This window comes from Rhinolophus sinicus, linkage group LG13 (genome assembly GCF_036562045.2).
Source record: "Rhinolophus sinicus isolate RSC01 linkage group LG13, ASM3656204v1, whole genome shotgun sequence".
In the NCBI taxonomy this organism is placed as follows: domain Eukaryota; kingdom Metazoa; phylum Chordata; class Mammalia; order Chiroptera; family Rhinolophidae; genus Rhinolophus; species Rhinolophus sinicus.
The window spans coordinates 40,107,776-40,219,925 of record NC_133762.1 but is presented as its reverse complement, the minus strand read 5'-3'; the positions used below and the strand labels follow the sequence as shown (position 1 = coordinate 40,219,925).

The following is a 112,150-nucleotide window of genomic DNA, read 5'->3' as shown; positions in this document are numbered from 1 at the left end:
GAATTTGAGGTACCACAGAATTAGTGAATTTACCATTTTTGTTTCCTCTAGTATCCCTTAGCCTGGTCTCAAGGCAGCCCAAAATCTAGAATTGGGGAATCAACACATAGAGAGCTCCCAAAGCATCTCCCTAGTTCTGACTTGAGGATCAGGAAAGGAATCCCCTTTAATGCTCAGGGTGAGTGGGGGAAATCATTTTTCTTTTCTTTTCTTTTTTAGTCTTTTCTCCAGTGTCTCATGACCCAGCCTTTAGGCAACCCTGCAGTGGTGGCTATGGCAGCAGGGACCCACAGGTGCCTAAAACTCTGAGAGAGGAGAAACTTCTCCAATCAGAGTAACTGTGGTCTTGAGAGAGGATAAGCTTCTGCTGTTTTTTGTCTCTTTCTGTCCTCCCAACATGTTGCTTAAGATGCAGGTTCAATTGTGGGAAGAAGGCAGCAAAACAGAACAAACAAATTTCCAGACTCCAGCTTTCTGGTAAATCCCAAACAGGATAAACCAATTAATAATAACAATGATAATAATAGAAAAATTATACCTTTCATTTACTATTGAAAACTAAAAACAAAGAAAAATCTTGACAGTAATCAAGGAAAAATGATGCACTAATTATACTAGAATAATGATTTGAATAACTGTGGGTTTCTCAACGAAACCATGGAGATCAGGAGAAAAATGAGGAAAAAGATTCTAAATTGATGAAAGAAATGAACAGTCAACCAGGATTCCATACCCCACAAAAATATCCTTCAGGAATAAAAATGATATAAAGACATTCTCAGATAAAAGGAAACTAAGAGAAGTCATCACCAGAAGACCTTCTCTGAAAGAACTGCTGAAGAAAATTCTTCAGAAAGAAGGGAAACTATATTAGAAGGAAACTTGGAACATCAGGAAGTAAAGGAAGACAATCAAAATGGTAAATATCTGGGTAAATGTAATAGACTATTGTCCTTTTGAATTCTTTAAAATATGTTTCACAATTAACAGCAAAAATTGCAACATTGTCTGATGGGGTTTCAATTATGTATATGTAAAACATAAGACAATTACAATTACAATATAAAGGAGGGAGTGTAAAGGAACTTATATGCTACAAAGTTTCTACACTCCAGTTGAAGTGGTAAAATATGGATTCCAAATAGAGTGTGAAAAGTTAAGCATGTATTTTTTAATCCTTAGAGCAACCATTTGAAAATATCTACAACAAAAGATATAATAAAAAATAAACAAAGTAAAATGGAATTCTAAAACATTTTTGAATATTACAAAAGAAGGCAAGAAAGGGGGAAATAGAGGAATGAAAAATAGAGTGAACAAACAGTAAACAAATAATAAAGTGGTAGATCTAAATCCAAACATATCAATATCTACATTAAATGCAAATAGTTTAAACACATCAATTAAAACAGAGATTGTCAGAATGGATACAAAAATTACTTAATTAGATGCTATCTAAAGGAAACTCAGTTTAAATATAATGATATAGGTAGGCAAAAAGTAAAAGATAGAAAAAGATGTGCCATGCAAATACTGATCAAAGGAAAGTTGGAATGGTTTAATATGAGAAACAGTAGACTTCACACAGAAGGACAAATACTGTATACTTTCACTTATATGTGTAACCTAAAAAATAAAACAAATGAATAAACAAAACAGAAACAGATTCATAAATACAGAAAACAAATTGGTGGTTACTAGAAGGGGAAAGGGTTGGGGATTGAGCAAAATAGAAGAAGGAAATTAAGAGGTACAAACTTCCAGTTATAAAATAAGTAAGTCTTGGGGATGTAATGTACAGCATGGGGAATATAGCCAATAATATTCTAATAACTTTGTATGGTGACAGATGGAACTAGACTTATTGTGGTGATCATTTTATAATGTATATAAATATAAAATCACTATGATGTACACCTGAAACTCATAGGATATTATATGCCAATTATACTTCAGTTAAAAAAAGAAAAAGTAGACTTCAGAGCAAAGAAAATTAACAGGGATAGAGAAAATCATTATATAGCAATAAAAGGGTCACTTCACCAGGAAGACATAATGATTGTAAATGTGGATGGATTAAAAAGAGCTTCAAAATACATGAGGCAAAACCTGTCAGAACTGAAAGGAGAAATGGACATATTCACAATTATAAGTACAGACATGAACACTGCTCAGTAATACACAGTATTAGTAGACAGAACATAAGGAAAGATATGGAAGAACTGAGCAGTACTATCAGCCAACTAGGTCCAAGTGACATGTATAGAACACTCCACCTAATAACTGCATAATATATTCTTATAGGAAAATATTCTTTTCAAGCACCCTAGAACATCCACCAAGATAGATGCTATATTAGATCATAAAACAAACCTTAAATAAGTTTACAAGAATCAAAATCACTTAAAGTACGTTCTTCAATGATATAGACTAGAAATGAATTATAGAAAAAGAATAGGAAAATCTCCTTTTGGAAATTAAACAATATACTTCTAAATAATCCATCCACAGGTCAAAAAGGAAGTCTCAAGGGAAATTAGAAAATATTTTGAACTGAACAAAAGTGAAACTACAATATATCAAAGTTTGTGCAATGCAGCTAAAGTAGTGCTTGGAGTGAAAAATATGCCATTAAACATTTATATTAGAAAAGAAAGAAGGTCTCTTATCAATTAAGCTTCCACCTTATAATAACTAAAAAAATAAAAGCAAAATAAACCCAAAGCAAGCCAAAGGAAAAAAATTATAAATATCAGAGCAGAAATCAATGAAATGGAAAAAAGAGAAAGAAAAGAGAAAAATCAATGAAACCAAACACTGGTTCTTTGAAAAGACCAATAAAATTAATAAACTTTTAGTACTACTGAAAAGAAAAAAGAGAGAAGACATAAATTATCAGTATCTGGAATGAAAGAAAGGTTATTACTATGGACTCCACAGACAAGAAAGGGTAAGAGAATACTCCAAACAACTCTACACATATCATCACCAATTTAGATGAAATGGAACAATTCCTTGCAAATCACAAATTATCAAAACTCAGAGCAAATGAAATATGTAACTGAATAGCTCCACAACTATTTAAAAATTGAATTCACATTTTAAAATCTTCCAAAATATAATCTCCAGATCCAGATGGTTTCATGGGTGAATTCTATCAGACGTTTAAAATAACAGCAGTTCTACAGAGTCTCTTCCAGAAAAATAAAATGGGAGGAAACATTTTCCAAAATCAGGAAAAGACAGTATAAGACAAATACAGACCTCTATTCCTCATGAACACAAATGCAAAAATCCTAAACAAAATATTAGCAAATCCATATGAAAAGATGCTTAACATCATTATTTATAAGGGAACTGCAAATCAAAACCATGAGATATCACTTCACACTAAGATTTCTATAATCAAAAAAAGGGACATGTCCAACTAGAATGTAAGCACTGTAAGAACCAAAAAAAAAAAAAAAAAAGAAGACAGAGACAGAGAGAGAAACAATAACAAAAGTGTTGGTGAGGGTGTAAAGAAATTGAAATTCTCATATAATGCTGGTGGAAATGTAAAATGGTGAGCTACTTTGGGAAACAACTTGACAGTTTCTAAAAAAGTTAAAGTTATCACATGATAACTCCATAATATCATAGACATATGGTATCATAGGATAACTTAGCAATTCCACTCCTAGGTGTATATTCAAGAAAGATGAAAACATGTATATACAAAAATTTATACACTAGTGTTCATAACAGCATTATTCATAATTGTCAAAAAGTGAAAAGCAACACACATGCCTACTAACTGATGAATGGATAAACATTCATATAATGGAATATTAATTTGGCCATTTAAAGGAATGAAGTACAGATACATTTTACAACAGGGATAAACCTTAACAACATTACATTATATGAAGTGTGGTTAAACAATACTGTGAATGTTTAAATAAAAATAATTTACAGTAAGACACATTGCCATTAATCCCCCTCAAAATACTCCCCCTTGCTTTGAACACACTTATCCCATTGTTCTTGCCACTTTCTGAAGCAGTTCTGGAATTCCTCTTTCGTGAGTGTCTTTAGTTGCACTGTCATGCGTGGCTGTCTTGATGTCCTGAATTGATTCAAAACGTTTTCCTTTCCTGGTCATGTTGACTTTGGGGAAGTCAGAAGTCGCACAACGCCAGATTTGGTGAATAAGGTGGATGAGGACATACTGTAATGTTTTTGTTGGACAGAAATTGCTGTACCAGAAGCGATGTGTGACACGGAGCCTTTCCGTTGTGATCACAAAATCCGGTGAAAGCTGCTGCTGAGTGCCAACCAACAGAAAGGCAGGATCTTCAGTACAGGAAGTGGCACATCGAACCTTAGTAACAAAATGTGGTAAGTTTCAACTTGTTTGGTGCAGTCAGTTGGGTGTGAGCTACGGTTGAGAGAAGGTGTGTTTGAAAGTGTGCTGTAAATCATCCTCCATCATGACAACACTCCATGTCATACATCGCTTCTGGGATATGGCAATTGTATTAATGACAAAATTACAGAGATGGGGAGCAGATTAGTGGTTGTCAAGGGCTAGGGAAGAGGGTATGGAGGGAGTTAGCAGTGGCTACAAAAGCGTAGCACAAGTGATCCTTAAAATGGAACTGTTCTGTTTCTTGACTCTGGTGGTTGTCACATGAAGCTACGTATGTAATACAATTGCATAGAACTAAATACACACAAACAAATAAGTGCATGTGAAACTGGTGAAATATGGATAAGGTGAATGCAATGCATCAATATCAATTTCCTGTGATATTGTGTTATAATTATGCAAGATGTTACCTTTGGGGGAAACTTGGTGAAGGGTAAACAAGATTTCTCTGTCTTATTATGATTTTTTATAACTGCAGGGGACCTACAATTATGCCAAAAAAACCACAGTAAACAAAAAGTCAACTGGAACTCTCATACATTGCTAGCAGGAGTGCAAAAACGTACATCCACTCTGGAAAATAATTTGGTAATTTCTCATTAAAGTTAAACATGCATTCGTCATATGACCTAGCCATCTCACTTCTAGATATTTACCCTAGAGAAATAACAACTTATATTCACAGAAAAACTGTACACAAGTGTAGGTAACAACTCTGTTTATAATTGTCAAAAACTAGAAACAACTTAAATGTCCTTCAGGGGATAAATGGATAAATAAAACTGTGGTACATTCAGACAACACAATACTACTCAGCAATAAATAGGATAGAACCACTGATACAACACCTTGGACTAATCTCAAAGACATTACACTGAGTGGAAGAAGCCAATCTCCAAAAGGTTACATACTATATAATTCCATTTACATGGCATTCTCAAAAGGACAAAACTATAGTCATGCAGAAGGGTGGTTGCCAGGAGTTAGAATGGAGGAAAGGTGTGACTTTGAAGGGAGTTTTTTTGGTGACAGTACTTTTGATGTCCTGCGTGTGTACAGGAGTCTATGTATGTGTTAAAATTGATAGACCTGCGCACCAAAATGAAAAAGTCAAATTTTCTGTATGTTAATTTAAATAATAAAAGAAAATTTTAAAAAGGCAATTTGACATTTAAATCTTATAGTTAATACGTTCAAAGAGACCATTTAGAATTTAGTTCGTAGCACAATTTCAGATACAACAGTATTTTAGAGAGTACCATGGGCTTCATCTTACAGTATATTATGGGACTCACAGAGCATTATATGAAAATTTACTGACAAACTTCAACTAAGAAAAAAGAAAAACAATGGTTTTAATGTAAAAAATGCTCAGTAAACACCAACTAAAAGGACATTTATTTTAATGACTTTTACTTGAATTGTAGCTGCAGACAACATACTGAATAAGTGTCTTGCTAATTTTTTTCAACATAAGAAGCAGACTTAGTTTTCTTGACACATGAATGGTGGTTAAAATAATCATTAAATAGTGAATAAAATGGTTAAATGACCTATAAATAGACTAAAACCACTCAGATAATTTCAAACAAAGATGAATTTTATAACTCTCCAATTAAGACATTAGATTAAAAACCATGGCACTAGGTCAAATCAAGGATGATATGCATTATAATCAAATAAATTATTGTCTGTGGGGAAATAAGAAAATGTTAATTATTAATTAATCCCATAAATTTTAAATAAATAATCCAATGTAAAATAATCTTTTAAAAAACATCCTTGAATGTTTCTTGAAGGCATATGTATTTTAAAAATGTACTCTAACATGCAACATTCAAGGTAGGAAAATGGTAACTGTTATACATTCAAGTCAGCTAAGTTAAAAATATTACTTAGCTATAATTCAGTATTTCTGTAAGCATACAGGTTTCCAGTTCTGGCTATGTTTATTTTGGACTTACAAGGAAGAAATGGGAAGTTGTCCTGTCTATGAAATGGATCAGACCTTCAGCTGCTTCCAGACACCTACTGCATCAAAAATTAAACAATCTATACAGAAATTTCAATGGTGATATAAATCTGCATGTTCTGGATTTCTTTCACATTTTATGGAACATTGGTCCCACTGTAGCTATAATATCTGTGTAGGGAGCACTCTGGCTCAGCTCAATAGCCTGCTGTTTTTTTAGCACAAGAAAGGTATAAAATTTGGCAGCAACTTCTTTTCGGCCGCTATTCCTGCAGAGAGTCGTCAGACTAAAGAACTGCCTTCCCATCTTGTTGGATTCCTAGGAAAATAATTCGAAAAGAGGAAAGGAAAGGGAAACATGATTATTAAAAGTAGAGCAGGTTGCACATGCATAATGAACAAAAACAATACTGATATTTTTGATAAGTGATTGTGAAATCCTTAAGTGGAGAAACGCAAATGACTCATTAGTAAACTTAAAAACCATATAAGTCATTGAGCACAAGCTTGGTTCATTGAGAAAATACATGCAAAAGAACTCTAAAGTGTTACACAAATTTCTAACGTGTTATACAAATGTTAGGTCTTTTAAAAAACTGATGTTAACATAAATGGCTCCTGTAGAAAGTACAATTAGTTTAGACTTGCAGGGAGAAAAATTCCACAGTGCTTTGCAAGGCTTCAAATATAATGAAAATTATGAGGCTTCTATCAGGTTTCTTTTCCTTAAAGGTAGTAGCGGGTGGAGTGACAATAAAACTCTAGTTGTAAATGGAGACTTATCTTTGACCTTTCAGTGATAGGGCAATATGATTATACAAACATTTCCCAGTTTCTTTACACAGGTTAAAAAGATGTTGGATTCACCATATGGTACCTGTGAACCTGCTAGAACAAATTGAGGTACAACAAAGTGTTTTATTATAGATGAAAATAACTTCTTTTATAAAGATTAGTACTTGGAATCAGATTCCCAGGCTAGAAGTATAGTTTTTTAGTTAGAAATACTGTGGTGAATACTAGCCAGCCTCCCTGTGAGTATTATACTCCTTAAATAGTTGCGAAGCACTTTTATTTTTTATTTTTTTATTGGGGAACAATGTGTTTTTCAGGGCCCATCAGCTCCAAGTCATTGTCCTTCAATCTAGTTGTAGAGGGTGCAGTTCAGCTCCAAGTCTAGTCGCCGTTTTCAATCTTAGTTGCAGGGGACGCAGCCCACTATCCCATGCGGGAATTGAACCGGCAACTTTGTTGTTGAGAGCTTGCGCTCTAACCAACTGAGCCATCCAGCTGCCCGTGAAGCACTTTTAGAAATACAATATACAAGTTTTTTGGGTTTTTTTGCCAGTCCATAACATTTAACAAATTAATAAGTTAAACACTTGATCTCAACCGAAGGAGTGGCCCTGTGTCACAACCTTTCAGAGAAGGCATGACAAGCCTTTATTTATTCCCTCACTTGAGGAAACACGATATGGATTGGGTGGCTTTTTCCCCTGGGAGAGAGCAGGGACAGCCTTTTCTATTTCAAGAATCCTTTTGAAAAACACTCTGAGTGGACAAATATGCAAGACTGAACACATGTGCTTATTCTGTTCCCTTTAGAAACACCTCTAAAATGAAGGAAAAGAATTAAAAGGCGACAAAGGAAGGAGATTAAAGACAAAGAAAGTGGGAGACTAACTGACTTGGCAGAGTGGAGAAAGCTGAAACCTAAATGCCAACAGAGAGGAAGGCCAGCAAAAAGCAAGCCAGTCTGAGCTACAGGACCTTGGAAAAGCTCAGGAATTGGAGGCCACAGTATATTATAAGATGAAGATATGCGATGAAAACAGAAGAATTCCTTGAAAGTCTATTTGGGATCAGTTAGACACTCTGGTTTACCCAACCACTTCACTGAACCAAGAGACCATGACTCCCACACCCTGGCAGGCTTTTTCCCCTGGGAAAGATCAGGGACTGCCTTTCAAGAACTCTTTTGAAAAATACCCTGAGGGGACAAATGTGCAAGATTGAGCAAATGTGCTTATTCTGTTCCCTCCACAAACCCCTCTAAAATGAAGGATGCAGGAAGGTGCCTTTCCGGAGGTACTGACAATTGAGATTCTAACACTGGGACACCAGGCATGGTGAATGGCAAAGTGTCATACAGTTAACTGGGGGATTCAGTGAAATTCTACACTCTAAACAATAAGGCAGCCAGCCTTTCCCTTACCCGTTTTTCATTCCCAAATCATAGGCATCATGCTTATATCTCATAGATAGTAGATTTGAAGAGTAAGCTGGGAAAACTGACCATTCAGAGGAAAAAAACACTTATAGAGAATGACATCTGTGTGTGTGTGTTGGGAGGGGGGCACCACCCAATTACTTCACTTATAAAGACCACAAGTCTATAAGCCCCACCCATCCTTATATAACTTCCAATCAGATTTTTGGTGTCTCACTCTTAATAAAAACAGATAACCAAAGTTTTACCAGACATTTGAGTAAACTTCCTAACATTCAAAAGCAAAAAAGAATGCATCCGAGAAAATTGCTAAGGAAACAGATAATGTCAGGAACAGAAGCAAACTATAACATTTAAAAGTTAAGAAAAGACACTGCATCCATAAAAAATGATGAGGATAATACTGAGAGAAAGCGGATCAGTGATTTGCTTGGGGAGAAATTGGACAAGGAATTATCAAGAGGCACAAGGAACTTTCTGGGGTTGTACGTAAGTTCACTATCTTGATTGTGGCAATGGTTTCATAGGTATAAAACTATGTCAAAACTTATCTAACTATACTTTAAATAGGTATGGTTTATCATATGCCGGTCATATCTCAATAAAGCAGTTAAAAAATTACTAAATAAAAATATTAAGATGCTATAAAACAAGAGAATAATTAAAAAATTAAGAAAAAAATTCCTGGAAAACAAAAAAGGTGAAAGCACAAACAAAATTTAATAGACTCCAAGATAAAATTGAAGAAATCTTCTAGAGAGTAGGAAAAAAAAGAAATTAATATAGAGGGTGAAAGATTTTTTTTTAATTAAAGGTGCAATTCTGGAGATCCAACATCTGAGCCACCTGGTCCCATCTGGTGGTCCAGAAAGAGAGAACAGATTAACAACAAGGAGGAAATCCAAGAAATACAAAAAATTTCCTATAACTCAAGGACATGAACTTTCAGAATAAAGAACCCACTACACGCTTAGCACAATAAATGAAAAAAGACCTGTACCAAAGCACATCATCATGAAATTTCAGACCACTAGGGATAAAGAAAAGATCTAAAAGCTTCCAGAGAGAAAATAAAGGTCACCTACGGAGGATCACTAACCAAGCAGCATCTGACTTTTCAACAACACAGGAAGCCTAGAAATGTTACAACGCCTTCAACATCTGAGACAGATTATTTTCAAACTATGTTCAGAGAAAACCAAGCAAGTTAAAGAACATTTCAAACTTATATGTAGGGTCTCTATCTCCTATGCCCTCTTTATCTCAGGAAATTATGAGAGGATGTTAACCGAAAGGAAGATCAAAGTACCAAGAAATAGAGGAATAAGAAAAGAGACAAAGGAATTCCCATGCACGGTAAAGTAACGTCCCAAGACAAAAACTGTGGAGCAGACCTACAGAGCAACTAATCCAGATTAGAACAAGAGGATGATGAGCTCCAGGAGGGATTTCTTAAAGAAAAAAAAAGTGGAACTGATGAATTAATTGCTATATTTGACCACACTAAAAGGGTTTTAAAAATATTATGTCACCAGAGAGTTTGGGAAAAGAATTAAGGATGGGTATATAGACACTAAACTAATAGAAAAAAATGAGGTAATGACTAACCCCGCGCCCACCCCCCCAACCAATTCCTATAAAGTTGACAAGAAAATAAATGTAATTACACTATGAAGTTTCAATGTGAACTAATTTTTACATAGTCTTTGTGGTAGCAACTGCTGGTTGTCCCTTAATATCCATTCTCCTCTTCTTCTGTAGTAATAGAATTATTAGCTGGGTCCAAGTTTGCCATATAAGGACTACATTTCCCAGCTAGATGTGGCGAGGTGACTAAGTGCTGGTCAATGAGTGAGAAAAGTGATACACACAGTTACTGGGTTGTGCCCTTAAGGGAAGCTTTGCTACTGATTGGAATGCAGACATGGTGGGTAGTCACCCATTTTGGATCCTAAGAAAAAGAAAATGAGATAAAGGGAAACTGGGTCTCTGGCAACTTGGAGAGCATCGCTGCGATACCAGATTGTACTTTTACCTGAGAGAGAAATAAATTCCTATCCTTTTTAAGCCATTGCTATGTCTCTCTGTCACAATTAAACCTGCCTCAAAATCATTACAAGTATAACACTGTAAGCACTGAATACTGTGCTTAAAATATACTGGAGAGGGGGGAGATATAACTAAGCTAAATTTTCATTTTCTATTGAAAGACGTAAATGGATAAAATTTAAAGCTGAAATCAAGAAATTAAAAACATGTTAATTAGAAATATGGAAAGACATACTAAAAGAAATAGCTTAATGTAGTTGCTTCTGGTGAGGCAGGACTTAGGAATCAGAAGGGTAACACAAAGGAATTCTGTGTTTCCTTTTCAGCCTTATAGCTGAAAGTTTAAAACTATTAAGTTTAAAACTACTAAACTTTTAAAATTATATAATGTATTATTTTGATAAAAATATAAGTTAAAATTTAAAATTATCTGTCTCACTCTTAAACTGTTATAAACTAAGTTCCACACTGAGAATTGGTTGACAGCCTGCTAAAAACAAGAATGGGACAGAATAGATGTCAAGGGTCACGAGTGTGGGTAAGACGTTGATTAGAACACACAGACTCTGAAAACAAACGCCCATATTTAGCCTTGGATATCCCGCTCAAAAATCATCTCACTCTAGTATAATTTAACCTCAACAAAAACATGATGAAAAACGGTTTCATTTTTATTAATACCTAGAAGACTGAAGTCAACATATTACTTATTTTAAAAATGAAAATAGGATTGACAAACCCTACCATCTTACCCGCAAACTATTTAACATCCGAAGTGTTCTTCGATTCCATCGCTCTATCTCAGGATTTTGTTCATTTCCCAATGACTCCTGTTTGAATGATTGATAAAGTATTTCACTTAAGCAAATTTTACTGAATGTCTACTGTTTGTCAGGCAGAGTGTTAGCGGCTACAAGAAACACAACTATAACACTGGGTCCTGCCAAATGAGGAGTTTATAGTCTGATAATAGAATAAGATTAGCATACAAATAGAGACCAACCTTCGCAGGATTACATCTATACTCCCCAGGCTATCTTCTGATTAGGGGCTCAGAACAGGAGATTCTGCAGTCTTTATTTGTAATGCATCCCGGGGCATTGGGCCCTTACTTTCAAAGTAAAGTCAGCAAAGATGAGCACTTTGGGCTAGAATTTATCCCAACTCTGGTCAATCTGAACTCACTTAATTGGAGTAAACACAAATCTATAGAAAAACTGCCTTGAAAAGGTCTTTATTTGAACTTACTTGGTGATATAGAAGCTCTAACAATAACTGATGTTTAGTAGTCTGTATATAACTGGATTTTGAGGGTGCCTTGTCCAAAAAAGATCAACCCACTGCCTGTCATGTAATATGAATAGATTTATTCTTTACAGTCTTTAAAACGTAGCAACCTTCAGAAATACCTCAATATTTAAAAATTGTAAAGTTGAAATCCCTTCATGGGAACTCACTTGAAACGCTTACCAACTAACACCTGGGCATAGGAAAGAGAACAGAAACTGGGCATAGGAAAGATGCTAATCAGTTTACTAAAAGAGCAGGCCTAGGGAGGGCTGGGGGAAGGAAAGTGGCACAAATCTGACCTACTTTATAATTTTCCCAGGCTACCTCTGACCATGCAACCCAGTGGGATGTGACTCACCCTTATCACAGGTTCGCTGTCAAGCTTTCATATAGACCTCTGGCCCCCAGACATTTTCTAAAAGTGCTTTCCATTTTGTGGACTCTAGGATGATTTCAGAAAGCTCCAGAATACTCTGTATGATATTTTAAATCATTTGAGGCTAAAGGCTCTGCTGAGTCCCCATTCCCACCAGCTGTACCAGCTTCCTGGTCCTGCCTACGCTATATTCTTTCTTCTATTCCTAAGAGAAAATTTGAAAATATGGTCACTTTATTCTGAACAGTTCCCCAAATCCCTCCAGGTACCATTTATGTTTATTCCGTTCTGGTCTGTTCTGGGGTAAATGAACTCAATTTATTACTATTAATTTTTACTGTTAAATACACAAAATGCTATTTTTCAAATGTAAAAAGCAATGGTCCAACTCTTTGTGAAAGATCACTTATATTGCACAACTAAACTAACCAGGAAAAGGCTCAGAAGAAATAGTCTGTGTGTTTTGCTGAAACCTATCTACTTGATCTATCTGGACACCCTACAGCTGACTCCATTGTATGGAAAGCCCAGTGGATTATTAAAACAGCTGACCTTGTGCTGTGTTGTAGTTTGCTCGACCATGTATGGAAAATAACCTGTGTCTATAGCAGCAAAGGGAAAGGCGAAAATGAATCAACCCACTTCTGGCTCAGCTGTTTAAATGTTTTAGGTAAAAAGTTAAGGTATTTATTCTGTCCTAGATTATCTAGAGAATTCAGTCTGTTTTCCATATATGAAAAAACAATCTAATAGTCTTGAAACTCATAATGATAATTTAAAAATAAAATTAACATCAGGCATTAAGCATTTTGATATTTACTAAGAAACTTCTGCTAACATTCATTACAATCTTAAGAATGCCTTCAGCACTCTGGGACAAAATATAAAGAAATAAGACAGTAATATATGTATATGGAGTCAGACGAGTCAGATGTTACTTCTGGCTTTGCTGTTGACGTGGGGCCCTTTGAGCAGACTATTTTCTTTTTCTGATCTCTAGAAGTCTTATATAGATTATAAATACAGGCCTTGAGCCATATAATGTTTTAGAAAAAAATGCCCATATATTTTTTTGGTAAATAAAGTATAATTTCAAATGCCTTGGCCATACTCTTAATATAGCTCTGTTTCTGTAGAGATGTTATAAGAGTAACTTAAAACAGGGATTCTCAACATTTTTAATCTGTGACTACCTTTGATAAGCATATAAACCTCACACCTTCCTTTAAAATTATTTGAAGTTAAAATAAAGACAAAAAGGTTAAAGCAATTCTGAATGTTTTATAAAACTACTCATACACATCTTTGTTGAGATCACTAACTTAAATTATAATTTTAGCAAGTCACATGACATCTCTGAAAACCAATTTTTAGGTAAATAAGATTTTAAACATTGAGGAATAGAGCTTTTAAGAACATTCCCAAGACTATGCATATATTTACCAATTCCACTGGACAATTTTCAATTTCTTGTGTCAAGATGGCATTCACTGAAGAGGATTCCTCAGCAGCTGAAGAAACCATTTCAACAATATCCTGCTAAAGCAAATTACAAAAAAATACGTAAGTCACCACAGTAGTAGTAGTTGTCATCACAGAATAATCTCATTTTGTTAAATTCTTTAATCACATGAATGCTCATTTATAAAACTAATTTAAAATACTACTCATATTCTCAAAATATTATTTCTGAAATATCCCAGGTAGGCAGTCCCTGACTTAAATATTCCTGTTTTCTGTATGCCTCCCACAAATGGAGAACTTGCATGCCCCTCCCACTTTGCTTCCAATATTTGTCCCTTCTATTTCTCTTGCCACTGCAGATCTCATATCAAAAGTCTCTGCTGCTGTGCAGCTCAGGCCACTTTCCTCTGAAGCTTTTTATCTAGCCCCAGTCCCCTACCTCTATTCTCATGCCAGTACCAGGTGGCAGAGGAAGGAGATCTGCAAACAGAGGGAGAACGAGGAAAGGGATATTAATATCCCTACCTAGGGCCATGACAGGATTCTTGCCACCACTGCTGGAGCTGTCACTGGCAAAAGGGAAGAAAAACTGTGACTGGAAGGGGAGCAAAGATATAAAGGAAGAAGGATAAAGAGAAATCCAGGAATTCTCCATTCCATATCATCTCCCCTTTTCATCGCCATAGGGGCTGTCAGTCCCTTCATCTTTAACCTGTCTCTAAGCTTCATTCCCCAACTGTCAGCTATGATCTTGATTAAGTTAGGAGCTTCTTACAACATAGTTACTTGATTTTTCACTTTAGCTTTTTAAAATTTTAGTGAAAATAAGGAGCTGCATTTTATTCTTTAATATACATATTTGTGGAGCCTTTTGTTTTTCTCTTTTAATTTCTATGAATAGTCTACATTTTAGATACTCTCAATTTTGCAGTTACTTTACATAAAAATTCAGTTTATGAAGATTTGAAAATGATTAATTGGAATCACTATTTCCCCATCCCTTCAAACTGACTGTGCTCCCATTCTTGACTATATTTCATATCTGTTGACCATTGTTGGAAGCATTATAAGAACAAAATTGAAGGTTAAAGCAGAATCGTAGGACAAAGGAGTAAAAGGTTCAAAAGAACCAGTGCATCAAACTCTTTCCTTCACTTCAAGCATTTGGGAAAATCTATTTTGTTAATATGTTTAAAAGTCATAAATTAAACAAACTTGCTTAATCATAATTTTCAGTAGGTGTGCTCTAAGAAATTCTCAAGCCCAAATAAGGAAGAGAGTAGTACTGGCAACCAGTATCCTAATATCCAGCATGTTATCAAATAGTAAAACACATTCTCTTTTAATGCATTATGAAATTATCTTTCCTTCCAAGGGCATTCAGTTTCATTGTGGACTGACTTTGAATTCCCTGAGTGGTTATCAAAGTACAGTGATGATGGAACAGACCAGAAAAGCATTGGTTTATTTTTATCTGGTGTGACTATAATATTTACACTTGTACAATCAATAAAGTGACAATTGAGAAAATATTTTAAAGTACATTGTTTTCAAGTATGTTTTCAAATAAGTACGTTTTTCAAATAAAAATTTTGTCTTCAAATAAAAACTTTTTAAGATTTTATTTGGTCATGGATCGTTAGATAGTCTTTCAGATTCAAGGCTAAGGTAACTGGTAAGTCTAGAATATATTACTCTAAGAGGTGGGAAGGGAGAATTTATGATCAGAAACAAAACAGGTATATTGTCTAGAGTCCTAAAGGATTCCATGACATACTGAATGTGGGGCCTAGTAGAATTCTCAGCATATAACCAGAATCAACTACAATTTTTTATTTAATGTTCCATGCAAAATACTTTTTCTGCATGAAACTACTTATCTTGTAATTTACCATCCTAAACTTCTAGAAAATACTGTTTTGAAGGTGAAAATCATGTTTTATCCTGCAGTACTACTACTTACTAAAGAAATCATAGGATAATCTGAGATGAATATAAACTATAAATATACGAAGACATACCAGAGTCTCAATGTTCCTTCACTATATCTCTGTTAGAAAAAGAATATTTTTATGATTCTCTTTGGTTAACTTACCTCAGAGTTAATATTTATATTGGTATCCTCATGAGGTCCACAGTTTGATCCATCAATCACATCCTTCCAAGTTTTGGGTTGAATTAACTCTTGCTGGGAATTTGGCTCTTCCATGATGGAGGCCTCTGAATTATTAAGGAAGTAAAGAAGATTTCACCACAAAGATATCTTTCAAACTTAAATTGGAATATGATTGTTACAAAAGAAAGCTTCTGATATTGGAATTCAAGAACTTAAGCAAAGGGTGTACAAACAGCTATGGCTCCCAAGTCTCACATATTTATCTTCCGTTTCCCCACACCTGCCTCTTTATCACTTCCACTCTCTATCCTCCACCGACCTCCTCAGCACTCAGCCCCATACATTCACTCACAAGACAACAGGGATAGTTCAAGCCCATGTTGGTATACTGTTCAGCACATTTTGATGATTTCAGGAAGTAGAGGTTCACTCACCACATAAGTTGACTTTGTTATTCCTTTACAATAGTCACAATAATAATCACCAATATTAATACTTCATGTATCCTCTGGGTATATGGAAATATTTATGTCTCAGGTTAGTTGTATTGTTTAAATACTATTCTTATCACTAGGTGACTTTTCATGTCTTAAAGTGAAACGTTATCCTACTAGATTAAAAAAAGTTTCTTTGTTGAAGGTTTTTGAGTACTGCCTTTGAGGGTGGGGGAAATGGGAAAGAATAAGACAAGAATAGTATACACCTTATCTTTTTATGTAGCTTTTGGACAAAAATTAATCTGCAAAGCAGAAAATACAATGCTGACGTAACAATTTTTTTAAGTTCAAATACTCTTCCAGAGAAAGCATTTATACTTGGGAATATGGACTTGGATCCCATCTTCATTTTGAAATGCAAAATGAAATTTTTGTTTGTACAACATTCCCCTCAACATCAACAGAATGTCTCACCTACTATGTTTCTGCTTCCGATTTCTTCCCTTACTGACTCCTGTATCAATTTTCTTCCAAGTTTAAAGTCAGAGGACAGAAAGCGTTTTGTAAACAACTGTAAAAATACACATTTTTGTTTCTTGTTTTTGTGCAAGTAAAGCAATTCAATAAAATACAAGCACATATGCTAAAAAAAAAATCAAATCTATAATTCGTGCACATACATCCAGCAAATTAATTCAAAATAAGGGGACAGTTTTTCACAAGTTTAAATTCTGCTGTACAAATGAGTGTAAATATGCATTTGTTTATTTATAACCAAACACTGCACCCATGCAAAGGATGGCAAAAATTACCATTTTCAGTTCAGTATGAATCAAATCCTGATTAGCAGATGACAAAAGTGTACCGACTCCTCCCCTCTTCTTCCACATCATCAGTCTCTGGGTAGGAGGTGCAAGCTCCAAAACTGTGAGTGTGTCAGTAAAGGATGTAAGCTGTTTATGCATAATTTTGCTACTGATCTCCTTGACTGGATCTACGAGCAATTTCCTCTTTTTGCCTTTCCTTTTCCAAGCGACATCTAAATGTAAGAAATAGTTACAAATGTGATTGGTTGTACAGCTTTGTTAAGTGATATTCTAGGCACTGCGTATCTAAGAAATGTCTACCACAAAACAACCTACAGAGTTGCATAGCGAAGAAAATCCTCTTCTCTCTATTGAAATTATGCTTTACAAAGGTTTTGCACAACTAGAGTGTCTAAGCCGCCAACAGTTAACTCCTTTTGTAAGGTGTTACTCACAGGTGCTAACGAGGGATTCTGTTCACCTACTAAGTGGACAACGGAGGAAATCTGTAGCAAAAGGTATATTGATAGGGAGGGCACTCAGTTCTGAGGTTCCTTAAAATAGCTACATAACAAGATAACTTTTTGAAACATTCATTTGTATTTATCCAGTGTGTTTTTCCCTCCTCCACTGAAATTCATACACAAAGTCCAAATGGGTAGCTAAACCCATGGGATTTTATTCATATAGGTAATTTTACCAGGTAGAAAGCAGAAGTCAAGCTTTTCCTTAGTAAAGAGGCAAAAGGGGCAGAGAGGGTTAGATTTCCCAGAATTAACGAAGATCTGAGATCAGATGGAGCCTGAAAGAACAGAAAACTGCTTACTGATGTAAAATCCTGGGAATATAACAAGATCCCCAGTAAAATCCTGGGAATATAACAAGATCCCCAGTAAAATCCTGGGAATATAACAAGATCCCCAGTAAAATCCTGGGAATATAACAAGATCCCCAGTAAAATCCTGGGAATATAACAAGATCCCCAGTAAAATCCTGGGAATATAACAAGATCCCCAGTAAAATCCTGGGAATACAACAAGATCCCAGAGGAGTGGGCTGTGTGATGACCCCAGAGGCTGGGACGGTGGGCACCACAAACTGGTGTGGCTAATGACCAGAGGGGTTCCCTTCCACCTGCCAAACACCTCCCCCAAGTTTTGATACTACATGGCTTAGGGCAGATAGGGTAGCTATGCAAACTGAAATTCTTGCCAGCCCAGTGGGATAGAGGGTCAGAGTTGAATTTAGTAAAGAAAAAAAATGGAATGCTTTATTCCTTGCATGCCTGAGTTTATAAACTAAAATCCCCATCAATTCTACTACTTAAAACTAGGATGTTCTTAAAAGGTCTAGTTTTATATTAGATTCACATTTACTGTTTATTTTTAAAAACATGGTTGAGATTAAACGTTAGAGGAAATAGTGCCTTTCTACAAATCCTTTTATTCTGCCTTATTTTATATTCATTTGTATGTTTATTTATTTCCTGATCAGAAGGTAAACTTCTTAAAAGCAGGAACTATGTCTTCTTCATTTCTGTGCCCAACACTGAGTAATGGCTCAATAATAATTAGAATTGAACTCAGTTTCCCAAGCTGGAAATACGACCATGGTTTGACCAGGCTGAATATAATGAAAGGACCATCTCAAATTTCCTTCACACTCTTCCCCTATTATACGACAAATGTTATTACTAGATTGACCACCTCCTAAAATATTTCATAGGTTATTCACACATTCAACAGTAAATAAGACAGTAGGTGTCAAAAATAAAAATAAATGCATGAACGTCTCTGACCTGAAGCATCAATTGGATCAAGGATAAATATTTCCTCTTCTTTTGATAATGTGGTTGCATCCATTTTTTCATTTTCAGGTAGACATATATGTTCTGGATTATTTGGTTCTATTAATCCACGTCACCGAAGGAATTATATGTATATATAAAAAAAGACAGTTATATATATATATATAAAAGGAATTTTATATATATATATATATATATATATATATATATATATATATATATATATGTATATATATATATATATAATATATATGTATATATATACAAAACAGTTACGTTACAAACTAAAGGACTATATGAGAATTGAAGTAAAAGGTAAACTAACTGGAGATTTATTTTGCTAATAAATAAGTTAGCAAAAGAACCACATATGAATTCTTAGAATTATGTATTTAATAGAGTTGAAGAGACTCAGATTTCTATGGTCTGGGACCCCCAATATCCAGGTGCGTCAAGTAGCATCACTCTCTTTTGCACACGTGACATACAAGGCCAGACTTCGATGTGACTGTGACTCGAGTCACAGTCAAGTGAAAGCAGTGGTACCAACCATAATAAATGACTGACTTAAATCTGATTACATGTCTGCTAAAAAACTTGCATTCTGTTAAATCATTTAATTATTAGTTGACCCATAAAGAACCATATATAAATTTGTATTGCCCATGTCTTTTCACATTTTAAATTTCTACTATGGTGTTAGAAAGCAAATCTAACCTTAAAAAGAGTGAAGAAACAAAATGGAGCTAATCATACTTTTAATTCTTAAAAAAAAAGCAGACTAAAAGACCTCAAATCATTTGAGGTACCTTCACATGAATTTGAAGTAGAAAATATCCCTCCACTTGTAATTTCTCTTAAATTGTATATAGATTGCCAAACCATATTAATATTCATATGGTATTAATATTAATAATTAATAACCATATTAATGTCAAACATTAATGACGTTTTTACCATGTAAAGTATATTAATTTAATGATTCAAAAGCACAGTATTTTGGCAGAGAATTTAATGTGCTCTCATACCAAATAAACCTGTTCCTGGTTAAATGACCATTATTGTATCTTTCTCAGAACAAAGTTTCCTATTTTACATTGTCTGGAGTCAGACTAAGAGAGTTTGAGGAACATTTTTTATTACCTTTCACTATAATACATTGCTACTTAAAGCCAGAAGTTCTGAGGTTTAAACTGAATATTAGCATCTGTTCACTTTCCACACAAAGGAAATTTCAACATACCCACTATAGTATCAGGAGGCTCAGGAGGCAGAGAAATTTCTTTGTTCAAATGCATGTCTTCTAACAGGATAGTCTCATCATCTTGCAATAGATTGTCTTGAAAAACACAATAAATATTTTTCATCAGAGTTGAATGTATCATTTTTTCACTAAAGCTTTATTGACATTATTGTATGCAAGGAATTGTGAAGGGATAAAAAAATATAAATGAACCACATTTAATTAAGTTTAATTGGTTACATAGACTATCACATTTCCTGCAGGATAACATAGAATTTTATATATTTAATTTCCTTTCCTTTATTAAAAATCTATTTTTAGGTGTTTAATTTCAGGAAATATTTACTAAACTAACATCAAGATAATATCCTTGTTACAAAGTTGAGTTTCCTAGTTTTTGTCTACCCTATTTTTATGATTACTTTATAATATCATAATATAAAAATAAAATAATAATTTAAATGCTAGGTAGATCCTTTAGAATAGCTGTCCCACAATTTCTGTTAAAGAAAGCAATGTTTTTTAGTGTATGACCTAGTATATTTTGTGAGGAATATTCTAATCTCACTCTTTCCCCTTTAAAAATAAGGAATTTTTAAAAATAAAAACAAGCAGTATTTCACAACCTACACGGAAAATATGTTTAAACACATGGCTATTTACTTAGACCTAAATGTTTAAATATTCCATAAACTTTGAAAACTTGTGTAAAAAATGTGTTGATTTGTATGACATATAAGCATACCTTATATTTTAGTTTGATCTAATAAATCTACTAATACATTATAGTAATCTGATGAAATAAATATCCAATTTCTGTAGAACCAGAGAGCATACCAATCATTTGTCCTGCAGTCCCTTCATCTCCAAATCCGTCTCCAGTGTTATAGAGGAGAGATTTTTCTCCATTGAGGCTTTCAGAACTATGTTCGAGTAAAGGGCCACTGGAATTCAGCAATATGTTGTCATCAAAGAAGCTATGTCTTCTAAGAATTTCAGATTCCTCCCCTAAATAAATATATATCATTAATGCTGACTTAGAGAAACACAGAATTTTAGGGTTAGAAGGAAATTCAGATATCATCTTATATAGTCCTACTCAATTTACAGATAAGGAAAATGAGAGCTAAAAAACTTTTTTTGAATTATTAAACTAAAGTCACTCAGTTAATCAGTGGAGACTGGATTTCTAGTCTAATGCTTTTTCCAATACAATAAGAAAAAAAAAAGCCAAACATCAGGATAGAGTTTTTAGTCATGGTACAGTTTAATAATTTCACAGAAGGTTATTATTGGCAGTGGAATGATTCTTCTACTTTAGGTAGGTCATGTTCTGCTTGATCAAGTATTATTCATATTATTTCAAGGATAATTGCTTGTGTTATTTATTCATATTGGGAGTTTGGAAAAGAAGGAGCATATCTGCCTTCTTGGGAATGGAAAGGTGGGTAAAGTATTAAAGAATGGGTTTCCAACATTCATTCAATAAATACTTATTGAATGACTGGGTATTAGGCAATATGCTAAGAGTTGGAAATACAGCAGTAAAGAAGTCAAAAACTGGTCAGCTAACATTAACTGAATGCTTATTATGTGTATTATATTATGCAATAGAAGATATTATTATAATACTCATTGTACAGACAAGGAAACACAACCACAGAAAGGTTTTGTGACATGTACATAGTCACACCCTAATATATGACAGAGTTAGGATCTGAACCTAGCAGAGACAGTGGTAGTATCAGTGTTAGAATTCTGGCTGGTGAAATATTTTGCCAAATTGAGATTTAGGAGAGAAAACTCCCAAGACACTGACAGAAACAGATAAAATAAACTCCCTGCTTCAAACTGGCTGCTTCCAGATTGGCTGTCAGCCCATGCATAGTCTTTCCCATCCTTGGGTTTGAATCTCTGAGTCCAGGAGTCTGAAACCCCAGAGCCTCAGAGGTTGGTCTTTTCATCCTGCCCTCTACCAACCATGTTAGTGCAAGTCAGAAAGAAAATCATGCAGTATCATTTGTACTGAAAATTCTTCCATAGGCACACATCTTCTAGAAAGTAAGGGTTGAAAAAGGCAAACTTCATTGTGCTGGACTAAACATTTGCTTAATAGAAAAGACTAATTTTTTCAAAAAGAGCTAAAAATATGTTCACATCTTCTAGGTGATAGCTCCCCACCCTTGCAAAAAAAAATCAGCCTTGGTCAATAAGATAATAATAACATTTGTGAACAGACACTATAGTCTTAGCACTGAGCTTCACAAGAACTGAGACTACGCAAAAAAAAAAAAAGATGAAATAATCATTGCCTTCAATCTTACATTGCAATACAAAATAGAATGGATTAATATTAAACATTTGGAGGACATTACGTTTGAGTTCGTTTTTAGGGAGAGAAAATTACTTATTGATGGAAAAGATTAAAGGAAGGAATAAGAGAAATAATCCTGTGATGTTGTTAATAGTATCCCAATTTTACAGATAGGGCAATAAGGTTCAGAGAAGTTAGGATAATTTGCCCAATATCACATAGCAAGTCAACAGAGAAAACCCAGACAACACCCATATCTGCTGGTCTACTAAGAACATGCTCTTGTTACATAAACTAGAAAAAGGCAAGGACAAAAATCATTGGGGAGGGGGGTGGAATTTACACTTATACATCAAAAGATTTATTCTAAAGCTATTTCTACTGGCACAGAAATAGCTATTTCTAATGGCATTGTTTCAATTTTAAAATGCAAATATAATTGATTATGACTTGTAATTTAAAATTCTCAAATATTCTCACCAAAGTTCCCAGCTTGGAAAAGTAGATCATTGCCATAATCATCTCTAAGTGTGATTTCTTCTGGTTTGCTTTGGTTCAGAGTAAATTGTTCTGAAATATCAATAGCACTATGGAAAAATATAAGATTGGGGAATATGTATGAATAAAACACAATGATTTTGCAGTATATTGCAAAACCACAACAACAAAAATAGGTTTTATAAAAATAAAGGAAACCTATTTTCTCAATAGTATTATGTATAAACACTAGTTTATCATACACGAATACGATCTCCAGGTTGTCAAATCTAATGGTTAATTCTTAGTCTTTATCTTATTTACCCTAACCAATAGCATTTGAAATAGATGTTCACTTTCTTCCTCATGGAACACTTTCTACTCCTGGCCTCTGGGATACTACTTTCTCGATTTTCTTCCTACCTTATTGGCTGTTCCTTATCCATCTCCTTTGTTACTTCTTCCTCATCTCCCAGACTATTAACCTAACACTCAGTCCTCAGACCTCTGTCTCTCAAATGTACACTCACTCCCTTGGGGATCTCTTATGCCTTGTGGGTGAAGTTCCATCTATATACACACAACTCCTAAATTTATATATTCCATCCAGACAGCTTTCCTGAATCTCAGATGCAGATATTCAACTACCTACCTACTCCTCTTGGATATGTAACAGTTATCTCAAAACATATGTCCAAAACCTAATTGACTTCCTTCACCCTGCCCCTCTTAAACATGCCATTCCCTAGTTATCCTAATACTATCATTAAGTGGTAACTCCATTCTCATGCCAAAAATCATATAATCATCCTTCACTTCCATCTTTCACTTAAAGCCATATACAACCATCAAATTCTATTGGCTCTGCCTTCAAAATATATCCATAATTTGAATGCTACCACCTTGATAAAATGAAGGCTGAGAACCCATCATGGACGCTGCCATCTTTCACCTGCCCTTCTTACTGCAGTAATCTTCTCACACTCTCTGCTTCCTCCCTTTCCCCCTTACAGTAAGTAGCCAGAGGGAGCACGTTGAAATCAAATCAAATCAGTCTCTCTTCTATTCACAAACCCTCCTGTGCTCCTTATCTGAGTAAAATAGAAGTCCTTATTGTAGCCTGCAACACCCTACATCCTCTGCATCCCCCGCTACCTCTCTGACGTCATTTCCTTTCACTCGGACCCTCACTTACTCCACTCATCTCACCTGCCTCCTTGCTGTTCCTTGAAAATGTCTAATGCGCTCTGCCTGACGGCCTTTCCACCTGCTCTACCTGGAACATTCTTCCTCATATTACTGAACGATTTGTTCCTTCACCTCCTTCAGGTTTCTGCTCTGAACTTATTTGAAAAGCCTTTCCTGACCATTCTATTGTTTATTTGATTTTCTATTTATCTTCATAATGCTGATCGTCTCCTGACATATTGTATATTTACTTATTTATTTGTTTATTATCTGTCTATTCCAACTAAAATGTAACATTCATGAGGCCAGGAGCTGTGCTTTATTCATTGCCATCTCCTCAGTGCCTACAACAGTGTCTGGCATATGGAAGGCATCCAATAAATGTTTGCTGAATGCACGAATGAATATTCTGTCAATTTGCAAACTACATTCAGCAAATATAATGATACATTTTTGGTGTAGTACTTAGAAATTTCACACTAAATTAAGTCTTTGCCAATTGCATGTTTACTCCAGTTGTTAACTACATTCCATTCGCGTTCATGAAATCTGAAGATCAAAACAATAGTATCAAGAAAATCAAACTGAAGGAAAATAAATAAAATAATTTACTTCACATTCAGGATGTCAAAATCATGAAATTCTTCTGGCAGTGTGATAGCATTGTAAGCTGCTTCAAAATTCTCTCTTGGAAGATCAACTAGTCCTAAAAACAATAAAAACACCACATCCAATAAGCAATGATGCTATATAAGTGAGAAACTCCCACCTAATCTCTTTTATTTAAGTGAAACTTTCTCTCACTGGACTACTGTTTAGTCTCCTAACTGGTTTCCCTGTATCCACGCCTGGCCCTCTACAGTCCATGCTCTAAAAAGCAGCCGGAGTGATATTTTGAACACAAAATCAGATCAGATCACTCCCATGCTTAAAATGATTCAATGACATCCCCAGTGCATGTAAATAAAATCCCAATTTCTAATCAGGGCTTCTGTAGCCCTACAAACCTATCGGCATCATCAAACGACACTCTCTCTCTCAATCACTATACTCCAGCCATACTGGCCTTTTTGTTTCCCGAACAAGTCAAGCACTTTTCCACCTCAAGACCTTTGCTCTTGCAGTTCTCTCTGCCCAGAATGCTATTCCCTCAGGGACTTTTTACACGGCTGGGTATTTCTCATTCTTCAAGTTTGAGCTACATTCTATCCTCTCAGAAATGTTTTTCTTAACCAGCTTAACTAAAATAAATTTTGCTGTTATTTTCTGTTGTAGTACTCTTTTTATATTCCTTCATAGCATAATCACAATCTGTAATTATTATAACAATTTTAGATTGCAATAATTATTGTAAACCTTTTCTATTACCTGATGTCCTCACCAGACCGAAAGGGATCTTATTTGTCTTGTTTGTCCTTATATCCCAGAACCTTACATGGTGTTTCACACAAAGTATGAGCTCAATAAATATTTGTAGAATATATAATGAACAATGTGGAAATAATCAACAAATGAATCATATTAGATATCATTATGAATCTACCTAGAGATTCTACAAATATTTTAAATAAAGAAAAAAACTCTGTCAACCCTGATTCAACAAATATTAACCGAGGGAATAGTATGTGCAAGACACTAAGAAAAGTACTACAAGAAATTCAGAAAATAAATATGACAAAGATGTTGCCTCAAGGACCTTGCAGACTAATGTGAGAGGAAAAGCCTGTACCCAAATAACCATAATACAAGATGGAAAATGATTAATGTCTTAAAATTAAAATTAAATTAAATTTTGAAGGCATTATATTTATGGTACTGTGTTTCCCCCAAAATAAGACCGGGTCTTATATTAAGTTTTGCTCCAAAAGACGCATTAGGCTTATGTTCAGGGGAGGTCATCCTGAAAAATCATGCTAGGGCTTATTTTCCGATTAGGTCTTATTTTTGGGGAAACACGGTATATATAAATCTCCAGCACTTTGGAATGCCTAGAGAATTTCTATAATACTTCATAAATAGCTTGCATTTAGTCTTGAGAATTATGAAAACAATGACAATTATTGATATCTAGGTTTTGTCAATCATACTATTTCTAAGTTATCTCAAAAAGGCAAAAACAGATATGGCAAACTAAGCGACCTATTAAAACTGAATATCAGCGTTTCTTACACAAATGTGGTAGCTTATGTACATACACAGAAACATTACAAGTTTTTGAAAGCAAAACCTTTCCTTGCAAACACAGGAAAAGAGCAAGGGAAAGAATGCAATTTGTCCTTAATCATGGAAACTTAGACTCAGTCAAAAGAAAGTTTACATTCACTATATTCACCCTGTAAATACAGAGTGCCGCCAATTAAAAGATTCAACCCAAAATAAAAATGCAAAAGGGAACCGAGATGAATAAGACAAATCAATATTGCACATATACCTGGGCGAAATGTCATCTTCATTTTAAGCAATGCTTCACTGCAGTCTGCCAAAAGATATTTTGCCTTCCTATTATAGATTCGAACAACTCCCAAAAGAAGGTGTCCTGAAGTTCGAAGTGCAATTTTCACCTTTCAATAATTTTTAAAGTATTAGAATATTAAAAATTAGATGTAAAATGGTTAACTTTTGTTCTTATTCAATGAAGATAATTGAATGTGGCGTTTAAGTGAGGTAGGCTATCATCGGTTTCATGGGAAAATAAAATCTTCAGTCAGGCAGACTTGGGGTCAAACCTTGGCTCAGTTGCTGAGGCTGAGTCATTTAAACTTCCTGAACTTCAATTAATTAATAATGACTACCACTTATTATATACTTATTTTGTGCCAGGCATTGTCCTAAGGGCTTTTGATATATTAATTTAAGGTTGACAACAACCTCTATTTAAAGAAGAAAAAAATGAGACTCAGATATGTTAAGTAGCATGGCCAAAGTAACACAACTATTAAGAGATGGAGCAGGAATTAAATTTAAATTTGACCAACTTACTTAAGATTAAGTAAATAGTCTTAACTACCAGACTTCCCTGAACCTAAAAGAAGCTCTTAGGGTTGTTGTGAAGATTAAATAAACTAATGAACATAAAGTCTAGTCCAGTGTCTGAAACATGGTAGATTTTCAATTATAATACATCCTTTTCTCAAGCAGAAAAATAATTAACCTATAAAAATATTTAAATATTTTAATGCAAATTCTAATAGCTTGTTATAGTTTTCATAATGAACATAGTGCTTTATTGTTTATTAAATGTTTTCATATATATTTTCATTGATTTATACTCAGTCCTCCTTTTTTCTTTCTACTCTCTTCATCCATTCACTAATTTTTCTAAGACATACTTATTTGCTACCTACTATGTATATTTTGTTAGGGAAAAAGAAAGGATTATAAAATATGAATAAAACATGGCCTTTATCCTTCAGGGTCCAATCTATTTATGATAAATATAAAACAGTTATTATTGCCAACAGAAACCTATACAAGTATATATATTCCTATAGCATTTATTGTCTGAATATATTATATATAGTCTGAGTATATATAATATTATATATATTATATATATTGTCTGAATATATTATGTATATATACATATACATATATATATATATATATATATATATATATATATATATATATATATACACACACAATAAATGCTATAGGAATTAAGAGAGAAGACCATTTGAGAAGTAAAACTTCCTTGGAAATGTGTTTCATGATATAATGTATTTTAATTCCTTTCCTCTCCATAGGCAAATACATACTATAATTTTAACCAATAACATACCTTAGGTGAAAGAATTTTTTCAATGGTTATCTCTAGATTACATTCAAATACATGAGCCTTTGTGAGTTTCTTCTCCCAGTGAGCTGCAAGCCAGATTTTGGCCAATGGCCCTCGCTTACTCATAAGCACATGTGTGTAGAACATGTTGCCTGTATTTCTTAGTTGTATTTCATGAACTAGAGAGAACATTAAAAGATATTTAAAATTGATTACAAAAGCTTTTTAGTGCTATTTTCATCAATTTTACAAAATAACGTTCAGATTATCTTCTAGTTCAATGTATTATTCAATTCAAATTATATAAGAAACATTTAAAATACAAAATGATAAACTAATGACAGAGATCTATTAGATTGTGAACCACACCTGGTTTAAATGTATCCTGATCACTGATTGCTTTTTATATTTACTTATTTTACGCTATAAAGGATTTGAGTTCTCTTATTAACATGGTCAAATAAAGGAGGAAGCCTGGGAAAAACAGGAGATGGAAACTGGGAAAAAAACCATAGAACAGGAAAAGGTGGACAAAACTAAGAAAACTCAACATAGGTCACCTCTTTTCTAAAACTTAAGAATTTGAGAAGTGTTGGATCTTTGATTTACATCCAAGTGTTGAATTTCTTTGTTCTCTTCAAGATACTCTGATTTATCAACAATATGTTAATTATTGAAGTTAAAATAATGGAACTTCAAAGGGCCATAAAGTGGAAAAAAAGTCAAAAAACAAGAAACTATAAGGAAAAAATCAGAAGGCAAGAAAGGAAAAAAGAATCAAATTAAAATGTTTTGAAATAAGAGTGGTAAAAGAAAACCACTTAAAACATAAACAAAGAAGTTATACACATTTCTACAAATTGTACTGTTCTCAATAATATCAAAAGGCTCCATTATTAAGTAAAGGGATGTCATAATAGTGTGGCTGACTTCTAGAGAAGAATCAAATTATTGCTCACATACAAGCAATCTTAAACTGTCACTATATAAAAGCTTTTTTATTCCTTTTCTATTTAAAGTTCTGAGAAAAAAGGAAATTGAGCCAAAATGAACAAAAGACAAAATTAGCCACAGAATTAACAATTTAGCTTAACTTTGATCAATGTCCATTTCCACCCCAAGAGTGAAATCATAGGGCCCAAAAGAAAGATTACGCAATCTACCAAACCACATTCCCCAATTGGAGCTAGAGATTTTAATGTTTGTGGGCTGTGTCTCCCACTTTCTTCCTTTCTATTCCGTGTGTTTGGTATCTTGGAGTAAATTCCAATTTATCTTTTTAATGTACTTTATGATTAGTAACATACTTTAAGAAATAAAAAAAACCTGTGATTTGATATTCCTGAGACATTGATTTTCTTGAGTATTCCCGCCCCCTCCCCCCCCCACAAAACCCCCAAAAGTCCTGAGGGTGATTTCTAGATTGAATTTCCTCCGTGCAAAGTAAAGCTAACGCTAACGCACGGGCCTAAGAGCCAGGGATGGGCTAACTCGAGAAGGGCCCCAGGGAAGGAGTGGTGAGGCGCGGGGTGAATGGCAGCCGGAGGCAGGAGGAAGGGGCGAAGGCGGATCAGGCGGGGATGCTCCGGGAGAGGGCCGAGGCAGGCGAGCTCCTTCAGGGGAGCAAACTGGGGGAGACGAAAAGGAAGGTGCTGGGGCAGGGGCTGTCCCGGGCTGAGAAGACAGCGAGCGCCAAGCACAGGGACGCCAAGAGCTCCCTCCACAGACGGCTCCTCAGAATTCAAGGCACGCTGCTCAGAGAGGGAAACTGAGGCCAGAGGGTCGACCAAAAGCGCCAGTTTCCCCACAGTGTGGAGGAGGAGATTCCGGGCCGCGCGTCCAGCCCAGGGAGGGCTGCGGATCGCGGCGTTTCTCCCTCAGGCAGGACTCACGAAGGTGAGGAGCCCCGCGGGGCGCGTGCCGGGATGCTGGGGGCCGCGGGCCCATCACTCAGCCCGCCTTCAGCCCTCAGATCCCGCCCGGTCCCTCAGGTTGCGCCCTACTTTCAGCGCCAGGTTTAAGAAGAGGTGCGTCCGAGGAGGGGGATGCGAAGAGGAGTGGTCCGGTAAGCGTGTGGGGTCTGAGGTGCTTTGCTCCCAGCCGCGGGGCGTCAGCGAATGCGCGGCCGGACGAGGGGCGGGGCGGGGAGGGTCGAGGGGCGGGCCGAAGGGGCGGAGTGGCAGTGGATGGGCGGGGCAAAGGAGAGGTGGGAGAGAGGGGCGGGGCATTAGGCAGCGCAGGACGAGGGGCGGGGGCTGCAGGAGAAGGAGCAGGGGTGCATCGTCAGGGGCTGGGCGGGGCTAAGGGGGCAGTGGGTCAAGGACCCAGCAAGGCGAGGGGAGGGACGGAAAGGGGACTGGACGGGACAAGGCACTACCGTCCTAACGCGAAGTCACCCGCGTGATGCTTGCGCTCTTGGAGTTCTCTGACCTTGGACTTCACTGGTGCAGGAGGATGACAGAGGACCAGCCCGGGCCCCCACAGAACCATTGTGAAAGGTGGTAATGTCTGACCCCTCTCCCTGGTCTCTGAATATCTCTAGGATGGAGTTTCATCTCTTCTACTTATTAGCTAAGGGGGTTATTTAATTCCTTGAGCCTCAGTTTTTCTCATCTACAAAATGGAAATGATGATAATAAAAGTGCCATAGGTATTGTAAGAGATAAATGAGATGATGCATGTAAAAGAGCCTAGCAATAATAAATGCTCAATAAGTACTAGCTATTATTACTGTTGTTATTAGAAAGACCATTACATTGACCCACACTTTGGAGACAGCAAACATTTTCCTGTCTGGAATATCACAGTTTTCAATAACCAAAGGCATTTGCTAGGACATAAGAAAAATCATACTAGAGCATAAGGATCCAAAGCTGGCTTCCTTCCTTGAGTGTCATAGTAAATACAAATAAATCTTGAAACAGCAATGGCATCTAATATATAGGTTATTGATAAGGTCCCAGGTTCCTTGCTGATACCTTGTCTCATTTACTCTTCAAACAACCTCGCAAAGTAGTTCCCCTTTTGCAATGAGGATATGGCCTAGAGAAGAGAAGCAACCTGTGCAGGGTCACATAGTTGGGAATGGTAGAGACAGGATTCAAACTCAGGTTTAGCTCCCATTTTCCCACCTCAGGGAACAGTGTCACCGCAACCACTCAGCAGCTCTCTGGGAGACACCCTTGTTGCCAACCTCACCTCTACCGTAATATCAATCCATCAGCAAGCCCATCACTCCACCTTCAAATATGACTTTATCCACTACTCACTCCACCTTCATCTAAGCCACCTCTCTCCTGAAAAATCTCCAACAGCCTCTTCAGCAGTCCTCTTCATGTCACTTGCCTCCCTTAAGCCCATTGTTCACACTGAAGCCAGAGGGGTCTTGGAAAAAATATAAATCAAATCATTTTACCCTCTGCCCTCACCCTTGAAAGCCCTTTACGTCTTCCTGTTGCTCTTAAAGTAAAACACAAACTTCCTAACAGCTACAGGGCTCTATATGGTCTCCCCCGTACTTATTATTCTAGCTTCATTTCATATGTGTGGATTTCTCTTGACAATAATGATTCTTCAGTTTCAGGGCCCTTGCTTGCATTGGCTCCTCAGAGACCCTTGGAGAAACATAGCAATTTGTTCACCTGGCCATCTTTTTGTAAACATGGCAGAATTAAGATATTTATAATCCTTTAAGATCGATCTATCTTTCCACTCCAACTCCCTCTATCACACTGTGTTGGTGGTGGCAATGGCGTGCCTGAAAGATGCAGCTAAGGCAGAGTTAAGTTAGGTGTCCATTTAATTTAGGTTCCGAGAAGTTTTGGACTGAATGGTTGTGTCTCCCCAAAATTCATATGTTGAAATCCTAACCCACAATGTGATGGTATTAGGAGGTGGGCCTTTGGGAGGTGCTTGGGTCATGAGGGCAGAGCCCTCATGGATGGGATTAGTGTCCTTATAAAAGGGACCCCAGAGAGCTCCCTTGCCCCTTCTGCCACGTGAGGACAGAGAGAAGACTGAAGTCTATGAACTAGGAAGCAGGTTCTCACCAGACATTGAATGTGCTAGCACCTTGATCTTGGACTTTCCAGCCTCTGTGAGAAAGAAACGTTTGTTGGTTAAGCCACCCAGTATATTGTAGTTTGCTCAAAAAGACAAGACAAGAGGGATTCACTTATATGGTTAACCGTCACGTCCATCTATAGGAATGTCATTGCTGTCCACCTCAGTGCAGGAATGGCTCCCAGGAGGACTCCTCCTGCCCACTGTGCTGGTTCACCCTGCACTGTGACACGGAGGTGCTGGGTCACACGTTGTCTTATTGCCCAGCTTCAGGAGTATGTAGATAGTGGGTGGGAAACAGGATCTGAAACATACAGAGCCAGAAGCTAGTCTACAGAAAATTCTCCCAATCATCAGACATGCTAAACCGTAAGCAGAGGATTTGGCTCTCAGCAAAGCCTAGTTAAAGCAGGAGTCCTTTCCTGTCAGAAATATATTTGGCAGTACAGCATATATAATTAAAAGTGCATTGCATGTTTTTTCTTCCTTTCTAGTAGGAATTGCACAAACTAGAGAAGTCAGAGTCCTGTATTTGTAGGTCATGGGGTAAACATATGGCAATATTACAAACAGCTAGACATCCATGTGGGAAGTTGCGTGTCTTATGATCTCATTGTATTGGGTCATGTCTTCCTTAGCATTTCTGCCCTAACGATGTCTGGTGGTTACAGATGAAATGACCTGTGGATCATAACAAAAGTAGTAATTCATTGAGAGGAATAAGCACATTTCAAATCAAAATAACAAATAGACTTGGATTGTTTGATAATCTAATTAATTAAAAGGAGTGAATTATATAAAAACATTGGGTACAGACTTAAATTTCTCACTTATTTGACATGAAATACTGACATGGATGAAGATTTAATCTTTTTTGGGGGGAAATTGACAATAAAATGGTCAATGTGCTGTCAACTTAAAGAGTACTTAAAATTAGTCACTATTCAAGAGTTACAGCTTATATATGAACAACTTAAAGGTTGTCCCAAATTTGACAATAATCCTGAAAATGAACATGGCATTTAAGCTTTACAACTTAAAGAAAATTGTTTAAACTATCCACAAAAAGCTAATCAGTCTTTGTAAAGACCAAATTATCTTCTTTACATTATATCTTTATAGAAAGACAAAAGTCATTGTCTTATCACTAGATGATCAAAGAATATATAGCAAAAAATGTAAAGAAAATTATTATAGACCTATATATCATGCAGCTAATTAATACAAATATTGTGTTATCTCTAGATTGTATGATGTTTATATTTGTCAGCTTTTAACATTTTGTAATCTGTTATTTCTTCTGTCATTCTAAAAAAAATTCCTCTAACTGAATTTCATATCTATGAGTTTGTATTCTTTTTCTTTAAGAAAAGAATACCCTAAATTTTAAAAGCTTCAGCCCCCACAAAATCCTGGTCCTGTCCTTTCCCAACCCAGTTCTTCTGGCTCCCTCTGCTCTCGCCATATTGGAGTCCCTCTGTGCACACTGCTTAGGAAAGTGCCTGGCACATAGTAGTATTAGAAAAATATTTGTAGATGAATGAATGAATGATTCAGAAACTGGAATGCTAGAATGTTAACTACATGAAAACATGAATTTTGTCTGTTTGATTCATTGCTACATTTTTACATCCAGAATAGAGGCTGGCATACACCAAGTGCACAATAAGTATTTTTTAAAAAATGAATCCAAGCCTGTTCAAATGCATAAAATGCTTCTATCCATTGCCTCCAGTTATTGCCAGTTTACACTTTACCAAGATCTCACAGCTCTGAGAGGTGTCCTTTTCATTTTTGAGTTATGGTTAAATGGAGGCTCAGAGAAGTGACTTGCCCCAGGTCACTCAGTCAGGGGCAGAGCTGAAATTCAAACCCAAATTTCCAGGGCCAGAAAGCCTTATCTTCCTTGGCCATCCCAATAAGGTGTCCCACAATAGGAAAGCAGATGGTGTAGGAGCCAGTCCTATCACCAGAGCAGGCAAGTTTCCGGAAGAATTACTCTGCATGGACACCAGGTGGCGCCCATCTACAAAGTAGTTACCCAAGTCTGATAGCATTTGGTAAGGGACGCAAAAACATTTGTCAAATACCAAACTCTGAGCCACCAGTTTAATTTGCTCTCAAACAGTCCTGCTTTTGCTTCCTTGGCCATTGCTCTTTAGGCCTGAATAGAAAAACCTCGTCTTTTCCTCCTGTGTGTTTCTCCTTTACTTTTACACAGAGCACTTCACTTGTGACACTTCTGGTCGCCAAACGTGTGAGGGTTTTCCCCACACCAAGCAATTCTCCACTAGATGGGTGTTCTACAACTTAACTCAGTTCTGACCCTATCTACCTGGAGATCCCACGGGTTAAGGGCTCAGTCTCACAAGACTTCTCCCACCCCACTTCAGACGTCAATCACAAGCAGCAGGTCCCCAGGTTACCCACAATTCAGTCCGACTTGGCTACAAATCGTAGGTTCCCATGACTCCCTCCTTGGTTCAGTTAATTTGCTAGAGTGGCTCGTAGACCTCAGGGGAACACTTACCTTTATCGGCTTATTAAAGGATACAGATAAACAGCCAGATGAAAAGATACATAGGACATGGTCTGGGAGGGTCCCCAATGCAGTAGAGCATCTACACCCTCCTGGGGTACATCACCCTCCTGGTATGTGGATGTGATCCCCAACCTGGAAGAGCCCCGAACCCTCTACTATTGGGATTTTCTGGAGGCTTCCTCACATAGGCACGATCAATTAACTCCACTTCTGGCCCTTCAATCCTCTCTAGACGATGGGGGCGGGGGGGCTGGAGCTGAAAATTCCAAGCTTCTAATCATGGCTTGGTCTTTCTGATGACCAGTCCCCATTCAGGAGCCACCCAGGAACCTGCTCAGTGTCAATAGAACAAGGGAACAAAAGATGCTCCCAGTGTTCTTATCACTTAGGAATTTATAAGCATTTTAGGAGCCCCATGTCAGGGATGGGTCAAAGACAAATGTTAGAACAAGAGATACTCCTTGTGCTCTTATCACTTAGGAAACTACAAATGTTTTAGGAACTCTGTGTCAGAAACTGGGCCTGTTTTCTCCTCTGACAAATGGGAATATTAATACACATTTCCTAGCCAGATGATATGTTTTGGTATCTACACATAGTAAAGGTTCAATAACTATGTGGCCTCCTTCTTCTGACAAGGCCCAAGGTCATCTTCAGCTATATAAAATTCTTCTTAGCCCTGCATATTGGCCAGAGACTGATTTCCAGAAGGAATGAGAGGGAATTTTCCTTTTGTTGATCACCTGTTCTGCTAGGCTGAAAAATGACCCCTGCATCCTCACCCCTGGAATTTGTGAATGTTATTTCATATGGAGAAAAGGGAGCACATCTGTGCAGATGTGATTAAAGATTTTAAGATGGGGAGATTATCCTGGATTATCCGGGTGGGCCCCAAGTACAATTCCATGTGTTCTCAGCAAAAGAAAAGCAGAAGGAGATATTACTCACATAGGAGAAGGCAATGTGAAATCAGAGGCAGAGATCAGAGTGATGTGGCCTCAAGCCAAGGAATGCCAGCAGTCACCAGAAGCTAGAGGAGGCCAGCAATGCATTCTCTCCTACAGTCTTGGGAGGGAGTACAGCCTGGCCAACACCTTGATTTTGACCCAGTGAAACTGACTTTGGCCCAGTGACATAGGAGCAGAGCTCAGGCCTGGGGGGCAAAGGAAGGACAGGAAGAGGCAGGGAAGACATTCCATCTATGAACTGGCGTTCAAGATATACTGGGAGCAGGGAAAGGGGTGCACCATTGGGGACACCCAGATTCTGTTCTTCCCTATTACTATGGTGATTTCAGAGGGTGTGGTCTTAGAGATGTCTTTGAGTTTCTTTTCCTCACAGAGAAATGCACAGAGATCCTCTTGCACCAGAAGGAGAGGAAAGGGCATGTAAGCCTGATTTTCGCTGCCTCCTCTCTCCCATGGCACTCCTCCCCCCACTGTTGCTGATCAGAAGAGCAACATCTTAGGGTAGGTAAGAGCTCTGCTTACGTACACGATAGATCTGAGATTTAATGCCACCACGGCCATTTACTCACTGTGTTATTTTGGGCATCTTAGCTCTACTAAACATCAATTCCTTCATCTATAAAGTGGAGATATAATATTACACCCCCCCCTTTTTTTGTAGAGCCACTGACTGGGTTCAGTGCAATGAGATCTTTATAGTGTTTCATGTAGTGCTGGCAGTTAGGGTAGATGATTGATAAAGAAAATCAATAGCTTACATGACACATATACAGTCCTCATTAGATGACAGGCACTGTTGTCAATGTTTTACACGTATTAACTTATTTGTTCCTCGTGACGGCCCCAAGAGGTGGGAAAATATTATGATTCCCATTCTACAGATGATGAAACTGAGGCACAGAGAATTTAATGACTTGCCCAAGGGCACACAATTAGTAAACGATAGAGCTGGGATTTGAACATAGGCAGTGAGGCTCCAGGCTGTACTTACAACCACTGCACTATCCTGAGTTTAAAAATGGTAGCTGTTATCATTAATTATAATAGCTAAAATTTATGTGCTAGGAACATGTTGACTCATTGTATCTGCTCAATAGCCCTATGACGTAATTTCTGTTATTATCTCCACTCTATAGAGGAGCAGACTGAAGAAAGAAAAGTTATGCTACTTGCCTAAGGTCACAGAGCTAATAAGTAGCGACCTAGGAGTTAAACCCAGATAGTCTAGTGTCAAGGGTCTGATTCCTAATCTCTACATTACATTACCATATTGATGATGATGGTGATGGAGTAGAAGAGGTAGAAGAAGTGATGAAAAAGGAAGAGGAAGAGGGGGAGAAAACCAACCTATGATGTGTCCAAGTGTCAAAAGCTGAGCTGATCAGTGAGATTTCCTCTCTATAGATTTTGACCTAGAGAAATAGCAGGCGAGTGATATCTTTCGCGGTGGGAGTGGAAACTGAAAAGATACAGAAAGAAGAGCAGAGAGTTAAGCTCAGACATGGTTATAGGAAGCTGAATCTACAAGGTTGGACGGCCTCTGCAGAACAGACTCCAACCCTGGCTGTCAGACTTCACTTGGAGGATGAGGGTTATGTAAACTTGATTCCCAGTCCCCAACTCAGAAGCTCTGACTTAGAAGGCCCAGGTGCGGCCAGGTGTTATCATTTCTAACGTGCACCTGAGACGCTTCTGAGACAGTGCTGGAGGCTGATGAGGACACACTCTGACAGGATAGGAAGCTGGTCTGTTGAGAGAGAATGGAGTGTGTATCTGCCACCCTGGTGCTCAGCAGACTCTCCCTGTGTTCCCCACATGTCCCAGCCCCCTCCTGGGACAGACCACATGATATGTTCTAGCTAATGGGCTGTGGGAGGAAGGGACACATATCACTTCCTGCCTAAAGTGTCAAAGAGCCAGTGTGTAACTCTCCACATGTATCTTCCTTGCTGTGGCATCTGGTGGATCCCCACGGGGACCGGGACCTAGTGCCGTGAGAAGCTGGTGCTGGCTGGTGTCATGGAGAGGAATGGCTGCTGTGAGGTGAAGAAGCATTGCTGGGTGGTGCTCGTAGGAACAGGATGCCCCCAGGAAGCTACAGAGAACAAAGCTGAAGAAGCAAGTTCTTTCTCCCTCCTCCATCCCTGGGGTGTCCCTCCAGCCCCACCCTGCTTATTGGCTAATGCTAACAAACTCGCACCTGGAGCACAGATAACACAGAAATGTTGTTTGTGGGGTCCCAGCCCCAGCATCACAGTGCACGTTGTTTTTAAGTATTTATTTCTTTTTAATTGGGATAAAATATAACATAACATAAATGGTACCATTTTCACATTTTTAAGTGTACGGTTCAGTGGTGTCAAGTGGTTTCACATTGTTATGCCATCACCACCACCACTATTCATCCAAAATATTTTTCATCTTGCAAAACTGAAACTCTGTACCCATTAAACAACACCCCACTCCCCACTCTCCAAGCTCCTGGCAACCACCATTCTACTTTGTGTCTTTATGGATTTGACTACTCTAGGTACTCAAATAAGTCGAATCATACAATATTTGTCCTTTTGTGACTGGCTTACTGGTATTTCACTTAGCACAATGTCTTCAAAGTTTATCCATGTTGTAGCGTGTGCCAGATTTTCCTTCCTTTTTAAGGCTGAATGAAATTCCATTTTATGTATATATCACATTTGGTTTATGCATTCAGCTATCAATAGAGAAGTATTTTTTTATATTATCAAATATTATATAAAAAAATCACAGGCTAGTCTGACTACAAACATTGTACATAAGAACATACCCCTCCCAAATTTGCTTCTGTGTGCAGTGGGTTTACTTTTGCAAAGCTATAAAAACAATATTTTAACAACATGCAGGTCAATTTTCAAAAATATAAAGTCCTACCAATAATTGGACTACCTTAACACCATGGCTTCCCCCCCCCCCCACCAGTTCCATTTAAAAATCTTTCTTATAGGCAGATACACTTTTTAAAAGTTATGACTCCAGCACCCCATACAACTGAGTGTTCTGCCACATCATAAACCTTGTTGCCTGCTGCTACAGGGTTGTTCTTGCCAATCCTGAGTGAGGGAAATGCTGTTTTCTTCATCATTTCCCGCCGTTGTTTCTTTGAACATCTGGATTATATTCCTCAGGACCACTTTGATTGCAAATGAGTGAAACCTTACTCAAATCAGCTTAAGCAAAAGTAAGTTGGTGTGTGTGGTTGTTGGTGGTGAAATTTACTGGTTTCAGTCACTGGAAAGAATGCAGGAGTAACTCATAGAATGAGGGCCCAAAACCAGGGACTAAAAAGAGCAAGTACTCTTCCTCTTGGCTTATCTTATGTGGCCCTCTCTCTCCTTCTCTTTGAAGATCAGCCTCTTTCTTTCCTACTGCAGACAGGCCTGCTTCACTTAGAAGGAAACAAGGCCACTGGCAGCCTCAGCTTTGCAACTGCAGTAGAACAAGCATCCAGCTAGTAATCCCAGAGAAGGGCTATGATTGGCTGTGTTGAGTCACATGCTCACCCACTAGGCCAATCATGTTGTTAGGGTGACCATGGATTAGAATTGGGCAGGCCTGATCACACGCCCATTCCTATGGTCAGGGTGGTGACATGGTCTGTTGCTTTCAGAGAAAGGGGAATAAGAAGGCCTGTTGGGAAGCCAGAAAACAAGTAACAAGTCATTACACAGGGTTCCATTTTTCACCATGGCAACACTAGATGAACATTCTCACACACTGAACTCTATCTTTGTTTCAATAATCAGTTTGTGAGAAACTGCCAAAGATAGGATTTACTGTCAGGGTGCTTGCCAGAAGCCATGTAGCATGTTTGTGTCTTCAAAACATGTTCACATCCAATACTGTATTTGTGCCTCATCAAAAATGCTGACAAGCAACAAAAAAGGAACACAGAGTAACACAGAGAAGTTGAGTGATGGGTCCAGGGACACATCATGGATGAGAGCAGAGGTGAACCCAGAAACTTCCTGATTCCCATTCCAGCTCTCCCCCAACAACGTCACAAAGCTTGACTAGTGGTGGGAGGGGTCAAGGCCCCCCTCAACTCTAGCCAGTTAAGGGAGGGAGCTTCGTCTGCTGTCTAAGCCTTGGAGGAGCTGGGCCAGCCGCCTGGATGATATGGGCTGGTGGCCCCTGCCTTCAGAGCCTGCTCGAGCTCTAGTGGGGGATGGCCCTCCGCTGGACTTTGCGTCTTCCCATTGTGCACTCTCAGCACGCAGCTCCTCCAGGACACTGTGAAGATGCCTCAGCGTGAGCAGGAGCCTCTGGTCTTGGACCTGCATCTCAGCCTAGGAGAGAGAATGAGTCTGTGAGGCGGGTGGGCAGAGCACTGGACATTCCCCAGAAAGCCCGTTCCCATCACTTTCTCACAGGAGATAAACCACAACTTCACAGAAACCATGTCCACCAAAGCCTCAGTTTCTTCATCTGCAAAGTGGAAAGCAAATTACTTACCTTTCAAGACTCTTATGAGGACTGAATGAATTAGCCTCCACTGTAAAATATGACGAGGGGAACCACCAAGGTCTGTGATTATTTTCATCATCACCATCATCAATATTAAATATTATTATTCTTATTTACAACCCACTATATGCTTTAATCTTCACTCTGAAAAATCATTGTGTAGGTATTACGATGATAGTGACTTCATGTTAAATGGAATACACCCTGTAGGCAGGCAGCAGCTCTTTGGAACACTGATTCTCAGCATAAGATCCAGGGAACCCTTGGGTCCCAAAAGTCCTTTCAGGGGGTCAGTGAGGTCAAAGCTACTTTCATTACAACACCAAAATATTGCCCTTTTCACTTTTATCTTCTTAGGAGTGTACGGTGGAGTTTTCCAGAAGCTATGTGACCTGAGATGGCATCAGACTGAATGCAGAAACATATGAGAGTCCAGCTGTATTCCGTTAAGGGAGACAACCATGCAAAACAGTGCTACTCTTCTCATTAGATATTTTCTTGGAAAAATACAGTTATTTTAAATAAAATATTTTATTAACATGTAACGAGTTTACTATTATTTTTAAATGCACGAATAAATACATGCTAAAAATTTCTCAGTTTTGGTTTCTGATTCAATCAATATTGATAGCTGTAACTCATATAAATAAGGGCTTTTTGGTGTCCTTAATAATTTTTAAGAACGTGAAGAGGTTCTAAGACTAAAAGCTTTGAGAACTGCTTCTTCAGGCCTCTCTACCATCCTCACTCACCCATCCCCACTCCTCTCGTTTTTCCCCAGGGATGTCTTTCCCCACACATTGATCCATGGTAGTCATTGGTGTTACTGATTTTTCCTTCTGCTGCATAAAGTGATTGTCGAGTGCTGGTCCTTCCATGGTGGTCAAGTAGGGCTTCTTGGCTGGGGTCCAGAGGGGCCCTTATGGAGTCATGCAAATTCCATGTAATAGAGATAAAACAAAAACAGGCTTGACTAGGAAGTTCACAAGTCAGGAATCAGCAAGAGGAGATTTAAGGCTCCCATGTCTGGGCATCATGTGCAGAGAGGTGCCTGGGCCTGGGAGGCTGTGCCCCGGGTAGGCTGCCCCTGCCCTGCCTTGTTCCTTCTCTTTATGGGGTGAGATAAAGGAACTTTATCGGGTGGAAAGTGGTACTTTTGGTTCAGTATGGGCACCCAGTGTTTAGAGAAGCATGGGGAAGGCCTGCTGCCCAGCTTCTGGATCCTTGAGGACTGTAAGAAGCTGCAGCTCCTGCGGCTGGCATCCCCTGGTCCCAAGAGAAGCCCTACTGGGTCAGCCCCTCCCACCGGCGTGAGGATGGGTTGGAGTCCCAGCTGATCTGTTGCCTGGCAACCCAGAAAGGTCATTTTTGGACAATCCTGTCTGCCCTTCCCCAGAAGGAGAATCTGGGATATTGGAATATAAACCTTGGGTGTCTTCTGAGGTTCCCTGAACCACCTCCTTCTTGCACTTCGCTGATGTCCAAAAGCACTTTGGGGCACCCCTGTATTTTGGAACATGGAGAAAACACCACAGAGAGAGTCATAAGGCCTGGCATCCTGACAGAGACCAAGGAACAGAACTCAGGAGAGTTAGTTCAGTTCAGGAGAGTTAGTGCCCCTTGGGATGGACCTTTACCAACAGGAAATGGGAGACAGGAATGAGCTGGGCAGATACATTTCCTCTTCTTTCTCTCTCCCACAAGGTATAGATCCTTCTTCGACACCTACAGAGAAATCCTGCAGCCAGATAAACCATGCTGCAGCACTGCTGGGCGTCCTTAAGGCTCCTTCTGAAGTGGCAGGCAGCTTGGTAACACAATGTATTTCCTGGCATAGCATTAGCTTTTGCCTCCATTCCCTATATCCCTCACTCTCATTGCTCTGGGTGTGTACCTCCAAATAAATGTTTAGTATCCCAATCTTTGTGCGAGCCTCTGCTTTCTAGAGGACCCAGGCTAAGACAGAGACCCATGTCCCCCTGGGTCGGGATTGTAATAGCCAATGTAGGTGTGCCAAGCAGACACTACGTGAATTATACTGTCATCTCACTGAATTCTTATAGTAACCCCTGCGATTTGGCACTATTGTTATCCCCATCTTATGATAAGAAAACTGAGGCTCAAAGCGGTAAAACCACTTACTAGAAGCCACACAGCCGCAGAGCTGGGCACGTTATCAGGACTCAGTGTAACTCTAAAACCAGTCTGGCAAGCACCGCACCCAGAGTCTCCTATGTAGGCCACGACCTACTTATTCCAGTACTTGCGATGGTGACAGAGCACTGTGTGGCTGGTCCCAGAGGGGTGCCTGCAGGGCCGACACCCCATCCTGCAGCCTCTGCCCCAGCCAAGGGGGCACCTGGGTGGGGGAACCAGAGAACCTTGGAAGATATAGGGAGGAAACACCAGGTAAAAGGAAATGCAAAGCCTTACCAGCTCCTTTCTCAGCCATTCCAGGGTCTGCCCAAGATTTTGGGTTGGCTCTTCTGCTGTTTTCATCTCAGTGTCCTCGGGAGAGACCTTGACACTGACCTGTGATGGGCCTGAGGGACCTTTAATGAGTACAGTCTCCCTCCTGCTTCAGACTGGAAGCAGGGTCTGGCCAAGTTACTGAGGATGGAGTTAATGAGAGCAGAAAGTGGCTCACATTGGAAAATGTAGTTGGCTTTTTTTTTTTTTTAAAGGGCTTCAGTGCTCTGAACAGAACAAGTGGGGAGGGCAGGAGGGAGACCATTGGGATATGGGTACGTCAGGGCCTGCAGGCTCCAGAATCCAAGATCTGATGCCAAATAAGATCACAGATGCTGTAAAGCTTTAAATGATAACAACAATAATTATTATGAGACTAGGTGTCCCCTTCCGAGGGCTCTAAGTGATATATATATATATATATATATATATATACAATCTCTATACATAAAATATATTCTCTATTATGTATACACAAAAGCTCATTTTATATTATGTATAAAATATAGACACATTATATATTATATAATATGTATTACATGTAATATTATTTATTTATGTATTTATATATGTATACACTTATATATAAATAAAATCTCCTTTGGGACGAATACCCCATCTGCATCCTCAGTCCCCTCCTTCCGTTCCTCACCTATCCATAGAGTCTAGATAAAGGGAAATGCTCATTCTCCAAGTCCCCTTGCTTCTGGAAAGCCCAGGTGTCCTATGTCTAGCAAATGAAATCAAAACAGAAATTTGCTGTTAGACTTCTAGGAAAACTTTTACCCACCTGATAAAAGGAAAGCTGTCAATGATGCCCCCGCCCTTACTCCTACTTTCTCCCCCTTCCTTCTGCCTTGAATGTGGATGTGATGCCTGGGGCTACAGTAACCATCTTGCAACCCTAAGACAAAGGCAGAGGCATTTGAAATCATTGAGTCATAGAATCACCAACAGCATCTGCCTGTTTTGTGAAACAATAAACCCCATTTTTAATTGGGCAATCACAATCTTAACAGACACACCATTTATTCTTCACCATATGCTATGGAGTGGGTACCCTTTAATTCTCTCTTTCAAAAAACACTTATTGAGCACCTACTGTGTGCCAAGTTCTGCTGTAGGCACTGAGGATATAGCCCAAAATCAGAGAGACAGAGGCCCTGCTTTTCTGGAGCTGCTATCATAGTGGATGGAAATAAACCATAATCAAATTAATATTATAATGAAAATAAATAGGACCTATTCTCATTTTTCTATTCCACCCACATGAGCTAGGAACCCCAAACTAAGAATTAACATAGTGATCCCAGCTAAAGAGCTGAGGTGAGTCACAAAACAAACTCAACCCATTTTGGAGGGGTTGCCCTCAACCCACGCTATGCAAGCTGTCCTGAAGATGAATCATGATCCAACATTACAAAACACACAAGGAAACCACCCACCATAAGTGAGAGTCAGCAGACACCATCCATAGCAAGATCAGACCCCTCTTCCCTTAAGAACTTCAGATGAAGATAACAAAAAAAGCATTTTGAAAAGAATTAAAATCATATGAGAAAGAATGAAAAAACATAAGAAAAAAGACTATTTAAAAAGGCAGATTTTTCAAAAGGCAGATTGGTGGTTGCTGGGAGTGGGGGGTGGGGGTGGGCAAAATGGGTGAAGGAAATCAAAAGGTACAAACTTCCAGTCATAAAATAAACAAATCATGCGGCTGTAATGTACAGCATGGCTACTATAGTTAATAATACCATATTGCCTATTTCAAAGTTGCTAAGAGAACAAATCTTAAAAGTTCTCAGCACAAGAAAAAATATTCTGTACCTATGTATATGGTGCTTGATGTTAACTAGATGTATTGTGGTGGTCATTTTACAAAACACACAACTATCAAATCATTACATTATATACCTGAAACTAATGTAGAGTTGTATGTCAATTATACCTCAATAAAAAGGGGCAGACTTGAAAAAGAATTAAACAGAACTTATACAAGCAAAAATTATAGGTTCAGAGTTGTCATTTAGCACTATCTCCATGTCTGACTCCTATTCTAGGGCCTTACCACCCTTGGGCTGTCTGTCCCCTCTCCTATCCTGTGCCCTTGGCCCTCATCCTCACTTAGTAAAATACAAATTAGTAGGACATTTAACAGAAAGAAGCTTTTGCATGCGAGAGCCCTCCAACCCTCCAACCCTCCATTCCTACCACACAAGCACATGCCATTGCACCAACCAGAGGGAGCGTGAGGATGGAGTGCGGTTGGCTCGGGAGTCCCAACACCGCGTCTCCTTCTGTGGCTGTTAGTCCTCTTCCAGCAGCGCCACCCTCCCTTTGGCCCAGACACACAAAGCTGGTCATCTAATCTAATCATGTGTTTTCTGCTCGTGTCCCGTATCTGTGTACTCATAGGTCCTGAGCACATGCTCTGTACGTGTGTCCTCCAGGAAATGCTGCCAGGACCCGAGCAACACTCACCTTCTCCATATGTGCCCAAGGCGTCCTACAGCAAAGCACACCTGACTCTCTGTTTCAGGAACATGCTGGACCTGTACAGAAGACAGGCTGGAAGTTCTGGGCACAGCCCTTAACAATGACAAGCAGGTGTTGGTGGATAAATATCTCCCTTCCCTCAGCTCCCAGGTAGGACATACTCAGTCCAGCAGGACTAAGCCCCAGGTGCCCACAACAGTTACATGCTCAGCAACACATCTGCAGTACATTGCAAACCTTCCCCTTCCTGTCTCACTTCCCCACCTCACTGTGCTTCCTGGAGCTTCCTCCCAAATAATCCACTTGCCCTCAAATTCTTGTCTCGGGTCTACTTCTGGGGGAACTCAACCTATGAAGCATCCTATCCACGTATGCCCGGTACACACGAGTATGGCACCCCTCTTTCTGTGCACACCTGTGCTGGACATGACTGTCCGGTACACAGGTATTCCAGCCCTTCTGCTCTGTACACAGGCGCCCTGTGTACACGTGTCCTACATACATCAGTCCATTGCCCAGGTACCCAGTACCCAGTCCTAAGTCAGGAAGCACAGCCTCTGACCCTGCTGAGGTGGTGGAGACTCTGGTGAAGCAGAAGAGGGTCGTAGGAAGAGAGTCCCTTGGCCCCAACTAGCCTTCAGTGTAACTTAGAGGCAAGCTGCCCTATTGATTGGAGCCCCAATTACATTTTCGGGTGAACGAGCTCTAGGTCACCAAGCTGTCGGTGTTGGGGTGGAGGGACCAGGTGAGATAACCCATGTGAAGCCCAGCACAGGGACCAGACCATAGGAGATGCTCCATCAAAGCTCCCCCTTTCCCTCTCTTCCTGGGTCCACCCTCTCCCAAGGGAATGGCTATATATCCAGCTAACCCAGCACCTCCAGTGTACTAGGCCTTATGCTGGCCTGGGGAACAGGGAACATGAATGAGAGAAGACAAGATCCCTGCCCTCATGGAGTTGCCAGGAGGAGGTACTCGCTGTTACAGAGGCTGGGAATGCGGGTCTCTATTTCCCTTCCTTCCAGGACAGGAAGAGATCTCAGCACCCAAGTTTTCCATTTCCTAAGGCTGACAGCTTCAGATAGACCAGGTGGAGAGAAGGGACTGTCAACCAGGCTGGCTAAAGGTGTACCTGCATGTGGGCATGTGTGTGTGGTCACTCCCTCTAGGGCCTGGACATGGCCACAATTCCTGTCTGCAAATCCCTGAACCATGTCCTACTACCATGATATCAGAGCTGCTCCATAAAAGCATCAGCGCTCCAGGAAAACCACATGAGCCAGGTTGGTGCCAGAGGGTAAATACAAGACAAGTGAACAAACCTAGACTCTAGACTCAGCAAGATGCTCAGAGACATATGAAACAGAATGGGGTAGGGGAGAGGAGGCATGTAGCTGATCAGCCCTGAGACTCTAAGTCTATCGTCCACCTGAGGTCCCGAAAATCAATATGGAAGTCAGAGGCCCTTGGTTCAGGTTGTAGTGCTACTAACCCTTAGTGTGGCCATAGGACAATCTCGTCTCTCTTTGGCATTCAATTTTCCCAAATTGAATTGGGGACAATGTTGACAATCAGGAATTTTGCATGCACTTTGAAAATTATGATGGCACCCTGCACAGTGGTTATGAGCACTGACCTGGGTGCGGGGGTGGGGCTGGGGCTGGATTTGAACCCTGTATTTGTGGTATACCAGCTGTGTGACCTTGGGCAAGTTTTTAACCACTCTGTGCCTCTGCTTCCTCATCATAAAATGGGGGATAATAATAGCACCTACACGATAAGGTGGCTAAGATGACAAAGTGAGATGATATTTGTAAAGTACTTGGAACAATTCCTGGCATATGGGATGGTCTATATAAGTGTTGGTCAACTAAAATAAACACACAAGCAATTCACTACTATTACTTCATTTCTGAGTCTGTTAAGTGTTGTTCCCTCTTCCAGGAATACTTTTCCTTTCTCCTCCTTCCTTCACCTAATGAGATCTCAATCTTACCTGAGTTATTTTTTCATATTACCCTCCTGGACACACTGCAGGCTGTTTTCAGAGTTTTCTCACCTGGAACACAGAAGGGGCAGGTTGGATCTATATTTTTCAAACCTCAGTTACTCAAATACCTCCTTCTCAATATTCACCTACCACCTCAGCTTTGATTTACTGATATTTGTCTTTAAACTGATCATGTTAGAAATATTTTTCTGTGTGAAGAAAATCTGTAGTAATAGTAGCTTTTACAAGATAGGAGTTTATTTCTCTAACAAATAAAAGTATGGGAGGCTATTCCACAGTCATCTGGGATCCAGATTTCTTCAATTTTGTTGCTCTCCCATCCTAACATGCTCCCTCCTCATGGTCCAAGATGGCTGCTGCAGTTTCAGCCATCACGTCAGCAGGAACAACAAAAGGGGAGAAGGAGGGCAAATCTCCTTCCTATAAGAACATTTAATACATTTTGCCCACACCACCTCCTCTGATATTCTAATAGCTTATTGTCCATTTGGTCATACCTCACTGCGAGCAAGGCTGGGAAAGGAAATCCTTATTTTGAATGCACAGTGCTAGCTATCAAGGATTCCATCCCACTGGAAGACAGGAAGAGTGGATATTGGAAGAAATCAGCAGATTATATGTTGTCCCAACTTTATATAGACATTTTTTTCTGCCCTCATCTAAGTAATATTATCCATGATATCTTTAGTTCCATGAGCTAGCTGTATATTTTTCTAAAACACATTAAAATAAATGACTAGCCATTCAAATGAATACATACATGAGTGTGTGCATATTTACAGATATAGTATTGACTATGGTAGATTGTTACTATCCCCCAGTGATCCGTGCCTCTCAGTATTCATACCCTTATGTACCCTTCCCCTTCAATCTGGACTGGCCTGTGACCTGCACTGAAGCAACAGAATGCAGTAGAAGTGACCTGTACTTGTCCCAACCCTCACCTTTAAGAAGCTCCAACAGCTTTTGTACCCTGCGGAAAGTTGAGGGCCACAAAAAAACTCTGAGGACCTTGAGACCACCATTGTGTGAGGAAGCCCAAGGGAGCCACCTGGGGAGACCATGTGGAAGAGAATAGAGAAACCCTGCTGGCAGTGAGAACCAAGTTCCCAGATACACAGCCAAGTCTGAGCTTTTCCAATCAGCTTCTAGCTGTTTCTATCACTCCAGCTAACATCATATAGAGCAGAATTGAACTGTCCTCGCGGAGACCAGCCCAAACTGAAAAACTGAACAAATAAATGATAATATTCTTTTAAGTTGCTATGTTTTGGGGGTTGTGGGGACAGAGCCCCAGAGAGCAGTTTCCAGGCTCTCAGTCTCACATAGAAAGGTGCTGGCTCAGGTAGTAAATGGCCATCAACTGTGATTGGATGGCCATCAGCTGTGGCTAGTTGGCCATCAGCTGTAACCAGTGAGCCACTGGCCACTAATATAACTGCTGTGGCTACACTAACAGAAAATGGGGGCTAGCAAGAATATGGTGGCTGAGCTAGCAAGCGGCGGAGTATGGCGGAGTGTGGAATGTGGATTCTGTGGCTCCTGCTTCCTGTGTCTCCAACCCAGCCACCAGTGAGACTATAGTGTATGACTCCCCTACCTATGGCTCCGTGGGTGTTCCTTTTTGGTCTCGCCATATCCTGCGTTCTTATGTGGGGAGCGGGACCAGAGGCCCCGCAGGCCACCCCGCGTAACTCCCTGCATGACAGGGTGGTATTATGCAGCAATAGCTAACCAAAGCACATTTATCTATATATCACCTAAAATCATGTTATGTGCCACTACCCTTTGGAAAATTCTGGAGTAAGTGATATTCTCATGTTCTGTAAGAGGTCTCCGTTCTCTCAAAGGCCCACACATCTCACAGATACAAATCTGCAGTGAATTGACAGAACTTACCACATGCCAACATGACCACAATAACGTCCGAAATGGTCACTGTTTTCTCTCTTGTCCACTTGCAGCTGGGAGCAGCCACAAGAAGAATGTTTTCAAAATGCAAATCTGATCACATCTCCTTCCTGTTTTTCACCCACTGCAGTGTCCACAAGGGGTCTTCTTAGGTTCAGCTACACACTCACTCAACAGATGGCCCTTAAGCCACACTTGGCATTGACCTACTCTGCAGGATGTAGGACAGGAACTTCAGCTTGCTAGCATGGCACTCAATGAATGCTAGAATCAGGAGCTCTTCTGGGGGGGAGGGGTGTGTCCTTGCTGTTGTCTAGCAGAGCAGGACAGCACAAGTGCAAGGTGGTGAGATCCCTATCTGGTGGGTACAGGAGCCATCCTGGCTTAAAAGCTTCATGTCCCATGGGAGCCAGTATCTTGGACCTGCTCAGTTATATGAGTCACCACGTTCACGAAGCCCAAAATATGAGTTCCCACCAGGTATTTATAATTCCTTCCAGCCCAGATGCAATTTACCAATCAAGGATTTGTTTTTAATTTTATTTTTTAGAACAATTTTAGATTTACAGAGAAACTGGGAAGAGAGTAAAGAAAGTTCCCATCTACCCCACACTCAGCTTCCTCTATTATTAACACCTTATATCAGTATGTTACATTTGTTACAATGAATAAAGCAATATTGATACATTATGAGCTAAAGTCCCTACTTTATTCAGATTTCTTTAGTGTTTACCTAATGTCCTTTTTGTGCCCCAGGATCCCACTGAGGATACCATAGTATATTTAGTCATCATGTCTCTGTAGGCTCCTTTTGACTGACAGTTTCTCAGACTTGCCTTGTTTTTGATGATCTTGATAGTTTTGAGGAGTACTGGTCACGTATTTTATAAAATGTCCCTCAACTGGGATATGTCTTATGTTTATCTCATGGCTTAGACTAGAGTTATGGGTTTAGGGAGGAAGACCACAGAGGTAAACTGCCATTCTCATCACATCATATCAAGGGTACATACTTACATGATTTGACAGTTGATGTTGACCTTGATCATCTGCCTGAAGTAATCAGGTTTGTCAAATTTCTCCCCTCTAAAGTTACTCCTACCCACAACCCTTTTATACTATAGACGCTCTGAAAATCACAATGCTCAGCCCACATTTAAAGTCTGGGCAGTTACGTTCCCTTTCCTCGAGGATGGAGTATCTACATGTTTGGATTTCTGCATGGGAGATTTATCTCCCCCCTCCCATTTTTTTCATTTATTATACTTTAAGTTACAGTCCAATATTGCTTTATTTATTTTGTTGATCAGATTTTTCCAGCTTTGGCCATTGGGAGCTCTTTCAGTTGGCTCCTATGTCTTCTGACATACCCCCATCATTGTGTGTGTGTGTGTGTGTTTGTATGTGTGTGAGTGTGTGTGTGTGTGTGTGTGTGTGTGTGTATTTAAGCACTTCCTGATTTCTTACTTTCTGGCACTGTATGATGTTCCAGTCTCATCTTGTATATTTCTTGCCCGCGTCCTAGGATCAGCCATTTTCCCCTGGTTCCTTTTATTGGAGAAAGGTATTAGAAACCAAGATCTGGGCGCGAGGTGTGCTCATAGCTGTGCAGTATCATTGCTTCTAGGATGCCTTGGCTGACAGAGAAATACTCACATATATGTGTATACTAACCTGTGTATAGACACCTACCTACAAATACTTCGATATGTAATTATCTACATCTATGTGAAGCTAAGCATGAGTTCATACCGATATCTCCAATTCTAATCTGTTACTATGTGGATCACTCTAGCCTCCTCCTTGTGGGTCATTTTTTTCATAGCAATGTTCCCTAGTAACAGAGTGGACATACGTTTATCTGTTTCCAAGGAAACAGAGCTAGACAGTTAACCAAAGCTATAATTCTCATGTAAAAGAGGAAAACATTTTTTTAACCCTTATTCTTCCTGATCAGCGGCTCCCCAAGGCTCTGAGGATGAAGAACTAACGCCTTGGCCTGCAAGGTTCTGCAGTGATGTGGCTCACAGACCGTCCTGCCTCATCTCCCCGCATGTTCCTCACTGTGTCCAGCATGGCCACTACTCTAGCTTCCTTCAACCCTCACACTAACCGTACTTCCTTCCCTCCCAGGGCCTTTGCTGGGGCCAGTCTCTCTGCTGGGCCTCTCTTCCTTGCCCTCTTTACCTGGTTGCCTCTGATCCTTCTAATCTCAGCTCAGTCCTTGCTTCCGGAGGGGAGCCACCCCCATCGCCCAGGCTAGGTCAGCACTTTGTTTCAGGTTGACATAGCATCATGCACCTTTGCTTTGTAGCACTTCCTACAGTAGCAGTGTTACATTGACTTATCTTTTTCTCCCACTAGAATACAAGCTACTTGTGGGTAGGGATGAAGTCTACCTAGTTAACCAGTATATAAGAGATGCTCTTATTCTCTGTGTTGAAGTTCTCACTGAGTTCATCCATTCCTCTCCCCAGTTCAGTGAGCATCTTTATGACCATTACTTTAAAGTCTTTATCAGGTAAATGACTGATCTCCATTTCACTGAGGTTTTGTGTTTTTGTTTTCCCTGAGGTTTTATCCTGTTCTTTCATTTGGAATATATTCCTGTGCTTCTTCATTTTGCTTGACTCTCTCTTTCTCTGTTGGTTTCTATACAGTAGATGAAACCACCACCTCTCCCAGTCTTAAAGGAGTGGCCTTGAATAGTCACCTGTCACTCAGCCCTGCCTCAGGTCTTGGTTGTCTTTCAAACCTTTGTGCTTGTCCAAGCAGCCTATTATATTTTTAACAGCTCCCAGTAGTTGAGGACGTACAAGACCTGTGCATGTCCTAAAGGTGAGGATCGCAGCATCTAGACATAGGCTGCCTGGAAGCCAGGTCCTCAGGAACCAGCTTTTAAAAGTATGCAAGTATATACATTCCTGTGGGACTGCAAGCATAAGCCCTACTGGCCACCAAAGCCAGGTAATCTGGAGGTTTCCCCTAGATGGCAGTTGTAAAAATTAGGGCTCCAGACAAGTGTATAAGCCCTTTTCTGGGTGATACTGGTGAGCTAGAGCAAGGCAAGATGGCATCCACAGCCTACATACCTTGAGAGCAGCTCCAAAGGCCACCAAACAGGTGCCAAACCTGAAATTTGACTCTCAGGCCAAAGTTTCAGGACAAGTGAAGAGGCCTCCCTCACAGAATGACTGGGGTGTGTGCCTCAGTCTACTGTCTGTGCAATGCACTCGGGGTGGCAGCTTGCCAAGAACTGTCTCTCTGATTGCCATGGTCCTGTGGGACCCAGGAATGCTAGACCCCTGGACACCAGACCCACGCAATCAAGGGGTATCCCCTGGGCAGAGTCTGCAAAAATCAGTGCGTCAGACTCATATAAAGCTCCCTTTCAGGAGATATTGGCACTCCAGAGCATGTCAGAGGGTGAGTGCAAACATAGCACCACCCACCGAGGTCTGCAGAAAGGATTACAGTCAGCCCCTAGAGGCATGTTTAATTAGAAGCCTTCCCCTCAGGCCTCAGTCATAATGATTAGGTAATAAGCCTCCTTCACAGAAAGACCAAGTTCCTGAGTCTGTTGCCTCTTGTTGTGTTCTGGGGTAGCTGTTTAAGCGATCTTTCTCCATTAGTTACAGTCCTGTGGGACTCAGAAGCATGAGCCCCTCTGGCCACCAGAGTCAGGCAATGTAGAGGTAACCTTTGGCAGTAGTTATAAAAATTGAGGTGCCAGACAAGAGTATAAGCTCCTTTCTGGGTGACACCAATTATTACAGTCCATGGGACCAGGATCATAAGCTCCTCTGTCCTTCAGAGCCAAGCAACAAGAGGTGTCCCTTAGGTAGCAGCCATAAAATTCAGGGTACCAGACACATGTAAAAGCTCCATTCTGGGAGAGACTGGCAAGATGGCATTTGCCAGTCTCCATCCCTGGAGATTCTTCCAGCAGGCTCCTAGATGTGTGTTTTAAAATAGATGCCTGTCTGTCAGGCTGATTCTTTAACATAAGCAGGTATGCCTCCTTCACTTTATATCCAGGCATGATTGGCTGCCTCTGAGCTGGGCCCTGGGGTGGGTAAGTTTGAGCATGTGAGACCTTTAAGAGCAATTCTCAAATTGCTTCAGTCTTGTGGGTCTCGGGATGCAAGGCCTATTACTTTTCAAAGTTAGATGTTTCGGGGGCACATATCGAAAGAGTATATCTTAAAAGTTGGAATGCCTGATGTGAGGTTTGAACCGTTTGCTCCTCAGGGAGAAGCTCTGGGTTTTGAGTTACCTCCCTGTTATGGGTTGCCATTTCAGGGATGGGGTTTATGGTGAGATTGTGTCCCAGTCTCTCCTAGATGAAGCAGAAGAAAGGATCCGTCAACTTGAAGACAAGGCAGTGGAATTCACCCAGTTAGAGCAGCAAAAAGATTTTTTTAAAAAGTGAAGATAGTTTAAGGGACTTATAAGACAACATCAAACAACCTGAGATTCGAATCATAGGGCTCCCAGAAGGAGAAGAGAAAGTGAAAGCACCAGAAATATTATTTGAAGAAATAATGGCTGAAAAATTCCCTAACCTGGGGAAGGAAACAAATATCCAGATCCAGGAATCCCAGGGAGTTCCAAATAAGAGGAACTCAAAGAGACCCACACCAAGATACATTATAATTGAAATGTCAAAAGTTAAAGACAAAGAGAGAATATTAAAAGCAGCAAGAGAAAAACAACTTCTTAGGTACAAGGAAACCCCCGTAAGATTATAAGCAGATATTTCAGCAGAAACTTTGTAAGCCAGAAGGGATGACACAATATATTCAAAGTGATGGAACAATAAAACTTCCAACCAAGAATACTCTATCCAGCGAAGTTATTCAGAAGTGGAGAGAGAAAAAAATTTTCAGAATAGCAAAACCTAAAGGAGTTTATCACCACTAAACCAACCTTACAAGAAATGTTAAAGGAAATTCTTTAAGCTGAAAGGAAAGAGTACTAGTTAGTAATAAGAACATATATGAAAGGTAAATATATAGTAAAGGTAGACGATTAATCACTTACAAAGCTAATATGACGATTAAGGACAAAAGTAGTAAAAATAACTGATAATACAATTATTTAAGGGATACACAAGACAAAAACATGTAAAACATGACATCAAAAATATAAAATGTGTGTGCGTGGGGGAGTAATAATGTTGAGCTTTACAATAGATCAAATTTATGTTGTCATCAACCTAAAATATACTATTATATATAAGTTGTTATATGTAAGCCTCATGGTAACCATAAAGTAAAACCTATAATAAATACACAAAAGATAAAGAGAAAGGAAAAAGGCATACCAATAAAGAAAGTCTTCCAAACAAAAAGGAAGAAAGCAAGAGAAGAAGGAACAAAGAGGAACTACAAAATAGCCAGAAAACAATTAACAAAATGACAATCAGCACATGCCTAGCAATAATTACGATAAATGTAAATTGACTACATTCTCCAATCAAAAGACACAAAGTGGATGGATGGGTAAAAAAACAAGACCCACTTATACGCTGCCTACAAGAGACTCACTTTAGATGTAAGGACACGTATAGACTGCAAGTGAAGGGATGGAAAAAGATTCCATACAAACGGAAACCAAAAGAAGCTGGAGTAGTTATACTTATATCAGACAAAATAGACTTTAAAACAAATACTGTGATAAGAGATAAAGAAGGGCATTACATAATGATAAAGAGGTCAATTCAACAAGAAGACATAACATTTATAAATATTTACATATCCAACACACAAGCACCTAAATATAAAGTAAATATTAACAGATCCAAAGGGAGAAATAGACAGCAATATAATAATAGTACTGGACTTCAATACCTCATTTATATCAATGGATAGGTAATCCAGACAGAAAATCAGTAAAGAAACATCAGCTTTAAATGGCACATTAGACTAGATGGACTTAACAGACATTTCTAGAACATTCCATCCAAAAGTAACAGAATATACATTCTTCTCAAGTGCACATGGAACATTTTCCAAGATAGGTCAATATGTTAGGCCACAAAACAAGTCTTAATAAGTTTGAGAGGGTTGAAATCATATCAAACATCTTTTCTGACCACAATAATATGAAACTAGAAATTAACTACACAAAGAAAACTGGAAAATTCACAAATATACAGCGATTAAACAAAATACTACTAAACAACCAATGGGTCAAAGAAGAAATCAAAAGAGAAATAAAAAATACCTTGAGACAAAGAAATGGAAATATAACAGACCAAAATTTATGGAATGCAGGAAAAGCAGTTCTAAGAGGGAAGTTCATAGCTATACTGCCCACCTCAATAAACAAAAAAAGTCTGAAATAAACAACCTAACTTTACACCCCAAAGAACTAGAAAAATAAGAACAAACGAAATGCAAAGTTAGTAGTAGGAAGGAAATAACAAAGACTAGAGCAGAAATAAATTAGAGATTAAAAGACAATAGAGGGGCCAGCCCGGGGGCTCAGGTGGTTAGAGCTCCATGCTCCTAAGTCCAAAGGCTGCCGGTTCAATTCCCACATGGGCCAGTGGGCTCTCAACCACAAGGTTGCCAGTTCAATTCCTCAAGTCCCGCAAGGGATGGTGGGCTGCGCCCCTTGCAACTAGCAACGGCAACTGGACCTGGAGCTGAGCCTCCACAACTAAGACTGAAAGAACAACAACTTGAAGCTGAACGGCACCCTCCACAACTAAGATTGAAAGGACAACAACTCAACTTGGAAAAAAGTCCTGGACGTACACACACTGTTCCCCAATAAAGTACTGTTCCCCAATAACGTCCTGTTCCCCTTCCCCAATAAAATCTTAAAAAAAAAAAAAAAAAAGACAATGGGAAAGATCAGTAAAACTAAGAGCTTTTCTTTGAAAAGATAAACAAAATAGAAAAACCTTCAACTAGGCTCACCAAGAAAAAAAAAAAGAGGACTCAAATACAATCAGAAATGAAAGCGGTGGTGTTACAACTGATACCACAGAAATACAAAGGATCATAAAAGCCTACTATGAACAATTATATGCCAACAAATTGGACAACCTAGAAGAAACAGATGAATTCCTAGAAATTTACAACCTACAAGACTGAGTCATGATGAAATAGAAGATCTGAACAGACTGATTACTAATAAGGAGCTTGAATCAGTAATCAATAATCTGCCAACAAACTAAAATCTAGGACAAAATGGCTTTACTGGTGAATTCTACTGAACATTCAGAGAACTAATACCAATCCTCCTCATACTCTTCCAAAAAATAGAAGAGGAGGAAACTCTTCTAAACTCATTTTATGACGCCAGCATTACCTTAATACCAAAACCAGACAAGGATGACACAAGAAAAGAAAATTACAGGCCAATATCCCTGATGAACATAGATGTAAAAATCTTCAACAAAATATTAGCAAATCAAATTCAGCAATACATTAAAAGGATCATACACCATAATCAAATGGGATTTATTCCAGGGATGCAAGGATGGTTCAACATCTACAAATCAGTCAATGTGATACACCACATTAACAAAATGAAAGATAAAAATCATTTGACCATCTCAATAGATGCAGAAAAAGCATTTGACAAAACTCAACATCCAATAATGATAAAAACGCGTACCAAAGCAGGTATAGAGAGAACGTACCTCAATATAATAAAGAGCATACAAGGTCTAACAATTAAGTTTGCAAACTCATCCTAGAAAAAGTGCTACATACCTCATTGCTCAATATCACTAAGGTCACCTTCGAAGTGCTCCCCTTGGGAAGCTATCACCGATGCCAGCGCCTAGTCCACCCTTCAGAGCAATTTTGGAACTCTTTTTCTGGATGGCCATCAGAGCTGTCGTCATATTGCCCTTGATGTCCTGAATGTCATCAAAATGTCTTCCTTTCAATATTTATTTTATCTTCAGTAAAGAAAGAAGTCACTGGGGGCCAGATCAGGTGAGTTGGGTGGGTATTCCAATACAGTTATTTGTTTCCTGGCTATAAACTCCCTCACAGACAGTGACGTGTGAGCTGGTGCATTGTCGTGATACAAGAGCCATGAATTGTTGGCAAAAAGTTCAGGTCGTCTAACTTTTTCACGCAGCCTTTTCAGCACTTCCAAATAGTAAACTTGGTTAACTGTTTGTCCAGTTGGAACAAATTTATAATGAATAATTCCTCTCATATCAAAAAAAGTTAGCAACATTGTTGCAATAAGTTCATGAACTTAATTGTCACACTTTGTAGCTCACAAGCCCACTGCTAACATTATACTCAACAGTGAAAATTTGAAAGTGATTCCTCTAAGATCAGGAACAAGACAAGTAATGCCCACTCTCACCACTTTTATTCAACATGGTATTAGAAATCCTAGCTATGGCAATTAGGAATAAAAAGAAATACAGGCATCTAAATTGGAAAGGAAGAAGTGAAACCATCACTATTTGCAGATGACAGGATATTATATATATAGGAAACCCTAAAGACTCCTTCAAAATATGGCTAGAACAAATAAATGAAGTCAGTAAAGTTGAGGATACAAAATCAATACTCAAAAATCCCTTGTGTTTCTATACACTAATAACAAACTATCAAGAGGAGAAATTAATAAAACAATTTCATTTACAATTGCACCAAAAAGAATAAAATATCTAGGAATAAATTTAACCAAGGAGGTGAAAGACCTGTATACTGAAAACTACATGAAATTAAAGAAAGAGATTGAAGAAGACACAAATAAATAGAAAGGTTTTCTGTGCTTGTGGATTGGAAGAATTAATATTGCTAAAATGTTCATACTACCCAAAACAATCTGCAGATTTAATGCAATCCCTATCAAAATTCCCCTCGAATTTTTTCACAGAACTAGAACAAAGAATTCTAAAATTTGTATGGAACCATAAATGACCCTGAGTGGAAGTATCATGCTTTCTGATTTCAAACTATATTACAAAGCTATAGTAATTAAAACAGTATGGTATTGGCATAAAACAGATCAATAGCTCAGTAGAACAGAATAGAAAGCCCAGAAATAAACCCATGCCTATATTGTCAATTAATTTACAACAAAGGAGCTAAGTATATACAATAGGAAAAGGACTATCTCTTCAATAAATGGTGTTGGGAAAGTTGGACAGCCACATGCAAAAGAATGAAACTGGACCACTATCTTACACCACACACAAAAGTTAACTCAAAATGGATTAAAGACTTAAATATAAGAACTGAGACCATAAAACTCCTAGAAAAAAAATAGGCAATAAGTTCCTTGACTTAGGCCTTGGTGATGATTTTTTTAATCTGACACCAAAAGCAAAGGAACAAATGCAAAAATAAATAAGTGGGACTACATAAAACTAAAAAGCTTCTGCACAGCAACAAGATAACAAGGCAACATACTGAATGGGAGAAAATAATTGTAAATCATATATATGATAAGGGACACCATCCAAAATATATAAAACGCTCATACAACTCAATAGCAAAAAATAAACAATGTGATTAAAAAATAGTCACATCTGAATAGACATTTTTCCAAAGAAGACATATGGATGGCCAACAGGTACATGAAAAAATACACTACATGATTCATCATCAGAGAAATGCAAATCAAAACCACTATGAGATATCAGTTCACACCTGTTAGAATGGCTATAATAAAAAAGACAACAAATAAAAGTGTTGGCAAGGATGTAGAGAAAAGGGAACCCTCATACACTGCTGGTGGAAATGTAAATTGGTGCACCCACTATGGAAAACAGTATAGAGGCTCCTCAAAAAATTAAGACTAGAACTACCATATGATCCAGCAATTTCATTTCTGAATATTTATCCAAAGAAAACAAAAACACTAACTGGAAAAGATATATGCACCGTCATGTTCATTGCAGCGTTATTTACAATAGCCAAGAAATGGAAACAACCTGTGTCCACTGATGGATGAATGGATAAAGAAATTGTGGCCTATAGCTATATCTATATATCTACATACACACACACACACACACACACACACACACACACACACAGAAGAATATTATTCAGCCATAAAAAGAATGAAATCTTGCCATTTGTGACAACATGGATGGACATTGAAGGTATTATGCTAAGTGAAACAAATCAGACAGAGAAAGACAAATATCATATGATCTCTCTTATATGTGGAATCTATAAATCTATGAATGAATGAATGAATACCAAGCTCGTAGACACAGAGAACAGACTGGTGGATGCCAGAGATGAGGGCTGGAGATACCAGGAAGAAGAGTATCCCAGGCAGAAGGAACAGCAAAGGCAAAGTCTCTGAGCCAATACTGTGCATGACTGAGGGAGGGAACCAGGAGTGCTCTATAGGGAGTATCTCATTTAATCCCCATAACCCTTACTAAGTCCATTTCACAGATGAGGAAACTGAGCTCTGAGAGGGGAGCCTTTTGCACAAGGCCACACAGCTGTGAGAGGCAGAGCTGGGATTCCCTCAGGAGTCTGGTTACATAGCTAGATTCTCTTCCAAGTCCCCCAAAACAGGCCAGGCAAGCCTCTGGAAGGCAGGTAGAGACCGAAGCCTTCTCAACCCTGGAGGTCCTGCCCAGAATTCCACCTCCTCGCAGGCCCAAGCATCTGGCTTCCAGGTGGCCTCTGCTCTCATGGTTGTTGAGAACTGCACAGGCATTTGCAGTAGGACAGATCAGGCTCTCGCACGAGGTGGCTTGAGAAGGCAGGACAGGACTCATTATCTGCCTGTCCTTCCAGATGGCCGACCACTGCCAACCTTCTCAAAGCCCCGGTAGCCTGTATTTTCATGATCCCATTGGCAGAGGTGAACACTGAGGTTCACAGAAGTGAGAAGACTTACCTGAAGCCACGCTGGTGGCAATGGGGTCATCCTAGAAACCCATGCTCTTCAGACCAAACTTTTCTTTGGACTTGGCCTGGGCCCCAAAAGAGGGAGTGTCTCTTTAACTCATGTGCTCTGGGCACCTCATTTGATTCACCTTAATCTGGGACCTGTAAAGGAAAGAAACAGTGAAAGTCACCCCTATTCACCGCCTGTTCACCCCACCCATCACGCCGGGCTCCGGGGTCCAAGAGAACACCTCTCTTGGGCTGTGCACCCCACTGTCCACAGAGAAAGAAGAGCAGGTAAAAAGGTAGTGTGGCGGGAGGGGCGGGGGGACGAAGGGGTGTTCGTCAAAGGCTTCCTTTCAGCCTTCAGGCGGCGCCCTTGAGCCACGGAGACGCACGCATCTGTGAAGACTGTTCGGACTTAAGGACCCGGGTCCTACCTGGGGCCCGTGTGTGTGCGGGGGTGGGGTGGGGTGCAGAGGAGAGGGCTGGGGAGGGAAGGAAGATTTTGAGTTTGGCGCAGTCAGGACTCCCAGCGGTGGGGAGAGACAGGAGGCGGGGGAGGGGTCCTCTTCAACACCCACCTCCACGCCCCGCCCCTGCGCCGGGGGACCGCGCGCTCGAAGCTTCAGTTCACTAAGCCCGCTGATGAGCCCTAAGGGGAAGGGGAGAAGGGTGTCCCTCCACCCTTACCCCAGTCAGACACCCGCCGCCCAGTCCCTCCCGGTGCTAACTCTCCGGGCGCCCTCGCCGGCCGCGGGCGGAGCTCGATCCGCTGCGCTCCGCGATCCCGGGCTCCCGCCCCTTCCCTTGTCCCCCCTCCCCGGAGACCCCAGCTGCCGTGGCCACCGGCGTGCAGCCCCGCGCGGCGCAAGCAGGTACGTGCGCCTTGGCGGTGGCTCCCCGCGGGGCTGGGAAGGGGGCGGGAGCCGGGGAGGGCGAAAAGGTGGCGGCCGGGCCCGCGCCCTCCCGGGCTGCGCCGCAGCGGAGACACCCGCGGGCGGGCGCCGGCTGCAGGGAGGCGGGCGGGTGCCCTCGCTCTCGCCCGCCGGCCGCCCGGCGCCTCGCCTCCCGCGTGGGGAGGCCCGGCACAGGTACGCTCGCGGAGCTGGGACTGCGGGGACGGCCGGAGGCTGAGGCCCGAGGCGGGGAGGGGTGGCCACAGAGAACTAGCCTGACCTCGCGGCCCGACCGAAGGACATACGGCGAGGGGACTCGGGCGCACGCGGGTCCTCGCAGAGCCTGGCCTCGCTGGGCCGCCTCGCCACCCGGCTACCGGTGCCGCCCGGCTCGGCCTGGCCTGGCCCGGCCGCGTTTATGGTCAAGGGCAAGAGCAGGGGGTGTGAGCTGCAGGCAGGCGGGCGCGCGGGTGCGGCGGGCAGCCCAGCGCCAGCGCTTGCGAGGAACTTTGGGTATAACAGCGTGGACCTGCGTGTGCGTATGTGCGCGCCCTGAGGCTTTGTGTACAACTCGCGCGTGTGTGTGTCGGTTGGGTTTTGTGAAGCTTCACCCACAGCCGCTGTGCGTCTGCTTCTCCGCGTGTTAGTGTGCGCGTGTAGGGTGTTGGGCCCGGGTGGGTCTTGTAGCTTAGATCTTAGCAGTCCTAGGGTGTGTGTGTGTGTGTGTGTGTATGTGTATGTATGTAACCAGCTCTATCCCTTTCTGGGTGTGGGTACCAGTGGGGTCCGCGGATCTGTGGGTCCCACCGCGTGGCTTCCCATGACTGTGGGTCCTAGGTGTGGAAACGGCCCCTAGGGGTGTCAGTGTAGAACTGGGGTGTGCCTTTCCGGTCCTGTTGGACCGCAGATGGGATTGGAGTGTAACTGGTACAATTGCTGGCTGTGAGCCGTGGACCCCAGCATCTTTGTCAGTTTGTTTCTGCTTATGTTTTGGGTAACTGACTGGGCGTGCCTTGTGTGACTGTGGGTATCTCTGAACCTGTGTGTGAGAGAAATGCTGAGACGAGGCTCGTTTTTCTCCACCCTCTTCCTAACTCTGGCATCCTAAAGAAAAAGTTTTGGGTTCCTGCTGATGAAAAAGAGCTCTGCTCCCAGAATTTGGGTGTCCTGGGTTTTCTCTGGGATACAGAGGCATCAATGTGCCAGGCTGGGAAGGTGGTTCCTGGGCCATTCCAGGGGTTGAGTTCTCTGAAGGGTGCTGAAGACCCTGGGGTGGGATGGAGGGTGACATCTGGACACCTACTGGGCAGGAGCAGTCACTGCCAATCCCTGTTTGTGGCTGGGCACTCAGGAAAAGGCTTTGGTGTTAACAGTAAAAAAGCCAAACGGCTTACCTCTCCTCTTGATGTACTGGGAATGGGAGCAGTCTGGGCAGGGCCTGGCCTTGAACAGGCCTCCGAGACCCGTGTGTGGGAGGGATTGTCTGCCTGAGCAGGTTGCCAAGCCATTCCTGGGGAGTGGCTGTGTTCTAAGCACTGTGCAGGGGGCTGGGGACCCAGACGGAATTTAGACATATCCCTGCCCTCAAGCTACTCATCCTGGCTGTTAAACAGTGGGATAAACTAAAGAGTCTAGAATGACAGCTGGGAGGGTGGAATGATGCCACTGGCACAAGAGTTTGTGGGTTTGCAGGTTTGTAGCAGGTCTTAGGGATCTGAGTTGCACTCCAGCCCCCCACAAGCATGCCATGGGCTCTTAGCCACCTTTTGCAAATGGAGATAGTAATTCTTGCTTGTGGGGCTGGTGAGGGTTATACGAGATAATCCCAAGGGAAGTGCCCGCTATAAGGGCCCAACAGGGAGTGTGGGTGCTCAGTAAACATTTATTAAATTGAAACTCAGGAGAGAGGGATGTGGTGATAGAAATGGATTGTAAGTGGAAACAGGCTTTGTACGCAGATGAAAGGCTCTGTGTGTGTTAAGAGGTGTTCAATGCAAGTCCATGTTGGAAATAAGATCAGAAAGATCAAAAAACGTGCCTTCCTGTACTGAGGCTCTTTGAGCTTCATTCATTTCCTTCATTTCCACTTCATTCATTTTCTCTCTCTCTCTCTCTCTCTCTCTCTCTCTCTCTCTCTCTCTCTCTCTCACACACACACACACACACAGAACCACAGTGCACTAGAGAATAAACTCAGGCATGGAGTACAAAGAAACATATAGAATCATGGGTGTGTGTGTGTGTGTGTGTACACACTACAGCACATGAGTCACTCTGCATCTGGGGGTCTCTGTACAGTGTGGGGACTTTGGTCTGTGTGCCTGGGGCCCTGGATGTATGTACCCCCAGGACATCGGTGTGTACGGGCAACAGAGGAGTTCTGCTGTGGGATCAGGAAGTCTACTTGCCAGGTGGGGACGGAGGCTGCCGGGGGACCTGTGGGTAGAGCCCTGGGGCTGCCGAAGGGAGTACTCCATCATCAACTCCAGCTGTGTTGTTGGGAGGGAATGGGGGCCTAGGTGGCCAGATTCTTCCATTTCGTAAAAGAAGCCAGGAATCTGAAGTTTAAAATGTAAAATTTTTTGCTTTTTATACCGGGGTGCCAAAACAAATGTATACAAGTGGACACTTTGGTCAACGTTGCTCAAGCAGTAGTTCACTGTAATCAGAAGTGTCTGGATGCTGATGGTAACGACTTTGAGCACCTCTTGTAATTGCAGAAGTCAAACATGACTTGTATTCATCTTTTGTTATTGGTATATATTATTACAATTTTAATAGTTTTTTCCTTTCTTAAAATGTGTATACATTTTTTTTGGCACCCTCTGTATATTGGCAAATACTTCACCAAAAACAAATGAACAGACCATAAACAAACAAAAAAAAGCAAAACTTCTGTGAGCCAAATGTAGCCCATGGGCTGTAATGTGTTGTCTTTTGGCAGGAAGGCTGTCTGTCTGTGCAGGGGTGTGTTCAGGTATTGGGTGGGATATTTCCGCTTTGAGCAGAGAGTGCCCCTTCTCCCCTCCTCTTTCAGCTCCCCTTCTGTCGTCCTCATCCAGGTCTCCCCGCCCCACCCTCTACTTACATAAAGGCATTTGGCTTTGACTTTAGTCATGGCTCTCAAATATGCTTCCTGGCAGCCCCCATCCATGCCTACCCTGACCACATCAGATTCCTCCCTGGACCCCTAGCCTCTACTCTTTTTCTTCTCATTTGTTCTCCACTCAGCAGCCAGAGAGAGCTTTCTGAAACTTAGGCAGATGTCAGCATTCCCTGCCCCAACACCTTGCCTCGCAGTTCCTTGGCCTGGCTTTAAGTGTCCTTTGAGCGTGGGTCCCAGCTGACCTCTTAGGCACCCATTCCCCCATCCAGAATACCCACATCCACTTTCATTGCTGGGGGATTTTTCCACCCATCCTCTGAGGTCTGGCTCAAATGCCACCAACTCCCAGAGGCTTCCCTGACTTTCTCCTTTTTGTTCCCAGACCACCTCCATCATCTCAACCCCCCACCCCCACCCCGTCCCCCCGCTCCCGTCATCCTTACTTCATCACAACAGTGTCCACTAATTGAACTGGCTGGGGCCTTATGTGCATTATTGTATGAAGTCCTCACATTAACCCTACGAGGGAGGCATTTTATTTATTCCCATTTAACAAATGAGAAGTCATATCACTTGCCCAAGCTCAAGGGGTGTAGCTGGGATTTGAACCTGTGAGCCACTGTATCTAAATTCCCTTCCTCATCATAATAGCTCATCACTGATACTGAGCACTTATTGTTATGAGTGCTTTATATGGATTATCTCAATCCCTATATCAGGGAGTGGCAGTAGTATTGCCATTTAATAGATGGGAAAACTGAGGCCCAGAGAGGATAAGTGAATTGCCCAAAGATGGCCAGTGGTGAAACAGGATCCTAGCACAGAGTGGATCTCACTGCTGTTTTTGTGCTTTTCCCAACCTCCCTCTCTGGCAGGCACCCCAGGTGGGAACTGCACCTGACTCACCTACACGTGGCTCGGGGCCCAATGTGATATCCAGCACCAGCAGCTCTTGGTAGAGATTTGCTCAACTCGACTGACTTTCTGTTTTCCTTTCCAGCTGCCAAGGGGCCAAGGGATGAGCAGGGGCCCTTCTTCTCAATGGCATCTCCCCCTGGTCTGGAACTGAAGACACTGAGCAATGGTCCCCAGACCCCAAGGAGACCAGCTCCTCTGGGCCTGGTGGCCCCATCCAGCGACGGTGTGGAGAATGCCTGCTTCTCCTCAGAGGAGCATGAGACCCGTTTCCAGAACCCTGGGGATGCCAGACTGGGCAGCTCCCCCACCCCCCCTGGGGGTGTCCCCTCATGGCCCCAATCCCAGAGGGATGATCTGTCCCTGCATTCAGAAGAGGGGCCAGGCCTGGAGCCTGTGAGCCGCCCGGTGGATTATGGCTTCGTTTCTGCTCTGGTTTTCCTGGTGAGTGGGATCCTCCTGGTAGTGACGGCGTACGCCATCCCCCGCGAGGCCCGCGTCAACCCAGACTCAGTGACAGCGCGGGAGATGGAACGACTGGAGATGTACTATGCCCGCCTGGGCTCCCACTTGGACAAGTGCATTATCGCGGGCCTGGGGCTGCTCACAGTGGGCGGCATGCTCTTGTCTGTGCTGCTCATGGTCTCCCTGTGCAAGGGCGAGCTCTACCGCCGGCCGACCTTCGTCCCTGGCAGGGGCTCCAGGAAAACGTACGGCTCCATTAACCTGCGCATGAGACAGCTCAATGGGGACTGCGGCCAGGGCCTGGTGGAGAATGAAGTTGTCCAGGTCTCAGAGACCAGCCACACCCTCCAGGGGTCTTAAGGAGGGGCCTGCCTGATCTGGCTGCTGCAGCTCCAGGGCCACAAGCCCCCAAGGCCTGGGATTTCAGGCTGAGCTCCACACAGGGCCCTGGGAAAGAAGTCTTGGGGGCTGGACGTGGAGCTGGGAGCCTGGCTCAGGCTCCACTGGAGAGAGCAGCCCCCTGATCTGTTTTGTAGCTTCAGGTTTTGCATAAGGTTTTGTTTGGAGGATGGCTTCTGCTGCTAAAAATACAAATGTTTGGAAACTGCTGCCTTTGGAAGATGAGGTTTCTTGGCACTTCTGAGGACTGAGAGCAGTTTGAAAGGCTGCCCATTCTGTTCCTGGTGCCTTTGGGAATTCCGGCATCTCTGTTGTTCTCAGCAGCCAAGGACGGGTGTTGGGCAACTTTGGAGGGACCCCTGTCAGCCCTGACCATCTAAGGTTGGAGATAACACCGGGGTGACCCTCCCCTCCTGACCTCAGTCCCCCTGACTGTAAAGTGAGGGTTGGACTGGACTACCCCTTGGGCCCCTGCAGGTCTGCCCTAGGAATGGGCACCCGGTATGTGCCTCTGGGCAGTCCTTCAAGGGAGTGGGGTGTCACAGCAGGTGCTAACCATTCTCCACTCCATTTTCTGGCTCAGCCTTGGCCACCACTGTCAGACAGCCAGCAGCTCACATGGTCCTGCCAGAGTCCCTTAAGTCCCCTGGTGAGGCCCGGTTAAATCCAAAGTTTGCTACCACCTGGCTTTGGTCTTTGGGCATCTGCAGTGACTAGATTTTAGCACACATTTCCCAAAGTCAAGTGCACAGTTTCAGCAACTCCCTGAAGAAGAGGGGTCTTTTATATAAGGATAAGGGCTTTGTTGTGTCTTTATGGACATGATGTGGGCCTGCGTCATTTCCCCTCCTCAATAGTATGTCTCTTGGGTCTGACTTTATTCTGAGAGCAGAAAAAAAAATTTTTTTTTTAATGCTGAATTTGCAACCTCCCCCGTCCCCCCTTCTTAGCAGTAAAGTGCAGTCCCAAAATATTTGGGGAGAAATCAGGCACATTCTGGTGGCTTGGAAACTCCAGCCACAGTGATCACAGTTTGTTCTGTTTCTTTTGTGGAGTGTTTCCAGGCTCCATCCAGGCTTTTTAAACTACTGACGAGGAAAGGAAGTGGGTCCTAGGGGGCAAGGAGATAAAGGTGTCTGAGGACTGGGGGAGGCATTGTGCGGTCTGAATGGCCCTAGAGGGCTTCGAGAGTACATGCCTTCTAGGCCACTGATGTGAAGACTCTACAAGGGCCATTTCAGTGAGCCCCTGACCCCATTCAGATCTCACTTACTCCACTTCAGCTGCCCATATGGGCCAGGGATCCTGACTGTCTCCTGGGGGTGGGAAAGGGGGGTGGGCATGGGGTCTGTAGACTAGAGCAGCTCTGATTAGTTGTAACCTGAGCCTTCAGGCTGATGAGTGGAACATCTGGGCAGTATAACATCACAGCTTATGACAGATCAAATATCTGCTCCCGCTGGCAGGTTTTGCCAGGAGCAGAAGGCTGGAGGGGACAAGGGCTGTTCAGCGTGGCCTGCCAGGTGCTGTTCCTAGTGTTGAAGGGGTGTGGTTTGAAAAGAACAAAGCCTCAATATGGTGAAAGCCTCCTAAGTCAGAGCTTCCACTGATGTGTCCATTTTTCCCAGACTCCACGCAAAGGGGTGAATGCAGAAAGTGGCATGAGCCTTTCTGGGTAAACTACAGTAGAAATGAACATCCCAAAGGATGAGCTAAGACCTTTCAATCCGTAATGATAATAAAAATATCAGGGCAGGCCATGTGGATTACTGTGACGGTGGGGGATTCATTTGGAGACTAAACCTGTTGAGTGGATGCATCTGGGACCATCAGTTCCTATAGTTTAAATGCACTAAATTGGATGTAGGGGCTATATCAGTTAGAAGATTAAATCCCAGGAATCTCAGGTTTTCTCTGAGCCAGAGAAGCCTGCTTTGCATCCTAATGCAGAAACTCCTTTAGAAAATGTGTATAATGGATTGAGGCAGTCATTACCTTGTCAGTGAATTAAGAAAACTTGAGAAATGCCAAAACACATTTCCCCAAGATCACAGCTGAGATCTGCCCGGCAGAGGATCAGAAATGGGATTAGAAGGAGTCGGAGGCGTGCGGTGTAGGGTGTTGGGAACTTTCTACTTTCTTCACAGGCTTTTTTTTTTTTTTTAGCATTCTTTACCTACAGGAACTCTCTCCCACCTGACATGCTACCAGGGTCCCCAAACCTTGCTTTTCCTGGTGTATTAGAACAGATATCAATTTGGGAGTTGGGAAAACCTGGGTTCAAATCCAGGCTCTGCGGTTTATTTACTGGCTGTGTGACCTCGGGCAAGTTACTCCATCTCTCTGAGTATCTGTGAAGTGAGAGGCATGAAAGCTCAGGCTCAGGCATGTTACGAGGCCCAGTCACAGTGATCAGTCTCCTTCCCCACCTCAGTTGGAGATAACTGGAATAGGCCTAAAACTTCAGGGTCAACCCTTCTGCCTTTCTTCTCTCACACCTTCCATCCTACCCGTCAGCAGATCTTGCTGGTTCTGCCTTCAGATTATGACCACTGCCCGCCCCTTGGCCACTGTTGCCTGGCCCATGTTGCTCATTGGTGTCCTAATTCCTCTCCTGCCTGCCCTCTGCCCCCCATTCATCCTTCACTGGACAGCCAGACAGATCCCCCTAAAAGGTTAATTGGGTCAGATCACTCCTCTGCTCAAAACCCTCTGATGGCTCCCTTTCTTTCCAGACAAAAGCCAAAATTCTTGCCTCTGCCAAAGGCACATTTACCATCCAGGCCCCTCATTTGCATAGGCCCCCTTCCAAGGCCCAGAGTCAGATTCTTATTTTTAATTTTGACTTATTTTTAAGGATGGCCCCTAAATTGCATAAGCTTCAGGTCCCCCCAAACCTGAGCCTGTCTCTCACGGTGGCCTGTGAAACCCGATGCAGTCTGGCCCCTGGGCCGCGCCTGCATTATTTCTCACTCCTTGGCCCTTTTGCTCACTCCACACCAGCCACACTCGCCTCCTTGCCTTCCTCTTTCAGGGCCTTGGTGCCGCTTTATGTGGGAGAGGTAGAGGGGTCTTCCTGATGGCGGAAGACGCCTCTCCCGCAGCCTTATGGGAGACAGCCAGGTTCTAACTAGTCTTGAAACATCTGCTGGGTGTTTAGGAGCCTGTAAGATATACCAGCCTGATTCTCCCTCACTCAAGGACCTTGAGTACCCAGGCCTGGACCTTTAGAACTCCAGTATCCATCATCACATCTGCTCACCTCAGGCACCGCAAATCTTCCAGCTGAAAATGCCTGTTGCCTGAGATTCCATCATCATTGCTTCCTTCCTTGGGAATAAGCATTACCTCCTCTGGGATTCTCTTTAAAATGGGCTCCTCCTTGCATGTCCACACCGACACATACACACGCATGCACACATAGGCACATGCCTTGGGCTTGAACACACACACACACACACACACACAGCTCTCTTGTCTGACCTAGCTCAGAAGACAGGGACACATACTGTTTTGGAGCAGCTCCAAGCCAGGACAACCTCTGGGTTAGTGATAATGTTTTCTTTTTCTCTAAAAGGCACAGGCCTTGCAGTTCCCAGGATGCTAACTAACCTCATAGCAACAGTTAAGTTTCCACTCTCCAGATGAGGCTGGTATCTCAGTGTCCTTCTTGCGCCTCGACTTGGGTAAAGAGGGAGAGATGTCCAGGGAGTGTTTCCACCTGGTATTTTGGGAGGGAACTGTGCGGTCCCAGGCTGGGAACAAGGTGAGCCAGGTCCTGTAGTCACCCCTTCCCTGTGGGCCTTTGGATGAATCACTCCATCTCTCTGGTCCTCCAGAGTAAAATTGGAAACCTTCCCACTCTGCCATCTCTGGGGACTGGGGAGCAGGAAGCCCAAGCAGAAGGCTTTCCAAAGTTAAGAGAATGGTTCTCTGTGTCTGGAGAGCTTTGGAGGGGCAGGAAGCGGGGGGATAATGGGGAGCATTATGAAAAAGGCTTAGGAGGTGAAGTTCTGTCTACAGGTTCTGTCTGGGGGGAAGTGGGGTGTTGTAGTATTGACAAAGTAAAGGAGATGCCCTCCAGCTAGGCCTGTTGGTTTTTCTGTGAGAGACTGGACTCCCCTTGACGTCTCCGAGGAGGGAAATTTCAGCTGAGGGAAGGAGAAGCTTGCTGAGATCTTGCCTGCTTGGAGTGGTAGGGAGCTCCCTGTCAGTGGAGGTATGTTAGCATTTACTGGGCAGATGTTGGGTACCTCCGGGGATGGACTGTAGTGGATTTGGGTAGGATTTAGTCAAGAGGTTCCCCAAGCTTCCAACCCACCTCCTTTGAATAGAGCCAATGCCCCAATGGCCGGAGCCTGGCTAGACAGTAGCACCCCTGGCCCTGCTGTACCTTCTTGTCTTTGGCCCAAACACCCTATTACATACATCATTCCTCTTCCTGCATCGGGTTGTCCAAGAGCAGATGGGCAGGGCCAGGATATCTGAATGGTGCAGAGGGTGGCAGGATTAGCACTTTCTTCCTTCCAGGGGTCCAAGCACTTCCGAGCTTCCTCCCTACTCAAATCTCAGAGGGATTGGGGACTGGGCCCCTTATGGAGGAGGATCGTCCATCAGGTGAGAGTACAAAGGCACTGGCTCGAGTCTGATTGCCTGGATGCTTGGTGGATACCTAATGCGAGCCTGTTTCTTCGTCTATAAAATGGGGGTGCTAATAAAAGCACCTTTCCCGTAAGGCATGGTGAGCAATCACTCAATAATGTTACCTATTCACCTTCATGCCTCCATTTATTCACACCTGATCTGCATTCTTTCCTGGGCGAGGCAATGCACAACACATGGCTCCAGCCTTTGAGGATCTAGGGAAACAGGACAGTGCCGGGCAGGCTGTGTGTGTTGGGGGGGGGGGGGGGCAGGTGGGAGGGTACAGAGGCGGTACCTGATTGAGTTAGGGTCAGAAAAGGCTTTCCTGGAAGGAATGATGTCTATTAGGAATCTTAAACAGTGAGGCAGCATCCAATGTGGGGAGAGTGGGGAGAAGGAAAGGTATTCCAGGCAGAGGAACAGCACGAGCAGAGGCTCAGAGGCACAAAGCAGCCCAGTGGGTACTGAAGAGCGGCAGGTGGGAAGGAGCTCTGCAGATTCTGTGCTGGAGTGCTGAGAGGAGGCTTGCCGAAGGGCAGGGGCGTCATTGTGAGGGCTTGTATTTCATCATCTATAGAACGGGGACAGCCAGTTCTCAGCTCACAGGGTGGTTATGAGGACTTGAGTTCATGCTGCTACAGCACATAGCACGGGGCCTGGTACGTGCTGAGGCTCACTATTAGCCTTTACGATTACGTGCAGATTTGTGTGTCAGGAAGACTCTTCTGATGACAAATGTATTGTTGGATGACACTGGCACTAGGGAGGCCAGTTCATGGGACTGTGGCCTCCAGCTGCAGCCAGAGGACATGACCTTGAACTCCAGGACTCAGACTTGGCAGCCTGTCCCTTCTCAGCTTCTGAGCTGCCAAGGTCGAAATGGCAGCTGCTGCTCTCCTGGGCCTGGGGGAAAGTTAGTGAGTGAAAGGATCTTCTGGCAGGAAAGTTGGCCCTAAGGGAGCAGGGATAGCAGCAGCAGAAGGCGGCTGCCATGCCAACCTCTTTTTGGGCCGTGGTGCATCTGAGCCAATACTGATGTAGGGTCAAGAGCATTCAGAAAAGGCCATCGCTCTCCCTCTCCCAGTTCTTCTTCTCTTCCTCCAATCTCTCCTATACTTCTCTTTTTTACATCCACATTACCTTTCACTGAAGCCACTCCGGGGAGCGGGGGGTTAGGCACCCACAGGTGTGCTGTTACTATTGCTGACTCACCTGCCAGCCATCTGACCTCCTGAGAGTCTCCAAACTCCACCATCAAAAATGAAAACGGGGCCAAGTGCAAATGCCTATAGGGCTTGGCAGGTGACATTCACAAATGACAGGTGGCTGTGGACAGCAGTGGCAAGATGAAAGGGGTGCCTGATTCAGCTCTGGCTGGCTGTTGGCCTGTGGTAGATGGGCTGAGGGTTGCCTGAGCTCCTGATTTTTTAAGAGCAGCTGGACACCTGGACCTTTGTGTGGGTAAAAGGATTGAGAAAGGGATTATTATCCCGTTGTCTGAGAATTGTGACAGGCCAAAACTGAGGGCAGGGGAGTGTCCAATGAGATGCCACCTGCTGGGGCCAGGACCCCCCCCCCCATCCCAGGGCTTACTAAATCACTCATAGCAATGGGGGGGTGCCCTCAAGAAGTGGACTAGCCTCTCCGCTCCGCAGGAGGCTTGCTGAACTGCAAGGCCTGCCGACTACTCTAGTGCTGCTCCTCTGAGGTCCTCTAGTCTTTCTTTCAACAAAGATCTGAGCACCAATCCAGTGCCAGTTTTGGAGGCACAGCACTGAACAGATGAAAAACGAGAGTATTCTCGAGAGGACTTGAAATGTGTCTTTTGGAGCTCGGGGCAATTGTGAACATGGAGATAAGGTCTGTTTCTGACCCAGAGAATTTCTGATGTGGGAACAGCCCGTGCTGGCTTGAAGGGATGGGGTGCTGGGGATCAGGGAGGAAGAAGAGCAGTCCTGCATCCCCTCCCAGTGTCCTGAGGCCCTTGAAGGGAGGTGGAGGGACTCCAAGTGTAGATATAGCGAGGTGAGAAGAGGCTGGAGCTGTGGGGTGACACAGGTGGTTATGCAGCCCAGCACACTACAGCAAGCAGCAGATGGGCTGTGAGTCACTGATGGACTGGGCAGAGACCCTAACTCCTTTCTGAGAGTCTAGGATGAAGTTCTAACCCCCCCAATTATGCATGTTGTCAATTGGGGACCCCAGCATCAAAAAACCAAAAACCCCAAACACAACCCAGTATATATTAGAGCAAGTGCACCTCCCCCCACAACTCATCATCATGACCAGTGAAGAGATTTCTCACCCCACACAGTGGAGGAGCGAAGGTTCAAGAGCTCAGAGGAGACCTCTTGGAACCGGATGTAGTTGGACTGAGTTTGAAATCAAAGTGACCAGTTAGTTATGGGTTGGGCCCTAGCTGCTGAAATGAGAAAGGATTTGGTAGCTGTCAGTTGGACGTAATGAAAATACCATGTTTGTACATTTCAATGAGCCAGTTACACATTAGATCATCAAAGTTTCAAATGAAATATAGTGTTCTCTCTGTGGCAGGCACTTTTAAATCTTTATATCTACCAGCTTATTTAAACCTCATAACCACCTTGGAGAGCAGATGCTATCACTTCCATTTTACTGATACGGAAGCTGTGCAACAGACAGGTTAAGTGACTTGCCCAAGGTCACAAGGTGAGAGCTGGTAACTAGCAGTGTCAAGACTCAAATTTAACGGTATTCCACTATGCATCTTACAAATTTAATACCATGTGGGCCGGTCAGAGCATGTTTGTGCACAGATCTGGGCTGTGGGCTGCCAATGGTTTAAATGTGGGTTGGGAAGCTCTGTAGGGGAGAGGACGGCAGGTGGAGGAGTACTGAACTTCAGGCCCATGGCCCACTTGGAATCATGGAATCTCACAGATGGGCAGGATCTTGGTGACAGTCAGGTCCACCTTTATCCCCATTTTATAGGTGGGGAAAGCCAAAGAGGGGGGGCAGGACTTGCCCAAGGTCACCACGGCCCAGGGCCCCTGCTCATCTCTCTCTTCTTTAGGCTACTCACTTGAATTTATGTCCTGGGAACCAAGAAGTCTACAGGCTGAAACTGCTCCTGTGGTTCTCATCTGAAGAGGGGGAGGACAGGGCTGTCTGGGAGGTAAGACGCCTAGGTCCAGGTCCCCTTCTCTTCGGGATGCCTGTCTGTCCCAGGAGTGGGCCATCCTGCGTTAGGGAGTAGTTGTTTGGCCCAACCTGGCCCAAAGGCTGCCTCTGGCAGCAGCAAGGAAGGTGGGCGCTGACCAGGGTGCTGAACCTGTACAGTGCCTTCTTCTTGGCCTAGCTGAGGGGAGGGAGGTGAGTGGGAAGGGTGACCTCATATTTTGGTCACCCAGGGACCAACATTACTGTTTTGGGCAGTTCTTAGTGGGAAAGTCTTGGAGCCAGGTATTCTGAGGTCTGCATGGGCTTGGGAAGGTCACTAAACTGCTTTGGACCTTTTTCATCTGTTCAACGGGAAGAGTAGTTCCTATCCTACTAAATCCAGAATGCAGAGGTGAGCATCATTTGGTGAGCCGAGCCCTGCACAGAGCCCAAGCCCATCTCACCGTCAGAGGGCCTTCATGGGCCTGTATTTTCCTCTGTAGAATGGGGCCTGTGCTGGGTGGTTTCAGATGCTCCTAACCTGTGAACACTGTGGCTGTAAGTGGAAGTGCTGACACATGAGACACTTGATTGTCTTGAGACTGAGTTAGGAGTCTTAGACCATCCTGAGGGTTATGCAGCATCATTCCTCTCTCACATAAATCCTTATTTGGTTCCCCAGGCTGAGGAGTGGGTTTTGCCCAGGATCCATGCTTCTCACCTGGACAGGGTGTGGAGTCTGGGTATAGCAGTTCCTCAAAGAGCACTGGCTTTAGACCAGGCTGTTTCCCATCTCTGTGCCGCCACCCATAGTGGGGCAAGTCCAGCACCTCAGCCAATGCTGCTGTTTACCTCAGGGTGGCTACATGAGACCAGGAAAAGCCTAGAACACTGGGGGAACCAGATTAATGCTTGTTTCCTGCACTGGAGGGCCCCCTGAGGTTCCCTTCCTCTTGTCCATGAATCTCCAGGCTTATCTACCCATATGGCCTCAGTTATAATAGCTGGTAGCCACTGAGCTCCAACTGTGTTTATAAGACACATTATTTGGCCGGACCCTGTGACAATCCTGAAGGTAGAGGTGATGCTCATTTTGCAGATAAGGCCACACACCAGCAAAGGCAGAGCTGAGAGTCACACTCACACCTGCCTGATTCTGAGACCTCTGCTTGGCTTTGAGCAGATTACTGGACCTTTCCAAATTCTCTTTCTCTGGTCTAGAAAATGAGGATAATATCTCATTATGGTTGTTATGATTTGAAGATATAATATATGCTATTTTACAAGGGTATATGCATATTTAAAACCTTATGAAACACATTTGAGTGACCCATGGGGACATGGGAATGGAGTGGGTACAGGGAGTGAAAGTGGAAAAACTTAAAATGAGGGGGTTCTTGCATGCACCAGTCACAGTGCCATAACCCAGGATGACTGACTCCATTCTTTGTACCTGATGTCCAGGGGAAGGAAAACGAGTTTGTACCTAGAGCGTCTCAAACTTTAAGGTGCACATGAATCAATCACCTGGAGAACTAGTAAAAACACAGATTCTCGTTTAATACGCCTGGGGTGGGGCCTGCAATTTTGCATTTCTACCAGGTCCCCAGGAGCTGCTGCTGGTTTGAGTACCAAGGATGTGGAAAAGTCTTCCCTTCTCACGAGTTCTCAAACATGCTTTATACTATGAATCACCCGAGGAACGTGTAAAACATGGACTGAAAGGCCCTTCCCCGGATCACAGTCTGGCTGGGCCCTGGATGTAGTGTTCTTTGAGCAAGCATCTCGGGAGGCTGTTTGGCTCAGACAAGCTGGGGAAGCACTTGGCGCTCATCTGTACCACGGCCCATGGAGCAGACACGAGGCCAGCCTATGGGACCTGTCCAAGTGCCCGGTCCTGAATGCAGAGCTGAGAAAAGGGAACAAGGGCATTTCCCCCGGCTCTCTTGCAGCTATGGTTTGAGAGGTGATGTGGATTCCAACTATCAGATGCATTCAATCAAGCCTTGAGCTTGGCACTGAGCAGAATGGGGATCAAGGTGGCAGCATGAAGGGCAGTCACCTCCTGGTGCAGATCTAGGCAGTGGCTGTGCAGCTCTGGGGTTTCCTGATCCCCAGATCACGGCAATAATCATATAACCTTGTTGATCTCTATGCCCAAATCTGTTTGCTTAAAAAAGCTAAGTCGTGTCTGTTTACTGCAGCTGAACCCCAGGCTAACACTTGAGCGTGCAGCACCCTCCCACTCTCTCCTCCCTCTGAATCTCCATCACACTGTCCCTCTCACAACACTCACCATATGTGGCTTGTATGGAACGTGGCCTTTTGTGTGGTCATCCAACCTCCTCTACTAACTGCACCATCAGCCTCAGCAGAGACTGAGCCTTCCACTCTGTACCTCCCACCCAGCCTTGCAGCTAGTGAGGTGTTTAAGCCTCATGTCATTGCTTCTCTTTGCATTCCAGGGTCTGCCCTTAGTCACCTGGGTCTTGCCACCCATCACTGCCCACCATCCCCACTGCCTGCCACTCCTGCCTTCTAACCCATCCTGCAGGCAGCCGGACTGGCTCGGGTGTGCTTCGTGGAATCCCAAGGACAAACAAGGGCTGGGGACTTGGCTGCCTGCCTTTGAATCTCTCCTGTGGTGCAAAAAGCCGATAGTAGCTCACAAGCATGCAAGTTTTAAGACAGAGAAAGCTGAGGATATTCTCATGGGGGGGTCTTTCCTCTCCTTGGTGGTGGGACCTGTCTTTTTGGAACTGCACCAAAGTAGACAAGATTAGAAGGTGACAGAGGATACTAACTGCTCCCAGACTCTAATTTTCCTTCTGTGAAGAGAAGCATGGATTAGTAACAGAATTTTACTGAAGACGGTGGAAAGGGAGGCTGTGAGAAAAGCTGGGTTTCAAAGAATGAGCTTCTGTGTGGGGCTTGCTACCTGTTTTCTAACTACGTGTCAACAGGTACTAACCATCCAGCACAGGAATATCGTCTCTATTTTGAGCATAAGACATTCTTGGAGTTGGGGCCTCAAGAGATTCATGACTTCATGATGGAGGCTGACAGAAGCTCCTGACTGAGTATATAAATGCAATGAGAAACACAGCCAGATCAAAACCTGAGAGGAAGACAGGCAAGGAGGAGAAAGTGGGGGTTGCCAGAGATGGTACAAGCAGTGTATGGCACGTCACCAAAAGACAGGATTTAGAACCAGACCTTTATTTTATTTGTAAGCCACTGGAAGAACAAAATTTCAAATCAAGCAAAAGTAATGCTATGAACCTCACTAGATCTGGAAAGGTCATGGGAACGTCCCTACAGACAGGGCCTGTCTGAAACCACATCCAGCCCAGAACCTTCCCCAAAAGTCAAACCCAACTCCTCCGTGGCTCACCAGCCATAGTCATGTCATTCCCAAGTGGTTATTACCAAAGCCATGGTCTGCTCCCCGGGGTGACTGGCTCTGCTCTCTGCCTTGTTTGGCCTAGGTCAAAATTCTTTTTTTTTAAAATAAGGACAAAACCACAATGAGATACCACTTCACACCGACTATGAGGGTTATACATAAGAAGACTAGTAAGTACTGGCAAGGACGTGGAGAAATCGGAACCCTCACACCCTTCTGGTGGGAATGCAAAATGGTGCAGCCACTTTGGAAAACAGCCTGGCAGTTCTTCAAAAAGTTAAGTATCAAATTACCATATGATCCAGCAATTCCACTCCTAGGTATATACCCAAGAGAATAAAAAACATATGTCCACACAAAAACTTGTACACAGATGTTCATAGCAATACTATTCATAGTAACCAAAAAGTGGAAACAACCCAAGTGCCCATTACTGATAAATGGATAAAGAAAATGTGGTATATTGATACAACGGAATATTATTCAGCCGCAAAAAGGAATGATGTACTGATACATGCTACAACATGGGTGAACCTTTAAAACATTAAGTGAAAGAAGCCAGACACAAAAGGCCACGTATTATGTGATTCCATTTACAAGAATGGTCCAGAATTGGCAAATCTTTAAAGATAGAAAATAGACGGATAGTTGCGTGGCACTGGGAGTGGGGGGATGGAGAGCGACTGTTAATGGGTCTGGGTCTCTTTTTGGGGTGGTGAAAATGTTCAGGAATTAGATACGGTGATGGATGCATACATAACACTGTGAATATACTAAAAATCACTTAATCGCACACTTTTAAGAGGGTGAACTTTATGGGTATGTGAATTGTATCTCAATAAAATTATGAAAGAGGAATAGGTATTATTAAGTGCCGGCATTTATTAAGGCTCCACAGAATATACACCTGACCCACTACCCCTGCTGCTTGGTGACGACTCGCGGGGGAAGGAGGGGAGTGGCCCCGGCTCCAAGCACTGACAGCTCGACCTAGAAGTTCCTAAAGGACCCCACGTAACAACTAAGATACTGTCTGTGCCCCTCAATGTCCTTGATGCAAGGAGACCCCCCCACACTCACAAAGTGGCCGATTCTGCAGATGAATCACTAAAGCTTCTGTTTTCAGAAGACAGAATTATGTATATGGCTGTCCTTTTGACCTTTGCTACTAGAAAATCTAAGTGGCAAACTTACTGTTTCGGTCTTGTCTTTTCTTTGAATCGGGTCCTAAAAGTTAGATCTACCTTCCCTGCTTATCTGATGGTCTCAGGTCCGATGTTTCCTTTTATAATAAAGGATGCTTTTATGAGCAAATTGCCCCAGGTCCTTTTGGCAGTGGGTATGGTCCAATTTCAAAACAAAAACATCCCACCCATCTGCTGACCCGTAGGGAAAAAGACTGACTGGTGATTTCATGTGCAGCTCTGCCTGACCCAGAGCAGAGACGTTCCAAGGGATTCGCGGGGGTCTTTGACTGCCAGTGCGAGAGGAGGCCGCCAGGAATGCCCAGGGGGCCCGCTCATGCCAGCCGCCCGCCCAGGCCCAGGCTCCATCGTAGGCTGACTCTGGGCCCATGTGCCAGTTTAGTTAACCTTAGCTCGCTCTCGGGCAGGGCAGACAGGCAGTGCCACACATTAGCAGACACCTCGGGAAGGCTGTGGGAGCCCCGTGCACAGACAAATCACAGGTCCTAACGTATGGGAAGGAACCCCAGGAGCCGAGGTGTGAGACCCACCCAGGCTGGAAACGCTGGCTGTGAAGCCAAAGTGCCTCGTGCTTTGATCGCTCGCCTCCGAGCCTGGCGCTCTATGCTGCTCGTCCCACTCCAGCACAGGGGCTCGTCACTGACCACGTCTGTCAGGCCTCGGGCTGAAAAGGATTGCGAAAACACCCAAGGTCAGGTGGGCCTGGACCGAGGCCCCCAGCGTCCAGAGGTGGGGCTCCTGAGGTGAAATGCCTTCCTGGGTTTTCGCTTGACTAACTCCTCCATCCGCCAGCCACTGGCTTCCACAGGTGGCTTCCCTGCTCCTCTTGAAGTTCAAAACCAGGCTCAGACGGAGCCCACACTGCTGTGCTTGCCTGGGCCCCCGGGGAGGTGAGAGGCAGAGTTACAGACTCTGTGGGTAAGCACCACACACAACCTGCGACCTTCAACCTTCTCCTTTTGCCCCTGTTCCTACGGGTCGCCATACAGAGGCAGACGCCAGAAAGTCACAGTAGGAAGGGCACCTCAGATTTCATAGGAGAGGGGAGAGGAAGGGACTGAGGGTCACTTAGGAAGTTAGTGGTAAAAATGAGATTAGCTTTCAGGTCTGTTCTGTTTACAGGCCGCCACTGCTCAGGCACAGACAGACCCAGAGGACCGGCTCACATGAAAGTCACCCCTGTGACCTGTGGGTTTTCCAGTCACTCATTTTCATCCATGGGGCCAGACCGGGACCCATCTTAGTGATGTCAAGAGCAATAGCAATTTATGAAGGGAAGGTGCCGGAGAAGCAAGAATGGGCCCTGGGTAGGAAAAGCGTTATTTAGCTTCACAAAGATTCAGTCTCTAAAGGCTCATAATTAGAAGGAACTGTGCAGTAAAGAAAAGTAAGTGGGAGACGGCAACATGATTTTTGTATTGACATTTGGTTCTTAATAATATCATCCAAAATGCGTTCTGTTCTTATAGCACTGCATCGAGTCGAGGGTATGTGTTGCCGGAGTCTCCTTTGGGAAGTGGGGAGGGGCTGGTGGTGAAAGAGACATACTGATTTCTCTTTGGGACCTATGTGCAGCCAGGTGGAGAGCTGCAGCAGGCCCCTTGGCTCTGACAGAGGGTGGGGAGGCAATCCCAGCCGGCCTGCAAACACATGGGCAGAGTCCCTTGCCCCCAGCCCGTAAAAACGCGGCTGCTGATGGGGCCAGTGGTGGCCGCTCCAGGAGAGTGAAAGAAAGGATGGGATGTTACATTCTTGAGGCCTTCACAGGTACATGTCATCGAAGCCCGGCGGGGGAAGATGGTCTGGGTTAGGTCTGGAATGGAAAGAGGGGCTGGTGAGTTGGAGTGATGGAAGGCCAAGGGCACACAGGCACACAGGACCCTAGCTGAGGGAGCCTGCCCTCCACAGTGATGTGGGGGTTCGTGGAGTTTCAGAGCATGCGCTCCACAGCCAGACTGACTGGGACTGAATCCTGATTTTTCCACCTCGGGTAAGTTACTTCATCTTTCAGGGCCTCGAGCTCTGCATCTGTAAAATGTGGATACTAATACCTACCTGCAAGTGTTGCTACAAGGATCCGGTGAGTTCCTGAAATGTGCTCAACTTCCAGTACGTGACTAGCTCCTCCTTCTCTGGGCCCTCCCTGAGGGGAGCTGGGGGAAGGGAGGCACCGAGGGATGGGGCGCTCCCGAAGCTCCAGGGAGCATCAGACAGGGTCTCGAGGAGGCTCCACTCTCTTGGCAGTGGGGGATGGAGCTAGTGGCAACGCTGTGGCTTTATTCCTGACACACTAAGCTGAGCTGCCATCGAGTCCTGCTTCTCGTATACCTGAGTGAATACCTACCCAGATGGGCTGGTCCCAGTGGGTCCAAAGGGGTCAAAGCGCGCTCCCGGGGGCACAGCGCCTGGAGGAAGCCGGTTTGGGAGGCCTGAGGATGGGTCAATAAGAACTCTTGGGAAGCCGGATCTCAGGGGATCCACAATCATGCCACCTCTCCGACACCTGACGCAAGAAGGAAAGATGGGTCAGCAGGTGTGACAGGGAGCTGCTGGGAGAAGAGGCGAAGGAGGACAGAATGGACTAAGAATGTCTGGGATATTCCCTCTGGGTGGTTCAAGCAGAAACATGGGGATGGCTGCCTGAGTGACACCAGGCAAAAACAAAAAGCATACCTTCCCTGGCCTGGACTTTCGGCTCTCCAGCCTCCCTGAGCCCACAAAACTGACATCCCTGCCATGTCCTACACCCAGGGGAGACACTTTGATCAAGAACAGATGCCAGAACTTACCAAGGTCAATGCAGAACCATCCCAAGGCCCTGCAGGGCACTACTTTAGGTCTAAGGCCTAATAAGAGCCTTGAGACAATTCATGCTGCTAGCTTTTTGGCTGTTTCCTTGAAGAGCCTCAGGGTAATCTATGGACTACCTGCGGGTCACCTGTCTGGCTCCTGACAGCGTTTGTCCCGCATGGAGTTCCATGAACCTGACCTCCTGTGCTCAAACTAGGACACATGAGTTGATGTTCCCCTAAACGTTGAGGTCACGGTTCAAGCTTAGCTGCAGACTTATGTGATTTCCCCACTGGCTGAAAATGAGATGCTCAAGTTGGGTCACTTCGCAGCAGAGGTTAAAATCTAGTCTGAATCATTTGGAGAAGACAGTGCACAGCTGAGGCTGTAAAGACTTTGTTGAGTGCATGACAAGAACCACATAGAGCCTAGTGGGGATCAGACACTCCCCTTATCAAGTGAGGTGACCTCTGAAGAGCAGTGAGCTTTCCTGAGGTCTGTAGCCCACTGTGTGCTCTTCAGTCTGCACCTGATAAGCTCACGTGGTACCCTGCCATCCAAGGGAGGGCTACTATCTTCCACAGGGCGAGCGGGGCCAGAAGTGACAGAGCAGCTGCTCCCTGGGCTTGCGCAGCCTCCGACCCCCAGCACTCGGAGCTCTCCTGCACTGCTCTGGGCACGGCAGAGCAGAACAAGTGGCAGTGATTTCTTAGCTGCTCAGCAACAACCTACCTCCCTCACCCCAAAGAAGACTGATGAAAAGCTCTAAAATTAGCAGGTGAGCTGGGGCTAAAAGCCATGAGAACGAGCTGTGTTGCTGCCGCTCCCCAGCAGTACTCACCCAAAGGGGTCTAGGTCATCTCCCCCAACAGAAAACGGGCCCAGAGGATCACACCTGAAACAAACAAGGGACAATTACCATAAGTCCCAGAGCAGCGAGGCGCCTGGGCTCCCAGGGGCCCGAACCTGATGCGCGTGGGGTCACAGATGCACTCCCAGGCTTGGGGGACAGGCAAAACCCCTCCAGGAGACCATAACACAAGGGATATTTCAAAGTGGTCCCTGGCACAGACTAACACTGATTAGTATGACAATAGCAATACTACAAAGACCTGCACACAAAACTAAAAACATGCAGGACCCCAATTCTGTAGGAAAAAAAATATATTAATGTGGTAACCTTCACATACATTTTATTTTATTCATACCTTTCTCAAATTCCTAAACTCTGGATAAAGAACCAAGAACTTTTAGATCAGCAAATTATTCTAAAACCCAAAACCAAAAGCTAAGACGTAAAAGCTGCCAAGGGAGGAACGCGCTGGGCGCTCTCCTTCAGCCAGCACACTGCTCTGCAGCCTTGCTGTCATTATGGTCCCTGCCTGACATGTTCGTACCACAGGTACTGCATACCTGCTGACGCAGTGTAGCCCATTGGACGGCCACAAGCCATTGTAACCACCAAGATTTCCTCCACCTCCCACCAAGAACCAATGTTTGCCCTCACTGACAACGCATGAGCTAAGAGCATAAATCAGTGCGTGCTTTCTGGAGATTCTGTTACATATATACAAATAAAATATATCGATCTTTCAAAAGCCTTATGGATCCTTACAGTCTTTGACCCAATAATTTTATGTCTAGGCATCAATCTGAAAGAAAGAATACAGAATTCAAATTAAAATGTCACCATAAAAACTTGAATCAAGGGAACTGGATCGGCCTAAATGGGGACCAGTTTAGGTACATTATGGTATATCCTAAATGCAGCAGCCATGGAAACAGTGTACTTAGAATGTTTTAAAAATGCTGTGGAAAAATGCTATGCTCTCATGCTAGCTATGGGAGAAAAAGGGATTATCAATAGCCTAGGAAATAAACCGTGGAGAGAGAGAGAGAGAGAGAGTGTGTGTGTGTGTGTGTGTGTGTGTGTAAATAAAACTAGAAAGAAGCATACCAAACATATAAACAGTGACAGTTATACCTGGGTGGGGAGTTTCTTCTTTCAATTTCCTGTGTTTTGTTTTTTTTCTATAAAGGATATGGATATGGATAGAATAAAAAAAAAAAGTTAGTATTTGAAAAAGTGGTCTTTGGAACCTGCTTGGAGCCCCGGCAAGCAATTCAAACCTGACAGTTCTGGGGCATGGCAGTTTCCCACCAGACCTCTGGAGAGCCTTGTAAACAGCAGCTAATCTGAGCTTACATGTAAGAAGCCATTAATTAAAGAACTGGGAAAAAATCCAAAAGTAGGTGCTTCTCCAGTCAGCTCTACCTCATGGGCTGGAAAGGATATTGTGATTTAGGTCAACTAGGTTTCCAAAGGAAAGGAATTTTTCCTGCCCTAGGTTACTGTTCCCAAGGCTTGGTTCATGGAGCTGGCAGTGGGTTTTTGGTGGTCGCTGGTCTCTCAACGTCCTTCCGGCCTCACTCGACAGATCAGATGGTGCCAGTAGGTAGCAAAGCAGTTTACCAAACACCTCCACAAACTGCCCCCCTCCGAGCAGCCAGCAGAAGGGGATTTCAGTGGCTATAAAAACGCCCAGGAGAACAGAACCTTGGCAGCTCCTGAAATATGCAGTCATGTCTGTTTTTCTCTCCTGGGCCAGTGTGGAGAGGGGAGGAGACATGGAGAACAATGGGCGCTAGAAAGTCCGCTGCAAGGCCCACCCCAACAATTTGTGTACTTGGAACTGTCACAGCACATCCTTTACGCTTACACTCAACACAGTCTCGCTGCAACACATGCGCACTCCCGTGAGCTCATTAAGTACACGCGAAGAACTCATTTAAAAATAGTCTGTCCTGGATGTGCTGAATGAGGCTCTTGGGATTTTTAAAAAGAAGGTACTTTTTGTACATGGTCTCTGAAATCAAGCCCCTACTACTTCATCTGGCAATCAACTGAAGGAAAGTGTTGTACACTAACCCTGTAGGCACAACTGCGTGGCTCGGCCCACTGGACAAAAGGGGCCCCTCTAAGGGACTTCATCCTGACCTCACACAATTTCCTTCTCATACGCTCCCCTCTCCTCAGATAGAAACAACACGCTTCTTTTGGGCACACAAACCCAGCTGACACCATTCGAATGGCTGAGGTGCTCTGGTGAACTGGAAAGGCCTCAGGACTGGAATTCAGAGATGGGCTCTGACCTCTGGGTGGGGAATCACAGATAATTGTGACCCCATGGGCCCCTGGTTGGCAGGGGTCTGTCACAAAAACCTCTGCATCTCGGTCTAAGTCTAAGTAGTAAGTCTAAGTAGTAACACTCATAGGGTCTGCTGTGATGGTGAAACATAGTATTGGACATGAACAGACAGGAAAGGCCTGGAAGAGCGCATTAATAGCAGCCACCACTATTCATCGAGAACTTTCTTTGTGTCAGGCACCGTGCTAAATTTAGTTTTTAAAAGACTAAAATTTTAAATTTAATTTTCTGAATAGGTAATGCATTTAGCAGTTTCAAAATTCAAGAGTAAAAAAGGATATAAAGATCCATAATCTGAGGCTAGCTGTGTTTTGGAATTCGGAATTTTTTGTATTTCAGAAAGGTCAGATGAGTACACCTAACATATATTGTGTAACACTCCCAAGCAGCGCTCTGTAACTAAATACGCTAATATTTCTGCAAAATGAATGAGTACTCACAAGTAGGATAAATGAAGATACAAGGAGCTTCATGCCACGTCAGGTCAGGTTTTGCAACCAAACGAGGTTTATCAGCAATCTTACGGAAAAAAACCTTGCTTTTCAGAGCTCTTTTGATTTCAGAATTGTAGATAGGAGATTGTAGATTCATAAAAGTAAAAAAATCTCCCTCTCCTCCCTGTCCCCCCAGCCTACCAAGTCTTCCCACACACAACTAATAACATCAGTTTCTTGTATGTCCTTCCAAAGATACTCTGCATATATGAGCAAATATGTCTCCCCCCCAATTTTTTAATAGATGGATGTCCTGAGCTCCTTATATACATTATCTTATTTCATCTTTGCAGCAGCCCTCTGGGTACATGAGCTTGTTAGTTCAGGAATACGATTGACAGTATATGTTGCCGATGACAAAATTCAAGCTTTCAAGTGAAAACTAGCAATCTGGAAATTTGTATTTACCACTAGCTTGATGGCTTCCCAATACAGATGGTGAGGAAATCGATAATATTAATGAATGAGATTTTTTGACATTGTGTAATAAAATGTGTCAACGTTTAGCAGATCTGCACATCTCAGTGATATTTTCTAAACAACTAATACATGATCTTCCAATATTACGCATGGGTAAAAGATCCATTCAAGGGGCATGACAGACCAGTGGATTTCAATGTAATAATGTACAAAAAGTTCACCAATATGGATTCAGATTCCGCTTTACAACTAACCTTTAAAGAAATCATCACTTGTCAAGTTCTGGTATAATGCAAAGAAGAATATCCACAATTATTTGGAAAGGTTATCAAACTACTCCTCTCCTTTCCAACAACCTATCTATGTTAAGACTTGAACAAAAACATTATCGCCTGCAGACTAAATACAGAGGGAGAAATAAGGATCTAGCTGTCTTCTATGTCTGATATTAAAGAGATTTCCAACGATGTAAAACAATGTCACTCTTCTCACTAATTTTTTTGTTTTGAAAAACATAGTTCCTTTCATAAAATTTATTATTTATGTTAACACATAATGGATTTATTATTGTTATTTTAAAATGAATGAATAAATGCATATTTTAAAATTTCCAGCTACAATCTCTAATATGGTAAATATTGATAGATACTACTCAAACAAATAAGAGCTCTTTGGGGTTTTCAATAATTTTTGAGAATGCAAGAGGATTCCTGAGACCAAAAAGTTTGAGATCTGCCAGCTTAGGAAATGTAACGCAAGGAAGTGAAAAATAAATAAATTTATAAATTTATATACTGATGTTCAGAGTGTACAATTTAAAATGAAATATTGGACATGCTTCAACTACTCCATTGAGGCTAGGCAAACGAAACAGCATAATAAAATATCAGACACTAAAAAAAGATGTTTAGCACTTCAGTCAATGAATTATGCAATTTTAAAAAGGAAATATAGAACACAAATACCAGTAGCATTAAAAAATATGTAATGATACAGACTGATTGGGATTGAAATGAATTTTGAATGACATAAATAAGAGCTTTGTAAGTAAGGATTTATTTTTAGCAAAGCTGGTTAAGCATAGGAAAACCTGCTTTTGCAAAACAGCGAACAAGATCTGGGACATAGAGTCTCCTGACTGAGGACAGATGGAGCAAAGGGAAATTGGTTAGAACTGTAATGACAATAACCAAAAAAAAGTTAGGCTTAGATGAAAACAAAACTTCCCTTACATACGGGCTGTTTTCAGTAATTCTTCCCTCAAGATCTCAGGAGTAGGAGACCTACTTTACACGCTCAATTCTCCGTCACAATGGAATGTCCTCGCCATCAAAACCAGCATCAAACCAGCAGACCCCGTATCCTTTGACAAGTTCTGGACACAAATCACCCCACACTGAGAGAAGCAAGTCACTAGGCACTAGGGAAGACAACCCCACTTCAGTTTGCATTTGAAGGTTTCCAGGTATGGGGTAGGCAAGATGGGGTGTAGAAGGTGAGGGGTGAGACACAGGGCTGTGCCCTGTGGGGAAGGGCGCGGGCTGCTGTTTCCTGCATGGAGGGCAAGCCACGCTGTTCAGGGATGGGGTAAGGAACACTCTGCAGCACCAGATGGGCCTGCAGCTGTACTGCTCTTTCCCTTCTCTCCGCCCCAAGGCCCCACCCCCAAATTGGGCATTTGAGGGAAAAACAAAAAGGTGAAAGTGTGAGTGCCTGGTTGCCCAGCAACATGGAGAGGGGAGCTATAATAAAGGAATCGGTGTCATCACAGACATCTGTGCTACAGAGAAAGGGGGCTGGCAAAGAGTGGGGGTGGAGGGAGGAGAAAGGGGCTACAGAGAGAAGACCTGACAGGTTTGTCAACTCACTAGTGTCTGACAAAAAGTCTCCTTAACATCCCGCCTCCTCTTCCAACCATCTCATCCAGTTCAGTGTCCAAGTCCTGGGAGATAGGCTTGCTTGACGAAGACCTAATTGGGGGTGGGGGCAGGGGGGCAGAGGATGGATTTTTCTCCATAATCAATGTATGCTCACTACTTTGAACTTGTACACAAATTTATTACATGAACTAAAACTGAAGGGTACAGTGGGGAAAGCTTCTGAGACCCACGTAAAGCCCAGTGTCCATCCTCCCAATTAGATAATTCTGGGAAGTTATCCTACCTCCCTATCCACTGTCTCCTCCTCCTATAAAGTGGGGATGCCACCGATCTTCTTGGAGGGCTGTCTGAAAGATGAACAACCATAAAAGCAAGCACTGGTTCAGTGGTCACCACTTGGTGGACAGCCAAGAAACGGTAGTTGTTCCTATCCTCAATAATGGCAGCCAATGCTGGTAGGGAAACAATGTCCTGGTCTAAATGCAGTCACCCAACACGCCCTCCGGGCCAATCTTCTCACACCTGAGTGGCTCCACTCACCAAAGTCTTTTCTTGGGGTGGTGTTTTGGGGAGGAGGCTACGTATTTAATAACATAAAACAACGTTCTCAATGGGGAGACCCTCTACTCATTACATCTTCAGTCTTGTTCTCATCTCTGCTGCTACTGAACGGGACCCACTGAATGTTTACTGAACATTTACTATATTCTGAGCAATGAGATGAACACATGATATCTATCATCAAATTCAACCCTAAGACACCTCTGAGACAGGCATAATAATCCCAAAGTGCAGCTGAGGAAACCAAGGCTCGGGGGGGCTAAATGTGCTCATCGAAAGACAGGTAGAGCTACAAGATCAGGGTTGGAACCCAGCCAACCAACCTCCAAAGCCTGTGCTCCTAACTACCATACAATGTCCGCTCCTTGACATGGGGGGTGGGTGGGGTGGCAGGAAGAAGGGGGACAAATCCCGCCTGCTCAGAGTGGCGTGTAACAGGACGAGGCTTGGCCTCCTGCCCTACCCCTTCCAACCCACCAGGCTCTTTAGCCAAAGGCACCACTGCCCTCATCAGAATCCTTCGGTGGTTTCCATGGGGAGACGCACGTACTTCGCATCAGGGGCCTTCCAAAATCTCGTCCCATCCTCCTCAGCTGTTGTATCCTAGGATTCCAGACACGAATTTTCTCTAGCCCCCTTCAAAAAGTCCCATGCTTTCAGACCTTGATGCCTCTGGCCTACTGTTCCCAAAGCCTTGAATAACCTATCCCCTGAAAGAAATAATTCAGACACATAAAAAGGAAAACAGAAAAGGAGCTTGTGGAATCCTTCTCTTCCCCATGAAGACACAGCTCAGGCAGCACCTCCTCCAAGAAGCCTTTCCCAGGGTACCCATCAAGGGTCTCTGTGCTAACGTCTCTGTAAGTGGCAGCTATCACTTTTATTTACTGACCTACTCATATCTCCCACATCAGAGGGAGAGCATGTGCCTCAAGAGTAGGAGCCCAGTCCTAGGGGTCCCTAACCCACAGGGAAACGTTTGATGAATAGAGAACTCATAAAAAATGTACAAGGCATACATAGGTCCAGGTGATGGAGATACAAAGAGGTTAAAAAGTGGGGCAAAAGGGATTCACACTTGAAAAAAGCCAATAATTTTAGATAAAAAATAACCGAGTGGTAGTGTTATCAAGAGTGAGGTGAACCCCAGGGCTAGGGGGGCCTGGGTTTTCAGCCAATGAAATGAACAAGAAGGGCAGGAAGGGGCAGGGCTGGCTGTGCCTGCAGCAGACCTATGATTGGCTGAGACCATTCCCAGCCTCTCTCACCTTTTGGGCCTAGAACATCTATGCCCACATCTTCCCCAAGCCTTTCTCAGCCCCAAGACCCAGAGCCTTCACTTAGTAACGGTTCCTGAACTGAGGCCCACACCACTCACTTGGTAATTCTCCACCGTGATAGGGAGCATTGTATCCTGCTCCTTCCCCAAGTGTGGAAGCCTGCCCTGGGCTCTGCAACCCACTCACCCCCCCCCACACACCACCCACACCCGGCTCTAACCACACTGCCTGTCCTCCCAGCAGCGCTCTGCACAGGACAGGCCTTCAGACTGGAGCACCCTTTCTACCCCCCTCTTTGCTTGGCTAACAGCTCCTTCTTGGGACAGCCTTCCCTGAGCACCACGTGTGGTTCAGGATCCTCTTTCTAGGAGCTCCCAAGTACCTGCTGTTCATCCCCTATGCGACGAGCTGAGAGTAGGAGACAGGATGGCATCACTGGTCTTTGTAAAGCAAAGGGGCTAGATCTAGTGTCCCACACATAGTGAGCTCAGTAAGTACCAGAGACTTAAGAACCTAAGTGGCTCCTCAGCATCTACACTTTGGATTATTGTTTATTTTGAAATAATTACCCACGAATGTATGGATTATTTCTGGACTCAATTCTATTCCCTTGCTTTACGTCTATCCTTCTGACAGTATCACACTGTCTTAATTACTGTAGCTTCGTAGTAAGCTTTGAAATTCAGTGTGAGTCCTCCAATGTTTTTTCTTTTTCAAGATCTTTTTTTTTCCAACCAGCTATTGGGGTTCCCTTGCATTTCCACATGAATTTTAAGATCGGCTTGCCAATTTCTAAAAAAATAAAATAAAACAAAACCCTAGAAACAAAAAAAAGCTCTGGGATTTTGATTGGGATTGCATTGAATACGTGGATCAACTTGGGGAGTACTGAGAATATTAAGTCTTCCTATCCATGAACACAGGATGTCTTTCCATTATTTAGATCTTCCTTAATTTCTTTCAACAATGTTTTATAGTGCTCAGTATACAAGTTTTGCACTTCTTTTGTTAAATTTATTCTTTTCTTTTGTTAAATTTATTCTTTTGGGGGTTACTGTAAATGGAATCAGTTCCTTAATTTCATTTCCAGATTGTTCACTGCAGACATACAGAAATATAACTGATTTTTATTCATCTTGTATCCTGTCATGTTGCTGAATTTGTTTATTAGTCCTAACAGGTTTTTTTAAATTCCTTAGTATATTCTAGACACAAGATCCAATGACATTGTCAATAGAGATTGTTTACTTCTTACTTTCTAATCTAGATACCTTTTATTTCTTTTTCTTGAGTGACTGCCCTACCTAGAATCTCAAATACCATGTTGTATAAAAGTCACAAGAGCAAATATCCTTGCTTGTTCCTGATCTTAGGGCCAAGCCTTCCTTCTTTCTCCTTTATGTGAGATGTTAGCTGTGGTCTTTTTGCAGATGCTCTTTATTAGGTTGAGAGCATTTCCTTCTTTTGCTGAATGCTTTTATCATGAAAGGGTGTTGGATTTTGCAAATGCTTTTTTCCTTGTCTATTTGAAATAAGCATGTGGGTTTTTTTTTTAATCCTTTGTTCTATTAATATGATGCATTACACTGATTTATTTTTGGATGTTAAACTAACCATTCCTGGAATAAATTTCATTTGGTCATGGTGTATAATCCTTTTTATGTGTGGCTGGATTTGTTTTGCTGGTATTTTGTTGAGGACTTTTATATCTATATTCACAAGGGATACTGGTTTGTAGTTTTCTTGCAAGACCTTTGATTTTGTTATCAGGGTAATCCTGGCCTCAGAGAATGAGTTGGGAAGTGTCCCTTCCTCTTCTATTTTTTGAAAGAGTTTGTGAAGGATTAGTATTAATAAAACATTCATTATTAAATAAATTTTCAAATGGACCAAAAAATAGTAAAAATAGTAATAACTTATGAACCCCTATGCATCCTTCCACTCAGTTTCAATAATTATCAATATTCTACTATTCTTATTTCACCTATACTCATTTCTCAATGTCTGATTCTTTCAGGGGGGTGAAATTATTTTAAAGCAAATCCCAGGCATATCATTTCACCCTTAAAGATTTATATATCTATAAAGATATATATATATATATATATATATACATATATATATAGACATATATATGTATATATACATATATATATACATATATATGTAAATATATCTCTAACAGACTTTTTTTTAACATAACCAAAATTTAATTGTTTCATCTAACAAAATTAACAGTAATTCCTAATGTTATCTAATACCTGGTACATGTTCAAATTTCCCCAAATGTTTCAAAATGATTTTTAGAATTAGCGTGAATCAAGATCTAAACAAAGCCCAACATTGTATTTAGTTGGTACGACTCTTTTAATAACAGCCCCCTTCTCTCTTTTCTCCCCATGGCCTTCATTTATTTGATGAAAAAAATAAGTTTAATGTATTGCGTAAAAATTTTTCACGTTCCATTTTTGGCTGGAACACATGTATTCTCCTATCCCTCCTGCTTCTTTTAAACTGGGAGTTCAATCTAGACACAAATTGCTGTAAACTTACTTATTAGAAGACACTTAATGCCTGTCTGTCCCATTTTCAGTGTTAAGATTGATCTACGGGTTCAGGGGCTACCAGCCTGATCCATCTATTATAAAGTTCCCCGTCAACATTTGACCTACTGGTTTTAGCAACCACTGATAATTTGTGCCCAGGTGTACGATTTCAGTAGAAATTGCAACATGGTGATTTTCTAATTCTTTCAGTTCCTCCAAGGCTAGGATTTGTTTACCTTCACAATCATAGACTCCAGGTCTATGATTCCCAAATCAGTATGGCACAGCCTGCAGGTGCCACTGTGGAAGTCCTGGGGACATTTTTGCTTGTCACGGTGTCAGGAGAGTCCTCAAGGTATTTACAAGCAGAGACCAGCTGCTGCATGCTCTACAATTCACAGCTGAATTCCACATAATGAAGAACGACCTGTATCCCACAGCTTTCGAAGTCTTGTTAGACACTCATGGAGATGTAATTCCCTGAGTCCAAGACCACTTCTATATGAACACAAAGTATTTTTTATACTGCACTAATGCAAATTTTTCCAGGACGATAACTATGATGTAATCGAAGCAACACTGTCCATCTATTACTTTGTTTGTCATTCTCCTAAGGGCTGTTCATCGTTTCAGGAAAGTCATGTTGGTAAGAGTAATACAGTTGTGTATTTCAACTGCTGATACAACACATCTGTATGTGCCAGCTTTTATAACTGTTGAATTCAAGATAACTCTACATACAACTGCAAATGTCTACGTTTCCAGTGAAATCTTGCTCAGGCATCTACACAGTGAAAAACACATCATCTTATTACTAATTACTCTCTTTTTACTTTCCATTTATATCATAGTTAGGATTTTATACCGATTCCTTTTGAAACTGTACATTCTGTAAGTTAGATTAGCTGTGAATTCCATTTTGAGGGAGTAAAGGAGATTTCACAGAATATTTAGTTTGAAACAGGAAGTAAGTCTGAGAGAGCTGAGAATTTTCTACTTAAAGTCTAAAAACCTCCTCCAACTTGACCACTGTCCAGGGCGTATTCTTAAATCTTGCCACCATATTCTGGGTACATCACAGCCAGAACCTTGTGCTGGGTGTGAGGACACCTGGACCCCAGCCCTGCTCTGTCTCTTTATTAGCGGCTTGTGACCTCAGGCAGGTCATCTTACCTCTGTTTCTGTCTGTAAAATAAGAAGGTTAGATCAGACAAGCTGTTCTAATGTTTCAGCCACTTTTTATTATTCTCTCCTCTCCCCACAGGACCCAGTATTTTTGGAGATTATCATTTATTACTTATTACAGTAATTAAATCAATTTCCCATGAACTAACCAAAGGCATATAACTGCAAAACAGAATAAAATAACAACAGCAGTTAACACTTACTGAACGCTTATGATGGTCCCCAGGGAACCCTCCCACAACTCCGCCAATCCTACCAGTACCACCACCACACTGTGGACTCAAATTGGGAAGTGCCGTCTCAGCCAGAGACTAAGGCCTCCCGGGTACTTGTCTCCTCCCATAGAGCAGACATCTCCAGCCCTAAAAGCTGCCATCCTAGTCTGCAAAGATCTTGGACATCACTTGTTCGTACCCCATGCTGTTTTGGAAAAGTTCTGAATTTGTGAAAAGAGGTCAGGGGACTACAGTGAAATGAAATGAAACAGGCCAGACGCTAGGACTACATCCTCTCTAGGAAAGCACCTTTGCATCTTTGCATTTTCCCAAAAAGCCTGGTCCAGGGCCCCTCACAAAGAGCTCTGGGATGAATAACTGAATCACGTGGGCAGCCACCCAGGAGAACTGCACACGAGCCCCACGGGCACTGAGCCTTGGGCTGACTAAGGGGCTCTCTGTGACCTCTAGGAAGGGGGCAGGTGGCCTTCAGACGCTGGGGAGTTGGGATGACTAGTAGCTGTACAAAAACTCACTGCTCTACTTATGTCTCCACGCTCTATGTCCATAAACCAACACTGACAATTCCGTTGAAGACACATGGGGGCCAGAGAGGGGGTCAAGCAGCAGGACGGTCATGGCTGGAATCCTTCTGCAAAAGCATGGGCCGCCCACGGAGACTGTACTCACCAGGGAGGCTGCCGGCTGGTGTGCGGGTGGGGTGGGTGAATCCGGAGTGGGTCCACCTCTCTGGCAGTGGCAGGGGGAAACTCCCGCTGGGGCCTGTTTACATTATTAGCCTTGTCCCATTGCTCATGGATAGGTGTGATGATTCCAGAAACAATACGAGACCGAAGTTCCTCACTGTTCTTGTAGGTCCTGCAGGAAGTAGACGAGGGGTCAACTGCTTGTTGCTGGCTGGCAACCCCGCACACAGTATTTTGGTGATAGCGGCAGCAGCCCTGACAGCTCTTGGCGTTGCGCTTGGACCGTTTGCAGGGGTGGGAACGGGTTGCCCGCCGGGCTTGGGTGAGGGGGGCAACGGCCTGGCGTTGTCTCCGAGATTTGGGCCTAAGCTTCTTCGGCATCTGAGTTGCCCCTCCTCATTTACCACCCCATCAGAAAGAGGTGAGGACGCAGGGGCACAGGGCTTGGACTGGCTAGTCCTCTGCACGGGCCCCGGCCCCCCACCCTCAACTGTGTGCTCATCATGTGTCATGGGAGGGTCATGGAAGGCAAAGGCGCCGTGGGGACGATGAACTGGGTTCCCGGTCCAGGGAGGAAGGGCTCTGGGGCTCAAGGTCCAGGGCCGTCACTAACTGGGGGGCCATCGGAAGGCTGCTCTAGCCTTCTTTCCTCTGCCTGTGAGAGATAAGCAATGCAAGCTACAGCTGAGGTGTTTAGGCAGACTGACATAACAGAGCAAGCAGGACGCTCGAGTTCCTAACATTCTGGTGTTTTAAAATGAGCTACGTCCTGGGTCAAAAAAGCAAACCTTGCAAATGGAAAAGAACTAAAATCATATAGAATATGTTCTCTGACCATATGGTATCACAGTAAACATCATCACAGAAAGGAAGTCTCTAAATACGTGAAAATTAAGCAACACAAGTCTAGATGATCCATGAATCAGAGAGGAAGTCTAGAAAAACAAAAACAACACGGTGAATAAAACTACAACATATTAGAATAGTGGGATACAGCTAAAGCAGTGTCGAGAGAAACTTTATAGCACTAATAGCTTACATTGGAAAAGAGGAAAGAAATCAATAATCAAAATTCTGACCTAAGAACCAAGAAAAAGAAGAACAAATTAAGCCCAAAGCAAGCAGAAGTAAGGGAATAATAAAGAACAGAAATCAATAAAACAGAAAACAAAAATAATAGAGAAAATTAATGAAAAAAGCTGGTTCTTCAAAAAAATGAATAAAATTGGTAAACTCTAGCAAGATTGGTGAACATAAAAAGAGAGAAGACACAAATCACTAGCATCCAGAATAAAATGGGATATTACAACAGATCTGTGGCCATTGAAAGGATAAGAGCCTACTAAGAATGACTTATTCAGCAACTTAGACCAATTCTTCAAAAACCACAAACTGTAAGAACTCAGCCAAATGAAACATAATCAGAATAGTCTATTAAAGTAACTACATTCATAATTAAGCACCGCCAAAAAGAAACCTCTAAATCCAAATGATTTCAGTGGAGAATTCTACCAAACACTTAAAGAAGAAGTAACATCAATTTACAGTCACTTCCAGAAAATACAAGGGGACATTTCCCAACTCATTTTATGAGGCCAGTATTACCTTGATATGAAAACCAGACAAAGAGAGTACCAAAAAAGAAAACCACAGACCAGTATTTCCTATGAACTTGGATGCAAAAATGTTCAACAAAATATTAACAAATTGAATTTAAAAATATATAAAAAGAATTATACACCACAGGATTTACTGTAGGTATGCAAGGCTGGTTCAATATCCACAAATCCCTACCATATCAATAAGCTAAGGAAAATCATATGATCGTATCAACTAATGTAGAAAAAGCATTTGACAAAATCTACCACAATAGACCCATTCATGATAAAGACTCTCAACAAACTAGGAATAGTTTGATAAAGAGCATCTACAAAAAACCTATAGCTAACTATATACTTAATTAATGACAGCCTGAATACTTCGTCTTTAAGACTGGGAACAAGGCGAGGATGCTCTCTCTCACCACTCTTAGTTAGCATAATACTGGAAGTTCTAGCCCCTTCAATAAGGCAAGAAAAAGCATACAGATGAGAAAACAAGGAATAAAACTGCCCCTGTTTGCAGATGACACGATAATCTACTTTGAAATTCTCAAGGAATACAAGAAAACTCCAAAAACACTGTGAGTTCACCAAGAGTTCAGTATACAAGACAGGATACAAGATCCACACACAAAAATAAATTGCATTGCTATATACTAACAATAAACATTTGAAAATCAAAACCAAGGACAGAACATCATTTATAATCACCTCTAACCACCCCCCCCAAAGAAATAAAAACATACTCAGATTCCATATGCTTAAAATTACAAAATGATAACGAAAGAAACCGAATAAGACCTAAATTAATGGAGGCGTACCATTTTCATAGTAAAAGTGTCAAGTTTCCCCATTATAGGTTTAACGCAACTCCTATCAAAATCCTAGCAAGGTTTTTTTTTTTTTTTATTGACATAGACAAGCTTATTCTAAAGTTCACACAGAAAGGCTAAACCCTAGAAAGCTAAACCTATCTTGACAAAGAAGTGAATGGAAGAATCATTCTACTCAATATTAAGGTCTACAATAATCATTACTGTGTGATACTGGCTGAGAGATAGACACAAAGATCAATGGGGAAAATAGAGAACCCAGAAATAGACCCACTCAAGTACAGACAACTGATTTCTGACAAAAGTTGCAAAAGTAATTCAATAAAAGAAAAACTAGTGTTGGAGCAATCAGACATTCATAGGTAAAAAAATCTGTTTAAACCTCACAACTTAAATCACATTCTTTAACTGTAAAACATAAGACTATAAAATGTTTAGAAAAAAAAATAGGAGAAAATTTTGGGGACTCTAGGGCTAGGCAAAGAGTTCTTACACCTGACACCAAAAGTTTGATTCATAAAAGCAATTGATAAATGGTATTATCAAAATTCAAAACTTTTGCTTTGCAAAAGACCCTGTTAAGAGAGAGAAAAAAACAAACTACAGGCTGGGTGAAAACACTTATAAACCACCATCTAAGAAAGGACTTGCATCTGAAATATATAAGGAACTCTCAAAAATTCAACAGTTAAAAAAAAATTCAATTAGAAAATGGGCAAAAGACATGAACAGACATTTTCCCAAGGAAGATAGACAGATGGCAAATACACGCATGAAAAGATGCTCAAAATCATTAGCCATTGGGGAGATGCAAACTAAAACCACAAGCTATTACTACACATCCATCATAATAACTAAAATGAGAAATAGTGACAACACCAAATGCTGGTGAAGATACAAAGGCACTGTATCACTCATACACTGGTGGTGGATATGTAAAATGGTACAGGCACTCTGGAAAATTGTTTGGCAATTTCTTTAAAAACTAAACATGCAATTCCCATTGTACTCTTGGACATTTATTCAGAAAAATATTATGTCCACACAAAATCCTGTACATGAATATTCACAGCACCTTTATTTGTAATAGCAAAAAACTGGTAATAATTCAGATATCCTTCAATTAGTGAATGATTAAAAAAACTGTGGTACATCCATACTATGAAATACTACTCAGCATCAAAAAGGAACAAACAATTGATGCATGCAACAATTCAGATGGATCACAAGGGTATTATGCTGAGTGAGAAAAGCCAATCCCAAAAGCTTGCATACTGTATGATTCCATTTATATAACATTTTTGAAATGACAGAATTTTAGAAATGAAGAATAATGGTTACCAGGGGGTTAGGGGGAGTGGATGTGGCGATAAAAAGGCATCAAGAAGGATCCTTGTGGTGATGGAAATGCTTTGTATCATTGTATCAAAGTCAAATCCTGGTTGTCCCATGTAGTAGTTTTGCACAATGTTACCATTGAGATAAAATGTATAAAGGTCACAAAGTCTCTCTCTATTATTTTTTACAACTGCATGTAAGTCTACAATTATCTCAAAACAAACAGTTTAATTAAAAATACATTTATTATGTAACCATAAAATAAACTGAGATTAGACTAGATCAGTGGTTTGAGGTCTTCTCCAGCAGGCGAGGGAACCCAGGGAGGGCAAGAGAGAAAGCCAAGAGGATAGGGCACAGGGACCTCCATTTCCTGCGCCCACCTTTTCCACTAGAGCGACTCTACTTGAGCCAGTTTAGTAAGTCAATCCTAAAGAACACCGTGCTTGAAGTTTCATGGTTAGAAAGTGTTAATACCTGTAATAGCTTGGAAGCGCTAAGGGCCTGTGGTCCATCCACCACCACAAAGAACAGGTTTCTACTCAGAACACAGAACTCTGTGGTCCTTGCTACTTCTCTGACAAGCAGGGCAGAGGGATAAGTAAATCTAACTCCTCTTTCCTTCCAATCATATGAGCCGTGTGTGATACAGTTGGAAGGCGCTCTGATCTCCCTATGTAAGATGTTTACATGTAGAACTCAGGTATGATTCAAAAATTACCAAGTATTGAAAGAAGTTCTCACACAATTTCTAAGTCTCAGCAGAACTGCCCCTTTGGTAGTAATAAAAGACAACTTGTCGTCCTGTCTAATGTAGAAGGGGCGTAGCAGAAAGGTACCGGTTTATTCTCCTTAGCAATCAGTTCGCTCACCAAGGGGCACCAATTCCCACCTGAAGCAGACAAGGCAGCCAAGCAGACAAGCAGGGCCACACGAGGGAAGGGGACTGGAGGCAGGCAGCCCACTCAGTGCTGCTCGCAGTAAGGCAGAGGAGAGAGGGGGGCCTTCTGATCAGGAGGCAGAGCCATAGCCTGGCTGTCAGGGCCTCCGTGTCCATGGACAAGATTCCTACTGATCCTACTTTCCTCCCTTTGCGTGTTTACCCAGAGCTTGGGCCCAGCACTGCGCACTCCATTCTCAGAGCCACACGCTGAGGTAGTGGGATTGTGTCCCTCATTTCCCAGTAATCAAACAACAAAACACTCACACACATAAAACTCTAACACCAAATGCATTTACAAAAAAGTCAATGGATATACTATTTCATAGTATGAATGTACCACAGTTTTTTTTAATCATTCACTAATTGAAGGATATCTGAATTATTACCAGTTCTTTGCTATTTGTTTTATCACCGTTTCTCTCTCAGTATCGCTGAGGGGACTAAATGCTCGAAGGAGCATGAACAGCTTAACACATCCCTGGGATCTTCCACAAGTTTTGACAATTTCTCTCCCAACGGAATTCCAGAATGAAGAAGTCAAGAGAGAGACAACTCTCCAAATGTCCTTCCCTAACCTTCTTAAGGGGTGTGGTGGGGTCACGGTGTGGGCAGCACCCAAAAGAGCAGCTTTGCCAAGGCCAGGCCTGGCCTTACTCCTTCATTCCTGTCTGCTATATGCAAACCGGACCTGGGCCCTGTCCTCTTAGCCCAGCTCTAAGAAGTTAATCATAACATACCTACTTATTAAATGCTTAAAAGGTTCTTTCCAAATATTAAACATGGCGGGGGATGGGGGGAGGGCAGGGGCTTCTTTGAGGAGCTGACATTTAAACAGGAACTGGAAGAACAGGAGTTGGCCGTGTGAGGTGGCGGGCGGAGAGCACCTCAGCAGGAGGGCAGAAGGAGCATGGCACCCTGGCCGAGACACAGGAACTACGGGGGCAGTGGCACAGGACGACGTGGGAGGGCTTGGGCACTAGGCTTCAGGCATTATCAGGGATTTTGTTTTTATCCTCAGAGAAATCAAAACTCACTGAAGAGTGTGGCAGTTTCTTTGGATTAGAAAATTTTTTTTCCTGTACCAATGTAACCAGTTTTAAGTGTACAGCTCAGTAGTATTCAAATATATTCATACCATTGTGCAACTGTCACCACCACCCATCTCCAGAACTTTTTCATCTTGCAAAACTGAAATTCTGTACCTACTAAACAATATGCCCCATTTCCCGTCCCCCAGCCCCTAGCAAGCACCACTGTACTGTCTGACTCTATGAATCTGACTACTCTAGGCACCTCATATAAATGCAACCATACGATATTTGCCCTTTTGTGTCCTTTCCCTTAGATAGTGTCTTCAATGTTCATCTGTGTTGCAGCGTAGGTCAGGAATTGCTTTCTCCTGACGGCTGAATAACATCCCGTTGCGTGTACACCATATTTGGTTATGCACTCATCTGTCCTAGGTATTCATGGATACCTGTTACTTCTACCTTTCGGCTACTGTAAAGAATGCTTCTATGAACATGGGTGTACAAATATCTCTTCAAGACTGTGCTTTCAATTCTACTGGTTATATGCCCAGAAGTGGAATTGGTGGATGATTACGGTAATTTAATTTTTTAAAGAAACACCATACCATTTTCTATAGTGGTTGCACTATTTAGTGTTTAAGGGTTCCAATTTCCCCACATTCTTGCCAATACTTATTTTCTGTTTTTCTTTTCTTTTCTTTTTTTTTGATAGTGGCCATCCTAACATGTGTGAGGTGGTGTCGCTGAAGGATATCCAGCAAGGGTTTTAAACATGATCTGATCTGTTTTAAAAAGTCTGGTCTGACTGCTATCTGGGAAATGGACTGGAGGGTGGTGAGCAGTAGTGGAAGCTGGGGTCTCCTCACACAGAGGCTGCATGCAAGAGGGGAGGAGACAGACAGGGGTGGTCACAATGACGGAGGTGGTTTGGAAGTCTGAGAGGAGTGGAGCGGGTTCAAAATGGTTATTGCTGATTAGATACAATTAAATGCAACAGGGTTTCTAGGCAGTTCTGATGACTGTGCTTTTACTGTGAGGCCGGGCTTCCTCCAAAACCCCGAGGAAATCAATGAGGATAGAAAAGAAGTCCTTAAATGGAATAAAGTGGAAATAAATGGGCCTAACTATATAGCAAACAGATAATTTCATTACACTGATGGAAAAACAAGCATTAATCCAAGTATCTTCTGAACACAATACTCTATATACTTCCTCAGAGGGACACACTCAAAGGACAAAAAGAACTGGGAAAAAATCGTATTAGAAACTTCACTTAGTAGCTTTCTTCTTGGTAGGCACTGATGCAGCAGTTCAGAAACGATTTGTGTATTTTAGGATCAAACAAATAAGTAAACACGTTGATGCTCTTAGGCATCAGGGTTCTCACCACAGAACGGAGCTACAAGGAGGGAATAAGAGAATAAGGATCCCAGGGTTAGATTAAAAATACAAGTATCAGTTTGATTTTTAAGAAAAAAACTTTAAAAATAAAGCTTCTAACTCTAGTCTCTGACAAAGCCTGGAAGTGATAACATCCTTAGTCTTAACGAGCACACACTCAGGGTTTTTAAATAATATTCCCCATTGTCACGCGGGGTGAAACGCGGGGTCTCTGGTCCCGCGCCCCGCACAAGAACACAGGACATGATGAGGCCAAAAATGAACACCCACGGAGCCATAGATAGGGTAGTCATACCACTGTATTCTCACTGGGTTGGAGACGCAGAAAGCAGAAGCCACACGATCCGCAGCCCGCTGTCCACTTTTCTCTGCCAACCATCCTCACTTGCTAACTGCAATCCGCCGTGCTAAGTGCAATCCGCCCTTGCTAGCTCAGCCACCATCTTCTTGCTAGCCCCCATTTTTGCTACCGTAGCCATAGCAGTTATATTAGCGGCCAATGGCTCTCTGAATACAGCTGACGGCCAACTAGCCACAGTTGATGGCCATTTACTATCTGAGCCAGCACCTTTCCACGTGAGGCCGAGAGCCTGGAAACTGCACTCCTGGCTCTGTCCCCACACCCACCAACAGAAATCATGGCTCCTCAGAAAAATGGGCGATTTCAAGGTAGGGGGCAAGGAAAGTGCAAGGTGAGGCTGGAACATCTTATTGTGCCAGACAGGAAGAAAACGCTCAAAGAAGGATGAGGACATGTCAAAAGGACACAGGAGGCAGCTTGAAGGGGTTCCCACCAGTCAGCTCTGGAACGACGTGAGCATTCAAAGAACAACAGAAATGAACTATAACTGAATTAAAAAAACCCCACTAGTCTATACTAATATTTTAAACATTAGAAACGAGGGGGACAAGGAGTATAGAAAACCTTTTTATAAAAAAATGCTAAAATAAATGTAGAAAGAATGATAAACATAGAAACTTACTGCTTTATAATCATCACAATAATAACTGATTTGGCAAGAAACATCAATAGGTGCTAAAACCACTGGGCGAAGACCATTAGGAAGCAGAATATTCAGTCCGCTAGTGTAATCCCACAGATCACTTATTAAACACAAAGGAAAACAGGTGCCTTTACTATAGAGAAAGCTGGAAGATACTGTCGTAACCAAGTGATCAAACCGAACAAAATCAGCTGTGATACAGGTCACACACCTGATGCGAAATGCTGAGAACAGAGTCTCACCTACACAGTGTTCTTGTCGAAAACGTTCAACCTCCATCAAATGATGAGCAAGCAATCTGATCTTGAGGAAAAAAATCTGAACATTCTACACAAGAACTGACCTCAAGTCTTCAAAGATACCAATGCCACAAAAAAACAAAAGTCTAAGAAACTGTTCTAGATTAAAGGTAATTTAAGAGACATGACAATAAATGCAATGTGTTATCTTGGTTGGACAAGAAGAAAAACTCAACCCAAAAACCGAAAGACTAGCAAAAAAGGAAACTTGGGATGACTGCAGAAATCTGAACACGAACTATGTACTAAACTTACCAACACATCGGTGCTACATTTCCTGACCGTGATAACTGTATTAAAGTTATATAGGAGGATGCCCTTGTAAACACCTGGAATTACATTATGAAATATTTAGGTGTCAAGAAATAATGCTCAGATGGTTCAAGAACAAAAGAGCATACAGAAAAATTCAGCAAATATGGCAAAATGTTAAAAAAATGAGTGAATCTAGGTGGTGGGTATATGAGTGATTATTGTACTATTTTTGCAAGCCATCTTTTCTGCAGGGTTGCAAATTTCAAAATCAAAAGTCAAGAGAATGAGAAGATAAAAGCCTGACTAGAGAAAATATTTATAAAACACATATGATAAAACAGTGCTATAAAAAATATACAAAAAAAACCTCCTAAAACTCAACAAATAGAAAATAACTCAAATAAAAAATGGGCCAAAGACCTGAACAACTGCCTCACCAAAGAAGATACAGATGGCAAAAAAGCACATGAAAAGCTCCACATCGTATGTCATCAGAGAAACGCAAATTAAAAGAAAAATGAGATACCACTGCACACTTACGAGAATGGCCAAACTCTGAAACACTAACACTCCCAAATGCTGACGAGGATGTGGAGCAACAGGAAGCCACATGCATTGCTGGTGGGGACACAATGGCACAGCCTCTTTGGAAGATAGTCTGGCAGTTTCTTACACACCGACACACACTCCAACACCACTAAGAACGAACCCTATAGTAAACTATGGACTTTGGGTGATAATGTGTGTCAATATATAGGTTCACCCAATTAAAAAAATGTCCCTCTGGTGCGGGAGACTGACAGTGAAGGAGGCTGGGCGTACATGTGTGTGCGTAGGGCAGGCGCAGGAGGTACATGGGAACTCTGCACTTGCTGCTCAATTCTGCGGTGACCCTAAAACGGCTCTAAAAAAATAAAGTCTATTAAAACAAAGTTGGGCGTGGAGTGGAGTCCCGAAAAGGCACGTTTTCCTCAGCAGCCTACTCTGACAGCCTCCAATGGCCCAGCGCATCTCTATTCTGCAGCCACTGTAGCACTTGTGGACTCTTGACTGCATGATTTTATTTCCCGTGGCATTTCCCAGGTGAGTCTTCTCTTCAAATCAATTAAAAACAGAGAAGAGAACGGAGGAGTGGCTGTGCCCACGAATGAAAGATCCTTCCATTAACCTTCCTTCATTCTCTGGATACCCCCACCCCATTCCTAATTTCTGGCCACCGGTTCTCTTTTCTTTTTCCCAGGGGAAACTATTACTTAGAAGTACCTGTCAAAGTCACTCAGGTGTTCTGAATCGATATAATCATCCAAGTTCAGGGTCAAGTCTGACACTTGCTGTGAGCCATATTCCTAGAAAAATAAAAACGAAAATAAGCGACTGGGAATATTTGGGGGCTAATGAGTGGATTAGTGGGGGGAGAATGACAATTAAATATTCAAGCTAAATACATATACACACAAAGACACATCCAGAAGGACTGTTTGTAATATAGGAAACACCCTTCTAATGCCTGGGGACTTCTCTGATTTAGGAATACTGTCTTTCTGAGGCAGAGCCCAGAAAACCTACTTCCCAGGCTCTTTTGCTGCTTGTGCACAGGTGTGTAACTGAGGTGCCAAACGGATGCACAACTTTGACTTTGAGGTGGGCGATATGAAGAAGGAAGACGAGCAAGGGACAGATTTCTTGCTAATGAGGGGTCACAGCATCAGTGGCTCATGAGAAGAGGCACCAGGGCTGGCAGTATTGGCCAGTACCTAATGCCTCAGGGTGGTGGCAGTAGCACTGGTTTCCATGGCATGGTTTAGGGCACTATCCTGGAAGCCCAGCCTTGAACTTGTTTCCAGCCCTTCTGACGATTCAATGAGCTACCCCAGTTCTTTTAATAAACCCAATCTGTTTAAACCTGAGGGGATTTTGTTGTTTGTAACTAAGAAGCTTGTCTGATATAAGATCTAAATGGTCATCGAAAGGGAGGAATAAATTGTGGTATTATGAAATACTATATAGTGGTTAGAATAAATAAGGTATATCTATATGCATTCCCATGTAAACACCTCCAAAACATGTTGAGTGGAAAAAGCCAGGTGCAGTACAATACAGACTGTATGATACTTTTACATGAACACATGCAGGCAACCAGGTCAAACAAAAAGAAAGTCACTGCCCTCATGGTGCTTATAGTCCAGTGACAGAACGTAACACTAACCCAAAGCATAAATACATACATAATTACACATTGTGGTACCAGGCAGGAAAATAAAATCATGAAGCAGAGGCATAATTTAGATTTTTCTGGCAAGTGAGAGTCGGAAGTCAGGACTGAGCTTTTTGACTAAGTGAAAAATGAGAGGGAGTTAGCCAGGCTAAAGAAAAGATGGAGGGTGTGCATGATGTGTGTGAGGCGACCCACGGTGGAGGGGAGAGCTTTCCAGCACAGGAAACAAGAAGTGTAAAGCCTCCAAGGCAGCAGAGAGCTAGGCTTATCTAAAGAACTACAGTAGCCACCGGGGGCTACAGTAAGTTTTTTCTCCCATGTTGTCACTAAATGGTTTATCGTAACCATTCCCCTGTGATGGACAGTCCCCTGAGCCCTTATAATACCAGGTGGTGAAAATCTTTGAGCACAGAGCTTTTCTATACGTCGGGCTCTTGCCTTAGGATCAAGTTGCAGAAGTAGGCTCACCAGGTAAGGACTTCACAGACATTCCGAGCTCTCCATGCATACTGTTAGATGGGTTTCGAAAGGCAGACCCCACTGCCCACTCCCATCAGCAGACGTCCCCACGTCTCGGACACTCACCAGCACGTTGATGATCATGCTCTTCTCCACAGTGACAGCCTTCACCAGGAGCTTTCTGGCCCCATCCTTAGATTCATACCGGAGGGCATACAGGTCTTTATTGTTGCTCCACTCCGCAGGCAGCAGTTCTGATTTCTTGTCACTGGGACCCGGCTGAGAAGACACCAGGGTTGTGAGATGGAAGGTCATGACCTCAGAACACAGTTATAGAGGACCTTGTAGACAATCTAATCCCATCCCTCTCTTCCCAGATGAAGGCATGGAGGTCAGGAGAAACAAAATGTCCCAGGCCCTAGCAGGTTAGAGGTCTGGGACCTGGGTGTCTGGACTCCTTGCTTTTGATCCCCTCTCATCTCTGACTAGCTTCGTGACAGAGCACAGGAACTGTCAAGAATCTGCAGCCATGGTTCAGTAGTCATCTCCTCACCACCTCCCCTGCCAAGAATAAGGCAAAGCATCTCTTGTCATTGGTTTCTTGTCACTGTGCAATTCTAAGGCAGTGTTTTTCAAAGATTGGAATTCGGGCCATCTGCAGTAGGGTCACCAAAACACTGACAAAAAATACAGATTCTAATGCACCCCTCCAGACCACTGGAGTGCTTTAACAAAAATTACAAACAATTGTCATACACACGCAAAATGTAGCATAAGTACAAGATAAAAGAGAATGACAAAATGCACACCTATGTGTACCTAGCAGCAGCTTAAGAAACAAATGTGTACCTAGCAGCAGCTTAAGAAACAGAACACTGCCAGTACGGCTAAAGCCTCGAGTAACGAACCCCCAGCAAAGCTCCCTCCTTCCCTCTCACAGGTAATTACTACTCTGTATTTCTACAAATTTCTTAACTTTTCCTTATAGTTAGTTGTATTGCTATGCATACAACCCTAACAATAAATTGTTTCAAATGTTTCTGAATTTTATTGCATTGCTTTTATCACTTGCCTTTCTCATTCGATAGTTTCTTGAGATTCACCCATGTCAATGTATTTAACTACAGCTGATCACTATAGGGCATCTCATTGCTACACAGCAGTTCACAGCTATACAGCATACAATGGTGTATGTTGCCAGTTACATTCTCACTTTTTGATAGATATTTGGAGTGCGTACAGTTTGTTTAGCTATTACAATCACCGCTACTATGAACGCCCTTGTACACATCCCAGTACACACGGATGAATGTCTACCCAGTATGTACAGAGGAAGAACTTTTACTTTAGAAGTGCACAGATTTGCACTCCCATCAACAATGGCTAAGAGTTCTGGATGTTCCACGTGGTCAGTAACATTGCTATGTTCAGTTTTTAAATTTCTGCCAACCTAGGGGTTGCAAAGATGCATCACTCTGAGTTGTGATGTCTTCCTTTCTTTTGTTTTTTAGTAATCCTGCGACTTTCCTTTATACACTAGTTTGAGAACTAGATCTCAAACTATTTCTATAGTAAAAACTAATACAGTGATTTCCAGGTGGGGAAGGAGTTCTTAAACAAGGTTGACAAAGAGAAAAAAAGTGCTGTCTTTGAGACTGTTCGTTATTTAAAGCTTCTGTTCAACAACAGATACTACAAAGTTAACAGGCAGCCACAGGCTAGAATAAGCTATCAGCCGTGGCTACAAATGAAAAGAATTAATAACTAGCACAACAAGGGAATGCCTGGAAAACTAACAATGAAAGTTGGGAACCTACTTGAAAAATTGGTGACCAAGATATGAACAAGCAAAAGATTAAAACAGCTAAGTGTATAAAGGATTATTCAACTTTATCAGCACTCAGAGAAACGCAGGTTGAAATAATGAGATCCCAGGTTACACCCATCAGACTGGTATTATCCATTTTTATACTTTTTTGCCAAGTGTTTGTGTCAATGTGGGAGAATGGTGGCCATTTAAACTCTTACTACCGTGTTTCCCCGAAAATAAGACCAGGTCTTATATTAATTTTTGCTCCAAAAGATGCATTAGGACTTATGTTCAGGTTCAGGGGATGTCACCCTGAGAAATCATGCTAGGGCTTATTTTCTGGTTAGGTCTTATATTCGGGGAAACACGGTACCCCTCTGAAGAGCAATCCGGCCATACTGCAATGAGGGGGGCTGACACCTCATGAACCAAAACCTCCACCCCTGGAAGAACCCCTGTGGAAGCACAGAGGACATGATGAGGGACCTTCATCACAGCCTTATCAGGGACACCAAAGTGGAGCTGATATGCAAAAGATGCTCACAGAGAAATATGCTGTATCCATGAGAAGGAACAAACGGGATCTAACTGTAGCATTACAGATAAAAGTAAAAAAATAGGACTTAAAGAAAAGTTAAGGAAAAAATGAGATTTATAGCTGGATATTATTTATGTAAAAAATTTTTAAAACACATGCAAAAAATCTGTATTTTTTTCATGGATTCATATTTATATAGCTAAATATGGAGCAAATGGACTGGGAAGATCTATATTTGTGAAAATATAGTAGGAGAGAGTGGGACCAAAGATGAAGAACAAGGGCAATAAGACAAAGGTCCAGCAATGCAGGCCTTACACACCCCATGGACAGACAGCAGGAGGCCACGAGTGGAGAATTGTAGGCCTCTCCTCCGTGGTCACTCAGGAATCCAATGGGGAAAGAGATCTCAAGTAAAATTCAAGGTGTTGCTACTAACGTGGTTTAAAGCCTGACCCGATGACAAGGAAACTCACAGGCCTGGAGCAGAGAAATGAGAGTGACAAAAAACAAAAGTGAAACTAATCAAACAAAATCAAAATCAAAACAGAAGAGAAACTACTCTGTTAAGTAAGAAAGAGAAACTCTTGTCATCGCAACCCAGTCAATTTTCTGTAACGTGTAGTGTTGTGGATTTAATGTTTACTTTGGAAATCAAGAATTTCAGAAGACGCCTGTCTTTGTTAAGGGCCTTTGAATTTATATTTATATCTTCCATCTACAGCATTCAACCCATCAGAATTTTTTCTTGGAAGGTAGATAGTTCAGTATGCTCACTACCCCATAACCTCTAGCTTCCAGAACCAGAGAGAATCTTGGGGCCAGGTGAGGCTGATGCCTCTCACTGCAGTAGAACAAACTGTTTCCCAGCCCCAAGGGCTGCCCTGATATGGGAAAAACAAGTGGAACTGACAGGGACTGGCCCTGGTGGTATCAGGCCAAACACGGCTTTCAACTGCCCTCTAGGCCCTTTGTATATCGGGCCTCCCAGAAAGCTACGATTGGAATGTAGCCAAAGTACATGGCTGTGTAGTTTAAGTCCCTCAGATAAAAAATCGGGCTGACAGGGGCTGAGAATTGCCCCAAGTCATACTAAGGCAGACACAGAGCTGGGTTTGCCATTCAGAGATTCTGGTTGCCCAGGCCATGGCTGGAGATTTTTCCCAGCCAGGTCCACCAGAATGACCCCCAAAAAGGAAATAGAGCTGTCCCCTTAGGCAACTCCTGGGGGTTGGAAGCATTCTTTAGTGGTCATGAATTCATCCCAGTGCCTCTGAGCTAAAATGCACCCAAAGAAACTCAAACAGATTACTTTGAGACTTTTCTCTTTGTCATCCTTAGATTCCTACAACAGAAAACAAAATTCTCTAATTTAAGTCTACGGCCATCTCTCTCCCACTGCCACCTACACCACTTGACACACCTGTAAAGCTTTTATGAGGCATGGTGCTGACTTCAAGAAAGAAATCCAAATATTGGATTTTTACTCAAACCAATGGCTGCATTGCTTCCCTAATCAAGTTTTATGGACACAATTCCCATACCAGAGGAGGCAAACCCAAAGAAAAACGCAGGCAATTTAGCTTTTCATTTAACTGCCAATATATTATATGATCGAGTACGTACACACTTTTGGGACCGTCCTCTCTCTCTCATCACCCCCAGAAGGGTGCAGAGCCGGAGGTGGCTAGAGAGGCAACATACACATCCTCTGAGCTTGACAGACACTACTGGTCTCTGCAGAGTCTTCCGGTTCCAGGCCAGAAAATTAAATACTCGCTCAAATAAATTAATAGGAAAGATGCCTCTCCAAATGGCTTCAACTCTGAATGAAAGTAGACTCAGCAGAAGTGAAAGGAGGACAAGTGCAACCTGAGCTCCAATGGCACTTAAAAGAAAGGGCAAAGAGAAGCAAAAATCCAGTCTGGTGTGCAGTACCAACAGCTGTCCCCTCCGAGGCATGCATGACTTAGTACCGGGGTAGCCATACGAATAGGGGGCCATGCCTTGCAAGATGCTCCTCCTCACCCTCCCTCGCCTCCCACAAGACGTCTGCAGCCAGCGTCTTTTTCTGACCTGCATGGAATAAACACACCGCACCATGAACAGGGTGGAATTAGATGGGCTTTTCAGAATTAGTTCAGGACCTTTTATTTTAACCAGTCTTAAAATGAAATCATATTCTTTCTGCAGATTTCACCTGAAAATTTTGGGGCTCGGAGTACATGGCAAGGAGATGACGCTGGCTGGAAGGAGCCACTGATCTATCTGAACTGATGTCCCTAAGCTGTCAAAGTGACTCAGAGTCGATGTGAGAGGGGATGAGTGGTGGGAGCAGATCTGTAGTGTTGATATGTATCGTGGAATGGGGAGAAAAGAAGGGAGTCACGCAGACCCTGTGTAACAAGTTCCTTTTCCAGGAGAAGAGGTTCTGACGGTGTGTCACAGTAGTAGCAGCCAGCTGGGAATACACACGGCAGTGAGATGTGTGAGGAGGGGCACAGAACAGGGCAGACCTGTTAGATCTGAAGGAGAGCGCAAGGGGCAGAGTGGGGGGAGGTGAAGGCCCATGGAGGAGCTCAAGGTCAGGACCAAATCTTACTCCGCTTTCTCATCCCACTGCCCCTTGCACATCCTACCAATTCTTGGGAGAACTTCCCAGGAAAAGCTGAAATGAAATGACTGGGGCAAGTGAAAGAACTGTCAAATACCGGAAAGCTAGAGTGGGGCAAATGAGGAGATATAGGTTTCTGTTGGGGAGACTGTACACTGAAAGGGCAGGCCTGACACTTTTGAGTGGGAGCTGTCTCTATTTGGTCTAAAATGATGACAGACAAGGTAAGTGGATGGAGCGCAGGGTGAACAGAAAGGCCAGGAACAGAGACATCTGGGGGCAAGAAATGGTTCCTGTTTCCAAGTGTGTGTATGTGAAAGACCGGCCCTTCTTTTCCAGCCTTATCTCCAGTCCTATTGTCCACATGAGGGAAGAAGCATATGTGAGCTTGGAGGTGGGGAAAAGGGATGCTAAGTGTATATGTGGGGTCCCAGTGAGAAACTTGAGGTTTGGGGGGAGGGAGAAAAAAAAGAGAAAGTGAGAGAGAGAAAAATCCATGACAGTTCTTGTGCTTCTGATTCTGTTGGTGCCAGCAGAGAGACGGGTATGGTTGTGGTGGTCACTAGTTCAAAGAGACAGTGGAATGGGGCAGTGAGAAATCTGGGGAGCAGCTGGTTCTAAGTACTCAGGATGTGTAAACCGTGTTTGAGGAGGGATCCCAAAAGCTCTTTCTTGGTCAGGAGAGGGAACATTAAGACTCTGGATGTGTATCTGGGGAACTGAAAAAGGATTAGGGAGTTTGAGAACTGAAGCAGTTAGAAATGAGAGTAAAGTTAAAATCTCACTGTAAGATGCAAGGGGTGAGGTGCCCTGCTCCCCAGAGCTGGTCTAGGTTCTGAGAGTGAGAAGAGCGTGACAGTGAGGGGCAGGCTTGGAGTGCTGAGTGTGTGTGTGGTGACTATGGCTGGGAGGGTATTTTCTGAGGGAGGAGAAGGGAAATGAAGGGGGAGTAAGGAGGCCAGGCCCAGTTATCACAGGAAGCTGCTGTGTAGTACGAGAATCACAGGGAAGATGGGAGAATGGTTCAGCAAAGAACTAGTGAGGTAGGCTGGGCCCAGCAGTCCCAGGGCTCCCTGGGGGTGACAAGGCCCCCAGCTGTGAGAGGCAGAGCCTGACAAGGGAGGGCAGGAGGGAGGGACAGCTGTGGGGAGGAGACCTTACACCCAGGCTGTCTGTGTGTGGGAGGCACCTGTCTCCCCTGGCCCGAGTTGGGGCTCACAGCGGTGAGTGGGATGCACTGGGCCCTTGTTTGGGGCTGTGGGTCAAAGCTCACCCCTCTCCCTGTGCTTGGATCCAGTGATCTGCTGGAGGCCAGAGTACAGTATGGCGGCAGTACTGAGTACAGCTCCTCATCCCCCACTGTGTGGGAAGGAGCTTAGGGGACTTCAGGTAGGTGAGGGGTGCGCATGGGAGGACACCCGTCGAGGTGCCAGGTCCACACAATCCTGGCCTGGGAGACTGCGAGGCTGTGCTGAAGCGAGTTTCAATCCCGTGCCAGCTGTGTTGGAGGGGCTTTGGGCTGAGCAGGGACAGTACAGCACTTCGCCCACCCGCAGACTACTTAGCTACTATACCCGTGGGGTCGTGAACCCCAGGTTCCGAACTTGGGAGGGAAGAAAGGACAGGCGCTTTGGACCAGGCCTTCGGTCCTATGGGTTTGGGCAGAAGACACCTTACCCCCTCCCCCCTGATCCTGAACCGGCTCCGTGGCGTACCTGGTCGCCGGTACCCAAGGCGTGGTAGCCGTGCGTCACCACCTCCCAGTGAAGGAAGCAGACGAGCGCGTCCTGCGCACAGGTGATTGCCGGCGCCGCCGACGCGAACAGCACCTCCAGGCCCGCCATGCGTGTCCCGGGCTTCTGCGGGCAGAGGAAGTAAGGAAACGCGGTGAGCCCGCTCGGGCCTCCGAGTACTGATGACTCCGCTCTGCTACTCCGCTAGTCCTGCCTGCGCCTCCACGGCCGGCCAAAATGGAGACTCCCCGGGGTGGGGGCAGGGCCGCCGGAAGTAGCTCTAAAGGCTGGCGCAGCGGCGGGAGCGCACCGGGGCTGGACACTGGGGAGTGACACTTAAAGGTTCCGCCAGGTAGCGCGCGGGTGGGCCCCGGGCGGAGCGGCACTTCAAAGCTGGAATCCGTATCTTCCCCGGTTTCTAACCAGACCGCTGCAGACAGGGTATTTTGAGGAGAGGCCACTGCGTTCTGAGCCACAGACATCCCATCCACAAAACGGGATGGGTGTATGCCAGTGGCGGAAGAGGTTAAGAAATATGGCTAAAATATGTTCATCAGAATAGTTGGCTCTTATATAGTGCTTGCTATATGGCTAAAATATATTCATAATAATAGTTGGCTCTTATGTAGTGCTTGCTATGTGCCACATTATTCGAAATGCTTTACTTCTTGTGTTCATTTACGTAATCTTCACGACCTAACCTTGTGAGGTTGGTATTAATGATAGCCTCATTTTACAGTTGGGTAAATAGAAGCACAGAGGGTAAATTTGACCAAGATGACTGTCTCGCTGCGTCCTCTCCATACTGGCTGGAGAGCCATCCATGTCCTCCCACCCCTCCTCGGGGG

General features: G+C 42.7%; 4 protein-coding genes and 1 long non-coding RNA gene across 19 annotated transcripts; 2 read left to right on the top strand and 3 right to left on the bottom strand.

Moving 5' to 3' along the window:
* Positions 1 to 3,129: 3,129 nt before the first annotated feature.
* Positions 3,130 to 30,072, bottom strand: RAD21L1 (RAD21 cohesin complex component like 1). 3 transcript variants are annotated; one of them, XM_074317498.1, is made up of 14 exons: positions 29,962 to 30,072; positions 27,962 to 28,137; positions 26,612 to 26,741; positions 24,793 to 24,886; positions 22,996 to 23,102; positions 21,039 to 21,209; positions 20,202 to 20,297; positions 18,950 to 19,057; positions 17,158 to 17,384; positions 16,820 to 16,916; positions 15,888 to 16,012; positions 13,772 to 13,867; positions 11,415 to 11,492; positions 3,130 to 6,702 (listed from the first exon to the last, which is right to left on the bottom strand). In XM_074317498.1, the coding sequence occupies exons 2-14, from the start codon at positions 28,103 to 28,105 to the stop codon at positions 6,514 to 6,516; spliced, it is 1,662 nt and encodes a 553-aa protein (XP_074173599.1). In that variant the 5' UTR covers positions 28,106 to 28,137; positions 29,962 to 30,072; the 3' UTR covers positions 3,130 to 6,513. The 3 variants fall into 3 exon arrangements, with proteins under 3 accessions (XP_074173599.1, XP_074173600.1, XP_019610739.2); XM_074317499.1 differs by having other exon boundaries at positions 13,772 to 13,864; XM_019755180.2 differs by lacking the exons at positions 27,962 to 28,137; positions 29,962 to 30,072 and having other exon boundaries at positions 26,612 to 27,316.
* On the top strand, positions 29,586 to 40,485 carry LOC141568128 (uncharacterized). The gene is made up of 3 exons (XR_012491155.1): positions 29,586 to 29,854; positions 29,950 to 30,023; positions 40,388 to 40,485. It is a non-coding gene; the product is annotated as an uncharacterized LOC141568128 (long non-coding RNA).
* Positions 37,761 to 61,268, bottom strand: LG13H20orf202 (linkage group 13 C20orf202 homolog). Of its 12 annotated transcripts, XR_012491146.1 has the most exons (8): positions 60,944 to 61,268; positions 59,775 to 59,926; positions 46,992 to 47,054; positions 43,945 to 45,051; positions 43,290 to 43,403; positions 42,464 to 42,573; positions 40,783 to 41,533; positions 39,727 to 39,852 (listed from the first exon to the last, which is right to left on the bottom strand). XR_012491146.1 is itself a non-coding variant. In XM_019755179.2 (6 exons), exons 4-6 carry the CDS (start codon positions 43,432 to 43,434, stop codon positions 39,619 to 39,621), a joined length of 489 nt encoding a protein of 162 aa, XP_019610738.2. In that variant the 5' UTR covers positions 43,435 to 46,070; positions 46,992 to 47,054; positions 59,775 to 59,926; positions 60,944 to 61,248; the 3' UTR covers positions 37,761 to 39,618. The 12 variants fall into 12 exon arrangements, 3 of the variants coding, with proteins under 3 accessions (XP_019610738.2, XP_074173601.1, XP_074173602.1); XR_012491147.1 differs by lacking the exon at positions 43,290 to 43,403 and having other exon boundaries at positions 44,981 to 46,070; XR_012491148.1 differs by lacking the exon at positions 43,290 to 43,403 and having other exon boundaries at positions 44,981 to 45,051.
* Positions 60,510 to 67,304, top strand: TMEM74B (transmembrane protein 74B). 2 transcript variants are annotated; one of them, XM_019755211.2, is made up of 2 exons: positions 60,510 to 60,642; positions 64,770 to 67,304. In XM_019755211.2, the coding sequence occupies exon 2, from the start codon at positions 64,811 to 64,813 to the stop codon at positions 65,507 to 65,509; it is 699 nt and encodes a 232-aa protein (XP_019610770.2). In that variant the 5' UTR covers positions 60,510 to 60,642; positions 64,770 to 64,810; the 3' UTR covers positions 65,510 to 67,304. The 2 variants fall into 2 exon arrangements, with proteins under 2 accessions (XP_019610770.2, XP_019610769.2); XM_019755210.2 differs by lacking the exon at positions 60,510 to 60,642 and adding an exon at positions 60,689 to 60,858.
* Positions 67,305 to 76,528: 9,224 nt separating this feature from the next.
* Positions 76,529 to 111,776, bottom strand: PSMF1 (proteasome inhibitor subunit 1). Its single transcript, XM_019755198.2, has 7 exons — positions 111,285 to 111,776; positions 104,734 to 104,886; positions 103,197 to 103,279; positions 93,212 to 93,400; positions 81,573 to 81,626; positions 80,286 to 80,444; positions 76,529 to 79,754 (listed from the first exon to the last, which is right to left on the bottom strand). Exons 1-7 carry the CDS (start codon positions 111,411 to 111,413, stop codon positions 79,703 to 79,705), a joined length of 819 nt encoding a protein of 272 aa, XP_019610757.1. The 5' UTR covers positions 111,414 to 111,776; the 3' UTR covers positions 76,529 to 79,702.
* Positions 111,777 to 112,150: the final 374 nt, after the last annotated feature.

What these genes read in the sequence shown, in the direction of transcription:
- RAD21L1 (XM_074317498.1), bottom strand. Translation starts at nt 28,105, where the DNA reads ATGTTCTACACACATGTGCTTATGAGTAAGCGAGGGCCATTGGCCAAA. An exon ending in GACTGCAGGACAAATGATTG is followed by an intron (nt 20,298 to 21,038) that starts GTATGCTCTCTG and finishes GTGTTTTTCAAG; the next exon opens with ACAATCTATTGCAAGATGAT. An exon ending in TTCATACTGAACTGAAAATG is followed by an intron (nt 16,917 to 17,157) that starts GTAATTTTTGCC and finishes GTATTTTTACAG; the next exon opens with TTGTTTACAAAACGCTTTCT.
- LG13H20orf202 (XM_019755179.2), bottom strand. Translation starts at nt 43,434, where the DNA reads ATGATTTCAAATGCCTCTGCCTTTGTCTTAGGGTTGCAAGATGGTTAC. An exon ending in GACAGCTTTCCTTTTATCAG is followed by an intron (nt 42,574 to 43,289) that starts GTGGGTAAAAGT and finishes AAGGTCCCTCAG; the next exon opens with GCCCATCACAGGTCAGTGTC. An exon ending in AATGGCTGAGAAAGGAGCTG is followed by an intron (nt 39,853 to 42,463) that starts GTAAGGCTTTGC and finishes TCTCTCTCCTAG; the next exon opens with GCTGAGATGCAGGTCCAAGA.
- TMEM74B (XM_019755211.2), top strand. Translation starts at nt 64,811, where the DNA reads ATGGCATCTCCCCCTGGTCTGGAACTGAAGACACTGAGCAATGGTCCC.
- PSMF1 (XM_019755198.2), bottom strand. Translation starts at nt 111,413, where the DNA reads ATGGCGGGCCTGGAGGTGCTGTTCGCGTCGGCGGCGCCGGCAATCACC. An exon ending in CACCTGAGTGACTTTGACAG is followed by an intron (nt 93,401 to 103,196) that starts GTACTTCTAAGT and finishes TACTTCCTGCAG; the next exon opens with GACCTACAAGAACAGTGAGG. An exon ending in ACCAGCCGGCAGCCTCCCTG is followed by an intron (nt 81,627 to 93,211) that starts GTGAGTACAGTC and finishes TGTTTGTTTCAG; the next exon opens with GTGTGATCCTCTGGGCCCGT.